The sequence below is a fragment of the Trachurus trachurus genome (assembly GCF_905171665.1).
Source record: "Trachurus trachurus genome assembly, chromosome: 4".
Lineage (NCBI taxonomy): Eukaryota > Metazoa > Chordata > Actinopteri > Carangiformes > Carangidae > Trachurus > Trachurus trachurus.
In genome coordinates this window covers 5,117,312-5,261,490 of record NC_139898.1, presented here as the reverse complement: position 1 = coordinate 5,261,490, position 144,179 = coordinate 5,117,312, and the positions used below count along the sequence as shown (strand labels likewise).

The following is a 144,179-nucleotide window of genomic DNA, read 5'->3' as shown; positions in this document are numbered from 1 at the left end:
TTTGTGGTGGTTTCGCAAGCTCCAGCCTGTCACGACACCGAGTCCACCGGTTTCCTAACAGAAAAAACCGGTGCTATCTTCCGTGCCTGCCTGCGTGTTGTAAGTTACAGCTGAAGAGACGGGGCTTCACCTCTGCGTCAGCTACGGAAAACACGAGTCTGTTGCTCACTTTACCAGAGGATTATCACTCCAGCGATCTGCCCCCCCCATGCGGTGCCTTCGGTGCCGACAGCCTCATCCGGACGGACCGCTGTCTGTCAGCAGCAGCAGCAGCAGCAGGTGCTGCCGCCCCCGGCAGGAGACACACGGATCAGCAGAGACTCAGCTGGACATAAACGTCAACAGCCACTCGTAAGTCTTGCTTTATTTGCTAACTACCCGTTTACTGAACGTAGTGATTTAATTCATGAGAAGCAACGTGACATGTAGGTTGTTGTAGAGCAGCGCAGCTAACGTTAGCTTGCTAATAAGCGAGCAATGCTAACTGATGCTAGCTAGCGTTAGCAACGTTTTTTGCTCAATATAAAATTGCCTTGCCTTGCCTTGCCTCAATCTATCTTATGAAAAGGCACTCGGTTTGCCAATATAATAAGTGTCAAGTTTAGTTACAGCCCAGTGACCCTGTTTGCATAGTTAAAAAATCCCTAATGCATTTTAATGTGCTATATTTTGAAGGATTTGGGAGGTGCAGCAACAGGCTTTCCCTGGCTCCTCAGTGCCCCACTGCAGCTCACAGTGCAGCCTCAGACCTTCTCATTGTGAAACAGGTAGTATAACATCACACATATAGAGAATTAATTATATATGCTACGTATGTATACTGTTGCATACAGGCGGTACTACTCCAACACTATCTAATAATAATAATACATTTTGTTTATCTGACCTCCAGTTTTAATACATTCTGTGACAGAGCTGTTGTATGGGATTGCAGGTTGGACAGGGTATAGTAAACCAACCATTTACCTATTATCCTAGCTTTCCAGGCACAGCCCAATATGTGTCATGGTTCAAATTAATAGGTAATTTTCTTTTTTCAGGGCTGCTGACAGTGTGCCAAACCCAGCTGATCTCTGTTTACTAACTGGCCGGCCTGTTGTGGGGAAACTGAAGGAAACATTGAGACGCAGGAGGGAACTTGTGCAAAAATAAAGCAGGTAAGAGTCTTATTGTGATTTCTGATGGAAAAGTATCATAACTTGTATTTTAGTTTGTATGTCTTGTGTTATTAATGTACTGTAATTTTCTGCCTTTCACATGTGTCTCTCAGGTCTGTCAGCGTTTTTGGCTCCTCATGGGTTCTCTGAGAGTGGAATACTCTAGGTCATCACAGACTCTACGAGAGTGCAACACTGTCCTGTCCTCCTCTGCTGCTGCTCCCCTTTCCACATCCATCCAGAAGATCAACAAGGAGGAAGCTGTTGGCATCTTCACAAGAGGCTTTTCATATTCATAACACTCTATATATTTTTTAATGGGTCAGATGGTATATTTTCCTTTTTGATTATTAATAACATTTGGCACATCTGCATAATAGTTGCAGTGTTTGGTAAGTTAACACTTAACATGTGTTGTACATGTGCTTAATTGTGTTAACTTTAATTCAAGAACATCATTTATGAAGGACATGTTTGTTAGCAGTCTTAGGCTGCTGCTGCTGCTGCTGCATGCAGGTTTAACCGTCAAATGCAGATCTGACTGTTGGTACCCTTGTGTTAAAGAAAGAAAACCCTATATGGGCTCGGCCCAGTGGACAATCTGTCTGCTGTATGCAGTGTAATGGTATTCCTTTATTTTTATTTTTTGCACTAATAGTATTTTAAAGATATTTATGCTGTTGCAAAATGTTGTTGTGTTACACTTGTGTACTAAATGTCAATAAAAGTCTTAAGTCTGTGACCTAAATATATAAGAGTGTGTGTGTGTGTGTGTGTGTGTGTGTGTGTGTGTGTGTGTGTGTGTGTGTACATGTGCAACTGAAACTTATTCCTAATATTTTGTTCACTCTGTAATCATAGGCCAGGTGAAAAATATTAGGGACACTAGTCAATAATATTTTGCACCTGGCCTATGATTACAGAGTGAACAAAATATTAGGAATAACTTTCTTTCAATATACTGCACCTTTACAACACTATCACGATATCAGTAATAAACATTCAGTAGAAAGTCATAAAATAGAACTCAGAGTAATAAACTATGTCTGCCTCAAACGTACTCCTGTCTGCTGGTCTGGATAGGTCCATACTCCTGTCTGCAGTGCATGTAAGTAATAGGTGTATTTAGGACAGTGTTTGTCTCGCCCTTCTCTCTCTCTCACGGACGGTGACGGTAAAGTGCTCCCGTAGTGTGCACGGATATTAACGAGTATGAGACATGACGTAAACAAGCTCTTTAGTTTCTGTCATTGGTAAGTAGTACTCCGACCTGTATCAGATAATAAATACTAGTTTTTTAAACTATCATTTATGATACATGATAGTACTAATCTTCTGTACAATGTTGTGATGTGAGCGCAGTATTTATATCCGTAGCTAATGCGTATTGCTAAGCCACCGGTCTGTGACCAACTCTCCACTGACTGTCCTGACACCACAGCTCAATTTCTCTCTCCTCTGGCCATTAATTCTCCCCCAGGTCTCTCTCTGCTCTCTAATGTGCACAATGGACTCGTAGTTATACGGTTGTGGTCCGTCATATTTGTAATTATACACATTTAAAGTTTCCTCGGGGTCAGAACCAGCACCAGAATCCTGTTTTTCTATTGTTCAAATCGACCGGTCTCCCTCCCCCTACGTCACTTCCGGTCAAGCGGTTTTCGATGCGGAAGTACGTTTTTCTCACAAAAACGGCTCCGAAAGCCTAAATAGTGTATTTATAAATATAATTTTGATAAAAACTTGTTCCTACATTATTTTTCGAAGCATTGGTTTAAAGGGGGGTCTAACCTGCAATATGCTCTTTAAGTAAGCTGGCACAGCACATTTCTGGTTCTGATTCATAAGCAGCTCATTTGCTATTTTCCTGTATCATACTTTGGTAAATTATTAAACATAAATGAACTGAAAGAGTAACTTTGATATTATTTGCTGCACCATGTTGATGAAATATTTTGTTTACATCCCTGTATATTATTTTGGTGCAGCATAATGATATGAGTATTATTTCTTCACAGGGAAATGATCAGTACCTTGAATCCCCTCTACAAGCCCCCCACCAGGCACACGCTCAGCAACCACTTTGTACCTGCCTGGTACAATGTTGAGAAGCAAAACGTAAAATCCGCATTAGAAAAAGCCAGCAAAGTAGCTATTACCAGTGATGGCTGGACCAGCATTTGCCAGGACCATTACCTAACAGTAACAGCACACTACATTACACAGGGTACAATGCAACAGAAAGTCCTTGTTACCAAGGCAGTCTACAGAGCACAAACAGGAGATGTGGTGGCAGAGGAAATAGGGGATGTTTTAGAAGAGTATGGGATAAGAGAAAAAGTTACTGCTATCACAGTGGATAATGCATCTAACATGGATGTTGCTGTTAGAAAGCTGGACATCATTAAGATAGGCTGCTTTGCCCATACATTAAATCTTGCAGCTCAAACTATTTACACACTCAACTCAGTTGCAAAATGGGCAGCAAAGATTCGAGAAGTGGTTGTGTGGATGAAGAGGTCAGCAATGGCCAAGGTTGTGCTACGTGAAAAGCAACACCTTCTTAGTAAGATACTCTGTCAATACATTGCATTACATTATTCCTCCTTATCTTTGTATTAAACATCACATAATTATTATTATTTATTCATGTTGTTTGTTTGTAGAAATAGAGAAGAACTCCCTCCTCCTTGATGTCAAAACTCGCTGGAACTCCCTTTTCCTCATGATTGAGAGGTTCCTGCAGCAGTACCCTGCTCTTCAAGCTGCCTCTTTGGATCCACGGCTTAGAAAGCCAATGGAGCGTGACAGGTACACATGGGATGGAATTAATGATTCACCGGGATTAATGATTAAATTGAGAATAATTTGATTAACTAGTGTAGTGTGAATTAAGTGATTATTTCTTGATAGTATTGCAATTCATAATTTTGAGTTTTGATTTATTAACATGATTATTTTGTTTTCCTTTTTTTTTTTCCCAAAACAGACTTTCCAAACTGACAGATGAGGACTACAGAAAGGCAGAGGAATTTATTGAACTCATGGAGATCCTGTACACATCAACCCTTTGTGCCTCAACTGAAAAGAGCTCCACCTGTGGCCAAGTTCTACCAATCTTGCAAAAGCTGAAGAACCATTTCACAGTCCAAGATGGAGATTCAGAGTTTGTCTCCTGTCTAAAGAAGAAAATCTGGACTGATCTATCAAAGCGATATCAGGTAAAAATCAATGTCACTGAGACAAATTCATTATGTATTTTTTATTACTCTTAATTAAATCTAAATTACATGTTCATATTTTTCAGACAGACGTGGTGAGAAACTTCCTTGGAGAAGCAACTGCCATGGACCCTCGCTTTAAGCATACGCTAGAGGATGCTGAGGAACATAAGACAGTGTGGAACCGGATCAATGAGAAAATCCTTGCCGCACATCCTGCAGAAACAGAACAGGTAATGTCAATTGAATGAATTTAGATTTGTACACATACTGATTTCCTGCACATGTTCTGTATTACTTATTTGTTTGCGTCTGTCTGATTACACTTACCTGCTGCAGCTGACAGAGCCTGGTGTCTCTGGCGAGGACGGGGTGGGACGCAAGCAGACTGACAAGCCAAGAGGAGAGGAGGAGAGCGAGGAATCGGAGGATGAGGCTGTTTCAGTGAGTACAATTTCTTCTCTCTTCTATTTCGTCATATGTCCAGATCTCTATCAGTACACTTAAATAAACATTAAACACTCCTTTTATCATACCTTATAAAAAAAATCAATGATTGTATGTTCTTTGAGTTTAAAATATCTGTCCTTTCTTTTAAGCTTCAAACCAGCAAGAAGATGAAGCTAACACCCCTGGAGAAGCTTTTTGCTGAAGATGATGTCCTGAAATTGAACATTATCAAAAGTGTTGCTGCTGCTGCCCCAGCCATCAAGATCAGGACAGAAAAAGAACTGGCAATGTATAAGGCCCTTCCTCCAACTTTGACCTCTGAAGACCCTTCTGCCTGGTGGTGGAGGAAGAGAGATGTTTATCCTTTGTTGTCAGACTTAGCTCTGTCATACTTGTGTGTTCAGGCCTCTTCTACTCCCAGCGAAAGGGTTTTCTCAACTGCTGGAGATACAATCAGCACTGAGAGATCCAGTATCCTTCCAGAAAAGGCCGACATGCTGATTTTCCTCTTCAAAAACTGCTGACTTCATATTGTGTAGCACTATGACCAGACCTATATTTTTTTTATTTTTTATGTTTTTGTTATTGAATATTTCAATCCACAAGCTGTAATTGCTTAAGTTAAAACAAAAGGACGTCCTCCTGACTGTTATTTTTCTGAACACATTGAACTCAGTTACCTGTTAATGTTAGGTGATACTGATAGGATTCTTACTTTGTAGATGCCATGCTGTTTGGACAGCATGATGATGGTGTGTATCACACAGCAGCAGATTTCAAGTAAAATAATGAAGCAGCAAGTATTAACATCTATAGAACTGTACATTGACTTATTGTTTAGAGGCAACAGTGTTGTTTTGTCCAATTTTCAAATAAAACAATTTATTCTTGATATATTCTATTTATTTACTTTCTAATTAATATTGGTATCGGAGTCGGGAATCGAAAAGAATCGGAATCGAAATAGGAATCGGAATCGATGAAAATGCAAACGATACCCAGCCCTAATCAGAACATGAAACAATTTAGTTTATGATGAACTCAGATTCTGTATTATTCAAAAGGTGACAACCTGATTACACCCTGTCTTTAATTCTTAAAGTGTAATATCCTTTTTCACTTTGTTCATTTATTTGTTTGTTTATTTAGTGTCAGTGGAGTGAAAGAGTTTGAACAAAAAAAAAAAAATCTTACAGTGTTGTGTGGATCAAAAATGTAGAAATGAGATATAACACAACACTAACATTATTTTTTCTTTAGTGGATCAAACCAATGACAGGACATCATTTCTACATGAGACCAGACAGTTTGTAGTTCACCTGCACAAAAAAGTCCAAACTTCCCATTCAGGTGTAGAAATGTAGCTTTTTGAAGATGGAACTCCTATTTTAATAATTCTTTAAACTCAGGTTTAAATCAGCTTCTTTCCACCAGATGGTGCCAAACAAACAGCAGCAGGACAGAGGAAGGTATGGTTGGTTAAAGGGGACCTATTATGCTTTTCCAGCTTTTTAGACTTTTATATATGTTTAAAATGTTGGATAATGATTCTAGAGGCTGTGGAAGTGTTATATCCTGAGGTCAATGCATTTGGAGGTAAACCCTACTAGATGATTGGGATTTCTCTGCACACCGTGTTACACTCGGTTGCACTGACTTTTTTTTTTTTACATGAGGTCGCATTGACGTCATGGTGTGCCGGACTCCCCTACATGGTCATGCTGAGGTCTCTGCTCCAGCCGGCCCCGCCTCCTCCCATGCTGCTCTGTTGTGGCTGGCGTCACAGCGGAGAGCGGAGCGGACTACTTCCTGCTTTTTTCCCTGCATGTTGTAGCGCCACTTTACTAAGTTTTAATATATTTAGAAGTTTACGGCGCCGTTTCATGTAAGTGAAGCTGTACCTGTGTGAGCAGCGACGTACCGCCGGAGTGACGTTGTTCGCCGGACCGACGTAGCCTACGTAACGCTGGACTGACGGAGCGCCAGAGCACTGGAGCTGCAGCGGCTCCTCACACAGGCAGAGCCCGTCTGCAGGCCAAATGGATCATGTCTCTGTCTTTCTCCTCGCCATATAATCGAAAGGCCTTCAAGAAGTTTGAGCCACTGTCTGTTGTCGTCCTGGTCACTTTTTCCCTGATGTGGTACTCAGAATGTATTTCCTCTAATGCGGCAGCAAGGAGGTTAAACATGTGCGAGCCTTTGAGACGTCTACAAGCCAATACAGCAGAGTGCCTCTCTAGTGAGGTGTTGTCTGGCAGACCAGCAGTCTGTTGTGGTAGCAACATAGTTCACAGCACTCAGCTTTTCGATGATTATGCTCTTCTTGTGTTTTGCAGCTTCCCGTATTCTTGTGCATAAAGTTTTCCTTGTCATTACTGTATGAGGTTGCAAGGTTTCTATCATAGTCATAGAAGGATGGTGTCTCGACCACAGAAAATGGCTGGTTGGCCTCACACACAAATTTAGCACCAGCTTGTCAAGCAAGGCTGTTATTTTTGCATTTTTCACAGGAGTATCACTGGAAGAGGAGGACTTGCGTTTTCTGTGGGCCTTGTTACGACTCGGCTCAAATGGCCGCAACAAACATGGGAGACACGGGAGGATGCTGAACAAAAAGAACCAATTTATTGTTCAAAGTATAGTGACCAAATCATAAGCTGAATCAGAAGTCAATAACTAGTGGGATGTGGTCAGTAGGGGAGCGTGCCTATGTTCCCACAGCCCTATGTACCCTCAGCCCTATGTTCCCTCAGCCCTATGTTCCCACAGCCCTATGTTCCCTCAGCCCTATGTTCCCACAGCCCTATGTTCCCTCATTTCTAAGGTTTTTTTTTCTTTCCAAAATTAGGCCCTATGTTCCCACATTTCCTTTATGATCAATTTGCATCAGATTGTATCCCCATTTCTCCCAATTTTGTAGTCAATTACACCCAACCTATTATCCAGTAGCAGTTGACTACAGATGTAATGCAGCTTTTAGCTAAATCTGGGAACATAGGGCCCTGGGAACACAGGGCTGACCCCTTCCAACACCACTACTCCAACATAGGGTTGAGTGATGAACCCTTATACCGAAATTAAACCCACCTCCATGAGTTAGTGCAATTTAAACAACAAACTTCTACAGCGGTACAAATAGCGTTAGTAGTAGTAAACAAAGCATTAGAAAGTTTGTACAGTAAGTACACCAGGAATTACGGACATTATTAGTGGGGTAATTTAAGATAGCTGCTTGGTAACATTAGCGCCATTCAGTTAATAGCGGTAACTCGACCACTGTTCGAGCAAGGGAAAACAAGCTTCGGGGGGGGGGGGGGGATCATAGGGCTGACCCCGGGCTGACCCCGTCAGGGGAAGTGGGTGCAGGTGATGGCTGTGTGAGAATGTGATGAAGTGCAAGGTGTGTGTGAGATGCATTGAAGAAAACGCAAAAGAACAAGCAGGTTGGGGAGCGGAGGCCCGACTGCGTCTGCAGCACGGCTCAAGCGGAGAGAGAGAACCGGAGGAGAAGGCAGCTACGGAGGACAACAAGAGACAGACAAGGGAAGGACAGGACAGGCAGACCAGGGGCCATCACAGCCTCTAGTAAGTCTGTGTACTTGTACCCTCTGTGGATAAAAACATATCTATGAGGCTACAGGCAGATCAAGCTCAGCACAGAATAGACTCATGTAACCTAACAAGACAAACATTCGCCTAGCCAGCAAAAAAAAAACACAAACAAAACAAATTTAGGTCATAGGCTACTTACCACAACATGTTTTCTCAAGTTGGATGTTGAGTTTTTGAATGCTGAAATATCCGTTTGTTTTGGGAGACACAGAAGACACCGCATTATGTAACTGCTGTTTCGCATTGTTTGTAACACTAGCCATTTTGGTGCCCTGGGCGAGATTACTCTCAGGCGTCTGTCATTGAAGTTCTTGGTAAGTAGGCTACAGTCACTATTAAAATTATGGTAGAAGCGTTGTTGTATTTATTTATTTTTTTTAATCAAGCATTTGTTTGCAGCGTTTTTGTATAATATAGCTAGCTACTATGATAATATTCTTGTCAGACATGTAGCATGGCTAACATTGCTAAGATATGCTAATGTGGCTCCGGGAGCTAAGTTACTAGTGGTAGTTTCTCCTTTTGTCTCATGTTCTCTCTCGCTCAGTTTGACTGTTGTAGTGGAAACCGGGGATTTTACCGGTGGGTTATAGGCTCTGTTTATACGTATGCGGTTATTTTTAAAAAACTGAGACATTAACCATCGTTTGCACCCTTCGTTTAGATCAGGGCTGCCCAATTTGGGGCCCGCGGGCCAACCGATTATTTTTTGGCCCGCTGCCAATGCTCGAATTTTTAATTTTTGAAATTTCTATTTTTTTCCCACTGTGATGTATGTTGCATGTACGACTCCGACCACTAGGTGGAGTCTGTCACCAGTGTTGTGGTTAACGTGCTGGGAGTGTCCATAGAAGAAGAGACAGGAAGTAAACACACAAGCGTCCAGCAGCCTCCCCGCTAGAGCTGCGAGCTCCAAGAGCTTTAGCACTGGGAAAGGTGACGGTGACGGCACCGGTACCGGTAGCGGCAACGACGACGGCAACGGTGCCGACGGGGCTGTTGCCGTCGTGGTCTTCATTGCCAGTAACGTTACCGCCGCCGCCGTTGGTACCGTGCCGGTGCCGTTGCCGGGAGCTTTAGAACTTTCTCCAGAGCTCCGGCGAGCTGTGGAGGGGAGAGGAGGGGAGGGGGAGGGGGAGTGGGGGCTTGCCGGCCGTGCAGCCCCCAACACGGGTGCTGTGTGTGGGTGAGAGGAGCAGGGAGACTGGGCCTTAGCTGACTGGGCAATGGCAACAAATTCACATGATGCTACTCTGCTTTTCTGGGGACGACACAAGTAGCAGACAATTCTCTACCAGAGTAGCCTACCAGTAACATTTGCTTTGTTTTAACAGCAGGGCTCCAGACTAACATTTTTCACTAGGAGCACATTGGCTCCGAACTTAAAATTTTAGGAGCGCAAGCAGGAAATTTAGGGGAACACACTTGTAAATTGATTTGCAGGGCAAGTATTCACAATACTCACACACATTGACCTGCCACCTGTAATTACAAACATAAGATTTTTTGTAGGGGTGGGGGAAAAAATAGATTCATGTAAATATCGAGATTCTTATTCTCTAAGATTCTGAATCGATTCATAATCTTCAACAATCGATTTTTTATTCAGTTTCCTCCGTCTCAATACGCGCCCTCACTGTGCCGTACACAGTGCTGCAGCACGCCATGGCGCTAAAAGACGCTCGTTAACCGCCTACAAACGTTAACTGATCTGATTTAAATGCTCTATTGAATGTCTGTGACTAGGCATGTGCCCATCAGCAACCGAGCCTCTATTGAGGAGAGAGGACGATCGCTGTTTTTTGTTTTTTTCCCCCTTAAACAGACGCGCGCTCCAGCTGAGCGGCCACATCCACTGCGCTCTGGATCAGCTGATCGGTGCTCAGGTGACGTTAGATCTTCACTTTTTTAAAACTCATACAAAGTGCAGCCAAACACCAGGCTGAAGAGAGAGGACCAGCAGCAGCAGCAGCTCCTCTGACAGCTCCTCTGTGGCGCTGCAGACAGGCTGCAGGTGAGCTGGCGTGAGAGCGGAGTGCCGTCTTTTTTTATTTTTATTTTTTAGCAGCGCCTTTGTTGGTTACAGGTGATACATGTCTATGTGCATGTGCATGAGAACTGATTTTGAATCGAATAGACACCCAAATATTCACATCCCTTCAGTCCAGGCTTTTGAAAAGAGAGTAGCCTATAACAGTGGTTTTCAAAGTGGGGGCCGCGGCCCCCTGGGGGGCCGCCAGGGGGCGCTAGGGGGGCCTCCGAAACTGGGAGGAAAGATAAGAAAAAAAAAGAAAAAAAATAATTTTTAATCAAAAATTTTTTTTAATCATTGTTATAAAATATAATTTATAATAATATATTTCAAAATGTTATTTGCCATGCTCATCTTTCTGACTGCCTGCCAGTCAAAATATCATTCACGACCCCATAATCTTGTGTAGACCAGGGGTTTGGCCTGTTACCAAGCTGCTCTGCCCCATAGACTGCCCATGGCTCTGCTCAGCTAGCTAGCGCCAAATGGACAAAACTCTCTCAGAGGAAAAACTTTTCTTAGCTCACGCTGGATTTAGATGATCCAACTAACACTAACTAATTAGTTAAAATGATTGACGTCACTCAGGTGGACCAGATGTTTTTACAGTGTGATCACCTGATCGATACAAAGCTCCAGTCATTCTCTGAGCTTGACCGTGCTGTGCTGTGAAACTACGGCTGGAGAAGTTGGACTCTGACACCGGTACCGCCACACTGAGCCTCAGACCGGTGTGACGTCTCTGTTAACGTTCATCCGTGAGAACAGCTGCCGAGGCGGTGCCGTACACAGGGACTGACCGCAGCTCAGACGGACCGGAAATGAAACTGACCGGAGACCGCGGTGCGCGCCGAGGAAAAGTTCTGATTATTGAATGGGAGTGAGTTGCTCTGCTCCGACAGTCCGTCCGGGTCCGGTTCGACAGATCCAGCAGTCCACAGTAGGCTATTGGTGAGTGACAGCATCCATCATCATGCTGCGTTTGTGGTGCTGGTCTGTGCTTACTGTGTCTATATACGGAACAATATATGTTATTGATTTAAAACAGCAGGAGGATAATTCACGTTTGTAATTAATTATAGTAGCAATCCGCTATTGTTGCGCTGGATCGCTAGCATATGGTGACAAGTGAGGTAAAGTTGTTGCTGTTCTCTCATTTGCTCTGAGCTTGGGTTTGTCAGCTTATGATGTGGAATATTGCATTCTCTATTTAGGCTTGTGTGATTGCTACAGTGCGTGGATCCCTGACTAACACATCAGTAACAAGAGAAAACACTGTAGTTTTCCTCATGTGTAGCATTTATATAGCCTGTCTGTCACTCCCAGGCGCGCGCACACACACACACACACACACACACACACACACACACACACACACACACACACACACACACACACACACACACACACACACACACACACACACACACACACACACACACAATTGAGGGGTTTGATTTCTTTTGTGTTGTTCTTATCTGTCAAATCAATAACAATATGTTTCATAAGATTCTTATATTAAACAAATACATAGTAATAATTATTGAAAAGTGAATGAAAGTAAGAAAATACATTATAACCCCCCCCCCCCCCCCGGCTGGGGGGCTGGGGGGTCCCCGGCCAGAAGCTAATGCTGGTTTGGGGGCCTTGGCATGTTAAAGTTTGGGAACCCCTGGCCTATAAAATCAGCTAAATGTAGCAGTTTACTTTAAAATGGTTCAAATATATTGCTGCTGAATAAATCTGAAACATGTGATGTGCATTTTTGGGGGGGAAATATGGCTTCTGATATAATAGTCTGTAGACATCATCATCATTCAACTTTTTCACATGGTCTGGTGTTAATAAAGCAAACTAAAAATCGCAAAAATAAAATCAAGAATCGGTTGAATCAAATCGATTTGTGAATCGAATCGGTTGAATCGAAAATCGATTTTGAATTGAATTGTGACCCTAAAAATCGGAATCGAATCGAATCGTGAGCCACCCAAAGATTCACATCCCTAATTTTTTGAGTCCCTCCTTTCATGTTTCACCAGCGTTATAAAACAAAAGACAGGCAACTTCACTGGTTGCACATGTGCACAAGAAGTTTGAAAAATTTACTTGCACTGTCCCAAAGTTTTGGGGCAAAATGCCCCCATTTAGGCCACTAGAAAGGTGTCATTTTCAAGATGGCGTCCAAGATGGATAGGAAGCCTGAGGAGACACCACAGGTGAATAGGGTAAAATTTTTAACTAACAGATATCACCATGAAACTTCCCAAGTTTATCACTTACATTAAGACAAATATTTTTTGTATTACAAGTTTTGTCAAATTGTATGTTTAAATATGTAAATTAGGCAATATCTCATTAAATATGCGCTAATTTGCATATGGGTGGTTGACATATAAGCCGAAAAAAAGATTTTTTTTTAAACTTCAAATATTATCCCTGAAAATTACTTTTTTGTGTTGTCGTGACTCTTAACTTTACACATATATGTGTTCTTGAAGATTTTGCATCAAAATTAGCATTTTTTCATCAATTTGCTGTATCAGTGCCTTAAATTGTCATACGGTGTGACATGAAAGCTATGTTATATAAAATGAAAATGGGGTACTTTTTTCTTTTCTAACTGACTGCATCATACATTTTAATCATGACTGATTTGATATTTAACATTTCCTTGTGAAAATATATTATATTTTGGATTATTTTTCAAAATTATCATACAAAGGATGACATCGCTCCTCAATCTTTCAAGATATTTTAGAATAATTCTGTTAAACCTTGTTATAACTCTAACACAATGCTTGAGACTCTTGGTAGTTATATTTTCCTTGTGGTCTATGGATATTTTCACAATTTATCACTAACAAAGCTGTTTTCTTGTCACAATTGTGAGCGTCACACCAAATGACATGAGTGTCACACCACATGACAAACTGCACCAAAAATGCAAAAAAGTGTATTTTATGTATTTGACATTCAAACAAAAACAATTGAGGACATATCTTGTAATAAAAAACTGATTTTGGGCACAGGTTACACGGGAATTCCAATTGCTGAACTGAAGTCTTAGAACAATAACATCATCCACAAAACCATGGTCCAATATAGACACATTACATTACATTGTGTACTGAGCATGAATTAGTATTTAAAATCTACTTATGAGTTAATGTGAATATTTTATGATGAAATGTTAACATTTCTACATTAGGACAAAAAATGATCAACACAGTTTTGAAAAAAACATCAAACATTTAACATTATTTCCCAGTCGGGGGTGCTCAGTGGTCAAGTCGTTAGACAATATGTCCCATGTTGGCATACGACTTAAGCCCTGATTGCCACTTCGACTCCTGACAGAGACGATCCTTTCCACATGTCATTTCACCAGTCTCCTTAAATTTATTTTTAAATAGGATCTGTTAATATGCACAGCATGGCAAATGGTAAAATATGGTTACATGAAATATAAAATTGGAATGTGAAATATTATTTGTATAGATAAAAAAATCTAACATCAAACTTCTTAAATTTGTGTGTTTTGTATATTTATTTATATTAATATTAATGCAAAATAAAGTGAATGTCATATGGTGTGACAGATATGTCATATGGTGTGACTTAGAAAAACCGTCACACCGTTATGACAAAGTGTCACACCACATGACATTCTGCTCAGTTAAGTTAATATATTAGCCAACTAAAACAGCTAGCCTATAGTTATCATGTTATTCACCACATGGCAGCAATACTTTTTAAGCATTAATAAGTAATATTTGTGAAAAATAATTATTTTTCATGCAAATAATGTCACACCATAAGACACAAAACATTGACCACTATTGATGATGTCAGATATATTGCTTTTTAAATAAAAATCTAAAAGGCAGAACTCACCTCTTGACCTGGCATACCACTCCAGAGATGTTACTGTAACTTCCTGGTTGAGTGTGGTCCTCTTTATCATTAAGATGTCCAAATTATTGCCCATTCAAAATATACAAAATAGTGTCACACCGTATGACGCCCATTTTGCGGACAAAATGTATTTGGTCAAAACTTGTTTGGACATTATGCACAGACATCAAATCTTTCTGTGGGCTTTAAAAACACCTCATTATTTTATATGCATTGTACAACTATCAAATATTTATAATTTATTTGGAAATATGCTCTTATTATTAAGGTCACACATATGCCGGACAGTCACACCGTATGACATTTTTGATGTTTGGATCAAAATTCTGAGTAGAAATCTTAATACACCACCAACAACTTTGGTATTATTGTACTATATCTTGTCAGAGGAACAACATTTACATATATATTCTTAAAAAATCTAATTTTTTATCAGTATGTGACACCCGGACAGTCAGAATTGTGTTATTCGTCAACCGTTATTCGTCAAAATTACAAAATTCGTAATTTTGTGGTACTTAGAGTAAGTTACTAATTACATTTTCTAACAGGTAACTTGTAATTGTACTGGAATACATTTTTAAAGTAACCCTCCCAACCCTGATAATGGCATAATGTAATATATAAAAGTATACAACAAATGGTTTATGTTGATAATAGTGCGGACCGCAGGAAGAATAGCCGATGGTGCTAATGGGGATCCTAATAAAAGAAAAGAAAAAAGTGCAAAGTAAAAATGTGCAATGTGTGTAATAGGATGAATCGCCTTGTTGTTTACAACTACTTCCGGGTAGAAAACCAGCATTCGAACAATAGTGACGGACGAGAGTTTAGCTATATATATCTACTTTTTCATGTCACTATATCGCCGTTTAGACTAATCTGATGTTTGTAAAGTTTATAAAACCAATGATTGGACAAACATTACTATTTACGTGTGCACATTTTTGTAATTACCGGTAGTCATGGTTATCAGAGATTAGCTGGGCTAACGGTTAGCTACCTGTTTAATTTTAATAACTCAATGACTCAATAAACGGTCCATGAAAAAATATTTTCTCCAGCGGATACCTGAGTAACAACATGATTGAGCTAAATGGAGTAAGTTAGTTTCATGTCGTGTCCGACAACGGGAGGGTTTTAACAGCTGACGTCCTGGTGTTAGCTTAGTTACCGCCGTCAGCTGTCCCTGTCAGCTGCAGCCACTGATGCTTTCTAGACACTGTGATTCCCCCAAACTGAATAAATACAACACATAGCAACACAAAACACACACACACAGAAATAGTAATGTTTCTTCAATAATTTCAGATTTGTCTAAACGGTGATAGGGCGTGAAAAATATGATATATATAGCTAAACTCTCGTTCGTTACTATTGATCTCATTCAAATTACGTGCTGGTTTTCTACCCGGAAGTAGAATGTAAACAACAAGGCGATTCGGTCTATAGGGCTGTCAGTTTTTAGAAAAATGAGGTTCGAACGATTATTGAATGACCCGTAATTCGTTCGGATATATTCGAATATTACCCCCCCGCTGCGCCGCAGCACACACAGTCGCGGTGTTTTATTTTGAAAATTGACCGGATACTCTCGTTGTTTCATGTTTGACTTCCTGCCCAGCTTGACGCGATTGCTCGCGGCTCTCACACAAAATAGACCAGACGCTGCACGGCGCGAGCCGGCCGCGGAGGTGCACGCCGCGACACCACACCAGCGGTTAATATGGGCACAGAAAGTAAACTGGCTCCGCTTCTCGGCTGTTCGCGGCCCTTCCGCGTCCGGTGGACGTTCCGCGGCGCTATGCAGGCACCTGGCACTGCAGCCAAAGACCGTAAATAGAGTATCTTTGCTGCAGCCTGCATATCGAGCAGGTCATTACTGCTCGAATACGAACTTTTCCCCCCACATTCGAACGAATATTCGAATGTCGAATAAAAAGTGACAGCCCTAGTGTGTAATGTGTAAAGTGCGGAGTGACTGTAAGTAATCACCAGAGTTGTTATTGTACAGTGGGATGGATGGCAAGTGCAAGAAAGATCATAACCTGCAACCTGCGAGGACATCGTTGTAGATATCCATCGGGGAGGGGAATTAATGCCCCTGGCATTAATTTTTTGCTGTTGATGCTGATACGAATATTAAAACCCTCTTGTTACATTCGGGGACAAAAACGTCCACTAGGGGCATTTTTTACTAGTTTCTTGGCCATAACTTTCACTGTATGACTTGAAATGGCATGATTCTTTCCTAATAAGCTTTTTTTTTTGTAACGTTCCAAAATATTTTTGAAATTTTTTTCTAAGGTCAATAATTCAAAAGTTGCCAAAATAATCACACTTATGACATTCGAGGTCAAAAACGTCCTCTATAAACAACTGCTCTAAAAATGTGTCAGATAAATATTTTTTTCAAAATTTTTTTTACACATTTTTCAGTCAACTTCTGTTCTTTCCAAAAATACTAAATATTGTATGTTCTTTTTGGTTTTTAATATTTTTATTAGCTATTGAATGAAGCGTGCGCTGGATTTTTGAAAAAAACTGACCGAAAATTGCTGATTTTCACTATAAAAAATGATCGGAGGTGAACGATTTTTTACGTGATATCAGACCCTTGGATATGTCAAAGATTAGTAACAAAACTGATTTTGATGCATTATTAGTTTTTTTGTAGGTTCAGTTTTTCCAAAACTGCACCCCCTAGAGGCCATTGACTTCCATTGAAACCACATTTTTCATCGCAGGGCGTTGCAGGGCTGTAAAAGTAAAAAAATAAATACAAAATTTGCAATCTCAGTGGCTTCTCCTCTTCAGAAGAGGTCAAATTTGAAGATTTTACTGTCCATCACCAGATGGCGCCATTTACCTAGTAACCAGGCCTATGGAAACAGAGCATATATTTCTAGGCTTTTTCAATGGGATTTTACATAGAGGATATGGATTTGTTCAGTACTGGGTGTGTGTGTGCGTACAAACACACACACACACACCCACACACTCATGCAGACACGTGTGGGTGTGTGTGTGTGTGTTTGTACGCACACACACACCCAGTACTGAACAAATCCATATCCTCTATGTAAAATCCCATTGAAAAAGCCTAGAAATATATGCTCTGTTTCCATAGGCCTGGTTACTAGGTAAATGGCGCCATTTGGTGATGGACAGTAAAATCTTCAAATTTGACCTCTTCTGAAGAGGAGAAGCCACTGAGATTGCAGAATGCATGTTTTTATGCTGTTATAGCCCTGCAATCAAAAAATGTGGTTTTAATGGAAGTCAATGGGACAAAAACGTCCACGAATGTTACAAGTGTGATTCTTTTGGAAAAACTGAACCTACAAAAAAACTAATAATGCATCAAAATCAGTTTTGTTACTAATCTTTGACATATCCAAGGGTCTGATACCACGTAAAAAATCGTTCACCTCCGATCATTTTTTATATTGAAAATCAGCAATTTTCGGTCATTTTTTTCAAAAATCCAGCGCACGCTTCATTCAATAGCTAATAAAAATATTAAAAACCAAAAAGAACATACAATATTTAGTATTTTTGGAAAGAACAGAAGTTGACTGAAAGATTTGTAAAAAAAAAATTGAAAAAAATATTTATCTGATACATTTTTAGAGCAGTTGTTTATAGAGGACGTTTTTGTCCCGAATGTCATAAGTGTGATTCTAAACGAGCGATACCAGAGGGTTAAGTTTTTCTTTTTGGATAAATATTCTAAGGCTTATTTGTCTACGAAATCTCTTCGTCCATCTGTCCTAGTGTGTTTATACCCTGGTCGCTCGCTCACTACGCTACCTAGTCAGGTGCAAATATGACTTGACCCCAAAAAAATTCTAACAAAAGGTTTCTCAGTTGTTTTTTATAGTATTAGATGTCCTTAAAGCAGATATCAGCTTCACGGCCGTTTCGGCTAATGCTGCGTTCAAGGCAGGCTTTTGAAACCGTAAGTTACAGCTTCAAGTCACAACTACGACTTGGTAGCGTTCCAGGTAACCCGTAGCTCGTGTTTTTACCATCCTGTTGTCTGTGAAAGTTCCCTATAACGGCCACTCGTAACTTCCGACCCGTGAACTCGTACCAGATCGAACTGGTATGACTTCACAGGAAGGAAAAACACAAAGTACGAGTTTCTTTGAACGCACCATGAGTTAGCAGCCCCCGCCCTTGTCAGGCATCAATTGGTCCTCGTGCTACGTCACCACATTCACGCGCATCCCTTGGCTGCACACACAGCCCTTCATGCCGTTCTCTCTCCTCATTGGATAACACTTGTATCCCACAAGGAAAATTTTCTCCTCGGGTTACAGCAGAGCAGAGTGACGGAGAGACTCGTGTTTAGGCTGAAATACTTCATGTAAGTGATTGCTGACGGAAAATAGGACTATTTAGGACTTATATTAACAAAAACATTCCACTGATATCTGCTTTAAAGGGGGAGTTTTTGCTCCAGTACAAAGCGAGGGACTGCAGGTCCAAATCTTGTTGAATATAATTCAAGCTGCAAAACTGAGTAATGTTTATTTTTATGTGCCATGACAAATAAACATTCTAGTCTCAGGGGTGCAAACTCATCAGGGGTAAAAAAGGTGAGAGGATACCGACCCCCAAACAAAACAAAACAACTTTAAAGGTGAATTTACAGTAAATTTTAGCATGAGACTAGGGTCCAGATTTACTCAGGTTAGCATAGCTTTTGCTCCTGTTAAACCTGCACAAGCTGTCTCTCTGTGTTTGGTTTTGAAACATGTGAAGGGGGAAACATTTATTTATTGATGTAAATGTGTTTTCTGTACGTAGGCTATGCTCCGAGGCAGCGCTGCTCTTTCTGTCCAATAACAGACTAACTAACGAAGCTTAAAAATGCCATAGGCTACATAAAACATATTAAGTGGCAATATGTATTTAAAAGATGTTCAAGTAAACGGTTCGGTTCACGGGTTTGTGGTCTTGGTTTTCGGTTCGGTTTGGTATACTTTGATCGTTGGGAAAATCAATCATGTCTTGTATATTCAGGTTAAAACTGAAAGAATGAGGCAGTCTGACATCTGATACATGTAGTCTGCATCCCAACTATCACTTTAAGATACGTTTTCACTTACCATAGTTGGTGTCCTTAGTGTCTGGGTGCATCTTCTAGCACTGGCTATGCTGGACCTTCACGTGAGCCACAATGGAGGATGGGTCCTCGCCATGAACGCTTGGTGCCTTATGAGAGTTTTGAGAGAGGGGGGGTGGGGGGTGTTTAGAAATACACATCTGACTTGTCTGATGTGCACCACTGACTTTGGACAAGTTTCTCTGGCTGGTTCTTGCAGGTTCTAACTTTTGAATTTAAAGCTTCCTTAAAAACATATAGCCTAAACATAACTCAGGAAAGCTCTGAAAGCATCATACACACGCTCACCTTGATGTGACTGGCTCCTTGATTGTTGATGAATTAACTGAATTTGATCTGCTTTTTTCAATGATCCTTTAAATGGGCACCATGGTGTCTGCAAGGCCTCACTCAACTGTTACACCATCCACATCATTATCTGAAAAAAGTAAACAGAGGGAGATGAAATAGCTGCACACTTGACAAGGAAAGCAGTCAAGATAAACTCAGATAATTTAACTTAACTAGGGAGATATTTCTAGTTTGTCCCTAACCCAAAGCATGTCTTAGCTGTGATAACGTTAAATAAAATTCAGTAACATTCAGTGTTTCCTCCATCATATAGATCAACAGTTTGAGAACCTACAGCCCATGTCAAAAATAATAACACAGTTCAACATTGGATGATCTAACTGTTAGGCTACGTTAACCTCCAGCTGATACAGAGCACACTGCCCTTGCAGCGCAGGTGTGTTTTATAACAGCAAAAAAACATAATAAAAATAAAAAAGTCAATGTTTTTACCTCATCGGTTAAGGAGCGTTGGTTATCGGTCATAAAAAAAGTGCATCTAAGTTAACTACTTCACTCTCTCTCTCTCTCTCTCTCTCTCTCTCTCACACACACACACACACACACACACAGTCCACAAAGCTGTCTCGCGCGCTGCTGCTATAACCGTTAGATAACGGACTTTTTTTTTTTTAAATAGAGCCCTTAACGTTAGCCCTTTTACATTAACGTTAGCTGACCATGGTTAGACTTTTAGCACGAATTGACATACTGAGAGCAGGAAAAACTTAAAAAAGGCGAGCTACATATACTGCCTCACTTTCTAACAAAGTTATATTGGGTAACGTTAATATGAGCAACGTTAGCGAGCGAGCTACAGGCCCGTTTTGTGTTGCCAGGCATGCTAATGTTAATGCTAATGCTAACGCTAACGTTTTGTCAACGGACATGACACTCCGTTTAAATTTAAGTTTAGTACCGGTACCTCTGAATCTCTGGGCTTCCTCTCCGGTCACCACGCCTGTATCACGCATCCTTTTTCATAGTTCTTCCGTCAAAAGGACAGGGAGCCGTTGCTCTGGTTCCTTCTCCTCCAGCCGTTGTCGAAGTGCGAAAATCCACGGAGATCGTTGGGGTTTCAACTGCCTGATCCAACAGCCAATCACAGTGACGCTGCATGTTCGATGCACCAATCAAAAGTCGAGCTGGCAAAAGTCCCCCAGCAACAGGCTAGCAACAGGCAGAGAGCAACCGAGAGCAACCCCCCTCCCTCTCCTCCCTCTCCTCTCTCTCCCCTCCCCCCCCCCCCCCCCCCCCACTCTCCCCTATAAATTCACATTTATCTGCGTTTTGCCTGTCAGGTCGCAGATAGTTGAATTTACTCGTATTTGACCACATGTGTGTTGATTTAAATTTTCGTATAGTCAGTATTGAATCAAAATTACAAAATTGACTGGATAATTGTATCAACTTTGCTTCATATTTGCTCAGAAAAATATTTTATATCTAAGTTAAAATCTAACTTGAATAAATAAAGATAGCTGTAAACCTTCAGATTTAAGAGTAAAATAAATCAATAATTAAATTTTATTGTATTGTGTGTATGTTTGTCAATAAAAGACCTGCATTTTAAAGTTTGGAGTATGCTGTTTCATACCGGGGACGTAACGAATAAACAACACGAAATTGCGAAATAGTTAGCACCTCCATTAGGTTGTGTTCTTTTCCCTCCTCTTGGATGGATAGTAGTCATGACATGATCTGTGTTCCTCCATCACAGAGACCACTACACCCTGTAGTGACCACTAGACCACTGTATAGTGACCATTAGACTGGTATAGAAACACCTGTAGGAACCATTAGACTCATGTTGGAAACCATTAGACTCCTGTAGGAACCATTAGACTCCTGTAGGAAACCATTAGACTCCGTAGGAACCACTAGTAGGGACCAACTAGGAGATAATAGAATCCCATTAGAAAAACAAACCGAACCATTAGGAAAACATAAGTAACCATTACAAACCATTAGAAACCATCAGGAACCATTAGAAACCCATAGAATATTCCTAATGGTTTCTCAGATTTTTTTCAGCAGGGAAGTAGGTAAAAGCTGCTAACTGTTAGCTACCGTAGCTCAGGCGTCGGTCTCCCGTCAGGTAAAAGCTGCCGTTTATTCCTCAAATGAAGCTTGTGAAGTTGTTGAGCCTCTCCGGTACAGTTAGGGTTGCCACCTTTGAGTTGTGAAAATAAGGGACACTCGACCAAATGTTGACGGGGGGGGGGGGGGGGGGGGGGGGGGGTGGGGGTGACACGGGTCAAAAGGCCACACTTTTCATGTAGGCCTATGTATTTTGTACACGTTCAATTTCTTGTATTAACACATATTTTAAACTGGAATGGGGGCAGGTACAGTGCACCTTATTGAGGTTATCACTTGACATAGCTAAGGCCAGGACGGGCTACTTGTTTGATCCAAAACATAAAGTTGCAATATCCCACTTAAATATAATAGTCATACATATTAATGCCTATAGCCTGTGAAGAGGCTGTCACATGTTACACATGTAATGATTCCTCACAACAGCCTAATAGGCTTTATGCACAGCTCCACTACTTCCTGAACATAGGGTTACAGGGTGTACAGAAATGGCCGTTTGTCCTGTTTGTCGCGCCGAGTTGTCACGAGCTGCAACACGAGTTTACCCGAGTGAGGAAAACGAATTTGATTGGTCGTTATCGAGCGGGCGGGATATTCAAAGCTTGGGGCGAGCCCGAGCTCCGTGTGTGTGTGCGTGTCTCAGACGTTTGAATGACGGATGACGGATCCAATATCAGTGGCTGGTGAATCGTGTACAGGCTGACGTATAATCCGTGCGCCTGCATTTCCAATGCGAAAAAAAAAATACACACTTTCATCCCAGATTTACTCAAAAATTGAATTTTGCACAAAGTTTGGCCTACAACGTCTGAAAGATGAGTTATCACATTCATTTTATGACCCAAAGTGGGCTCAAATTCAATTTTCTTTTCTGTACACCTTTAAACAAGTTCCTTTATTTCCTGTATTATTGGACAAACTGATTAATCCAGGTGTGTCTGACCTCAATTGTCAGAGAGCTGGCCAGCTTAATGGGAGGACTGGATGGTTTAAGTTCAGGAAGTAGTGGAGCTGTGCATATTATTAACAGTGATTTACCATGGTTTGAAACGTATGCAAATCAAATAAAAATGCATCTGCACAAAATGATCAGAAATAACACTGTGCTAATGTTCAGACCAGTTCGAGGCCAGCTGCATAGGCTACCAGCAACAGCAGGTCATACGAATAAACAGCACCCAGTTAGTTTGCTTTTGTTTATGTAATAATAATAATATAAAAGCCTATGTGCGTAAAGCTGTCGCTTCAAGCGGAGTTTTTTTTTTTTTTTTCCATATTGCCCGTTCATTCATCATCCCGTTAGACTGAAAATAGGTTACAGTGGGTTTTTAGGTGCTGTAGCTACAAGCAAATCTCATGTTGTCTCTGTACAAAGACCTTTTTAAATGTGAAAACAGAGTAGACCTACTCAAGATTTGCGTTTGAGCAACACATAACAGGGCGGCGAAATATGTAGATAGCCACATTAAGTTAAATTAATTTACCGATTATCCATCTTATTATCTGTCCTGCTGCGAGCGGCGCACAACTTCTTTCAGTAGTAACTGACTAGGCTATAATGACCTCTTGACGCTCGGCTCAACAGCTGAGCAGCGTATCCCCTCAGCTGAACATCTGCAGGCGGAGACGTCAACAGCAGCGGATCAGCTGATCTCTCCCTCGCAAACGCTCCGTTCTGGACTTTCAAAGTAAAGGTGACGCCAGCTGAAAATGAGTTAGCGATCGATAGAAAGTGTCCTACAGAGAGGATGATCTCTGTTTCGTTGTAGTTCTGACAAATGCTGGATCTTTACAGAACACGTGCGAAGTGATGTTGCATTCATGACAACTCGGAAATACGGGACAAAGCCCGTCCCGTATTGATTCAAAACGGGACGCACTATTTTATTTCAAAATACGGAACGATTCCGTATTTTAAGGGACGGGTGGCAACCCTAGGTACAGTTATCCATCACTGCAGTTGAATTAGCTGCTAAACAGCTGGAAGCTAAAACCGAGGGGGGCTGTCTGTGTTTACAATTGACGAAAGCAACCTGAAGTTACGTGCCGCTCACACTCAGTAGAGTCAGGTAGTTACGCAATGAGGCAGCGTAGCCTCAGCCACATACACACCGTACGGGCAGAAGAGGCAGAGCAGCTCTGTGCCTCTCCTCTGAAATACAGCGAGACGGCGAGTGGCTTCTACGGCCGCTCTATAGCCTGTGGTTGATTTTTAAAATGTGAAGTAATCAGCCAAGTAATCTCCGTTTTTATCAAATGTACCGGTAATCTGATTACGGGTTTTTTTTTCTGTACTTGTAACGGACTACAGTTACCCTTTTTTTTTTTTCTCCTTTCATGTTTTAAGATAAATAAACAAAGTCTTGCCATTTACAATCACACACCCCGATGTCAGTTTGTAACAATTTACCTTACAACAAGGAAGAGGAACTGGCACAACACAGTCCTGCTGCAGGCGGACCTGGTATCCGCGGGTCATTCCGACATACCGCCACTCCGACGTTGACGTCTAGTTGTCGTAATGGCGGCACTTCCATTGATTGAAAACGTCCCACCACTCCGACAATTTCTGTTTCCATTGTCGGAATGGCGGCACTTCCATTGATTGAAAACGTCCCACCACTCCGACAATTTCTGTTTCCATTGTCGGAATGGCGGTACTTTCCTTTTTTGGAAACGTTCCGCCATTCCGACATATAAGGTCATTAATGTAGGCTATGTGTAGGTTAATAACTATGATCACCGCCTCCGCCCATCTCTCTCCTCTAACAGCACTTCGACTCTGGTCAACGCCCTTGTCACATCCCATCTCGATTATCAAATGCATTATTATTATTTTTATTGGCGCTGTGCTACTTAGTTTGCAGCTGTGGTCGAGAGAGCTAGAGAGTTAATGGAGAGAGGGACCGCTACGCCGGTGAATCAGATCAGTGATGTTTTTGTATCACAGTGGTTACAGTAGCCTACTTTCAACAGAATCAGTGGTTCTCATGGGGGTCCTGGACCCCTGCATATTTTTTATCTCTCCTGTAGCCTGGCCGGGTCTGGCTCCAAGTTTAATTATAGACAATTTGATCTGCAGACGCACAGAGGCATGCGTAAAACACATATTTTGACTACTTTGTGCTGTTGCTATTTTTTTTTAAAGTTACCTTTTGTTTCCTTTGGATATTTGTGTGTATTATGGAGCCGTCCTGGTCCATGTTTGTAAGCCTTTTTACCAGGAGTAAATTCCCAAAAGTTGCAACAACTTGTAGTGATACACTGGGTTTTGCCTGGCCATAGTCTATTGGAGCTGGGGTAGTTGATTTGCAGGTTTGCTCCCCAGGCTTTTTTCATTGTGTATTAGGCCAGGGAAATGATCAATTATCCTTGTGGTTTGCGCACTGGGACGTGCGGACCTTTAATGAATGAATGAATGTTTCTTTTTTGCTGTAAGTTGTGTGCGTAATGCGTAAAAGTGCATTAGTGGGACCGAGGGTTTAAATGGAGAAGTGACGTGGTGAGAGGGGAGGAGAGGCGGCATAGTGGATTATTTTTCCCGGTGGATTACCCTGTGGATCATAAAGGCCCGTTTGGACACCGCACGGCCGGGCCCGTTTTCAGCCAAGCGGGACGAGGGAGAGGACTGGTGGTCACCTCGGCGGAGCCGCAGCGTCTCTCCCGTGTGGACAGTAGGACAAACAAACTCTCTCTCACTCACCCTCACCACGCACCAACACACACACGCACGCACGCACGCACGCACGCACACTCTCACATTGACTGTGCGCTCGCGCACCCCCGCACACACACATACATGCCGGCACGGACAGTGACAGTGCGCTCGCGCACCCACACACATACACACTCATTCCCACAGCTGGGACTCGGACTTAATGGACAGTGGGAGGGGGGAGGTCTTTCGGGTTCTGTTGATCTGTGTGTAATTGTTTATTATATGCCGCCTGTGATGGGGCGTTTTGAGGTCAGTGAAATACAGAGACTCAGACTAAGTAGCGACTTTGATTATTGCTTCCCTGGACGCACCGGAAAAAGGTGGCTTGCACCCTCCAGGTCGGGGGAGAGTTCCTGCCTCAGGTGGAGGAGTTTAAGTATCTTGGGGTCTTGTTCATGAGTGAGGGGAGAACGGAGCGCGAGATCGACAGGCGGATCGGTGCGGCGGCCGCAGTAATGCGGTCATTGTATCGGTCCGTCGTGGTGAAGAAGGAGCTGAGCCGAAAGGCAAAGCTCTCGATTTACCGGTCGATCTACGTTCCCACCCTCACCTATGGTCATGAACTCTGGGTCGTGACCGAAAGAACTGGATCCCGGATACAAGCGGCCGAAATGAGTTTCCTCCGCAGGGTGGCGGGGCGCTCCCTTAGAGATAGGGTGAGGAGCTCTGTCACCCGGGAGGAGCTTGGAGTAGAGCCGCTGCTCCTCCACATCGAGAGGAGTCAGCTGAGGTGGCTCGGGCACCTGTATAGGATGCCCCCTGGACGCCTCCCTCGTGAGGTGTTCCGGGCATGTCCCACCGGGAGGAGGCCCCGAGGAAGACCCAGGACACGCTGGAGTGACTACGTCACTCGGCTGGCCTGGGAACGCCTTGGGGTCCCCCCGGAAGAGCTGGAGGAAGTGTCCGGGGAGAGGGAAGTCTGGGGATCCCTGCTCCGACTGCTGCCCCCGCGACCCGATTCCGGATAATGCGGCGGACAATGGATGGATGGATGGACGCACCAGTAGCGCCAGCCTAGGTCCACCTCCAGCAGGACTGCGTTGTGCCAGTTCCTCTTATATCCTTATTGTAAGGGAAATTGTTACAAACTGACATCGGAGTGTGTGATTGTAAATGGCGAGACTTTGTGTTTGTTTATTTATTAAGCTTCCACTGACTGTATCACATCTGTACACATGTCTTAAAACATTAAAAAAAACACACACATACACCTTACCGCCGCTCGGAGTAAGGCACATTTCCTTATGGTAATTAAAGCCTTGTCGGAATGGCGGGACGAAACTGTCGGAATGGCAGGACGTTTGCATGTCGGAATGGTGGTATGTCTGAGTGGTGACATGTCTGAATAGTAGAATGGCGGTATGTCGGAATGGCAGCATGTAACCGGCGGACCTAGGCTCGCGCTACTGGTGCGTCCAGGGAAGCAATAATCAAAGTCGCTACTTAGTCTGAGTCTCTGTATTTCACTGAACTCAAAACGCGCCCATCACAGGCGGCATATATGATCCTCTTACACACAGATCAACAGAACCCGAAAGCCCTCCCCCTCCCACTGTCCATTAAAGCAGATATCAGTGGAATGTTTTTGTTAATATAAGTCCTAAATAGTCCTATTTTCCGTCAGCAATCACTTACATGAAGTATTTCAGCCTAAACACGAGTCTCTCCGTCACTCTGCTCTGCTGTAACCCGAGGAGAAAATTTTCCTTGTGGGATACAAGTGTTATCCAATGAGGAGAGAGAACGGCATGAAGGGCTGTGTGTGCAGCCAAGGGATGCGCGTGAATGTGGTGACGTAGCACGAGGACCAATTGATGCCTGACAAGGGCGGGGGCTGCTAACTCATGGTGCGTTCAAAGAAACTCGTACTTTGTGTTTTTCCTTCCTGTGAAGTCATACCAGTTCGATCTGGTACGAGTTCACGGGTCGGAAGTTACGAGTGGCCGTTATAGGGACCTTTCACAGACAACAGGATGGTAAAAACACGAGCTACGGGTTACCTGGAACGCTACCAAGTCGTAGTTGTGACTTGAAGCTGTAACTTACGGTTTCAAAAGCCTGCCTTGAACGCAGCATTAGCCGAAACGGCCGTGAAGCTGATATCTGCTTTAAGTCCGAGTCCCAGCTGTGGGATTGAGTGTGTATGTGTGTGGGTGCGCGAGCGCACTGTCACTGTCCGTGCTGGCGTGTGTGTGCGGGGGTGCGCGAGTGCACAGTCAACGTGTGCAGGTGTGTGTGTGTGTTGGCGCGTGGGTGAGAGAGAGTTTGTTTGTCCTACTGTCCACACGGGAGAGACGCCGCGGCTCCGCCGAGGTGACCACCAGTCCTCTCCCTCGTCCCGCTTGGCTGAAAACGGGCCGTGCGGTGTCCAAACGGGCCTTTATGATCAACAGAGTAATCCACCAGGAAAAATAATCCACTATGCCGCTTTGGAATTGCCGCCACGCCAGCCGTCCAAACGCCGACTGTGTCTCTCACTCTCCTCCCCTCTCACCACGTCATTTCCCCATTTAAACCCTCGGTCCCACTAATGCACTTTTACGCATTACGCACACAACTTACAGCAAAAAAGAAACATTCATTCATTCATTACAGGTCCGCACGTCCCAGTGCGCAAACCACAAGGATAAGGGGCTGTGTCCACCAGACGCGTTTTTAGCTCTGACAGCGCTCTCAGCGCTGCTTTCCCAGCGCTTAGCGCTCTGTCTCTCCCTCGTCAGAATGCTGCTGTTGCTAGGTTACAAAACGAGTCCTCTGACACTTCCGTGTTCCTGCCTTGTTTAATGTAAACACTACAACGAGTGTCAGAAATACACAACAGCATTAGCAGCAGCTTTTGACATGGACCCTGAGGTCGGCCTACCTTCAATACAAGTGTGGGTCATGATATAAACCGAGCCACGTCTCCGGTTGTGTTGCTGTCGGTAACGTAAGTCCCGCCCCTTCTTGATTCTGATTGGTCAGTGTGGGGAAAAGTGACATTGACGAGCGCGGCGCTGTTCTAAAAGTTGAACAGATTTCAACTCGAAGCGCTCTGAGCGCCGCGACAAAAAGAAGCAAGCGCCGAGGGCGTTTTACCGCCGAGGGCGCTGAGCGCTGTGAGCGCCCAACTCAATAGGGTTTGAATGGAAAGTAGACGCCCAGAGCGCTAAAAACGCGTCTGGTGGACACGGCCCCTAATTGATCATTTCCCTGGCCTAATACACAATGAAAAAAACCTGGGGAGCAAACCTGCAAATCAACTACCCCAGCTGGCCAGGCAAAACCCAGTGGATCACTACAAGTTGTTGCAACTTTGGGGAATTTACTCCTGGTAAAAAGGCTTACAAACATGGACCAGGACAGCTTCATAATACGCACAAAAATCCAAAGGAAACGAAAGGTAATTTAAAAAAAAATAGCAACAGCATGAAGTAGTCAAAATATGTGTTTTACACATGCCTCTGTGCGTCTGCCTGTTCAGCTCCGCTTACATGTAAAAATGACATTTCGTTGCGTACAGTAATCAACAGACAAGACGTCCGTTGTCCATGCTCACAATCATTATAACAAACTAAATGATTCACAGCAAATCATTTGGTGATTTGAAAGCCTATCAAATTGACATATTTTTTAATCGAAGATGGCAGTAAAAAAAACGTTTAAAAAAGAAAAAAATAACGCCATTCCGACCTTAGGAGACGAAAATTGGCGGAATGATGGGACGTTTATTAAAGGGTAAAGTGTTGCCATTCCGACAATTAGGGCCTAATGTCGGAATGGTGGCATGTCGGAATGGCGGTTGCCCCTCAGTCAAAAGGTAGCTAACACGAAAAGACGCTTCAGTTGCAGCCTTATTTTGAGGGGGTCATTCCTATGTTCCCACAGCCCTATGTTCCCACATTTCTAACTTTTGTTGTCACTGAAAATTAGGCCCTATGTTCCCACAGCCCTTTGGTCCCACCATTGGTTGGGTTTAGGCAATGAAGAAAAGAGTTGGTTAAGTTTAGTAAAAAGACCCGGTAGAGGCTAGACAGGCCAGATAGATAGAGTCCAGATAGGTAGAGAGTCCAGTGAGAACATAGGGCCTAATTTTGAGGAAAACCTTAGAACTGTGGGAACATAGGGCCGTGGGAACATAGGGCTGTGGGAACATAGGGCTGTGGGAACATAGGCACGCTCCCATTTTGAGAAGCGGGTTTCGTGAAAAGCGACTGCTGAGCCTTCAGCACCACTTTTAGCTCTGAGACTTTTTTAGCGCGAATTCTGCTCTTTGGTGGATAACTGTCTTTGAATTTCTGGTGGTTAGTGTTGTGGTGCCGCTCCAGATTCCCTCACTTCGACAGTGCCTGTGCCTGATGGCACAACATACACACACACTTGTCTTTTACCAAGGTAAAAATAAATTCCTCCTCCCATTCCGGATGAAAATTCCGCCATGCTTGCAAACCGTAAACAACGGCAGGCTATCACCATGGTGACGACGTTCGCGACAGTCACCTGTACACATGTCACTCTCATACTGTAAATGCAGCACCCGCTCGCTACACTGGGGGGGAAAAAAAAGAAGAAGCTGTATCCGAAGGCAGGGGCTTGCAAATCTGAACGCCAATCAGGCATAATATGTTTTATACACATTATTATTATTATTATTATATTTATTCTTCTGAGTTTTTTTTTTTCTCTCAAGATCGACAGGGCAAGCCTCCGAGATTGACCAGTCGATCGCGATCGACGGGTTGGCGACCACTGCCGTAGACAGTGGCACAGTGAGAGGTGGCAGGCCAGTAGTCAATCCGGAGGAAATCATCCACTCCAGGACTCCATGTGGCCTCACATGCCTCGCATTTGATCTGAGGCAGTCTGAGGTTATCGTCCTGAAAAAATAAGTTAATATAACAGATAATTCTGACAGATGCAAACTGTGTCATTCTGACAACCGATATGGGAACCTTTGACTAAGGATGGATCAGGAGAACATTTCTACAAACATTTTGTAAGGAGGCACTCTATTGAAAGTCACACTTTTGTTCATTGTTTTCCTTCACATAGGTGGGCCCTGCCAGTCTAATCAACACACAACCAATGGAAGCCTCTGGATTTCCAGAACTTGATAAAGAACATTTCTGAATGTGTTTCAGAATGTAACATGTATGAATGTAACATAATCATGATTCATATATTTGCATACTTGTGACAGAGAGTGAGAGGTAGTAGGGAGTGTGATAGCTTTAAGTGAAATTCTGCAGCCACTTCTACGAAAGTGACCCCCACCCCACCCATAAAGTTCTTCTTACCATTCATTGTAACCACAACTATGGATCGTCCCGCGATGACACTGGACGATCCTTGTGAACAGCTGCATATTGCTGGCATCTCTAAAGGTATAAGGCGCTCTTGAAAAAGAGAACATATGGATGAGAATTTAAGAATAATATATTTATTTACTGGCAGCTATTTTTTAAACCAGATGTACTGGACGGCTAGTTTTCCAGATGATAAATTAAATTAAGTCTGTTCATTTCGAAAACTACAACTTACCACACTGGGTCAGAACCCTCTCCACAACACATGTCGTTGGAGGCAGTGGATTGAAAAATGCTTCTGTCATTGAATCCCTGTTGTGGAAAGCCTGAATGCGATGGACCCTGGCATCACACTTCTCACAGAGAAATGGGTGTGGTCGGCAGTCACAACAGCGGATGACGGCTGTACTGCTCTTACAATGCTGGCAGATCTGATTTGCCACATGTTGACAAGCCACCATGGTGTTGACCAGCCGGGGTCTCTCTTTGGCCCACCACCCAGATGTGAGGCTCTTTCGTGTGAGCCAGTCTGTTGAGGCTTGAGCTTGTGGTGTTTCAGCTCCACATATGTCCTCAACACCCAGTGAGCATTTAAGCTCTTGAAGGAAGGACTCTGTTAAAACAATGCACAAAATTGAAAAATAATAGTTCATTATAACAACAGAGAATGGCATTAAACAATAGCAGTTTAAGTAAAGAACACACCCGCAGTCACAGACGGAAAGTTGCTGGTCATTTCCCCACTGGTTTCTGCTGGAGCTCTTCCATGACAGACCCTCTGACCGCTGCGACTAGGACCTGCCGAAGCAAAAAAGCCGTAGCTTCCTACACTCAATGACACAAACTTTATCTGATGCTAGGCACAAGTATGTAATAATAACCTCAGATACAGTAAGTTATATTTCAGACCCATGTAATGTGATAATTGTATTGTATACCATTCCAAGATGTAAAACTAGGTCTAAAGATAAAGTCTACATTTTAATTAACGTGAATGTAATGGGACCTGCTTCATTCCGGGATGATCTGGGCCTTCCGTAAATGATGTTCCCATCTCTGTCCCTCTTAATCCACCTTACATCTGGCTGGCTAGATGGCTGACTCCTTGTTGGTTGTGCCTCCTGGGGCATCAGCTGATCTAGATTTTGTAGACTAGCCTGATGGACTATGTCATTCATCTCCTCAAGGAGACGGTCAAGCTCAGACAAGACAAGACAAACAAAACAAACAAAAACACCAATCGGGGAGGAGGGGAGGGAGGGAGCGGGAGCCGGGGGGTGGGGGTTATGACAGCAAGAGAGAGAGAGAAATATCAACATAATAACAAGACAATAAACAGGACAAAATATGGCTCTTAAAAGTGCCTTTGTTGTGTGATAGTATTTAGAATAGGATAGGATGTTGTAGATAGGAAAGGAATAAGGGACCTGCAGAGAAAGAGAAGAACAAATCAAAATAGAATAGATCATCGCACTACATATAGTCTCGCCTGCCAGACCCTCCTCCAGAAAAGAAGGAGAGTCTGGCTGCTCCGCCTATGATTCTGCGATCAGAGAAAAAAACGCTCCGGCCGTTTGGAATTATTTCAACCAGTCACAATCGTTGTGGTCGGCGCCGTAGCAACGGCACGCTTGCAAAATATTGCCGGTTGGAAACTGGATTTCGGTCCGCGGTGTAACGACGGTCGGCATCCGTTGACGGATATTTATTCTTCTGTTCGGTTCATGACACGGATCCACGGTTCGGTTCCTGTTGTTGTTTGTTGATGTTTCCCTTATCCGGCGGACTGTGAAAGCTGCAGCACGGAGGCGGGACTTCCGCCGGGTGGCTCGTTCCGACCAATCAGAGGCTAATCGCAGCAACGCACTTCCGTCAGGCCAGACTACACTACATACAATATACTTAATTAACTGCAGCGCTTGTTTATTCATGCAACACAATATAATAAAACATTAGACAATTAGACACACAATTAGACAATTAGAACTAGAAAATTTCCTCTGGGGAAATTTTGAATGGGCCACGGGGCTACTGCCGGTTTTGCCATCTCTGTCAACATGGGAATCAAACCCACGATCTTAAGGTCAAGACAGAGCTGATCAGACACATGATCATCTTTCTATAAGCACTGATATGGAGGAGCTGTAACCACATTAGGTTACCTGTGTGCGTGTGTGTGTGTGTGTGTGAGTGTGAGAGTGTGAGAGAGAGAACAGTGTGGGAATTTGCTTTGTTGTTGTTGTTTATTTGTTTTGTGTGCTTGTTGGTTGTATGTTTATTATTATTTTTCCTTTCTTTTTGCAACCAATAGATTTTTGTAAATTTAAGTTCTTTATTCATTTCTTTTCTTTTTGTTATTAGTCATTTTTGTTTTTCCCTAACCTGTTCTCTGGTCTCCCCCCTTTCAGGTGCTGAGCCTACGGTGGTGGAGTGGTGTCCGGTGGTGGTGCCCTTCCCTTTTTGTGTCGTGTCTACACTGGTTTGAGTTTTTCACTTTATTCTTATTTTGCTGCATGTGTGGTTAGGGCTGCGTACCGAACTTCGGTTCTTTTGTGGCACCGACCGAAACGCTTCGGTAGTACCGAGTATCAAAACATGCCTCGTTTTTCGGTGCCAAGTTTCGGTACCCAGAGGTTAATCACGTGATCAAGATGCTGTCGGTGATCAGCTGTAACATTACGTGGTTGGAGCTTGCAGGGTGAACGTCCTCTTTTACCCACACATGTCTTTTACATCCTGTCCAGGGCGTCCTGGTTTGTTTTTGTTTTTTTATAAATTCATGAAAACGTCCGGTGTTCATTGTTTTGCATGTGCTTAAAGGGATAGTTCACCCTAGAATGATATTTCGCTCATTATCTACTCACCCTCATGTTGACTAAGGGCTGGAAGAATTTTCAGAGTCCACCGTCCCTTCTCTGAGTTACAGGGGGTCTTGGCGTAGCAGTGCATTTCAATGCAACGGTTGCAAAGGGACACCAGAGCTCTTCGTAAAAAAACACACACAAAAAAACATCCAAATACCTCCATGATGCTCGTATGTAATGTCCGTCTTGTGCTGAAGCCCCAAATTGCGTAATTGTCCCGAAAAAAATTAAATAAGTCTATATTTTAAGCTTGTTTGTAGCGGAAGCTTCTCGAAGCTCCTCTTCCTGGTCCGTCCAAATCTCGCGTGATTCGCAGTAACCGCACTGACGCCGGCGCAAATCACGCGAGATTTGGACGGACCAGGAAGAGGAGCTTCGAGAAGCTTCCGCTACAAACAAGCTTAAAATATAGACTTATTTAATTTTTTTCTGGACAATTACGCAATTTGGGGCTTCAACACAAGACGGACATTACATACGAGCATCATGGAGGTATTTGGATGTTTTTTTGTGTGTGTTTTTTTACGAAGAGCTCTGGTGTCCCTTTGCAACCGTTGCACAGAATGCTCCGGTATTTCGCTGCGATTGACGTAATTCCCGAGAGGCTGCCTCTCTGTGTGGCTCCGCGACGCGCACATACAGATTATGATTCGGCTATTTCATGTTATCAGTCCCTCCTGCCTCTTTCTGTCGCCTCTGTATGTGTATGTGCGGCTCCGCGACGCGCACATACAGAGGGAGCAGACGTCAGAGCAGCGTTGCCTCTCCTCGCAAAATGCTGGAGCGCAAGTAGTGTAGCTGTAACAGGGGCGGACTGGACTCTCTGTGTTCTGGAGGATCACAACACGGCCGGCGGCCACCACGTGACCGTTTTTTTTTTTACATAGGCCTATGACAAAAACCTAATGTGTCAACTACAAAAAATATGTATGAAAGTGGGTTTAAGTAATATTTTCAGGTTGCAAAATTCATCTAAATATAATGACTGCAATGATCTACCGGTTGACCCTTAGAAAAGCTGCTGGTTGAAATAGAAAAATACAACTCAAGATTTGTACCGTAATGTGAAATGTAATTTTAATTTTTTTAGAAATTATATAATAAAATTGGTATCGAAAAAAGTATCGTTCAGGAACCGGTATCGAAGTGAAGGTATCGGTACCGGTATCGAAAATTTTTGATTGATACCCAGCCCTATGTGTGGTGTCCCAGGTATCCCTGTTTTGTTAACCCACCCACACTAGTAGGCCTCAGCCCTGATTGGTCCCCCTTTAATTTCCCCCAGTGAATGATTTCTTTTAATTCAGATTTTTAACCCATAAGGACCCACGGTGACATGGGTGTCACACAGCCTTCAAAGGTCCTGGAAAGCCCCTTGCACATGTTTATGTTTGACTTTTAACTCATGAAGTCCCTAAGTGACATCTACTCAACATCCTGGTGCAGTCACATGGCACTCTGTGTGTGTCTGTGTATCCATGACAACATTTCCAACATGGTGGCCAGCAGAGTTGGCACATTTCAGAGAGGCAGCTCATTTCAAAAGCTTGCTTTTTGTCAATAAAGGTAAGCCACCACTAATTTCACAATGAAAATTGTTTTATAACATGTCCCTTGTTGTATTTAACCTGTTCTGACCTCATTTTTTAAAGAAATTCATATAAAACAACTTAAAATATCGCTGTGACATATGTGTCACATCGGGTCATGAAAAATACTATGTGACGCCTATGTCACAGTTAGAAAAATGGCAAAAAAAATGGCAATGAACTGCTCAATTAAATTAGATGATTCAGTAATTTTGAATTAATATACTCTCTGTTGTTTAATTTAAAACATATTTTAAAAATGTTAATATGAAAATAATGTCAAATTCAATCAATAGCCTATATTATCTATGCATTGTGTGTCAGTTTTGAAATAGCACCACAGCTTTAGCAGAGACACTCTTCTCAATAAATGAACAAGATTTTAGTATCCCATGTTGGTCCCATATTAATGTAATTTTGTTTTTGGCTCTTTTTTTTGTAGTATGAGTAAAGAAATCCGATACAGTGTTCAGGATGCACTGGCGATCATCACAGGGGACGAAAGTGAGTTTGAGGGGTGTGAAGACAGCTCAGATAAAGACCCTGAAGATCCCAATTTCATTCCCAGCAAAGAGGACATGGAGAGTGATGAGTCAAGTGGGTCTGGTGATTCAGATAGTAGTGAATCAGGGGATTTGGATGAAGTACCACAACCAAACATGAACATCAGGCACGAAGCTCAAGCTGCAGCTCCAGCTCCAGCTGTCCAAGAAAAAAAACAATTTTCTTGGAGAAAGAAACCTTTTGAACCCCCTGAGTGCACATTTAAAGGACAAAGTGTCACACCTCCAGATCACCTTGATTCTCCTATGGAATATTTCAGGAAATTCATCACAGCAGACATGATTGAATTACTAAGAGATCAAACAAATTTGTACAGTGTACAAAAATCTGAGACTCACAGCAATGTCAACACCACAGTTAAAGAACTGGAAATACTAATAGGTATCTACCTACGCATGGGTCTTTGTCAAATGTCAGGAAATCGTGCCTACTGGGAAAATGACACACGGTGTCCCATGGTGGCAGATAACATGTCACGCAACCGTTTTCAAACCCTGCTGGCATCTCTACATTTCACTGACAACACTGACTTGTCAAACAGACCAGCAATGGATAAGTGTTGGAAGATCCGTCAGTGGCTTGATATGTTTCGGAGACAATGCCTGAATGTCACTCCAGAAGAGCACAACTCCATTGATGAACAAATGGTGTCCTTCAGAGGGACACACAGCCCAATAAGGCAGTACATAAAAGGAAAGCCGAACCCTTGGGGGTTGAAAATTTGGGCCCTCTGCTCCTCCTCAGGAATCCTCTGTGATTTTATTGTCTATGAAGGTGGCACTGGCAAAAAAAACCTTACTTGGCATTGGAGGTGATGTTGTTGTCAAGCTCTGCAAAGCTCTTCCGTCTGGACAAAACTACAAAGTGTTTGCAGACAATTTCTTTTCGTCAGCACAGCTGGTGCTCACACTTCTCCAAAAACAAATCTACTTTACAGGGACACTCCGGGGCAATCGACTGGCTGGTTGTCTGCTGGAAGAAGAAAAAAGTCTTGCCAAGAGAGGCAGAGGATCTGCTGATGCCAGGGTGGAGAAAGAAGAAAACATGGTCATTGTCAAGTGGTATGACAACAGATCTGTCACACTGATCTCCTCCTACTGTGGAACTGAGCCTCAAGACAAAGCCAGACGTTGGAGCAAATCAGATAAAGCATTCCTGGAGGTCAACAGGCCACACATTGTGAAAGAATACAACACATTCATGGGAGGCGTAGACCTCATTGATGCATGTGTTGCAAGGTACAAGTACCATATGAGGTCGCGGAGGTGGTACCTTTACCTGTTCTGGCAAACCATCATGCTGGGCCTTGTCAATGCGTGGTTGACCTACCGCCGTGACTGCAAACTACTGGGAGTCCAAAAGCCGCTAAACCAAAGGCGTTTTCAAGCAGAGGTTGCCACGAGCCTTGTTCTCTTGCATTCACAAAGGGGTCGCCCATCACTGAATGCCACATCTCCACAACCACCCAAGAGAGTTCGAGTTGGAGTCCCGGATGATGTGCGGTCTGATCTGGTTGCACACTGGCCCGTCAAATGTGATAAGCGTGGCCGTTGCAAATTCTGCAAAATCAATGCGACCACCACCCTCTGTGAGAAATGTGACGTCCGTCTGTGTTTCACTGAGGAAAGAAATTGCTTCAAATGCTACCATTTGGCATAGGCAAACCATGGATGTTGAACCGATACCAGGTTCAAACGTGATGTTCATAATGGAAAACGTAGTGCTGATGTGTTAATGGAAAAGTTGTGTTTTCTGCACTATGTACATGTTTGTTTAAATTTACAAAGTAAGGCCATTTGCACATTTCTTTATGGCTTAAGTAGCTGGTTTAAACCTTCAATGAAGCAATATTAGCATTTTTATAGTGTTTGCCCTGTTTTGTGTGAAAATTGTTTTTGATAATGTGTTAACAGTAACCAGCAAAGTTGTAATGTTAATATATGTTATGGAAATGCAAAAAAAGGGTCACATTTGTGTTACAAAGCAAAAGAAAATGTCAAGCAGATTTCTTTATGGCTTCAGTAGCTGGTTAAAAACTTAAATGAGGCAGTATTTACATTTTTATAGTGTTTGCCCTTTTTTGTGTGAAAATTGTTTTGATAATGTGTTAACAGGAACCAGCAAAGTTGTAATGTTGATATATGTTATGGAAATGCAAATAAAAGGTCAATTTGTGTTACAAAGCAAAAGAAAATGTCAAGCAGATTTCTTATCAAATGACGATTTAAGTTACCAAAAACGCCCGATGTGACATATATGTAACATTTCAGATCTCTGACAATAGGTGGCGCTATTTCAAAACAAACGTCAAAAATGTGTTCCATGCATCCTATTTGGTCTGTGTTAAACCCCACTTAATTTTCCTTCAAGGATAAATGGGTCCGGGTTCTTATGGGTTAAATCAACTATTGTTAATAATAAAATAATATTTTTGTACCTTCGAACTGCTGTCTCTGCCTCACTTTGTGGCGAACCTGAGTGCCTTCTCCTTCCGAGTTGGTTCACTTAAATTTCCCTGGGTGAAACTCCCAGGGTGGCGTTGTCTGGCAACATTTAATACTTTTCTAAAAACATTACATTAACGAAAAAATCACCTCCTCGCGCCGCCACACCAGGTCAACATCTCCTTCAGGCTGCCTATTTCTCTCCTTGTATCCAGTGATGGTCCTCATTCCTCTCCAGACCTCCCTGATGTTATTATTTTGTTGTTTGCTCTCCAGCTTTTTCTTGTAGTCTCTCTTTGCTTGCCTTAGGGCCCATTCACATGGAGCGTCTTTTGCGCGCGCGTTTCCATTGTTTTCAATGCAACCGCGCGCAAAATCCGAAGCGACGCCGATGCGGCGCGCACGCGGTGCGACGCGCTTTTTTTCCCGTGCGCGTCCGAGGCGCACGGAGATGAAAGATTCTCAACTTTTTCGAATGCCACCCGCGCACCGCGTGTCATCTGATCAGAATTGAGCAGATCAACTTCAACAAAAACATCCTGTCACTGCTGGAGGAGACCTTTGGAGGAAAAAGATGGATTTCCAGCACCGCAAACTGCTCTCAGCAGCTTTGCTGCTTGGTGTCTTTGTGAAGAAGAAGAGAAAAACTCGCCGTGTCTGGGTGCATCCCATCCTTCAGCGTCGGAAAACTTTGGGTGAATTTCATCATCTGATCCAGGAGCTTCGTCTGGACGACGGCAGGTTCAAGGAATATTTCAGAGTTGATAAAGATCAGTTTGACCTGCTCCTCAGAAAAGTTGGCCCCAGTATCACAAGACAGAGCGTCTGCTGTGAAACCATCTCTCCAGCGCAACGGCTGTGCATTTGTCTGAGGTAATTATTTTTTTATTTCAATATATCGGGGAGACCCGAGACGGTTGTAATACTTTTTTTCTTTTTCTTTTCTTTGTCTCAGCCGCTATAACTTATGGGGCCCTAGTTTGCTGGCGCAGCGCAGGTGGCGCAAGGTAGCGCAGCCGGTCTAATGCAAGTTTCGACCAGCGCAGCCTAGCGCAAAGTCAGATTGGGAGATTTGTAGATCGCGCTGCGCTGAGATAGGCGTGGCCGCGCAGCAGGGGGAGGCGTCACAGATTCAGCTTGGTGCAGTGGAAGTTTTGTGCGAAAATGTCTCGCCGAGGTTGCGCTGAAAGTGTGGTGGCATTTTTCTATGGGAAATGACATAAAAGTTTGATAACAACAAGACCAGTGAACAGAGTGTTATGCCACCTTTAAAGATCACGTATGAACTGTATTATTATTTCAATAATGACTACATTACATTTAATGTCATTTCATGTGGGTTTGAACAGTTAAAGTATAGTTATTTTGTGTTCTTATATTGTTTCATTTCAACATTGTATTATCACTACTGGCAGCCATTTTGAATCTCCAAAATTACAACATGCTCCTTAGCACCACCTATGTGCACTTCTACAGGATCTGAAGGAGTGCAAGGCTTGGTGGTGAACGGGGATGGATGTGGAGTGCAAGGTGTTAGTGGTGAACGGGGATGGATGTGAACTATGTATGACCCGTATAATACTTTCTGCTGAGCTAGTAGTTTTGGCTTCCGGCGCACTTACATAGAATGGCCACCAGGCAAGGATCGAGAAGGTGTGCTTAGTGCATGGAAGTCTATGGTAACAGTCCAAATAAGGCTAGTAAAGTGGGACACATCCGGAGAAAAGTATCAGGGTGAAACCAAGGTCACAGAATAAAGTGCACAGTCAGCAGATCAGACCTCAACAGGTGGGAGTGAGAAATACTGAGATCAGCACATGCCCACCAGTATATAAACCATACTTTGATGATACGAAGGGAGTCACTTTGTTTTGTTTGTTCCTGTCGAAACTCTTTTTCGTGTACTTTTTTTTGTAAGTGACTCGGGGTGTATGCTTTTACTTTACTTCTGTTCAAGAGTAAATAAAAGACAACTCTATGTCGGATCCATCTTTGGTCAGCGTTTAATTGGAGTCTTTGAAGTAAATGTCGGACAAGTTCACGGCCCAAAGGACGAGCTTTTTTATCACAACAAAAGCTCGCCACCTCCAACCAGGTCTACTCTCAGCGCAGGGCGAAGCGCAGCAGGTGCAGTGGAAGTTTGACTGACTGACCTGCAGTGCACACACGCCACCAAGACCTCACAGGCAGATCTCCACAGTTCCAGGCACATTTCAATGCAATAAATATCCACAATAACCACTATTTAATGCAACTAATGGAATCAACACGTGAAATTATATCTATATAGATTGTCCCGTCACATCTGACGTCAGATCAAAGCAGAGATCAAAGGCTGTCGGCAGCGTAATGGAAACTCCACCTGAATTAACACAGCAGGGACGAACTGGCACTGAAAAGCAGCTGTGGATGTCCCAAGAGCAGGACTGAGGGTGGATGACTGCATGTCGCTGCCGTGTTGAGATACCACTCTGCCCTTGTGATGATCGCTTTATTTATTTATTTACTTATTAATTCATTAGCGCATCAGGCAGCCGTAATGAAAAACAAAACACAAATCTTCATCTCTCTTAGTCCACCACAGCCTCGGTATCAGATAGTCAGTATATAGCCGTATACTCAGCATCTCTATCACAGAAAAAAAAGAGAAAAAAAGAGACGGACAGAGAGAGAGAGAGAGAGGAGGACAGAGAGAGAGAGAGAGAGAGAGAGAGCGTCCTTTACGCTGATTTCATCCGTTACGCATGGTGTTTGTTTATGTTGTGATTATACCTCTCATCTTGCTTACAGGGTTTGAATAAATGTGAGTTTCTTTATTAGTTTATTAGTTGTTGTTTCTTTCATTGGGCAGGGGTTCTCAGTGTATCAGATCAAACCTGATTAAGGATATTTGTATTATTATTAGTAAACTCATTGTTGGTCACTCTGAGCTCGGACCTCCTTGGAAACAGCTGTTTCCTCCGGGGAGAGGGTTCGGCCTCTGGCGTCGCTGTCTCCTCCGTCCAGTCCAAGTATAAAATGACAAACTTGCAGTGCGCATCGCCCTCCGCGCAGTTAAAGGTGAGGAGAGGAGCTCATTTGATTGGTGAAGATCTGACTCGGCTGTGTCAAACCCACTCCACGCCTTTCTCTCCTCCTCCTGTCTCCCTCCCGCCCTCTCTCCTCCCTCTTCGCCGTTTGCGCCGGTGGGAGGGACGAGGGGAGGGCTTGCGCTGGTCTAAGTCTGACTGCGCGGCCCACCAATCTTGCGAAATGGACCTGGTCCACACCCCGTTGGCGTGGCGAAGCTGCGCTGAGCTTAGACTTCGCTCGGTCTAAGAAACTAGGGCCCCTAGTGTTTACTGTAAGGCTCAAAATATGACCCTCATTTGTCCACTACAAATAGCAGTGCCACTGAATTAATTATCAATCATCTATCTATCATCAGTAATTTCATAATTGATGGCTCAACGATGAACAATGTCAGTTGTGTGGATTTGTTGATGTTTATTTTTAATTACGAAAATAAACACAGATATGCTTATTCTTACCCAAACTGATTATTTTTTAAATGTCACATATATACAAATTATTTTTTAAATGTCACATCATGTCATATATCTATCATAACACTGCATTGCAATTATTTGGCCTGTTGGATTTTTATGTGCAACAGAGTCCTAGGTTTACTTTAAAAAAAAAAAAAAGTTTTTAATTACATTAACATAATCACTGTCACAATAATTCTCAGCCTGTTTCTCACATACAATGAATATATATTCTATTTATTACAGGTATCTTGCAACTGGGGATTCCTTCAGGACCATTGCATTCAGTTACCGTGTGGGACACTCTACAGTTGCTGGCATCGTGAAACACGTTTGTGAAGCCATCTGGGACAACCTGGTAGGAGAGTTCATGCCACCACCCAACAGAGAAAGCTGGAGAAGAATTGCGGCCGATTTCCATCAGTTGTGGAATTTCCCCAACTGTGTTGGGGCAGTGGATGGAAAGCACGTGGTGATCCAGGCCCCTGCCTCCAGCGGATCCCTGTATTATAATTACAAAGGGTCTTTCTCTATTGTGCTGCTTGCTGTTGTTGATGCCCAGTATCGCTTCAGAGTGGTAGATGTTGGAGCTTATGGTCGAAGCAGTGATGGTGGGACATTAGCTGTCTCAACATTTGGAAGAGCTCTTTGTCAGGGAACTCTTGCTCTTCCGGACGACACAACACTTCCTGGTGCTGAACATCTGGGGCCTATGCCACATGTATTTGTGGCTGAGGAAGCATTTCCCCTGAGAAGATACATGATGAGGCCATACCCCTGCCAAAACATGGGAAGAGAAAAGAGAATCTTCAACTACAGACTGTCCCGGGCCAGACGCATGGTGGAGTGTACCTTCGGCATATTGGCATCACAGTGGCGGCTGTACAGAAGGGTGCTAGGAGTGACACCGGAAATGGCAGAGAAAGCCGTCAAAGCCACATGTGTCCTCCACAATCTTCTCAGGTCAGGTCTGTCGAATGATCATCCACAGACCACAACAGGATCTGAAGATAGTCCCAGGGCCATGGGGGGCCTGAGACGTTTGAGCAGCAACAACGCCTCACGGGATGTTTGAGGAAGTCGGCCTCTCCTTCACAAAACGTTCAAGGAAACTGAGGGCTCCCATGTACTTCCACCTCCTTTTGTTTCCTCCCTCTGAGCCACTTTTCTTCTCCTTCTCTGCCTTCCTCTCCTTTATATACTTGTCCCTCAAATATTTCCACTTCTTTCTCGCTTCGTCATCTGTGTAAATACGATGTTGTGACAAGACAACGGCAATTAACGTATAAATATTATAAAACAACAAACAGTAAGTAACGGTAATATAGGGCAACGTACAAACAATATAACTTAGTGACTGACAGGACGTTACTGTTGGATCGCTATATTGTTGGCTGACAGGCTGAACATATTTTTTTATACTTGCTACACACTGGAAATGTTTGTCTATAAATAAATAACATATCATGCTCACCAGTTATCCCAAGCTCCGTGCTTATGAGCCTCCAGGTGTTGTTCCTCCTGGCGGTATGAAAATAATTGCAGGAAGACAGATCATATAACTCGGGGTAACCCTGCACAAGAAGTATCAGTCGCTCCTCCATTGCTATTTTTTAATGAACGTCCTTTGAAGTTTTGAGGGAAGAAGAAGCAGGTAGTTTCGGTTGCTTAGAGACGGTAGAAGCGCGACCGCAGCGCGACCAACGGCAACGCTTTGGAACCGCGACCGAAGTGCTTTGAAAAACGCATGCAAAACGCTCCAGCTGGCGTTTTCCATGCGTTTTTAGGCGCTCCATGTGAATGGGCCCTTAGTCTCACTTTCAGTTCCTGCTGTGCTGTCTTAATCAAGACTGAGTCACCAATCTTAAAAGCCTCCTTCTTATTTAGGAAGCTGTTGATGTCACTTGTGATCCACGGCTAATTGTTAGTGAAGCAACGAACTGTTCTGACCGGCAACACCACATCCCTGCAGAAGTTTATATAGTCAGTGACACACTCTGCCATCTCATCAATGTCAGTGGATGTGTTGTTAGGTGTCTGCGAGTGTAGCAGAACATTCCAGTCTGTAGACTCAAAGCAGTCCCTCAGAGCCTCAGTAGCCTCAGGTGTCCACTTCCTTACTGTGAGTGTAGTTGCAGGTTCCCTCTGCACACAGGGTTTGTAACAGGTCTGCAGACAAACCAGGTTGTGATCTGACCTGCCCAGTGGTGGCAAGGCAGTGGCTCTGTAAGCTTCTTTTACATTGGCATACAGCAAGTCAAGGGTTTTGTTTTTTCTGGTAGCACATTTAACAAACTGTGTGAATCCAGTCAGGTGGGAGGAGAGGATAACATGGTTGAAGTCCCTTGATATAGTGCCTCAGGATGTTTTGTCTGTATCCTAGCAACCATTTCATGCAGTATTTCACATGGAACATCAGCTGTTGCGTTGGGAGGGATGTACACAAGTATTGTTATGATATGACTGAATTCTCTTGGTACATAATATGGCCGCATTCCAAGTAAGGGATAATGTATAGTTCGGAGGTTGTTATTTAAGCAATATATCACGACAGGCCGTGGTATATGCTCATTATACCACGGCTAAGGGGCGTTGTTCGGCCCGACGCGAAGTGGAGGGACGACAACCCCCTTAGACCTGTTTCATTTTTACCGGCTTCAGAAAAATGACTTGTAGCTTGTTAGAGGGAGAGTGGAGGCTCTCTGCCTCCCTCATCGCTGATGGAAACCAAACCTGCAATCAGAGTGGACAGAGCGGACGGGCCAGCGCAGTGTCACAGCTGTGACCAGCTGTGTCTGTGCCACCGCGAGTCCGTGACACTAGTGCCGTATCGTAATCTCTTATGACAGACAGGACGACATAAATGCGCACATCGTAACATTTACATGATAATTCATCAATCTACTGATTGATTATCAAAAGCTCGTTGAAAACAACTGCACACGAGTCGACCGAGAGGAGGGTGAGGAGCAAACAGCGGAGAAGTGACCGGACTAAGGACTTTGATCAACATTACATCTCTAATTAATTAATTCATTCATTCATTCATAAACTGTGTAATAGTGTGATAATATAGAGTTAGTCTGTTGTTATAGAGATATAAACCCAGACAGGATGTATGAAACCCTGTCATTTTGTCAAGAAACTGTCATTTCCATCCTGCGGTTTGCATGCTGTCATATGAGGAGACCTGTCAAATCGGACACAAATATGGCGGCGGTCCCTTCGACGTGACGTCACTGCAACCCATGAATATCTCCAGCTCATCACTCTTGTTGGTCAGAGAGTTGACATTCCCCATGATGACAGACGGCAGAATGGGCTTCCCCACTTCCTTGCCTTTAACCCTTAGAATTGGATGATCACGCCGGCGTGATTAGATCACGTGACATCTTAATTGCACCGCAAAAAAGAAAATAGGTCACCTGGAGCGCTACCGTCAACTTTACTCGAAAGTGCGGACTTGAAACTCTCTCCTAGTTTTTATTTGACTTCGATGGGCCAATCGAAATATGACCGTTTTAATTTTATAGGTTTTAATTTGTACAAAAATATGAGCGTATGAGTGTAAATGGGGGCGGGATGGGAGGGGCAGGCATTGCATTTTTTCCCTATATCTTAGTCATTTTTTGTCATTTTTCAAAACGGAAAAAAGTGGTTGAATCTGCTGATACTGCTCTACGTGATCAATATACCTGAGACCTCTTACGTCGGTCGGGGGAGGGGCCAAACTCGCCGAACCGGAAGCCAAGCCGGAGTTAGCAGCCAGAGTTAGCAGCCGGAGCTACCGCCGAGAAGACAGAGTGGCGAAAAAGAGGCAGTTTCTGGATAACCAACAAGCCCTCAGGCTGTTTTATGGCGAGGAAGACCCCGAGGGTGAGGTAATTTGATCTTCATCGTCTGAAGAGGAGGAGAGTGGCGTTGAGGAGGGGGAGAGGGTCACGGACCACAACGATGTCGGCGGTGATGAGAAGTAAGTCAAACTAATCATGATTTTATAGCCTTTGTTTGTTTACTACCGTATTGTAAATGCCATAAACCAGTTTTATATGTATATGACGTTATATATTTTGTTAGGTTTATGTCTAGAGAAGAGCAGGGCTGAAATACAGAGATGGGTAAATGTTCAGCATTTTATTTTCTGACCTCATACTCATTTCCAGCCTTCCAACCCTTTTCTCAACTTTGCTCTTAAGTTTCTTCTTCAGATAAAACTTAAAGGTTGACTATGTAGAATTACAAGAACAACAACAGAACAGAAAGAATTCCAGCAGTCGATTGCCAGACCGTTGCTAGGTAAATAATAATTGTGAGGCCGGTGCAGAGGCAGAAAATGGCTCTTTTTCTCCACGTTTCTGTCTGTCTCAGCCTGCGGGGGCCCCTATCGCCGTGGTAACCTCTTTGATCCTCAGGCCAGAGCTCGTTAACTTCATAAACAATCCACCTGGCGCTCGTTTAAATGTTTATAAACACCGACACAGCTAAATCAGACTGACACAGGATGCAGCTACTAACTAACTATGTGTCAAGTCAGTCACACACACACACACAGACTCTAGAGCCAGCTTCATGTGATTACAGTCACACACACACACACACACACACACACACACACACACACACACACACACACACACACACACACACACACACAGTTAACCTAATATGGTTACAGCTCCTCCATATCAGTGCTTATAGAAAGATGATCACGTGTCTGTCTGATCAGCTCTGTCTTGACCTTAAGATCGTGGGTTTGATTCTCATGTTGACAGAGATGGCACAACCCGCAGTAGCTCCCGTGGCCCATTCAAAATTTCCCGAGAGGAAATTTTCTAGTTGCAGTTGCTATTCTTATTATTATAAATTATTTCTTTTTCTCTTCCTTTCTGTTTTTTTTTTTTTGGAGGAGGAGGGGGAAGGATAACAGACCACACTACCACTATTACTATAATAACTCCCTTTAAACTTAATCTATTAATATTAACATTACTCGGGCCCCTGCTGGGCCAAGCATGGGGGATCTTGGCCTGTCGTCTCCTTGCCCCTCCTGGCCTCCCCCCGCCTCTCTGCCCCGGACCATTCCCGGGTGGCTCATCAGCTTTTTTAATGCACATCACACTAGCTTAGGTAAAGGAAAGGGGACACTTCATAACACCCCCTTTCCCTGGTTTTAATGCACAACATACACATTTCTTAAAATAATTAATTAATTAAAAGGAAAAAAAAAAAATAATAATAATAATAGAATATGAAATTGCAGACACAGTTAGATATAGGGTAAGGTGTTGGGGCGCACGCAGTCCGGGGCACACGGGGTGGGGGTGGGGGGTTCTTGAGGTGTTGGGGGGGCGGCGGGCCGGTCCCCTGTGGGTCAGTAGGGACCCGAGGTGTACTATAAATTCTATACAATAAATTCTGGGATCCCCCTCCTCATCCATCCACTCTCCATACTGTTGTGATCCCGTTGCGTTTTTGTTTTGTTTTTTTCCTGTTTCTCTCCCCATTTATTTATTTTTATTTATTTGTTATTGTTATTTGTATTTATTTGTTTATTTTTCTACCTACCAACCTTTTCATCTCTGTCTCTTCTCATAATAGTGTTTTTGGCATATTTCGCAATTTTGTCTACCCATTTCTATGTTTATTTATTCATTTATTTTCTGTCTTTATTCAAGGCCACTAGTCATACCCCCCCCCCCCCCCCCCCCCCACCCACACACACACACACACACACACACACACACACACACACACACACAAACACAAAACCACAAACTGTAGTTGTTGTTATTTGCTGTTGTTTACACCTTGTTTTGTTTGTTGTCTGTCCTGTATTGTAAAAAAAAAAAAAAATATTAACCCTTTGATGCCCAAAGCGCCAAAATCCCGGTAAAATACTGTAAGCCCCGATTTAGTTATGACAAATAGTCATTAAGTGTATGATATTTGGCAGGGAGTATCATGAAACATAGGGGAAAGTAAAAAAATAATTGTTTCTGGGACCTGCTGCCATGCTATTTAAAAAAAATCACCCACAATTTCTCCAGAAAGACAAAAAAATTACTGTCCGTACAACAAATTCTTGTCAAAAATGACATTTTTCTACCACTTTCACTGATTCACATGTATATAGAAAACTTCCCAAGTTTGTGAGCTTCAATTTGTGCCCAGGATGACCTTTCTATCTCAAAAGATGCACTTGCTTTGGCTGGAAATTGTCACTATGGGCCCTAGTTTTGTAGACCGGGCGAAGTCTAACCTCAGGGCAGCTTCGCCACGTCAACGGGGTGTGGCCCAGGTCCATTTCGCAAGTTTGCTGCGTTACCTTGTGCCACCTGCGCTGCGCCAGCAAACTAGGGCCCTATACCTCAAATCAAACAAAACGGAATGTTTGGTCTGATGGTCATTCCAAGTGTCACTTTCCAATGGTTAATTAAGAAATCTGAATGTCAAAAGGTCAACAGAGATTGAAGGTATGTATTAGGTTTTTATTTTGATTCTGATTTATTTTATTATTATTATTATTATTGTTATTCATGTATTTAATTATTTTGATTTGATTCTGCAAAGAGAACAATTACGCTCTCTTGAGCATCCCACACGGAAGCATGTGTGACAGGACATTGTGCATGTGTGGCAGGACAGTTGCCAGGGTGCATGATCAATTGGAGGCAAAGTGACAGGACCATCAACCCCCCCCCCCCCTCACAAGCACGTCCATGTGCTCCACGCAGGCTGCTACCCATCAGGAATCCATGGACCCACCACTGGTGCTACATGGATCCTGAGAACAACTGTGGCAGGACAAAGGAGGGCCCGGGCAGGGTTGGAACCCCATCTCTTGGGTACGAGTCATGTGCGATGACCAAATCCCTTTGGTCGAATGGTCAACATGCAACCCTGCCTGGGCCCTCCTTCATCCTGCCACATTCAGATGTGACAGTTGACGGTCCTGTCACTTTGCCTCTAATTGATCATGTGCCCCGGGCCCCGGCTGCTTCAAACCCCGCCCGGGCCCTCCTTCGTCCTGCCACACATGGCAGACCATGCAGTTTACAGCTGATCATCTATAGAATGTAGTCTGAGACAAGTTTGGCATCTTCTGGTAGATGGGTTGGGATCAGTGACCTGTTGCATGAATCTTTTTTTATCCAAATTCCTCTGGGTTCAGTGCTGGTGACATGCAGGTTTATATTGAGATTTCTGATCACAATGCTACGTATCTCTCCCAATCCGTTACCTCCGGTCCTACTTCGATCCCGCCCCCTTAATTCATGTCTTGTTCCTCAGTTCTGTCATGAATTTGCTGCCTCAACTGCTGACCCTCAGCACGAAAGGAAATCTGATTTCATTGTTGAGGATCTCATCCATGTTTTTAACAGTTCTTGTGCCAGGATCCACTGGTATTTTTCCATCCCCCTTTAAACATGCCACTATTCACCCTGCTCACCAGGTGACCCTGGTGCTCTGGAGCATTTTAGACCCATTTCTAAGTTGCCAAAGATTAGAGAAAATTGTTTTTATACAACTAAATTCTTTTATAAGCCAGAATGATATGTTAGAGAAATTTCAATCCGGTTACCATGCCCATCATAGCACGGAGGCTGCTCTGGTCCAAGTCACAAATGACCTTATGCTCGCAGCTGATTCTGGAAGGTAGTCCATCCTAATCCTCCTTGGCTTAAACTCAATTTTTGACACAGTAGACTATAATGTGCTTTTAACCCATTTAAAAAATGTAAAAAAAAAAAAAAAAAAATTGGTGTCAGTGATGTGGCTCTGGACTGCGGAAATTAAGTGTAGGGGGAATTGTGTGACAGGGCTGAGTGTGAGGGTGTTTCAGATGCTGAGCCTACCACACCAGAGAGTGTAGCAGGACCTGTCCAGTGACCACGGGATATCTGGGGTTCACTTCACCCTGGTTCCAGGGTGCCATTCCGAAGGGCCGCCATTCCGAACGTTTACTTTAATATGTCGGAATGCCGGCCCTAAATTATTTATGGAAAAGGGGTGCCTTTCCGAACCTGAAAAAAGTCTGCCATTAAAAGGTTTAAGGCACTGGGTACACACATTGCAGTGAATGCTTTCGTAGCACAGTGGTTAGAGCATTTGCATATTGCATATTAGCAGAGACTTTCTTGGCCGCTACACCTGATCTTTTTACTAAACTTAACCAACTCCTGTCTACATTGCCTAAACCCAACCAAAGCACAGAGCAAGGACATTTATTTTTCAGCAGGAGCACCGCGGCTGCATCAGACTCGCACCTGGGTGAAACTTTGGAGGGGGAGGGGGGGGCTGTCCCTGCGGCGCGATCGTGTCAAGCCAGGCAGGAAGTCAAACCATGAGAGAATCCAGTCAATTTTCAAAATAAAACACATTAGGAACAGCGGCCCCTTGGAAGGAATTTTCGGAATGGCGGCCCTTCGGAATGGGGGTCGCACCCCCCCCCCCCCCCCCCCCCCCCCCCCTTCACTCTACATCAAGTGGGTGGCTCGCCATTGTGTCACTTCATTTCACTGGAAGGTCCAAACAAAAAATTAAAAAACCAAAAGAACAGAAAAACAAAAGTACCTGACCTGTCAACAGACAGGGTCAGAGAAATATCATCAGTGCTACGTCACTGCATAGGTTACGTTCGGGAACGTAAGCGACTGCATAGTTAGGTTTGCACATACGTCGCACCATAACAGCAAACGCAGCAGTTAACAGTTGCGTAATCATGACAAAAAAAAAAAAATGCTGCCATGTTATATAACTTAATAAAAGAAAAGAAAATGTAATGCAGACCGATCAGTTCATTGTAAAACATAAATTTATTGATGTAAATGTGGTGATTTCTGTACAGAGCCCCAGGCAGCGCTGCTCTGCTGTCCAATACACACATGAAGCTTCACTTTTCATTCAAACAAACTAATGCGACTGCTACAATTGTTAGATTTCATCAATGAGACCAACATTTATCTCCTAAAAAGAACTTAACCAGCCGGTGGTAAACCTCTTAAAACCTACGGGTTAGGGTTAGGTTTGGGGATGTCATCTGGTGGTTTGGGAAACACTGACATTTTTCAACATTTTTTAAAAACATTTCATTGACCAAACAACTAATCTATTAATCATTTACATATCAACAGGCTAATCGATGATGAAAATAATCGTTAGTTGCTTGGGTGTAGGACCGGACCGTCCCGTCCTCTAGCTGCTGTGGAGCTGCTGGTGTTTCTTCAGGTTGTGGGACTGGCTGAAGGCCTTCCCACACTGCCCACACACGTACGGCCTCTCTCCGGTGTGGAGAGCGTTAACTCTCTGGAGGTAGCGAACGCCTTCCCACACTGCTCACAGCTTTATAGCTTTTCTCCAGTGTGGACACGCCGATGGGCTGTTAACGCTCCGGAGGTTGCGAACGCCTTCCCACACTGCTCACAGCTGTACGGCCTCTCACAGCTGCTCACAGCTGTACGGCCTCTCTCCAGTGTGGACACGTTGGTGGGCCGTTAAATTTCCTAAGGTAGTGAACCCCTTCCCGCAGTGCTCGCAGCTGTATAGCTTTTCTCCAGTGTGGACACGCCGATGGGCTGTTAACGCTCCGGAGGTTGCGAACGCCTTCCCACACTGCTCACAGCTGTATAGCTTTTCTCCAGTGTGGACACGCAGATGGGCTGTTAACGCTCCGGATTGAGTGAACGCCTTTCCACACTGCTCACAGCTGTACGGCCTCTCTCCGGTGTGGACGCGCCGATGGATCGTTAACTCTCTGGAGGTTGCGAACGCCTTCCCACACTGCTCGCAGCTGTATAGCTTTTCTCCAGTGTGGACACGCCGATGGGCTGTTAACGCTCCAGGTTGAGTGAACGCCTTCCCACACTGCTCACAGCTGTACGGCCTCTCTCCAGTGTGGACACGTTGATGGGACGTTAAATTTCCTAAGGTAGTGAACCCCTTCCCGCAGTGCTCGCAGCTGTATAGCTTTTCTCCAGTGTGGACACGCCAATGGGCTGTTAACGCTCCAGGTTGAGTGAACGCCTTCCCACACTGCTCACAGCTGTACGGCCTCTCTCCAGTGTGGACACGTTGATGGGACGTTAAATTTCCTAAGGTAGTGAACCCCTTCCCACACTGCTCGCAGCTGTATAGCTTTTCTCCAGTGTGGACACGCCGATGGGCTGTTAACGCTCCAGGTTGAGTGAACGCCTTCCCACACTGCTCACAGCTGTACGGCCTCTCTCCAGTGTGGACACGTTGATGGGACGTTAAATTTCCTAAGGTAGTGAACCCCTTCCCGCAGTGCTCGCAGCTGTATAGCTTTTCTCCAGTGTGGACACGCCAATGGGCTGTTAACGCTCCGGATTGAGTGAACGCCTTCCCACACTGCTCACAGCTGTATGGCTTTTCTCCAGTGTGGACACGCCGATGGGCTGTTAACGATCCGGATTGAGTGAACGCTTTCCCACACTGTTCACAGCTGTACGGCCTCTCTCCGGTGTGGACGCGCCGATGGAACGTTAACTCTCCGGAGGTTGCGAACGCCTTCCCACACTGCTCGCAGCTGTGCGGCTTCTCTCCTGTGTGGACGTGCTGGTGGACCATTAATTGTCTGGAGGTAGCGAACGCCTTCTCGCAGTGCTCACAGCTGTATGGCCTCTCTCTGGTGTGGACACTTTGGTGGGCCGTTAATTTTCCTACGGTAGTGAACCCCTTCCCGCAGTGCTCGCAGCTGTACGGCCTCTCTCCGGTGTGGATGCGCCGGTGGACCGTTAAATTTGAGGAGCTAGCAAAGGCCTTTCCGCACTGCTCGCAGCTGTATGGCTTTTCTCCGGTGTGGATGCGTTGATGGATCATTAACCCTCTGGAGGTAGTGAACCCCTTCCCACACTGCTCGCAGCTGTGCGGCTTCTCTCCTGTGTGGACGTGCTGGTGGACCATTAATTGTCTGGAGGTAGCGAACGCCTTCTCGCAGTGCTCACAGCTGTATGGCCTCTCTCCGGTGTGACCGCGCCGGTGGACCGCTAACCCACTGGCGTTAGCGAACCCCTTCCCACACTGCTCACAGCTGTGCGGTTTCTCTCCGGTGTGGATCCGCTGGTGAATTTTCAGTCCTGACAGGTCGGTGCACGATGTGCCGCACTGTATGCACCTGTACGCCGTCTGTCCACATTGGCGCCGCCGGCGGTGAGCGTTCAGATGAACTGAGGTCCTGAACGTGTTCCCACACCCATTACAGCTGTGTGGTTTCACCTTGGTGTGGTCCTGTTTCTATGGCAACAGACAGGGAGAGAGAGAATTAATCAATGATGGATGATGGATGGACATTTGTTTTCCTTTTTAAATTCTTCATTCAAGGTGCACAGAAAAGAAAAATTAATTTGATTCCACTATGGCCAGTGATATTGGATCCGTCATCCGTCAATCAAACGTCTGAGACACACACACACACACCGAGCTTGGTCTCACCCCAAACACTGAATATCCCGCCCGCTCGATAACGACGAGGAGATGGGCGTTGAGGGAGGGGGATGGAGGATGAGAATGGCGAATGATTGGCCAGTGTTAGAGGCTACGCAATTATATTTTTCATTTTCACAGTGGACTGTTGCAGTTACATTCAGCAGTTGCTGCAAGTTTACAGTTGGAAAATGTAATTTATTGATTAATGTGGTAATTTATGTACGTAGGCTACAGAGCCCCAAGGCAGCACCGTTCTTCTGTCTAATACACACATGATGCTTCACCTTTCATTCAAACAATGCGGCAGCCACAATTGTTAGACTTCATCATTGAGACCAGCATTTATCTCCCAAGAAGAATTTAACCAGCCGGCGGTAACCCTCTAAAAAACCTGTGGGGAAATTTAATTAGCGATATCGTTTTCTCCCCCAGGATGACGACAGAGGTTGGCCAGCTGAGCAGCTCTGCAGGCGAGCCGCTGCTCACACGGGTGAAGCCTCTCTTCTCTGAAAAGTCCACGCAAACTCCTAAACAGTTTGGAACTGCACATTGGGGTCTAAACAGTTACTTTCTCGCATGAAAAAATATTTTAAAATTTAATAAAGTGACATAACAGCGCTACAGCAGGAAATAAAGTAAGCAGGTTAGGTTTCAGACTTTTTAGTGAACCACAAAAAGTAGAGTTAGCAGCTAACAGCTGTTAGCTTCATCTCTCGACTCGCTCCCACTGAAAACAGAAAAACAGACCTGTGGACCGGAACCGGACGGACCGGAGGGCTCCTTGTCCTGGTGGACCGCGTCCTGCTCCTCCCCCGTAGTATCAGTCTGTCCAAATAAATCCCGATCCTGGTTCTCCTCCTTTATCATGTTGTAGTCCTGGTCCTGGTTCTCCTCCTTAATTCCGGTCGTGTTCTGATCCAGGTCGCTAATTTGCCGGTCCAGGTTCTCCTCCTTCATCCTGGTTCTGGTCAGACGGGACCTCCTCTTAGTGCTCTTCCACTAGCTCAGCACAGTAGCTACAGCACGGCTCTACTCGGTCTTATCCTCTTTTCCTCCAGCCCCTCCTACCTGGTACCTGCTACTTCTTTGGTAACGCCTCAGCCCTGGTTTCCTTTGTACTCTCGCGGTCACATCGCTAAGTCTCCTCCCCTTAGATACCGTTGCTATGGTGTCGCAGTTGACGGTTGGAAGAATAGACTGGGGTGGTAAATAGAGTATCTTTGACTGGGCTGTAACTTCAGAATCATGCGACCCTGTAGAAATGTTTGAGGAAGAGTGGGCAACCAGCATTTTTTGAAAGTTCAAGGTGTCCCAAACAAGTATGGCCTCCAAATAATGCCCCTGGTTTTCTATATTTCCTCCTCCAAGTTAACTCAGTCATATTTTATAAATAGTATATATATATATATATTTTTTTTTTACAAAAACATGAACTGTGCTGTTTGTTTGCAGTGATAATCCCAGAAAGTAAAGATGAACATCACACTTGCTCTATCTCCTTTTCATTAGTGTTTACAGATATTCCATTCATTTAAACACTGAACTCATTTGTGTTTGTTGTCAGAGCTTAAATAATATGTTAACACAAACTTCCAGAAGTATTCCAATGGTGTATGGAGGCAAAGTACATCTTCTGTGAGAGTTGGACCGGAGAGAATATTATTGGGACCAATATGCATATTACTAGCGATACCTATGGGCAGAAACTTGTGCCACCAGAAATTGAATTTGAATCATTTATATTTGAATTTGAATTGCTAAACTTGAATAATTGAATTGAAAATTTGAATTTGAATCACATAATTTGATATGTTTTGATATCAGCGTTAGCTGCTAATTAGCCTGGCAGTCCGCTCGGCTACAGGCAGCGTTAGCCGCTGCCAGGCTAATTAGCACCTAACGCTGATATCAAAACATCGCCGTCACAATGTAGTAACGTAATTTGAATTGTGAGAGTTGGATTTTCAGTGAGGATCAAATTTCATTGGATTTCAATTTCAAATTATACTATTCAGATACAGTTTTCTAATGCAATGATTCAAATTAAACAATACAATTTCAAATTATGTGATTCAAATTCAAATTTTCAATTCAATTATTCAAGTTTAGCAATTCAAATTCAAATATAAATGATTCAAATTCAATTTCTGGTGGCACAAGTTTCTGCCCATAGATACCAGTCATGGAGCACAATGTGTTTTTTCGGTCAGGACTCAATGTCCACATTGACTGGGCAATAAGTGCCTGGTTGGTTTACTTTGTCCACTTGTCCACAGGTATTGTCACCTGACTCTGCATCACTTGCATCAGTGTCATCTAACATCATGTCCACATCACATTATCCATTTTGGATGATAACACTCACATCCAGCACACTATCAAGGATCTGTCCTTCTGAAATGGAAAAAATAAATGTGAAACAAGTGTTTACCTGTATAAATCATACACATGCTTCTTAGCTTGTAGATTACCTGCAGGAAAAGTTGAGGTGGTAGGGAAATTGAGTAAAATATAAAGTGTTTACACATTCACACATTTCACCAGTCACACAATACTGTCTGGCTAACCTATTACTGTGATTATCATACTAAAAGGTAGGTATGCATGCGCCCCCAACTTACCACCACACCCTACACTCCTGAACATTCACACCTGCTCCAGAACATTACCACCTCCATCCCCCACCACTGCTTTGACTATGAATGGATTAGAAAATGAGCATGAACTGCTCAGCTTTCTGTGATGAGAGGAAACTTCTCACAGAATTGAAGGTAGGCCTAGTTAGAAATGAAGTAGTAAATTAAAATGATAAGCCATGGCAATATATTTAATTCCCATATAAATAACAAATACAATATCATAAAATAAAACAATATTTGTAACAAAACATAAGGACAAGGGCTAGAATGTGTAGAACGTGTAATTTAAAGTACTCGATTCCAGAAGAAAAAATACAGTTGTGCAAAGTTGGTCTCTTGGGTGATGTTCCCATTTGTTGTACCAATAAAGGTTATTAACAAAACAGTAGTTGATGTGGATGAAGCAAAAACAAAGATGACTGGCTTTCCTCCGTCTGTCGGTAAGAACTACCCACCACCATCCAACTCAAACTAATCCCCCTTCATTTCAGGCAGCTGGGCAGCTGCTGGGTGTTCAGCAAACAAAATGAAAAGGTACTGCCCCCTTGTGGTCAAAGTAAAGTACTTGCACAAAACAGGAACTAAAGAATGGCTCCTACAGATTTCATGGCTGCAGATGTGGAGCCAATGGGTCAGTCATAATTGAGGCAAGAGATGTTCTTGGTCTTGGGAACCAGGATGATAATGGACTCTGTGAATCACCTGGGTACTGAGCTTTGACAGAGGGAGGTGTTGAAATGTAGGTGAAAACCCCGGCCAGTTCCACCTCACAGTGATGGAGAAGAACAGAGGGGCTGTACTGCACTGGATGAAGCACGACAATTTGCAAACAAACAACAAAGACACTGTTGTTGTAAATATGAGTGTGATTGTTGTTTGTGTTTCATTCATTTTCATTTGAAAGGGACAGTGCAAGTTAATGGACATCACCGTGTACGATGGTGTAAACATGCCAGGTTGTAACCATGGGCTAATTTCCATCTGTTGTCCCTAGCAGATGTTCCCTGGGTAAAATAGAGACACTGGTAATCACATTCTTAAAACAAAGGAACAGTACATTCAGTAGAAACGTCTGGTAAAGTGCAGACATGCCTCAAGTGCAGTTAATAACAATGTGCAATCAGTCGTAATAAATTGCATGTAGCAGTACATTGTACTGTGCAACAGTCATTAAATAAACATGTTTCAGTCAAATACACATTTAGTAATGTAATTCTAAGGAATACAGTTGTTGTATGCATTGTACCTGTATTATTTATATAGAATAGAATAGAATAGAATAGAATAGAATAGAGAATACTTTATTCATCCCTAGCAGGGAAATTCAAATTAGTCCAGTAGCTCACACAACAATGACACAAAAAAGATGAACACAAAAAACATTTTAACAAGTGTTATATAAAACGATTGCAGCAGGAACAAATGACCTCTTAAATCTTTCAGTTCTGCAGGTCAGGGAGATGAGCCTTTTACTGCGGCTGCTCCTCTGACCTGTGAGGGTTTTGTGTAGAGGGTGTTGGGGGTCACCCAGGATGGTCTTCAACTTACACCCCATCCTCCACTTAACCACAGCCTCTACCAGCTCCGCTCCCTCCCCCATCACAGAGCTACATTTTTTGATGAGCCTGTTTAGTCTGTTCCTGTCCCTGACCATGATGTTGTTACCCCAGCAGACAATATAATCCCCTTCGTGGACAATTTTGCCACTTTTTTAAACCATTGTCAATTTTTTAAAAGAGACGGCTTACACCCAAACCGAGAAGGGTCACGTCTCCTATTATCCAACATCGAACTGACCCTCCACTCATGTACCGCCTGACTAACCCTGTATAGCTCCCCCTACCTGTGAAGTAGTGTCATTGAGGCTCCCATTTTGAGATCAATAACTGACTGCCATAAACCAGTCAGCCCTTGAAAAATAACAACAATAATTAGGCCCAGAGCTACCAAAGAAAAAACTAACAATGTCAATCTACATAATTTAAGACGTATCAAGCCAGCCAGTCGAGAACATTCGGTTAAATCCCTTAAGTGTGCTTTGTTCAATGTAAGATCTTTATCAGGCAAAACCTTTATATTAAATGACTTAATTTCCTCTATTAGCCTAGACTTTTTATTTCTAACTGAAACCTGGCTCCAACCTGGTGAATTCAGTCAGCTTATTGAGATATGCCCCCCTAATTATAAATCTCTCACCGCTCCCAGAACCAGTGGCCGTGGTGGAGGTTTAGCTGTCTTTTTTTTTTTTTTAATCCAATATTTTATTCATTTTTAAACAAACACAGAACAGAGAACATACATGACAGCAGGGGCAAGTAAAAACCTATCACATAGACCAGACCTGGGCATTTTACGGCCCGCGGGCCACATCCGGCCCTTTGGGCGTTCCTGTCCGGCCCGCGGTCTGTCAGTCATAAACATAAATGAAAAAGTATTTGCTGTGCAGGCAATACAACTGTGTTGCTTTTATTTTGAAAAGCCTGACGCAGGGACGCGCGGCCGCATACGCACGTGCGTGCGCGTGCTTGTGCATGCGTGTGCATGCGTGTCTGCTCTGCACAGTCACAGACAGGTGCTGGCCAGAGACGTTCTGCTGGCCCGCTACCGGTGGCCGCCGCAAAATGTCGGCTCGCGGTAAAAAAAGAAAAGTTGATTTCGAATGCCGCGCTTTCAAAAAGACATGGACTGCTAAATATTTCTTAACAGAAGTCAAAGGTAAAGCCGTATGCTTAGTTTGTGGTGCACAGGTCGCTGTGTTAAAGGATTTCAATCTGAATCGCCACTACGTGACTAAACACGAGAAGAAATACAAGAACTTGTCTGATGAACAGCGCACGAAGGAGTCGGAGGCTTTGCTAGCCAAGCTGCAAACCCAACAAGGACTTTTTACAAAACTTTCCACAGGCAGATATGCAGCTACCAAGGCAAGTTATGTCTTATCTCACAAAATCGCCAGAAAATGTAAACAGTTTTCTGATGGGGAGTTTATTAAGGACTGTTTGGTGGACTGTGCTGCGCTAATATGCCCAGAGAAAAAGGAGGCATTTGAGGACGTTCCCCTCTCCCGACGCACTGTAACGAGGAGGGTTGAGGACATCGCGGGAAATCTGGAGCTTCAGCTGAAGAACAGAGCGGTTAACTTTGACTATTTTTCCCTGGCCCTGGATGAGAGCTGTGATGTACGTGACACTGCCCAGTAGGGGTGCACCGATTATTCGGTAACCGAATATATTCGGCCGAAAATTGCAAAAAAAGCAACATTCGGCCTTCGGTGGAATGAGCGCAAAGCAAGGCCGAAAAAAAAAAAAAAAAAAAAAAAAAAGTCTGATAAATACGCGATCGCGCGACGATGGAAACGGCAGCTTAAACTTCATGGAGCTTTATTAGTAGGTGACTCCTACTGCTGGAAAAACAACAGCAACAAGAGCAGTGGGGGGAAGCTGCACAGCGACCGCGCGCACCGTTGCACGTCGCTCCAAGAGCCCGGTGCCGGTGCGTCCTGTCTGCAGCGGAGACACGGCCACTGAGAGGCTGAGTGAGGGGACCGTTCCTGTAGGAATCATTTAAAAACCAAACAACAACATGCTGAGTAGGCTACGAAAGGGAGAGACGGCTGCAGCAGTTAAAACGAAAGCTCCTCGTCCCAGCATGTCGCCAACTCCGTCCGTGGCCGACGTCTTTTAAAACAGTGTTTCCCAACCTTGGGGTCGGGACCCCACGTGGGGTCGCCTGAAATTCAAATGAGGTCGCCTGAAATGTCTAGCAGCCTAATTGATGAATTAAAAAAAATCTGACCAAGAAAGGTTAGGAACCACTGTTTGAAAAGACACTTGGGTTTTTTTGGAATGTACTTGCATAGATCTTTCAGCACTCACAATGGGCCGATATAAATGAAAAACTTTATTTAACTTGTTGTGCTTTTTTGATGAGCAACGGCAACTGGAATATTCAAAAACTGTCAGAATAGTCAATAAACATTTACTTTCTTTGAAAATTAAGTAAAAAAAAATATTTTATTTAAAAACTTTATAACCACTTTCAGTATTCGGTATTATTCGGTTATTCGGCCAAGCGTTTTGATTTTATTCGGTATTCGGCTTCGGCCCAAAAAATGCCTTTCGGTGCACCCCTACTGCCCAGCTACTCATCTTCTTGCGTGGGATCACTGCAGACTTCCAAATCACGGAGGAGCTTGCAGCCATGCAGTCAATGAAAGGGACAACAACTGGGAGTGATTTATTCACAGAGGTAAATGCGTGTTTGGACAAGTTGGGACTGAAATGGGACAAACTGGCAGGTGTGACAACAGATGGTTGTCCAAATTTGACGGGGAAAAATGTTGGACTTTTGAAAAGAATGCAAGATAAAGTGACAGAAATTAACCCTGAGCAGAAATTAACATTTTTGCATTGTATTATACATCAGGAAGTGTTGTGTAAGTCAGTGTTAAAAATGAACCATGTTGTTGATGTTGTAACTAAAACAGTTAACTTCATCAGAGCAAGAGCACTGAATCACAGACAGTTTATTGCACTTTTGGGGGAAAATGAGACTGAGTATCATGACATAAGCTACCACACAGCTGTCAGGTGGCTCAGCCTGGGCAAAGTGCTCAAAGGTTTCTGGGACCTGAGAAAGGAGATCCAGGAGTTCTGTGTGAAGAAGGGACATGACATCCCTCAGCTTTCAGATGCAGACTGGCTGACAGACCTTGGTTTTGCTGTAGATGTGACTGCTCAAATGAATGAACTGAATGTAAAACTGCAAAGCAACGGCCTTTTTGTTCATGAAATGTTCAGTGCAGTGAAGGCTTTCATGAGAAAGTTGCAGCTTCTCTCAAGCCAAATGGGGGACAACATTCTCACGCACATGCCTACACTGAAGGAAACTACTCCATCAGCTGATCACCTCCACAAGTACTCATCCATGTTTGAGGCACTGCATGGTGAGTTTTCAAGGAGATTTCAAGACTTCAAAACAGTTGAGAGTGAAATGCACATGGTTTCTTCTCCCTTCACCTGCAGTGTGGATAATGCACCCAGTGATGTTCAGATGGAACTCATTGACCTGCAGTCTGACACACTTCTGGCAGAGCACTTTAGGTCAGTCCCACTGCTTGACTTTTACTCTTCACTCAAAGAGAACTTTCCACACATGAGGAGGCATGCTCAGAAGATTGTAGTCCTCTTTGGATCTACCTACGTATGTGAACAGACATTCTCAGTGATGAAGTTCAACAAATCCAGATACAGATCCTCCATTACTGATGATCACCTCTCAGCTGTCCTTCGCATAGCCAACTCAGACATTCAGCCAGATTACAGTGCACTTGTTCAAGCCCAGGACAGACTGGATTTTTCTCACTGAACAAGTGAAATGAACTGAAAAGATCAAAAGCACTTATTGCTTTTTGTATTAAGTTAATCAGTTGCTTATCTTTAACATAGGCTACTGCAAGTATTCAGTATTTGTGAAGATTAAAAGTTGAAGTTAAAAAATAAAATGAAACTGATGTAATAATTGTTTTTGAACTGTTTATTACTTTTATAGGATTATTTTCTTCTTTGACCTACACCATAATTAATACATTTACAGAATATTCTTATACTTCTGATTAGCAGCTTATCAAAATATATAATCTACTGCTTTTTACAATGGGAAAATTTTTTATAATAAGCAGAATTAAGTTCACGTTATCGTTGGTTCGGCCCTCCGACACAGTTCAGATTTTTCATGTGGCCCCCTGTAGAAATTAATTGCCCAGCCCTGACATAGACTGAATGACATAGAAAAAGAGGCAAAAATAAAACAAAGTAAATAAATAAAATAAAATATACAGGTAGAAAAAAACACAAGAATAACAATACTATAATGGACCTTACATGGAATGTTCTGAGAGAGTTTACAGTTTAGATATTATACATGGAACAGGGACTGTGCAGCCATATCAATACGGCAGAATCAACACTTGAGAAATAGCATTAGGGAGATACAGAGGTGCAAGGGGGGCGCCCAATCTACATTACAGCGGCCTCTACGTACTAAGTCTGCTACGGTTCAAAAAGGGAGCCCACAACTTATAAAAATAACTTTCATTCCCCTTTAAAACTGAACTCAGACGCTCCATTGGCAGAACTTTAAATATCTCTCCATACCACTGGTTAACCGATGGGGGTCTGGGCTTGATCCACTGAAATAAAATGCATCTCCGAGCTAAGAGAAGTAACTTGTACAGGAGTTTTTGCTGGACATTTGACAAGGAGACTCCCTCTCCTGAAAGATTAAGTAAAAATAAACCAGGATCTATTTGTATGTTCTTAAAGCAATACTAAAGAACTTTCTGTTTTGGTTGAGTTTGGCGGCGCCTGTGGACCAAAGCGGTAGTGTTTTGCCTGAAGGAAGACTCCATTTCCCATCAACACTAGCGTGAAGCCCTGTAAATATCCTGCATTAAAATTAACATAAGACATCAAAACTAAGTTTCTGTTTCCAGTGGATCATTTCAAAGCGAAAACACAAACATAATCCATTGCTAAAGTGCCGTTTTGCCTGTTCCCTCCTTGTTGTGACTCGCAAAAGTGAAAGTAAAAGTAAAGTGAGAGCAGGGTTTGTAGAACCCGATAATGTAATAAATCCCAGATAATGTAATAACCTCAATAATGTAATAAAAAATTTCACTTGAGTGGATTGAAAATGTAATAAAACCTGATAATGTAATAACGTCCCAATAATGTAATAAAGTGCATTTCCCAATAATGTAATACACTCTTAACTAACACTCATTCCGTGCAGCAGTATTTGTCCATGTAATGGTTGTCAATGGATACCAACTTTCTTCGTCCAAAAAGACACACCAAAAACATCCAAATACCTCCATACTGCTTGTCTGTAATGTCCCTCTTGTATTGAAGCCCCGACATGAGAAATTGTTCCAAAAAAAAATTAAATAAGTCTATATTTTAAGCTTGTTTGTAGCGGAAGCTCCCAGTAGAGAATTTCTAATATTGAGGAGAAGTGCCACTCTCGTCCAACTTCCGGGTTTTCGGAACACGTCTCTGTCCATGTGGGGGAGCTCGCAGGCGAGTGCTGAAATGAATGGGAGTCAATGGGGATACACCCCTAAAAATCAGTAAGTCAAGTAATTTGAATATTATTATCAAAATACTGAATCAATAAAATGCACTTGGCTGAATATTGGATTTTTTAAGTTCACTTTTCTGTTCTAAAAAGCTGTTCAAAAAACATGATGACGTCACAGACAAGAGGTGCTGCTTTACGGTAATTTCTGAGTCACCTCAGAGCACGATGACAGCCCGTCTACGGAACCGCGGACCGTAACCATGTTATATAACATAATAATAATAATAATAATAATAATAATAATAATAATAATAAAAACATTTAATGCAGACGATCGATTCATTGTAAAACATTTATTTATTTATGTAAATGTGGTGAACGTAGGCTACAGAGCCCCCAGGCAGCACTGCTCTCTGTCCAATACACACATGAAGCCTCACTTTTCATTCAAACAATAAACTAATGCTACTGCTACAATTGTTAGATTTCATCAATGAGACCAACATTTATCTCCTAAAAATAATTTAACCAGCCGGTGGTAAACCCCTAAAAACCTGTGGGTAAGTTAATTAGCGACCGTTTTCTCTGCCGGGATCGACGACAGAGGTAGGCCGACCGAGCACTTCAGCAGACCGGCTGCTGCCGCTGTGATGTCCCGGTCATTGCTCCACAGGTGGAGCTTCACTTCTCCGAAAACATTGGAGCAGACTTCTAAACAGCCGTCATTTGGATAAACTGACCACATATTGGGGGACTCAACTGTTACTTTCTCGCATGAAAAAATATTAAAAGTTAATAAAGTGCATAATAACAGCGTTACAGAAGGAAATAAAACAGCTTTTTGCCCGTTTTACAGCTATTGTGTCATCAGGTGGGATCTCTGGTCGTAAATAGTCGCAAGTCCGTCACTGACCAATCAGCATTCATTAGCAGAATGCTAGCGTTTTATGGGCAACAACAGCCCAACCTGTAGGAAATCGAAACGACAAAACTTATCAACAATTTCACTTTTAACCTATAATCCATATTGATCTTGCAGAAAATACAATATTTGCGATTTTTTGACTATTACCAGGTGAAAGGGACAAATTTAGCCTTCTAGCTCCATAGGGCCCCATTCATTCTGCACTCCCCCGCGAGCACTCCTAGTGGAATTCTGGTGGAACTGCAACCAAGTTCGATACAATGGGGCTAATGGAGAGTGGCAAGGCTCGTCAATAGACTGGCTCTCCTACTACTCATACTAACTCTGACGTCATTTTGAGTATGCGAATGCGCAGTATGCGAGTTTGAGTATGTGAGGAGTTCCCGGATGGCATACTAGATTCGCCAGATTGTTGAGTATGCATGACGAGCTCACTACTCACACTCAAATTACCCAAGATGCAATGTAAACGTGACGTCGTTGATCGTCACTTCCGTGCTGCGAAAAAAAAATTGGAGTAGCAGCAGTTGGAGGAGAACCTTCTTTTTACAGAGGAGAACATGGATCCGCCGCAACCGTACAAATGTGAGTAAATTGATGTATGTTAGCAACTTGACGGCATGTATGCGGTTGAGTAATATTCCCGAAGACATATCAGTTCTTCATCGGTTGTTTTGATTGTTACATGTAATGTTACGTGTTAGCCCATTCATTCTATAACGTTACCACGTAGTAGTTCTTTCTTTCAGTAGATTTACTGCAAATAACACAAATATTCTATTTCTGTCTGCCAAATCTTCTATATCTATATAAATGTTAATATTTGTGTTTTTGCTTTTCTTATTCCATAAATATTTGTTTTAATTATTATTATCCGTTCTCTCTCCCTCTCTGCACTGTAAATGCTAAAGTATTCTTATTAACATCAGGTGGACCAATCACCTGCTTACTAAAAAAACATATGGAAAGCATTCCTGTGAAATTCCTAGGGCCACAACATGGTAACATGGTTTAATACCACAATCATAAAATTATAATGCTTTTCTATCTATATTTAACTGTTGCCTCATCTTTTTGACACTCATTTTTCATGTCATCCCCTTAGATCTTCTTAGATCCAATTATTATTTAATACCAGAGACACCTGAGCACATACCTGATCTCATGTTTTGCCATTAATCTGTCATGTCTGTGAAGGTTCTTATTCATCCAGGTCATGGCTGCTCTGCCCCAACCCCCTCATCCCCATACGGTTCATAAGTTTCTGGAAGGTGTGAATGTAATTGTGGCAGTGTATAAAATATTTTGTGCTTCCTGTGCCTTGATCAAATGTATTCTTTTCTGCTATTACTTCAACCAAAGGAATCAGAGGAAAAATTAAATAAAGCAACGTTTGGTCTGTTGGGTGATCATCCTACTATTTCTGTCTGCACTAGTTCTTTTCACAATCACTCACATCTTGTACATATTACTGTATAAAATAACAGACACACACTGACACTCTCAACTTGATATCCCTGAACTTTTAATCATGACAAAAAAAAAAAAGAATTTCCCCAAAAAACTTTCCAGCATTGCCATCAACTTATCCTCCCTGGCCCGACTCTCTCTCTCTCTCTCAGTCTCAACTCCATCCACTCTCTCCACTCTCTCTCTCGTCTCTCCATACATTGTCTCTCTTCCTCTCTTCTTTCACTCTGCATCCTTTCTTCCCTTTCCTGCGCCTCTCTCTCTCTTCTCTCTGCTTTCTCTTCTGCTCGCTCCTCACGTTTATCGAGCTCCCGGAGGAAAGTGACCCAGTTGTCACGTTTCCCCCGGGAGCCACTGGGTGACGCTTGGGAGGGACTGGAAGGGGAGGCCACTGCTGCAGTCGGTGCCACGGATGAGGTGATGAGGACAGGCGGGGTGATTGACGGCCTGTCCCCCAACACCTCATCCATGGCACCAAACCACTTCCAGCTGGCTGCAGTGGCCTCTCCCCCCTCCGTGCTCACACCCGTACGAGGAGCCTTCAGTTCCTACACAACACAACATGCACAACACACACACACAAAGTTCTGACAAAACAACACTCACGCAAAACTTTTCAGCACAAGTCAAATACTCATCATCCTGTTTCTTTTAGTGGTTTACATTCAGACTGTAATGCTTTGATTATTCAACTCACTTTGTACTTTTGTTTCAGGTTCTCCCCTTTTTTTTTTTTTAACAAAGGACGCCTCCACCTTTCCCTCCAGTCCATGGTCCTTCAGGAAAGTTCTGCACAAGCATAATATGGAGGACACGTGAGATAGATAGATAGATAGATAGATAGAAAAAAAAGAACATTTGCGCTGAGATATGCGCCATAACTTGATATTTGGTTCATAGGTTTTCTTTGTTTGTTTTACTGTTAAAATCCTCTGAAGGCTTGTTTCTAGTTCATGACAAAAACGTGTACAAGTTGTTCTCAGACAGTGAGAGCAAGGAGTGGAGCAGTCCAAAGCTCCACTTTACACCTAGTGGTGGTACATCCCAACTGCCAGGCGGCAGCAGTCGGCTTTTTTTCCCCTCTCCCCTGTGCAAACAAAAGATTGAGCAATGATAATGCTAAGTCCCTGGTCGAAGGCATGCACTGAATACCTGCAACTGCAAACATCTTCCAAAAGGCTTTTCATCACACTACAAAGTATGTAGGCCTATGATTCGTGCTGATCATATCGGATCGATATCGGTATCGGTCGATATTCAAGGCTGCAATATCGGTATTGTATCAGCAGTGAAAAAGTGGTATCGGGACAGCCCTAATTATAATAGCCCAACAAGAGTCTTAAGTTCTGATGTATGTTTTAATAGTGTTTAGTTACTCTGATAGGCTATGCAATAAAATATAAGATATAAACTTAAAGTGATACGCCAACATTTTTTTTCGTGTCTTGCCTCACTCCCGAGTCGATGACAAGCAGATAGACACCATCCTTTCGACTGTGCGTGCATTAACAAGGGAGATAGAGCCGTATCGCCTGTAATTAGCTTAGCTCAAACGCTGGAAGTGTATCGGTAGTGTTAGCCTGCCTCCTACCCAACCTGAAATCAGCAGTCAGAAGCTGATTTCATTTTAGCTCTAAACTCTGTAAATATATCACTTTATCAACATTTCAAACATTTTTAGGAGAGAAAGTAGCCGTTTAGATCAGCAGTGTGTCGTTAATTTGTCTAAATACCAGCTGTTTACAATTTTTTTTGTGACCAACGCACTTCCGGTTACTTTCACAAAATGAAACACCCGTTACCCTTTACATACAGAAGTGCTTTTACTTTGAAATAGGAAGCTAACCTACCCTCGATGTAGCTAGCTTGAACCAAAATAAACCGTCTTAGCTTGAACCCTCCGTTTTGACCCATCTCGTCCCGTTAACAGCATTTGACCGCTCAAGATGCCTTACCGGAGAGAGTTTTGTCAGCTCTGAGATGAAGATCGGTCCGTTTAGAGTTGCTGAAGAGTGTCTCTGATGACTTTAGGTGGAGGCAGGCTACCATTACCAATACACTTCCAGCGTTTGAGCTAAACTAATTATGGGCGATACGGGCTCTCCCTCTTTACTGCACGCACAGTCGAAAGGATGGTGTCTATCTGCTTGTTATGGACTCAGGAGTGAGGCAAGACATGTAAAAAAAAAATGTTGGCGTATCCCTTTAACTCTTTCGCGCCGATTGACGAGTAAACTCGTCACAGCCTGCCGAACGTTCACGACCATTCACGAGTAAACTCGTCAAAACCATTTTTTTTTTTTACAGATTACGATAATAGATACTCTGAGGTAACCTGTGTGTGAATATGGTAGTCCTCTGATATGTAAAACTGTTTTAAACTAAAATCAAAACATAATGTTTTTTTATAAACTGTGTGATCTTGGTTTTGTTTGAGTAATCGTTCTCCTTGAATGCTGCTCTGGGGGCAGCGTGCAGCGCTGTGCGGCTGTCGGCTACAGTGTTGCAACTTTCTCACTGAATCTGGCGACTTTCCAAACCCTCTTGGCGACTTTTGACAAAAGCGACCGACGACAAATCTGGCGAGTTTTTCCGGTGCTGTTACAAACGTTTCTGGTTTGGAGACTCGGATCTGAAAACCGGTTATCTCTGCTGTTTTCACGGTGCAGCGGAGCGGGCGCTGAGCAGCGGGGGCTGTGACCGGCCGCCCCTGCCCCAGAGCACTCACCCGGCGGCCAGTCACACAGCAGTGTCCCGGAGCTGCTGCGCTGCAGCCAGAGACCCGCACCGCTGCTCTCCACGCTGCCACACCCCCCAGATTTGCCGACAAATATATTTATTTAGCCGTAGAAATTATTTGGGAGACATGCCACACTGCAGAGTAGCGGTAAAATGAGCAGATTGCCACTTGACACAAAAGTGCGTTTTTCTCTGAAACTAGAGCGGGAGCTCCGTTTTTGGAGAAACCCAGCTCTCTTCTTCTACTTCGTACTCACGAACGAAACGGCGGAAAAACTCGCCGTTTTTTCGTGGAGCACGTTGTAAAGTCACTCTTCAACCACGTGAAAACCGTTTGTTTCTAGGTGATGTACAGAGTTCGGTTCGACGTGAGATAAAAGGTAAACAAATAGCCAAAAACATGTGGTCCTGAGCGGATGTGCTGAGGAATTAGTGTGGTCGCGAAAGAGTTAAGGATTAAATTCACACTGTTATGAATAGCCTACACAGATTTCTAAAAAAATTTGCATTTTCAAACCTTCTTCTAAAACATCCTTTATTTCGCCACAATAGAAAAAAAAATCCTAAAGTGAATAAGACACAAGAGGATGTAGATCTGATTATCCTTTATTACTTAAACAACAAAAACTGAAGAAAGAATTAGTTGTTTCCCCCCAAAAATTACAAAAACATACATATGCCAGTGCTGATGAAGATCTGATGGAGTTGACAAAATTGTATTTGCATTTCTGATTAATTAGCAACAGCTTTTTTAAACATTTGGAAGTGACAATCTAAGAAATAACAACCCCTTGTCTTATACTGAACATATTTTTTGATTCAACTGTAATAAACTATTTCAAACTATAACAAATTGCACTTCTTCATTCTGTACTCTGAAGCCCTTCTATTATGGGTATCAGTATCTAGCATTTGATTGGAAGATGTGTCTGTTTTGGACAAATCTGCCACAGATGACACTGTACTCAAAGAGACTGGATGCTGTGGCATTCTGGACACATATCCTATGGATCATGTCTTAAAATATATCAAGACAAAATTACCACAGGTGCACTTTGGGTCTGATGGTCCAAGTAAACTGATTGGAAAAAGCAACATTGAACTTCTTCCCCGCTCTATAAGAAGTGTGTATATTTTCAATATTGAAAACTACACTGCACCTTTAAAATTTTACATCAATCAATCAATCAATCAATCAATCAATCAATCAATCAATCAATCAATCAATCAATCATGTCAACAAGTGCTATATAACACATGTGCTGCAAAGTTATTCAATAATAAGCAGATAGAAAAGAGAAGAAAATTATTCAATAAGCAGACCACAGCCTGCCTGTGCTCTACAAATCTATTGTAAAATAATGTAATTGCATGCTATATACCTACATTAACTCTTTCACTGCCAAAGACGAGTTATCTCGTCTTAGCGAATCCAAGCGTAGTCTGCCAAAGACGAGATAACTCGTCTTAGCGTTTTTTTAATGGCAACGCCATGTTGAATGTCTTGCCCTACTCCTCTGTGAAGATCAGACTTGTATCATCAAAATAAAGTGCAGAAAAACACATTTGGATTGAGAGATATAAAAAATATAGCGTGTTTTTCCCCCCTCACGGAGCGGTGCGGGTGTCTGACTGCAGCGGCGCCGCTCCGTGACACTCTGGCCGCCGGTGAGAGCTTAGGGGGCGGCGGCGGGGCTCATGGCGGCTCGGCAGCTCGTCGAAGCTCCGTGCAGCTCCGTGATACAAAGCACCCGTTGATCGCTCGTCGTTAGTCGTCAAGAGCGTTTGGAAAGTCGCCAGATTTTGCGAGAAATCACTCGGATAGCAGCTTGAAAATCCCACGATCTAGTGTGGATGAGGAGCGGACGGCGCCGGCGAACATGACGTGAGCTAAAGGTGGTGGGAGTGTCTGTTGTGAGCGTAGACTGTCTGTGGCTGTGGGTTCAGGGGGCACGTCAGCCAGAGCTGTAGGCTGTGTGTGTGTGTAGATGTGTGCGTGTAGATGTGTGTGTGAGACACAGAGAGAGTGAGTGAGACCGCTGCCTGCTGACCAGAGGAAGCTGGATCTGATCTAAAGCGCCGTGTTTCGGCTACAAAAACCTGTCGAACTGATCCGAACACACGCACACACACACACATGCACATGCACACGCACACGTCACGTACGCACACACACACACTAAAAAAAAGGAAAGAAAAAGTTGTAAAGAAAAGAAAGAAACAAGACTGCAGTAGCGTGTCAGTAGCTAAATGTTTTGTCTTTTGTCATCAAAAGTCATTTGTCAATGTTGATTTTGTTGTTGTTTACAAGAGAACAACTGTACAGATGTTGAGGCGTCACTAAAGCAAAATATAATGGAGCCAATTGTACTGGTACTGGTTCACCTGAAAATGACGGCCGACACAAAAACCTCTTTTTCTCAAGATTTTGGTGCCAAAATGGCATTTTGGGCTAAAGTAACCTATATTCAACTGCCAATTTCACAAGACTGGAACAAGATAGAAACAAACAGGTTTTTTTGCTGGAAAGTAGAGACCCTCATCTGTCCTTTGATGAGTTGAATGTGTATGTAGTCACAGTACATAATATATGGTGGGTAGGGATGGGAATCGAAAACCGGTTCCTCTTCGGAACCGGTTCCAGCTTGGATCAATTCTTGGAATCGTGTGCGTGTCTGCTTTAACGATTCCCTTATCGATTCCGTTTGGTTCAGAAACTCGCGCATTAATTGATTAATTACGTGACGTTACGTTAAAACCAATCATCATTATAAATGGGGGTGCTTAGTGTTTATATCCACATGTCACCGTTTGTTCTCACAAAATAAAGTTAGTGGCGTGTCTGCGTGAGCTGCTGACAGATGCAGCTGACAGTGACGTTTCCTCATCACTAAACCTGTGAGCCACCCTCCGGTCCTCCCTCCCTCACGTCCTGAGGACAGGTCAACGTCTCCTGAACAGGCTACATGTCTATTCTTTGTGTTTTTCTCTCTTTATTATAACCACTTCCTTTCAGGTTTCGTCGTAGCCACGTGAAACGGTGCGCCCTGTGTCTTTTCTCTCGCGCGCGCTCTCTCTCTTTCGCTCGCTCGCTCACTCCGCATAAAAACGAACGTTATGAAAGCAATAACTAGTGAGAAGACAGATGCATAAAAACCATGTAATGGAAACATTGTTAAATTCCTCCTGTGAGCACAGCTGCCCCACAGCCACAGTGGTCTAGTGTTAACCTGTCCAGGCAGGTCGGTCCTGTCTACTTTTTTAATGTTAGAGCCATTAATGCAGTGTTTTCAACCTTGGGGTTGGGACCCCATGTGGGGTCGCCTGGAATTCAAATGGGATCGCCTTAAATGTCTAGTAATTGATTAATTTTTTTTTTTAAATAAACTAATTATTTTTCACAATCTTAAACAACTAGTATATTCTTTATACATTCCACTTTCTTGAATATAAATCAAGATCAAATAAAATGCAGCATATACAAATATCTGAGCTTGCTCATCTTGAATGAGGGTCACCAGAAATTTGTGATGTCAAAAGGGGTCATGAGCCAAAAAAGGTTGGGAACCACTGCATTAATGCAAACAAACCCATTTCTCTTTTATTCCCTCACCCAATGAGAATCGATAAGGAATCGAATCGATAAGCAATATCGATAATGGAATCGGAATCACTAAATTCTTATCAATACCCATCCCTAATGGTGGGTCTACGGAAATCAGTCAAAAAGCTGGAAAATTGCCTGGCAAGCTGGAGGAAGCTGCTGTGAGAATGGCTGGCAGTCAAAGAGTTAATGCGCAGATAAAACCCTAAAAAAACATTCTATTCCTTTACTGTGTTTGAAAATAGTATAATATTAGCACATTAAGCGGTTGACGAAATGGCATGTTTTTTCCTTCTGCAGAAAAAAACACTGCAGCTAGCTAGCTAGTTTTTTTTTGGCTATTGCTAACCGTCTCCATAATCTCAATAAAATAGCTACTATCATTGAATGCACTATGGTTTTTAAAAAAGTATCATAAGGTGGAGATGGTGTTGACATGCTCCAGCTGTGACCATAGGAAAATTGACTAACCCTAACCCTACTGATCATAGACTGTAAAAAGAATGGACGTAGCGTCCGTGACGTCACCCATTGGTTTTGGTGAGTCGTTTTTGTGACTCAAATATGGTGGCCTGAACAGTGCCATGTTGGATTGGCCGGCCAAGAACCCGCCCACTGGCCTCCAAGCAGCTGTCCACGGAGCTGCTCGGACCTGTCACTCAACGTTTCCGCGCCCTAATTGGCCAGAGTTTTAACCTAATAACAGTGAAACGGTAGAGTTAAAAAAAAAATTCACCCCCCTCAGAGTGTGTGCGGGGGTAGAAACTATCGATTGAGACGAAAAAACGTTCTGACACCAGTACAGGCTTTTAACATGTTTACTGAGGATGTAAAGTCGGCGATTTTAACATGGGGGTCTATGGAGAATGCTCCCTTCTGACACCAGCCCCCAGAGGAAGCCGAGGGGATTGCAGTTTTTTGAACGCGGAAGTGAGCTTCACTTCTCAGACCGACAACTGCCCCCTTGGTGTTGATGCATTCACCACAGCCAGGAGAATGAAAAGGGATCCTCAGGGATAGCTGACCATGCTATTGCCTGATTTAATGAGGTTTATGAAAAAATCGGACGGACGGAAACAGAGGACACAACTTTGATGGGTAGATTTCTATGTAAAAGATTTTAAGATGTTCATGGCATGCATTGTTTTATACATTTATCTTCGATTTTATATAAATGTTTTCACAAGGTTTTTAACATTTTTTGAGGCTGGTGAATATTGTGGCGTATTGCTGAGGACAAGAGAAATAACATGGGCCGTAATCACTGGTCATAAAATTGAACAAATATCCCCCAAAAAAGGAATTATCTATGCTAAAACATAACATCAGTATTCACAGTTCCTTTAGATCTAACTTTGTATGTCAAACGTTATTAATTTCTTTATTTTTGATATAAATGAGACTTTTCTACTGGGGCGTTGTGTGGCGCAGTGGTTAGAGCGGCCGCCCCATGTAGAGGCTACAGTCCTCAACGCAGGTGTCCCCGGTTCGAGTCTTGCGTCGGGCAGACATTTCCTGCATGTCATTCCCCCTCTCTCTGCCCTTTCCTGTCTATCTCACTGTGCTATCAAATAAAGGCAAAAAGGCCAAAAAATATACTTAAAAAAAAAAAAGAAGACTTTTCTACGTGGGACATGTTTTGTCCCGACTCTCAATAATCAGTGATCTAATAGTACAGCTATTAGAATATGATTTAGCCTACCATTCATAAAAATCCTAAACACGCAATATTTTATTTTGCTTTTATTGGTGAAAAACAGACAAAAATCAAGTGCATAACCATGTAAAAAGACAATTCAAAACATAGCATGAACTTTCAATTTCAACAGGCAAATATTAACATTATGCATCACTACAGAGGATAGCAAAAGTTGAAACAATAATAATATAAAAATCTATTGACAGATATTTGTAAAAGGGGATGCAACATGGTGATTCTGTAGGGTCTGTGCTGCGGTGGGTTCCATAGCATTGGAACGGAAGTGTAAAGTCAAAAGATTGCTCAGTGAATTTCTCTGGTCTCCTTAACCACCTTGCGGTAGGTTGGGGTTGCGCTTACCGTGGTGGAAGAGGTATGAGAAATGTTACTCATCTTGGACAGACCTTGTGTCTCTTGCACCAACTGCCCTCCACTGCCTGTTGCCCCTCCAACCATCAGGACTCTCTGAGATCCTGAAAGCCCCCCTTGCTCTTGCACCAACTGCCCTCCACTGCCTGTTGTCCCTCCAACCATCAGGACTCTCTGAGATCCTGAAAGCCCCCCTTGCTCTTGCACCAACTGCCCTCCACTGCCTGTTGCCCCTCCAACCATCAGGACTCTCTGAGACCCTGAAAGCCCCCCTTGCTCTTGCACCAACTGCCCTCCACTGCCTGTTACCCCTCCAACCATCAGGACTCTCTGAGATCCTGAAAGCCCTCCTTGCTGTAGGGTACCTCCCTGCACAAGGCAGGTCTGACTCCCTTTCAGCCTTTTCATGGTCCCTGCAGGGACCTTGCCCTCCACAACCATCATAGGCTGAGAGGCAGAGAGGTTTCCAGTGTGGAACAGGTTGGAACCATCTCCCTGGATCCCGCTCGACTCCACCAGCACCATGCTGGTGCCTTGGGATGGTCCACTAGACATTACAGTCTGACCCTGAACCACCATGCCAGGAGCGGGTCCAGTGTGAGTACCATTCACCAGTACCATGCCCTGCAGGTTGGTGGCTGGGGCTTCAGCCAGCAGCATGGTGTTCTGAACCTGTGGCTGGACTACATAGTGCATTGGTTGAAGCATAGGGGCTGTGGTGTAGTACATAGGCTGCTGTTGCTGTAGCAGGAGCATCTGGCCTTGACTTGCTATTGCCCCATTCACTGTAGACATACTTTCCTTCACCATCTGAGGACGCTCAGATTTCTTCCTCACCACCGTCTCCTCTGTTGTGGAGATGGTTGGTTGCACCCTGGGTGGAGGGGACAGCCGTGGGGCAGTTATCAAACTAGACCCAGATGTCAGAGTGCTGATCGTGGTACTGGGTGGAGGGGAGAGCACCGGTTTGACTTCAGTCTGGATCTTCTTGCCTCCACACACTTCAGCCAGCGTCTTAAACTTTGGTCCGAGGTCATCGAGGAACTGCAGGTCATTGTCCGACTCCAGGAGGCTGCAGCAGCCCACTGAGCCAGCAGGAGAGCCCTGGCCCTCATAGTCATAGACCAACAGACCATCCTTCACTCCAGAGCTCTCATTCCCACTAGTGGCCTTCTGTTGAAAAGACACAAAATAAAACATTACCTCATGTAGCAGACCAAGCACTTTTTTTCTTACCTCTGTTTCTGCAAGTTTCTGTTTAGCTCCAAGACAGTTGTCAGCCAGTCATTTCAGGCACAATAGAAAAAGCTCAGAGCTCTACCTTTTCAGCATTTGGTGCACATCCCTTTCTGTTCACCAGACTTCAGACACCCCAGGTACTTGTCTGTGTTCCTCCATGTCTCTCTATTTTCCATTTAAATTATTTTAGATTGAACATTTTTTTGTTGATACTGGTTTGGTGTAGAATTATTAGTTTATCTCATGGTTTCTATTACAACTATTTAATTATTGATTTGTGTTAGTAGTTGGTCAACTGTGATTAAGTGTTTATTTTCTCCACTTTTTTTCTTGTTGTTATTTTGCAAGTAGTGTATAACCCCCCCCCCATTAAGTGTTTCTCTGCTACCTTGAGATGCTGAGGGCCTCAACTGGTGGTGATTTGGCTCTCTTGGTGTGAGTATCTCCTTGTGTGGAGTACTGGCATTCACCACTGAGTGTGTGTGTGTAGTGTGACCCATGTGTGAATTACAGTTACCCTTGGATGATACATCCACCCCTTACTTGCCACGGTAGACCTCAGCTCTTGAGCAGTGTATGTGTATATTGAGTGTGCACAGCCATATGTGATCAATTCATAATATTACAGCTCAGATAGATAGGATAAGGCAAAAATAAGTAGAAGTACACAGAGGGATTTTTGTTGAGCTGTTAATAGCTGTAATAGACACAGAAATTTGCAGTCCAGCAAAAAGATTGTTACAGAAAATAAAGAGCAGAATTTTTTCTCACCTGACCGTAGTACTGCGCCAGGAAGTGGTGTGGCAGAGCCATGCCATCATAAATTCCTCCACCTCCTGCTGATTCTCTGCTTTCAAACTCAGAATAGAAGCCGCTCCCTCTGTTCTGGTTCATTCCTGCCCATTCTCTGTTGCTAACTGCAAAACTGGCCGCATTTAACCCATCCATGGAAGTGACTGACTGTTCCATTGGTAGTGCAGCTTTGGTACCCATTCCTGTATCCACTTTGATCAAATCTCCACCCATCTGTGTTGGCATGTTCAGCAGTGGCACCTCCTGTAATTAGCAAAGATCCAAACATTAGAGAGATTTTCCTGCTGCTTAGTCATTAAAGAGTTGTTGGATTGTGTATTTGATGAGTTTGATGAGGGAAACCAAGAAATCCCTTTAGCCTCCGTAGCGTAGCTCTGAGCAGCTCGCCACTCAGCTCGGCAGTTCTAAAAATAGCTTGCACCGACAAAAAAGGTAACCTACTGCTATGACTATAGCGATTATGGCAATGGGCCAATTTGCCAAAATGTTGAATTATCCCTTTAAGTGTTGGTTAGGTGTATCCTAATATGTATCTAGAAAGGCACTTATAATCAGATGGTTCTGATTTTTTTCATATCTAAATAATTATTCAGGAAAAAAAAGGAAATCACATTCTCATGTTATGAGCCTATGCAGCATCTTCATCCAAGATAAGGCTGAGTTTTTGTGAATGGAGCAGCATTTACAGACGCTATGTCTTATATTACTCAGCTTAAGTAGTCTCACGGTTCACTATAGTTTCAGTGGGCTACAACAGGAAAAAAGTAATCTCCCAATTCTATAAGACTAGTTTTATTTTCATTTATTTTACAGCATTTGGAGGTTACAGTTTCTCCAGTTGGCAACAGATCCCCTCAGGGCCAAGTGAGGTGTCCACACCAGGCTACATGCTAATCTGTACAAGCTAGCAGTGCCTAAACTCATGCCAGCAAATGTCGCTCCTTTGTCAACAATGTGGATTTTATTTTAGATTGTGGAGAGCTTTCCAACATAGCAGGAGGAACTGCTATGGAAACCTGGCTGAACCAGAGCACCACAAATGCTGCAGTCCTTCTGAAGGAGCTAATGCTACATTGCGCTGTGAGAATAAAGGCCCCCACACACCGCCCCGATGCGACGCGACCCCGACGGCCTTTTGTCCGACGAGTCTGTCGCCTCTCGTCAGATACAGTCGGGAGAAAGGAAGCAGTAAAACCACCGTGCTAGTGTAATGGAGGTGCACTCACTCACCCATAAAGGACGTGCAAACCGGATGCCAAGCGCTCATGGAGCTCTTGGTGAAACAGTTTGCATCGTCGCCTGCCATGCAGGAGACCAAGGTTCGAACCCCACCTGAGGCATTCTAAAGCACATTACTACCACCTGAATTGGAGTGAGGACTGACTCAGACATTATTTTATTTAATTTATTTTTTACTCTGTCAGACATAATTGTCATATGACTGTGCACAGAACCGTGATGCGACAAATACCGTTACGCTCTATGTGCACAACGATAATAACAAGTGACCAGTCAGTATGGGTAAATATGTTGGTCTTACTGTGTTCTCTCCCTGGCCTTCAGTGCGGTAGTTAATGAGGTGTGATTTGGTGTCAAAAGGCATCTCAGTAAAGCCCCCTGGCAGACCCGCAGCCGCTCCACATTGGCAGAAGAGCAGCAACAGTGGAATGACTGTGAAAACAACAGCAATGTTTTAGTCTGAATTGATGAGTAAATATAAATGTTGCATGTCTTTAAACAAGAGTGTGGATTCTTGAATGATGTCAGATTTACTTTTCCACTGGAACTACTGTTTCCTAGTTTTTGGTTTATTAGTGATGGAATCCTACAAGGACACACTGTCTGATAGTAAATTGCTGCTGAACCTCTCTCCCTTTCACCTTGATTCCACAAAGTTACTATACTTACGTGCTAACAGCAGCAGACCCAGGAAGAGTAGTCCAATGCCTGCAGGCCCAAATTCTGCTCCTTTGCTAGGCTGACCGTTGGCACCTCGTTTTCCACACACCACTCCATCCTCACAGGTACAAACTTGGACTTTCACTTTCTGAGGTTCTGGACAGGCCTGACCCTGCTCATCCTTCACTAAGAATTCCACTTCATAATAACCAGGCCACATGGTCTCCTGGGCCCTGAGGATAGCTGCAGTGTCTATTGAAAACAAACATAGAAAAGGCATAGAAAATCAATACGTTTTACCCTAAAGTTAATGTCAGGGTTTCCCGCAGCGCTTTCCTGTTAAGGCAGCCGCCTTAAAGGGATAGTTCAACATTTTTGAAAATTGGCCCATCGCCATGATCCCCCTAGTAATAGCAGTAGGTTCGTTACCTTTAATTGTTGGTCCAAGCTGCTTTTAGATCGGGGGAGAAGAATACCGAGCGGCGCAGCTACACTACGGAGGCTAATGGAATTTCTTGGTTTTGCTCATCAAACTCAGCAAATACACAACCAAAAAACTCAAAAACGCTGTGGTGGACAAGCTGTGACCTGCACATTCACCACGCTATGAGATAATAGCGGAAAGTTGCGAGATGGAGTTGTTTTAGAGGCAAAGTCGGACTTTACACTCTAGACAGCTGCTCGGCGGAGTGATTTCAAAAGCGCCTGTTTACTGCAGATACGTCCGTATACTACGGCACTGGCTGAGGTGCGCACACTGTGTCCCTCCGACCAGTGGTTCAATGAAGAAAGTAGTTCCGAGTATTTGCTTCACTTCTCTTAACTTTCCGCTATTATCTCATAGCGTGGTAAATGTGCAGGTCACAACTTGTCCACCACAGCGTTTTTGAGTTTTTTGGTTGTGTATTTGCTGAGTTTGATGAGCAAAACCAAGAAATTCCATTAGCCTCCGTAGTGTAGCTGCGCCGCTCGGTATTCTTCTCCCCCGATCTAAAAGCAGCTTGGACCAACAATTAAAGGTAACGAACCTGCTGCTATTACTAGGGGGATCATGGCGATGGGCCAATTTTCGAAAATGTTGAACTATCCCTTTAACAACAAAGAGCTGCCGCCTAAACTAACGTCTTAAAAAAAAAAAAAGTAGCTATATTCGCCGCCCCCCCCCCCGTCGGACGAGCGCCTTCATTCATCTCCGCATCCTCTCACACACATACACACCACAGAGAAGCGCGCATGCATAACAGCAGCGCGCGTGGTGAAAGCAAAACTTAATACGGCGCGCCGAACCCCCCCCCCCCCGGACGATCGATCGATCCCTTCGCGCACCCCCCCCGCCAACAGGACAGACATCACCTTAACTAACACATTTTCTGGGGGAAACACTGAATGTTCTGGACCTTCTGCAAGTTTGTGATCTCAAACTGTGAAACACTTAAACGGACACAGAGGAGTTTTTTGTTTTTTGTTTTAATTAATTAATGTGGATTAATCTACATTACCCACACTTGTTATTGGGTCCATTTTCGATAAATATATCATTTTGTCTTTATAGTTATTTTGATATTATTATTTAGTGTTCGGCTTGCCCAGCATTTCCTAGTTTCGGTTTCGACGCTGCCCAGCGGGTCATGGTAATAAAGCCGCCGAATCGCCGTTTATGGTCGGAACTACGACGGTATCTGATCGTTTTCCAACCTCCGACTTTCATTCTTGGCAAATGTTTTGGCTTTCATCTGTCTTGCGCCAGTCCAAGAATTTCACTGTGCGCGCGGAGGCTCATGGGAAATGTAGTGTCGCTTTCCAAAACTCCTCATAGTCGCTTTAATGTTTTTCTACTACAAACAGATTCCAACAATATTTTATTCTCACCATTCAGATGCTCCACTTGCCACTTTCCTTCAGTGCCTTCTGGAATGATGGCAAAGTCAAAGGGAGGTCCGTTGGGGAAGACATCCTCATCTTTTGCATTCACAACAACAGCATCAGCCGTGGTGCACATAGTCTGGATATTACTGGTCAAGGTGGGGCAGTGATCATTAAAATCCTCCACCTGGATGGCTACAGTGCCCGTGGAAGTTTTGCCAGGCATGTCTAGGTTGGCAAAGCACAAATGAGACACAACACATCATTCAGCATTTGCTTTAAATACCATTTCTTTCTTCAGACACCAGTTCAGAGACACTTCACTCTTCCTGCCACTTGACATCAGGTTGTCTGGCTTGTGATGTCTTCAGGCTGAGGAAGCAGATTTGATCTTTGCTTCATTGATATGTGTTGGAGTTCTCTACCTACTGCTTAATACTTTATTTTTTTCTATATTTTCCATATTCTTCTACATTGCAGAATTGAAGACGTCACGATGAAATAAAATATGGAATTATGTACAAACCTAAACAGTGTTAAAAACAACAACAACAACAACAACAAAGAAAACAAACCAAATGTTTTATATTAGGTGGTTCAAAGTAGTCACCAATGACCTTGATGACAACTTTACACAATACTTGGAGTAACTTCTTCTTATTGTTGTTATTATAAGCCTCATGAGGTCATCACATGGAATTTTAATCAACACTTACTTTCTATCTATCACTTTCAGATCAGTTGTTCTGCCCACTGCATGTTCAACCAATTTAGAAAATGGCAATAATTTTGAATTTATCTGTAGTGCAACTGCACAAACCAACAAGGCTATGATGAATCTGACTCTCATGAGGACCATCTCAACAAAAGAGCACTGACCTCTACTGCAGACAATAAGCGCATTAAAGTTACCATTGTTGTTTCACTATGTAGAAAATAACAAGCAGATAAATAAAGGAATAGCATTGAATTCAAAGGTATGTCCAAACGTTTGGTGTGTCCTTGAATATTATACCTTCCGAAATGGCGAGCACTTCAGCATAGTATGTCCCATTGACCAGGTGAGGAGATTCTCTGTCTGGCATCTTGTTCAGTCTGATTTCAGCTGTCTCTGGGTCGATAATTAGCCAGTTGCCTGGATCTGAGCCCTTGGCATACCTACAGAACAAAGATACTGGGTCAGTAATTCTTGGATGTGGAGAATCAATCTGACACTACAGAAATGTACAGTATGTGCGTGTGTGTTTGCATATTCACTGACTTGACATTCTCAGCTGGTTTCCCAGTGTCTCCATCGATTGCCGGGTAGCGGGTAATAACGTCATTAATGTTGAAAGAGGTGTCTCCCTCAGAAATGGGAATGGCCTTGACTTTGGGGTCAAAATGTGCACCCTCAGGCTGGTTTTTCACCTTGATTTTGACTGGATAGGTTTTAAATGTCCCACTTTGCCAAGATGATCCTCCAGATCCACCTCCACCAGCACCAGTTGCACCCGATGATCCACCTCCTCCCCCTCCACCACCTCCGCTGCCGCTGCCGCCGCCGCCGCCTCCTCCTCCTCCTCCTCCTCCTCCTCCTCCCCCTCCTATGTTTATACCGCCAGTTGCCCCAGATCCAAATGGTGCATTCTTGTTTCTCACAGCAATTCCTAGGTCAAGATCTTTGACATCCTCATAATCCACAGCCTGTAAAATGGCACACACAATCACATAGAGAACACACTGTTATTATAAAAATGTTATCAACATTTGTAAATTCAAGATCACTAAATTATTTTTTGTGTATAGCTATAACGTTTAGGTAATGTTACTTGGATGTGTCCCTTTCACTTGTTCTGAACATAAAAATGTAACGAATAATAATGCTTGAATGTCTTGTACTGGCAAAATTCTAAAGTCTATCTATTTTCTATGTGTATCTACCGTATATATCTCACCTGCCATCTGATTGGAGGTTTCTTCTTCTGAACTGCCCCCCATACCCTTCACTTTCTTATGACTCTGAGTTTTTCAATTTTTGTTTATTCTTAATATGTACTCAGAGACTTTTCTGTGTTAACACTATTTCTATGAAAGGGCATAGAAGTAGTTGACTCCAGGTCCTCCACACCTCTTGGTTAACTGCCTTCAGGTCTTAATAACCTGTGACTTGCCACATTGTTTTTTTTGCTAATCACATTTACGTCTTTTAAGGATTAATTTCTTTGAATCCTTGTTTATGGAGCATGCCTACTGCATTTGCCATAGTCACTACAAAACACATATTTATTCTGAATAGTTCGGCTGCAGTACCTTGTCGAGCATTAAGATACCCTCATTGGTGTCTGGGTCGGTTTTGATGCTGAAGTACCCGGCCTCGTTGCCTTTCACAATATCAAACACAGCATCCCAGTTTTCTGTCCCCTCCAGGTCCAAGTCATTTGCTTTGAGTCTCATCACCTCCACACCTTCAGTATTCTCCTCAATACTGCCCTCAAACTGCAAGTAAAACGCATGATGAAATCAATGTATCAGGATCTGCCATCTCTCACATCCACATTTCTTATAAATTCTGAAAGCCCATCAGGAAACCATTTCTTTTTGCACCAATATACAGAAAAATATGCTGACATTGACAAGTGAAAGAAATAAAGCTACCTCCTCTTTTTCCAGAGTGGGAAGGTTGTCATTTACGTCTCGGACATTAATGGTAACAGTGGTGGTTGCAGTGTTTCCCCCTGGTTTACCGTTGAGGTCTTGACCTTTCACTGTAAGAGTGTACTTATCTGCTGTCTGAAATAAATAAAAAATAGCCATGAATTAGGGAGAGGAGATTTCTGCATCACATTTCGCTGGGAGATGAGGAATGAAAAAAAAACTGCATGGTTGCACCTCAGCCAGAACAGAACAGCTCCTATTTGCAATTTGTTCCATAAATTAAGTTAGTCATGGGTAATTAATGTGCCTTTGTCATTCTTGATTAGAGTGCGGACATAGAACCTCACTGTATGATTTGGCAGATTCCAAGAGGATGACAAGGCCATGTTAGAAAAAGGACGATACCACTAAAGTGTATGTGAAGCATGAACACTGTGCTGATCACTTTACAGTAAGTGAAATGTTGCATGATGTTTCTTTCGTCATCAGTGTTGAACATCATGAACATTGAGGGTTGGTTGGGCAGTGGCATGAGGACAAGCAGTGATAGACCAGTCAAAGCTAAACATTGTTGCTGTGTTTCATATTATACCTCTCTGTCCAACAGATTTTTGACCCTGAGGGTCCCATCAGCGTCAATGTAGAACATGTCACCAGGTGGATTCTGACCTATCATGCTGTAGGCAATCTGAGAGTTCTCATTCCCTGGTTCATCAGCATCAGTTGCAGAGATTTTCATTATTGAGGTTCCTATAAAAACAGAACACAATCATGTTGTTGTAGTATACAAAAGTTGTTTGGATTCAGTGTTTGTCACACAATGTATCTGTGCAGCCAGAATATTTCATCTGCAAAGCTGATTTTCTGAATAGTTGTGCACTGTTAAAGCAGAAGTAAGCGATCCGGTCGTTTTGGCTAACTTCGTTAGTTAGCAGCCCCCGCCCTCGTCGTGGATCTATTGGTCCTCGTCCCTACGTCACCACATCCCTTGGCTGCACACACAGCCCTTCATGCTGTTCTCTCTCCTCATTGGATAAAGCTTGTAGGATAAGGAAGTATACAAGACGTTTTCCCCTTGGCTTACAGCAGAGCAGAGTGACTGACAGACCCGTGTTTCGGACCAAACACTCTATGTAAGTGATTGCCGTCGGAAGATATAACTATTTAAGACTTATATTAACACAAATATTCCGCTTACTTCTGCTTTAACGTCCAGGTTTACTTTACAGTCATCTAGGCTACAACAACTATTAATCAGTAGAACAATGCAAAACCAATAATCGTGATTATATTGCGTGCGTGCGTGCGTGTGTGTGTACAATACAAGAACACGATAGAGAAACTCATCCCAACATTCCTTCATGAATTCTCCACAGGAGATGGTTGAGTCGGCCCATTTTGTTTGTGATGTGCATATGCATCAGACAGACACATAACACAAAAATGTGTACTCATAGTTGCACAGTATTCCACTATTCAACAGGTGGCAGTGATACCATGAAGGATTACTTTGCCATCACTTACAGTTGCAATCAGAAGTTTACAGTTCAGAAAAAGACAGACAGACTTTTTTGGACATGGAGAAAAAAAGTAAAATTGACTGTAAAACTGAAGAAACCTCTCCAGATTTAGGTCAGTCAGTTTTTCCATTTGTAAAACATCAGAAAAATTATGGAGAGATTTTCTTTGTGCTTAATATTTAAAAATATTTTCATCTAAGTCAGAAGTTTACATGCAATAACTTGACTGTGACATTGAACAGCTTGGTGGATTCAAACAGGATGATGTTTGTGCATAAGAAGCCTCTGATAGCCTGACTGACATCTTGTTAGCTAATTGGAGCCTAATTGGGTGTATTATAAAGGTGTTCAGAAATGGCCGTCCTGTTTGTTGCACCTAGTTGTCACGAGTTGCTGCACGAGTTTACCCGAGTAAGGAAAACTAATTTGATTGGTCGTTATCGAGCGGGCGGGATATTCAATGTTTGGGGTGAGACCGAGCTCGGTGTGTGTGTGTGTGTCTCAGACATTTGATTGACGGATGACAGATCCAATATCAGTGGCTGATGAATCATGAGCAGGGTGACGTATAATCTGTGCACCTGCATTATCCAATGAGGAAAAAAAATACCACACTTTCATCCCAGATTTACTCAAAAATAGAATTTTGCACAAAGTTTGGGATACATCGTCTGATAGATGAGTTATTACATTAATGTTAGGACCCAGAGTGGGCTCAAATTCAATTTTCTTTTCTGTACAGCTTTAAGGTACTCCTTCAAACACAAATGCCGGTGGTGCATCCGGCTCCTGTTTCCAGTGTCCAACCGGTGGTCTAACCAGCTACAGCCTCCACTGTCCAGTCGGCGGCATGCCCGGCTATAGTCTCCAGTGACGAGCTGGTGGTCCAGTCCACTCCTCCAAAGGGGACTTGCAAGCGGCGTCACCCTCCAGTCCCTCCTCCAGAATCTCCATGACTGTCTGCCTGGCCTCCTGGCCACCCTCCTGAATCTCCAGGCCAGTCTGTGTGGCCTTCTGGCCCCCCATCAGAATCTCTGTGCCCATCTGTCTGGTCTCCTGGCCGTCCTCCAGAGTCTTTGTCAGGACCTTTTTGTCCTTTTTCTTGTTTAAATCAGTGTTTTCTCATTTTCCTTTGTTTGAGTGTTTAAGTTCTTCCCATGTTCATGTCCTGTGGTTCATTTGTTTATCTCTATGTTTCTCGTTAAGTTTAATAAATCCTTTTGTTTTCACCTTACCTGTTTTTGTCTGTGTGTCTGCATTTTGGGTCTAGTTCAACCAAAACCTGACAAAATCTGGCAAGATAATGTGGGAAACTTGTAGAAGGCTTTCCAAAATGCTTGCACTTCTACCAAATACTAACCAAGTGTATGTAAACTTCTGATTTCGATGAAAATAATAATTTAAAAAAGTGTCTTGTGTCTAATTATTCTGACATTTCACAAAGAAAAAAAGAGGACTCTAATCAACCTAAGATGGGAAAAACTTTATTGTTAGACATGGGGAAAAAATATATAGTTTAGAGAAGTTTACAGTTTTTCTTAACTGTGAACTTATGGTTTCACCTGTATCAGGATGGAGGTAATTTCACAAAAACAGAAACACTAACCTATAGGACTGAGCTCATCCACCGACCCCTGCGGGATTGGTGCAAACACTGGAGGGTTGTCATTCTCATCTCCAACCTTGAACTGTATGTCAATTTTATTCTCTGCCAGCCGGCCATCAGTGTACGTAGCAACACCTGTTAGCTGAAACAACACAGACAAGACATTCTTTTCACCTTAAACCCTTTGTCACAAATGGCCTGTGAGTCTAATGCGTATGCATGAATATCAAATATGAAAAGCAGTAATGCTGAATATCATGACAGGAAATGTGATATCAAAATTATAAAGTAGAGCAAAATAGAAGCTTCCATAGATCACTCACATTGTACATATCAATGACTTCCCTGTCAAGTATTCCTTTCACTGTAATGAATCCAGTTCTAGGGTCGACGACAAACAGATTGAATGGAGCCCGGTTCGCACCAATGCCTTCCAGGGAGTAGCGAATATTCCCTTTGCCATTATCAAAATCTGTATGAATCTGAAACAGAAAGAAGAGTCAGCTGAACAGTGATGGATTCCACAGTATAATTTTAACAGTGTTGGGGAAGCTACTTTGCCAGTGTAGCTTGTAAAACTACATGTAGTTCAGCCTGGCAGTAGTTTGAACAAACTACATTTCTACCCCTGGAGAAATGTAGTTTGTAAAACTACAGCTAAAAAAAAGGGGAGCGTGCCTATGTTCCCACAGTCCTATGTTCCCTCTGGACTCTCTCTACCTATCTGGACTCTACCTATCTGGCCTGTCTAGCCTCTACCTGGTCTTTTTACTAAACTTAACCAACTCCTTTCTTCATTGCCTAAACCCAACCAATGGTGGGACCAAAGGGCTGAGGGAACATAGGGCCTAATTTTGAGTGACAACAAAAGTTAGAAATGAGGGAACATAGGGCTGAGGGAACATGGGGCTGTGGGAACATAGGAATGACCCCCAAAAAAGTACCTTTAGCAACTACTTATTCTCATTATACTCATTTGACTCAGTGTTAAATAAATCAACATGTGGTGTATATGAAACAAAATATAATAGCCTACAAAAAATTCACATGCCAGCAGAAATATGTCTCTCAACTCAGTTTTATTATTTTATGAAAAAAAGCTGACATTTTGGGTAAACATACTGGGTCTCATTCATGAAACGTGAGTAAATCTGTGTGTAGATTTGCACATAAAAGCTCACGTTACTAAAACTCTACTCCGGATTCATGAACGGTGCGGGAAACTCAGATTTGATCGTAAACACGTGTGTAAGATGATGAATCCCAGCCCATCGTAAACTAACAACACGCCCCTGGTGATCAGCAATTAGCATAGATCTCCATACATGAATAGCCATATAAGGAGATCCTGACCACCATATTAGGAGGTAGGTGCCTCCTGCTCACCTGCGGCCATGACGCAAACGAGGAAAGAGGGAGAGAGAGAAAAAAAGAGAGATTGCGGATCGAAGTCATTTTGGGTGAAGTGGAGTCCAGACAAAATATTTAATTCTCTTCTGTTAGTAGTGGTGTGACTGGGACAGGTCAAAGGCTGGAGGGAAGAAACAGATTTAGTGAATTAATAATAATAATAATAATAATAATAATAATAATAATAATAATAATAATAATAATAATAATAATAATAATAATAAATATAAGGTTTATTAAAGAACCGTTTAAGAAGTAAAGCCAGAAATATTCGATATGATGATATATGAAAATGTTCGATATCAAACATGAAAAAAAAACAGCAGCGACGGGAGGAGGAGTCTCTTCACAGCCTCAGCTGTAGGCAGGTTATATTGTTACAGAAGCACTAGCTGTCTGTCACAGCTCCATCCAAACCGGTGCCGACTGCGCTGCTGCGCAGGGTGAAGTGTGCACCCACCGAACGTGTTGCAACACAAAAAAGTTTTTTTCCGGTTTTATATCAGATTATTTTCATCATTAGATGGAGCCTTGACGTGTTTGTGCGTGTCCGATCCCTAAAACGTCTCTCTCTCCAAATATTTCTAATTGTTTGTCATGTTTAAATTACGTGTTTCAAAGGCGTCGGCATATTTTGAACATGAGAGAGTAATACGGATTAAAATTGTAATTTTCAACAGTGACAAGCAGTATTTCTGTGCATTCCTACATTTACACAAGCGCAACACACAGTCCGGAGCAGGTGTAGATTTTGTGAGTAGCTACGAAAAAATCAGCACTACTAAAAGATTGATGAATGCGGAAATCCACGTAAATTTGCGCTGCTCAGGGTTTACACACAAATCCGTGCTGCTCACGTTTCATGAATGAGACCCACTGTAGGTTCACTATAGATATGTTGGGTAATATAAAGAGAAAATGAAAATCCTACCCCAGTACCCACTTGTAAATCCGAAATGTAAATCAGTCAACAAAAAATGTAATAAAAAATACAAAGAGGTAGACATATTCTAGATTGCTGTGTCTACAATGTTTAAAACCACGACAGGAACGCCAGGGCCAGCCAATCAGAGGCAGCGTTGGGTTGGTCATGTCATGATTCATGCCTTTTTTCAAAGAGAGTTCTGGAACACAATAATGGTCAAATAAAATGTATATTTATATAGGTCTTTTTTTAGATAAAGAATATTATAATATGTTATTGGCCAAAATTGTAGTTTGTAAATTGAGTGGTTAAACTACAAAATGACCAAAAAAAATGACCCAAAAAGTAGTTGAAACACTTGTCGCAGCACAAAATATTAATGTAGTAGTTTAACTACCAGCCAGTTACAGCAAATTGTAGTTAAGCTATGTAGTTCAACTACATGTAGTTTAAGTCTCCCCAACACTTAATTTCAACATAACAAACAACAAAACATGTTTGTGCTAGACAAATGAGAACTAGAAGCTGTAAAGTTTGAAAATGATCAATTCATGTATACAGGACAGACACACAAAACAAATTCTAAACCATCAGTAAAATAATCTGCCATTCTTCAGTTTTCCTCCTCCCACTTGCTTACTTCCTTCTAAAGATCTCCACCTGGATCCAGGCTGGTGGTAAAACAGTAATGATAATAATAACAACACACTTACATGTAAATAATCAAATTTTCCAAGGACACAGATCAACTAATGAAGCAGTGCAAAAGATAGAGGATGGGTGTGTTGTGCCAGATGGAGAACTCCTGTAAATGTATTCAATGTATTTACATCACAAAGTCTATTCATCGGCGGCACGGTGATGCAGTGGTTCTGGGTTTGATTGCCAGGCTTGGGGCCTTTTAGGTAAAGTTTGCATGCTTTCCGTGTGTCTTCGTGGATTCTCTGTAGGTAGCCATTGTCAGCTTCCTCCCACAGTCCAGAAATATATTATTAACTATTATTCATGACAATAAAGTATGAAAAGTAAAAGAATGTTGTTTTGCAAAGAGACTTGAAGTACAGTGACTCACCCTGGCAACAGATTTCTTTTGAGTATGGTCTTCATTTTCCATCAGGACCTTTGGTGGGGGAAGCCATTCTCTTTTTTTCCTTCTCAGATTGTCTTCGGGGTTAGCCCTCACCACAGCAACAGCCTGGAGAAGAATAGACAGATGTAATGACTTTATAATTTTTATCGGACAGAAAAACCTATGCTCCACATGTGGAGAGAAAGTAAACAGCTCCATTACTTCCTCCTGGTCCAGTACAAGTTAGCAGCAAACATTTGAAATTTAAGGAATCTTTCATGCACATGGACTTTCATTGAGACACTGACAGATTCAAACATGGCTGACAGTGGGGGAGATGCTGTTTTCTCCTGTAATTACCACAGTTTACAGTTTGTCACATTTTTGAAAATGAAGGAAAGTTCATCCACTGAAAGCTCTGCTTCAAATCAACAGTGCAACAGCCAATAGTACAATATTTTATTGTTATTAATATTCAGGGCAGCTGTGGAAACACACGTAGCTTACCACCACTGGTGTGAATGTGGTATGAATAAATAATGGTTTCTGTACGCGCTTTGGGTATCAGGTTTCAATAGAAAAGCGCTATATAAATCTAAACCATTATTTGTTTTTTTTACACCTCTTGGAGTAACGTTCAGATGTTTAAAAAAAAGTGCATGCAGAATAAATCCCAGCATGGAATGCAATTGCGGAAAAATGCTACTAATTTACAATAAGTGTCCATCTTTGGAGGATCTTTGTAATATTGACGAATAATTCTACATATTCTCTTAATTCTAGTTGGCCACAAATCATCTAAATCTGAGAGAGAGTTTAGGAAATGATATCTGCACTAGCCCACAGCTGGAAGCAGGTATACTTACAAGCTGTTATTCAACATTTTTCCTTTCAGAAAATAATATCACTATATTAATATCATATCTCATAATCAGAAGATAAAGATAAAAGATGTCTGTCTCCATTTTCTATGTATAAGGGCCTGAGCCCGAAGGCTGCAAAGATTTCAACAAGAAGAAATATCACCGTTGGGAATTGATGTAGAAAAATGTCTCAGTGGCACCAGAACTATTGTTCACCCAAGTATGGAATTTGCAAGACACACATAACACACCGAGCCCTACAAAAAGGTTTACAACAACAACAACGTGAAGTCTGCCACTTTTCTAGCCAACACAGTGCAGCTGATTCAGCTCATGTCCTGCTCCAACTCCACCAACTCTGGAGGACTGGAAGAAATGCAAAGGCTTTCTCTTCCAGTATAACTATAGTTTTTTCACCAACAACCTCTGTAAACTGTTTCTGTTGTTTTGCACGTTTGCTTTGATCTGCCATTCTGTTCATCAGTTCAGTTCAAGGCCCAAAACCAGTGACCCTAATAACACAAAGTCCATCAGTCCTGCCCAGTTCCTTTCTCACCCAATATCTGACCTGCCTACACTTACAATCAGCAGAACAACAAACACTCAGAAGCTATTGTCCATCTTCAATACTCAATGCTTATGGCCTAATCCACCTAACAGACACGAACCTGTCAGCCATTATCTCAGCTAATCTCTTCCCATCACTCCCTCCACCTTCTCTGCCTCCTTCACTACTCCACCCAGCTATTGGACCGCACCTAATTATCTCGCCTCCTGCAGTGTCTTTCTGTCTTTCCTTGTGCATAGTAAGGCACTTCACAATGGGCAGAAGTCTGTGTGTTACCTAGTCAGTCCAGATGGGCAGATGAAAATCCTCAACTCATCTCCCTCCCCTCCCCAGTGATGAAAATCCTCAACTCATCTCCCTCCCCTCCCCGGTGATGAAAAACCTCAACTCATCACCCTCCACTGGCTGCCTGTATCATATTCAAGTAACTAAAGCTGGCTTCAAAATGACTTCTGCAGGATAGGTGTATTGTATTATTTTCAACAAACTAACAAACAATGATTTTTATTTAGTCTTTAAATGCCACGACACTGTGTAAAAAAAAAAAAGTTTTCTGCTGTTTGTATTTATAAAAGCAGTTACAGTAGTGGCCTTTTAGTAGTAACTTTTTTTTGTTTTTTTCCTCCAAAACATGATTTCATTTCATAATGTTCATGAAATGTGCAGATACTGTTCAGTCCTACTGTTTGTATGCACTTTCTTTTAACATGATTCATCTATGTCTTATTTTTTTGGCTTTTTGACTTTGACGACATGCAGCAAAGGGCCGCCCGAGTCGATACGGGACTGGCTGCGGCGAGGACTGTTAGCCTCTACACATGGGACGCCTGCTCTACCAACCGAGCTAAACGACGGCCCTGGTTGTATCCACTTTTAACTTTAATATTTGGTATGTTCAGCTTTTGCAGCAATTGCAGCAGCACATTTCTCTTCCCATGCCTTCAGCTGCTCAAGCCAAAGGTTTTCCTTTGAATGTATACTACCTCTGTCCAGTTTATTTTTCATATTGTCCCACATTTGCTTGATGGGGTTGAGGTCCAGACTTTGTGAATAATTTGGCTTCTTCTGTGAAGGAACATGATTGTGTGCCATTGACAGTGAAATAGGCCTAGCTAAATTACCTAAATCTTCTTGTGATGGCTCTTTTCTATGGTTTATAGAGCATAATGATGATTAACGGCCAATTCAACAAAAACAACTGAAACATCTTAAATATGCCAAGTGTTCTAATAATTTTAGCTACCACTTTATATAAACAAGGATGAAAAAGTCGAAGAGTATTACTTGCTTTGTTGGTCCTGCAAATTGAGTTGAGTATATTTAGGAGATGCAGAGCCTTTTACTAATTTTCTCATTCACTTTGGCTCAATTCAGCAGTTTTTTGAAAAAAAGCATTTTAGTGGTACTGGCCAATTAATCTTTAGCAAACATGCAATAGAGTATTGATGTACCTGGACTAACATCTTCGAGAATGTTAAAAATGCTTTGAAAAATGAGCCAAAACAGTTGAGAAAACAGTAACAAACAGGGCAACCTTAATCAGAGCAAAATTGTATCTCATACTTTGGTTTTCAGACTTTGAATTTTACTCTCACTGATCTGCTGACAGGGATGGACAGACATGGAATTGCATCTGCAGCTTGTTAATATATTGTGCCAAATGGAAGCAGACAGTATAATACTGTATTTGTCAGAAAGTCGGTCTAACTTGTAATTACACCCACAAGATTAATGTACGAGCCTTTTCCACTGGTGTTAAGATACCATGAGGGTGTGTTTGTAAAAGCCTCCACCTGTCAAGTACGTGTGTACCTGCTGTATTCAGAGGAGAGGCTGCCACACCCTACCACACCTGGGAAATTAACCTCTTCAGTAATACATGTGGGCTTGTCAGGATAATAGAAGTATGAGGAGAAGAAGAGAAAGGTGTGGCAGCTGTTTTTTTTTTTTTTAAGAGAAGAACTCAGTATGACTCACCCTCTCATGTTTGAAAAAGTGCAAAGAATAGACTGAGCCAACACTAATGACAGGGGCTGTGTTTGTCTCTGTCTGAGAAATATCTCTGAGGCATTGCCTGAGAGACATGAAAATTACTCAGGAATGATTAATTGAAAACTGAGTCCAAAAGTGAGAGGAAAATAACACCTCAGGTAACACGGTTGCTGTGTTAACTTGTTCGGTTTAACTCCAAGGAAATGGGATGGACATTGGTATTGGAATTTTCTGCTTTATACAGCAGAATCCAGTTGAAACATGTTGAATGTCACAGAGGTAACATCCAGCTGAAGCTCAGTCACTCTTTTCCTTCAGTCTGCTAAACCTTCATATCAGCTTTCTGCTACCATCTCTTGTGTTAGGGTCTGTTTTGACCTGTGTTTTAAATCAGCTGTAAAAACAACTATCAATCAAATTTGTTTCTCATCTCTTGGTTACATTGTCAGGCTTCCTTATCCATGAAAATTTTGGTTTTAATATTTTTGGTGTGGGCCCCTGGGCCATTTTTGTCAGTACACCCCTTGTCCTCAATTGAACCTTCCTCTTGTAGCTTTCTGCTACCATCTCTTGTGTTGGGGTCGGTTTTGACCCGAGTCTTAAATCAGCTGTAAAACACAGTAAAAACTATTATTTATCATCCCATTTGTTTCTCATCTCTTGGTTACGTTGTTAGGCTCCTTATCCATGAAAAGGTTGCGGTTTTGCACTTAATGATTTCAGTTTTAACTCTCATTATTGTTCTTATCGTATTGTTCTTAAAATCGACCCTAACAAAAAAAAATGTTTGTTTTATTTTGTTTAAAGGGACAGCGAGGAGTAGGGATGGATATTGTTAGGATTTTATCGATACCCATACCCATACCGATACGCCTTATCGGTACTGATACTTATCGATACTCTTATCGATACTACAACATGTAGTTTAATGTACAAAATATTATGTTAAAAGTTTCAACCGTTTTCTTTTTTTGTTTGTATTTTTAATTAGAGGGGTAACACCAGCAACAATAAAAAAAAATTGACAGCAGAGAAGAACACCTCCTTTAAACCCTGAGCAAGTCAACAGTTAACCTGCAGAAGCTGCAGTTAATCTGTCATCATAATAAAATAGGATCTCCATCTATGGATCTTGATAAATATTTTTATTTAGCGGCGCGGAGAGACCCTGCTGAGACTCGCCGCGGCTCGCCCGGTCCAGTTGCTGATTAGAGCAGCAGGGATCAGCTGCGGTGACCGCCGTGTAGCCGTTCTGTGGCGCTGACGGACCCGGTGGAAATTGGGGGGTGACAAGCTGCTGTCGCGGCGGTGTCATTATTACATGACGGAGACGTTCAAAAAGTACCGATAAGAGTACCGTTTGTCCAGAATCTTAACGGTACTCTGGTACCGACCCAATTATGAGCCGGTACCAAAAAGTACCGGTCCACGGTATACATCCCTAACGAGGAGTTTTGGAAAGTGAAGTGTTTTCACACTACATTTCCCACGGTGAAATTCTTGGACGGACTAAATCGAAAACATTTGCAAGAATCAGCCTGTGAATATTCTCATTTGTCCAGGTCATAGTTATCTCAAGGAAGTTTAAATCGAATGCAACTGGACTTGGTTATTTGTCTAGGAAGACGTTTCACCTCTCATCCAAGAGGCTTCATCAGTTCATGTACGCATCTGACCAGACTAGGACTAGCCTGGTCAGATGTGTACATGAACTGATGAGATTTGCCAAGAATGTTTTCATTGATCAAGAATGAAAGTCGGAGGTTCGACGATCAGATACCGCTGTAGTTCCGACCATAAACGGCGATTTGGCAGCGTTATTCCCATGACCCACCGGGCAGCGTCCACGAAACCAAAAGTAGGAAATGCTGGGCGAGTCGACCACTAAATAATAACATCAAAATAACTATATAGAAAAAATGATATATTTATCGAAAATGGACACATTAACAAGTGTGGGTAACGTAGATTCATCCACATTCATATGAGACTCTTTTATAACCAAAAGCAAACTCCTCGGGGTCTCTTTAAATAGAGGTTCCTGACAAAGTCAAAAAGCCTTGATGCAATAAACAAATCTATGTGGTACTTTTATGGATTTAAAACCTGTCACTGGTGATCCGAACACAAGAGGAAGGTTAAAGCTGGTTTCAGCTCTAATCTACAATTCTGTTGTTGTAGTTAGGGTTTTGTGGATTGAACTTAATGTTAACATGCATAACATGTTTTCCAGTTTAGTGGTTTCAGGCTGATCATAGACCTGCTCCAAGATTCACAAGACCCTGATCACACATCAGCACATCATTAATGTCAGAGTTAGAATATTAGGCTGACATGATATGATCATGGACTTCTAAATATTCACTGCAGAGTTAGAGACATTCTCTCCTGCTCCTAATGAGACTATGATGTCAAGACCCTGTCAGACAGCATAGTCACATATCTGTCTCCATGGCAGCCAGGTATTTGTCAGCATGAGCAAGATAAACAACCAATGGTGTGAGCGGGAAAGCAAACCTAGACTTAATGAAGATAAATGAAGATTTAACAACAAGAACAAGTGAGGATTTGTAAATAATTTGAGGAAAGTGAAATGTTTCTTGGTTGATGTTTCAAAATTCTCAGTGTACATGAAAAGTCATAGAAGTTGTTCAGTTCTAAGCTTTAGAAAATTTGATTATACTGCTAATAAAAAGTACTCACTGCGATCAACAGCGTTGCAAACTCGGGCCACGAAACCCGAACCATGACTGGAGTCCGCTATCCGTATCAGGAGAACAAGTAGAGTCCTGACGAGAGTTACTGACTGACTGAGCTGATGGAGACAGGAGGCGGCTTATGAGAGAGGGGTAGTCCTGCAAACACACACACACACAGAAAGAGGAAGAGGGAGAGAGAGAGCACGTGACAGACATAGAATAAAAGAGGGAGAGGTCCTATAACTGCAGGCAAATATTTCAGTGAAAGACAAAAAGACTTAATGCAAGACCAAATGAAACGCTTCCAACGTCATTTTTGTCTGAAACCAAGTTGTTGTAATGTTCCAACATTTGCCGAGCTTCAGTCAATCAATCAGACTTAAATGTATAGCACTTATGTGAAATGTAAGCCCAAGTACTAACAGAATAAAAATAAATACATTACAAATCATCTGTCATAATGATGAAATATTCAAAAGATAGTGAAAGTGAACATTGTGAAAGTTGATTTATACTGTTGTTTTTCGGTTGTGTGAATTATTTGATGAGGTGTGTTTTACAAACATTGCATCTCAGCCACAGATTAAGAATCTTGTGCTGCTGGTTTGTCCAGATAGTCTGTCCAGATAGTCTTGTCCAGATAGTCCATTGAAAGACACTGGAAACCAATCCAATCTTAAATTCATTCAAAAAACTGCATAATTTGTCCACACAACTTAAGCTTCTCTTATCTAATCGTATTCTATAAAATTGAGTCATCATCATCAAAGATGTTGTGTGTGTGTGTTTTTTTTTAGACATAAACTTAAACATGTATTTTGACAAATGCCACACAATTAGCATTATCTAGGTACTAAAACTAATAATTTAATGAACACAATAATATAAAGAGACAAAGTCCAGGTCAATAGAGTGGTGTTCAATTCCCGTGGGAAAGTTGTGGTTTATGTTGTTTGTATTGTTCATCATGTTTGATTAAGTTTAGCAACACCACAAAGGAGTCTAATCGCTCAAGACTCACTTCTCTACTTGTTTTACACATTGCATAAAATTTAGTTTGTTCACACAAATGAGTCTCCTCTCATTGAACTATATACACAGCCACAGGACGGACAGCTGGAACCTGTAGGTGCACCTGACCCGTCTACACCCAGTCAGCCTTAACATGCTTTGTATTAGCCGTGTTTCCACTGCAGGAGTTCCTGGTAAAGGGAGGGGGTAGGAACTTCTACACGAACCGTCCTCTCACTCAGCACTCTCAGTGGCAGTGTCTCCACTGCAGACTGGACCAACTGGGATCTTATGGCGACGTGCAACAGTTTCGATCGCGTGGTCGTTGTGCAGCGTTTTTTTTTTTTTTTTTTTTACTGATCTTGTTGTTGTTTTTTTCTGTCAGTATAGACGCTTTCTCAAAAAAAAAAGAAAAAAATGCCGTCTCGATCGTCACGTAATCCCGCAATCGCCTATTTACCACTCTCACACTCTTTTACTTTTAAAAAGAGAGTTATTCTCTCTTTTTTATATAATACAAATGCATCTTATTATGCCTTATTATTATTCCTATTTCAGGGCTTCCTCTTAGCGTCACATGATCCTGCTTTGAGTCTGACCAATCAGCACAGAGTAAATCTCAAGTCCCACCAGGACTTCTTCAGGGCCGATCTGAGTACCTACCCCCAGGCCCTGTAAAAGTTCCTGTAAGCGGCCCTGTGGGGTAGATCCTGCAGTGGAGACACGCACCAACGGTGCTGGCCCCGTAAAATTACCCACGAAGTTCCTGCAGTGGAAACACACCTATTAACAAAGCCTTCAAATGTGTCTGTCCTGTAGTATAGCATGGAACTGAAGATGCTACAACGCAGAAAAGCGACGGGCCTGGAGGATCCAGTACATCCTCCAGAGGATTTTCGACATAACAGGGACAACCCAGTGCTGTGGAAAATATTACTGTATGTCATCTTCTGGTAACTGAAGAGGGGTGTCTACAGGGCTGTCTACAGCCACTGCGTGGCGGCAACTCAGGGCATGGCAAGGCAGAAAAGACCTTGAATAGTGATTGGTCTTCCTGAGAGGCTGCATATAACGCCGACCTGATGGCATCAAGATACATTCACAGGCCAGAACATGATCATGATTATTAATGATGCATGCTGCCTTTTGCGAGACCCGTCTTTCCCAAAGGGAGTTCAAGTCGGAAAGTCGGGTGCCAGTAATTTTCGAGCAGACTTTCTGGTAGACCCCTGCTTAATGTCCTAGGAGACTATCTGACAAGATTATCTCTATCTGCATCACGACTGCTTCAATAGCATTGATTCAGTTTCATGTATGCATAGACAAACACAGCATACAGCATGTTAATGTAATTGCAGTTCTGCCGTGTCAGAATGGAGAGGTCACCTGAGGCAGTTCCGTCATAATCAAGTCTCTTTTTTTGCTGCTGGAGACTCACAGAAAGTTGTTCTCAGGATCATGATTATCAGAGAGTATAGGCAGGCCTGAGTGACTCTCATCTTTGGACCCCTCCCATGGACTTAGCTGATACTTTTACGCCCAGAGATTGTGAGTAATTTTGAAGCCAGTCTTTGTGAACATAGTTCTGCTTGGGTCCCTCCCTCTCTAGTGCAAACCTTAGTAGTTGACATAATTGCTGTCAATCAGGACATAGTTTTATATTTTAAAGGGATAGTTCAACATTTTGGCAAATTTGCCTATTGTCATAATCCCTGTTGTTTTATAGGGGTAGGCTCATTACCTTTCATTGTCGATGCAGGGTGTTTTTAGATCGGCGGGGCAGAGACGTGAGCTGCTCACCTAACGCAATGGAGGCTTGTGGTACTTTCCCCTTTCCCTCATCAAACTCATCAAATGCACAATCCAACAACTCAAAAGCAGTCTTGTAGAGAAGTTGTGATCTGCACATTCAGCACACTATGAGATAATAATAAGACACAGTTGTTTTCGAGGCAAAATTTTTTGAGGCAGAGCGATTTCAAAATTGAAGTAGTTTGGACTATTTGCTTCCTATAAACGTTATTATTTCATATTGTGGTTAATGTACAGGTCATAACTTCTTCACGAGAGTGTTTTGGTGTTGATGGATTGTACAGTGGATGAGTTTTGAGGGAAAGGCAAAAGTACCGATTTGTGAGCAGCTCGCGGCACTGCTCCGCCGATTTAAAAACAGCTTGCACCAGAAAGGACAGCAGTTTCTACCAAATGGATGGTCCAGGACTTGGGTTAGGTTTGAAATATGGTTTAGTTTATTTAATAATAATGAGAGCATAGATCTCTGAGAGGACAACTCAACAGATAAACCAACAGACCCAAATACATTTCATGAACTCTCACACCAGCAGCAGCTTTTGATTAAGACACTGAGACTGGTGACGAATTATTGAAACAATTCATCAACAATTATCAACATAAAGGCTGATTATAATGTTCTCTGTACTCCCTGCTCTCATCCTGCTGATGCAGGGTGTGTGTGTATGTGTCTATCTGTGTGTCATCATGACGTGGAGACACCTGCTCTTACAACCGCAGGTGGTTTTGAGTACAGGTGTCTTCTACTGTCCGTCTGCCTGATGTGTGTCTCAGACACACCTCTTTCTCAGTCTGTTTGTCTGACTGTGTCTCTGTCTCTCTGTCTGTCTTCCTGTTGATGTGCTCAGACCTATGACCACTGAGTCTTACTGTGACACAGAATAATAACTACTGATGGGTGTGAATATAAACATGATGTCAGGTATGATCCTATCGCTGCTCTAATGTAATACTTAGAATATAATGTGATAAATGTCCCTATAAAGATTATTTAAGCAATATATCATGACAGGGCCGTTGTTCGGCCCAACGCGAAAACGGTTACCAATAATGACAATATGAAAGAGGGATACGCAATCAATTTCATGTAGTTTTATTCAACCAGAAATACATATTATCCAATAAAATAGCCTCACTGTGAAAAAATAGTCCCACCTCTCCAGACGTTAGCTCCAAGTTAGCTCTGCATCTAGTCTTTTCCTCCGCTTTTTTTCAGGTGAAAGTCACTGCTCAATCCCCTTGTTAACCCTCCCCGGAGGTTAAAGTAAACCTTAAACATGTGAATTAATCTACTTTAGTCCATTTTTTAACATCGTAAAAACATCAACTGTCTTTTGCTACGGACTTCAACTTCCATTCATACCAGTGAAACGTGCCTGACGCGGAGTGATAGCCTATGCTGTGATAAGGCTTTAGAATAGTAGCCGTGGTATATGCTCATTATACCACGGTTAACAACCAATCAGATTGCCGGATTTCACCTTTCCGTTTTATAATATGTTTCAAACCAGCTGTTCCAGATGTCTGTATGATCTGTTTTTTGGGTTAACATTATGACACCTCATATAGTCTGTTTTAAATGGCTGCATGTATTAGGCTGGGTTCGGACTATTACCGGGTCCGGTCACCATGTCAGATTAAACGATCATAGTGGTATGAATTCCTGTCATGTCTTGGTCGCAAAACTACAAGTATGAACCTGACCAATCATCGCTAACGACCAATCACGACGCTGCACAACTTCAAAGGTCATCGGGGAGGCGACACAACAAACTGTCAATTATGGCTACTGTAGCGCTGTGTGTGATGCTGCTGGGCTTTTAGCTCAGACATGAAAAAGAGAAGGAAAAAAATGATCATGGAGCCGTTCCTGGGTCTGGTGAAGAGGACAGTATGACTGTCTGTCCTAATGTAAGGTATGCGTCAGAGCGCTCTGTCATCCTATTGGTCAACATCAAGGTTCACGTCGTAGGTGATGTCAGATTAGGCAAAGAAATGCAGAAATTCTAACATGCTAGACTTTCCGTTAAGGCGTCGGAGAATGTCGTTAAGTGTTCATTATCAGGCCCGACACTGGAAATGTGTCAGCTACAACAAAATCGTGTGAAAATCGGCCTGAATTCGTGTGGTCTGATCCGGCCTTAAACTGCAGAAGAGGAAGAGAAACCTGCTGTACAGAGCTTGGTTTCGCTAACTGTTTCAAATTTACTCATCTTTTTATCAAATTTAAAGAAGTGCTTAATTACACCATTCTCAACAAAAGATAGAAAGTAAAGAGTTAAACTCCACAGAGCTTATACTGTAGGTATGCTAGTCAGAACAGAGGCTGCACCACAGCAGCTGGATCTCATCCTGACATGAGACTCGGGTGTTTAAAAGTCATCAGCTGAGACACTGTTAGGGGGAAGTTGTAGGCTGCAGATGATAATCTACACTCTGATTATCAAAATGGCAGGCTCAAACTGGTCAGACAGCTGGATACACAGGAGGAACACAGATGTGTCCTTTGTCTAGCGCTTATCTGTGCAGTGTCACAGGGGGTCTGGAGCCAATAGTTGACATAGGGTGAGGGCAGGGTGCACCCTGGAGGTCACCAGTCTATCACAAGGCTCATCTCATCTCATTCTTCACCATAGGCAATTTAGAGTGGCCTATCATGTGGAAGGAAGCTGGAGCAGACATGGGGAGAACATAGAAACTTGACCCAGGAAGTGCCCCAGGCCCGGGAACCCAGAACCTTCTTACTGGGAGGCGAGACTCCTCACCTCTACACCACCATGTCATCTGGAATACAAATATGGCAGACACAAACACCACCTGTTTCTTACCTGTAGAGTAGAAGTGTGTATTTATGTATTTATTTGTTTATTTGAATGGGACAGTGATATATTCCAGATGGTCATCTCTTTTCTTCCTTTCAATAGTCATTAGAACTTGTGTAATGTTGAACTACTTCTGCTTTGTTTTTGTCTTTTGCATGTGTGACAGTTGACGGTCCTGTCACTATGACCCTTACCCGGGAGACTAGGGTTCAAACCCCGCCAGGGCCCTCCTTCGTCCCTGTCACACATGGATCAGGTTGTTGACATTTTTCCTACAGGCTGTCAGGATGTTTTTTGTTTTTTTTTAAATCTATGATCACGTGTCATGTTTTGGTTTTAGATGTGTTACTAGTAAGCTGTTGGGTAAGATAGTGACAGTGAAAGCCAAGAGAAACAGTAGTTTTGCCAGTACAAGATGTCCTTTGTTCTCTTTCACCTTTGATACAGAGTAGTCAGGTGGATGGATGTGTGTTTGAGAAAACAGACAGGCAGGGCGTGGTGGTTTCTTACAGGCGTTTCCGTCTGTGACTCATGTCTTGGTATGAGATGAGCTGTGTTGTGGAGATCTGTTGATGCCTTAAGCGATTTGGAACATGCCCATTCTCAACCAAAGTCATGGGTGAAATCCACATGGCATGTGGATACACACATAACACCTGGAACCTGTGACTTGGACGCAGTCAGAGGCCTGTCTGGCCTGGCTCATCTAAGGTTCAACGCAAAGTCAGATTTACATAAATTCAAAACAGAGCAGCATTAGACAGAGTCTGACTGGGATCAGCAGCTTAAACAAAATGTTCAAAAATATTCAGTAATGAACAGAAATGTATTACCCAATTCAAGCTTCTTCTTGTTTCCCATCGGCATTATATTTTTCAGAGCCAGAAGAATTCCAGATTTGGGCGAGAACATAAAGCTGGAGCTGGGGAAAAGGGTGGATCTAAGCACACCTAACCGCACCAACCATGCCCCCAAGTGCTGCTGGAGCACTGCGAGCTGGGAGGAGCTATTACCATACTGTGGTTTCTCATGTCAATTCATTTCATCAAACATGATGTTGGACTTGAGACTCCACCGCATCTCTTTATTATGCAATATTATGCGGTATTTCAGTAATCTGACACTGAAACATCTTCAAATTCAGAAAAAAAACATTCACTTGGAGTCAAGGGGGAACTACATGTGGCAAGGTGAAGAGGGCCCGGGCGGGGATTGAACCCACACCTAGGGGACATCCCTTTGGCCAAGTAGCCAGGGCACATGATCAATTGGAGGCATAGTGACAGGAACCTCAACTGTCACATACAGTAAATAGATCTGGGGGGTTAAGCGGGGGGGGGGTTAAAGGTCAAGGTCATGATAACCTCACAAAACTTGATACTGGCCTTGCAAAAGCAAAGTCTCTATAAAACTACGACACAGGAGAATTTTTTTACCTGACTAGATAGAGAAAACATTATTTCTATGTCTGCTCAGAAAAAAATAACAGTTTCTGCCTTAGAATTGTCAGGTTTCAATTGCAGACACAAAACCACAAGTAATGGATAGCAAAAGTATTTTATTTAATAACACAAAAAGGTCTCCAACAGAAAAATATTCAACAAAAGGTCTATGGAGACATCACAAATAGGAACATGAAAACGTCTTCAGAAAAGTCTAACAGAAAAATCCAAAATAAACCAAACCAAATAATCACAAGAAGGGTAACACATATGACATATCCCCTAACACCTTTTACTTATATTTACAGCTACGCTCAGTTTTAAACTCAAAGCTTGAGAAGGATCAGCACCTTATACCTCATCCAGTAATATCCCTCATTAGGAAAGTACAGGTAGGGGTGACCAAGATTTAGAATGATGTTGTAGTTTTTCTTTTTTGTTTGTTTGTTTGTCTGTTTATTTGTTTCTTTTGTTCTTGTTTGTTATTTTTACTATTGTAGGTGTTTCCTATGGGATGTTTTGTTTCTCAACTTACAAAAAAAAGGAGAAAGTTTCCAGTTGTATGTTAGGTGTGATCACTGCACGTCACTGCAGTTTATAACACCTTTGTTTTATTTATTTCTACTCCGATGCTGTGAACGTTGGTCTGATTCTTGGTGATGGAGGGATAGAAAGAGAGAGAGAGAAACACAAACCTGTCTTTGTCTGTTCTGTATGTGTGTGTGTGTGTGTGTGTGTGTGTGTGTGTGTGTGTGTGTGTGTGTGTGTATGTATGATATAGACTCATTTACTGTAATAAAGTGATGAAACTGTTAAAAAAAAGAAGAAGGGTAACACCAAGGACCAACACCATGGAAGGAGGAACAACAAAAATCAAGACGACAAGAATGACACATTGAACTTGCAACCACTGGAGGGAACATGCAGCCTATAATTAAAAAAGAAAAAAACTAGACATGGGTGTGTAAGATGCAGGCAAAGCTAGAAACAACAGTGTAGGAAGAAGAATACACAATGGAAAGATTTTCAAAATAAAACAGGAAACACAAACGTGTTGCGTTTCGACTGATGTAGATGCTCTGTACTCTCACTGAAGGGATGCCATCTGCCTGTGGTGCCTTTGATGAGCTGATTTCTATTGTCAGTTGCTAATGAGGAGAGAAGTCTGACAATGTTTTCAACTGTTGATGTTCAGTGACAGTTAAAGTGCACGTTTTTGTTCCAGAAAGCATTCCAGCATGTAGGTCTTTAGGCCGTGGGTGGAAGTAGTTAAAGGGATAGTTCAACATTTTTGGCAAATTGGCCCATTGCCATAATCCCTAGTCATGGTAGGTATGTCGGTGCAAGTTATTTTCAGAACAGCTGAGCCAAGCTGCTCAGAGCTACGCTACGGAGGCTCATGGGATTTCTTGGTTTCCATCATCAAATTCATCGTTCCAGAATATTTTACTGACAACGTTTTGGGCTTCTCAAAACGTTGTCAGTAAAATATTCTGGAGCAAAACGAGGTTGTGCGGGCTATTTCTTCTCTTTTCTACTGTTCCTTTGGCCCAGCACCCCAAGCGAGGGATGTGCGTATATTTTTACAATTCCTCATCAAATTCATCATCATCCCATTAGCCTCCGTAGCGTAGCTCTGAGCAGCTTGCGGCTTTGCTCCGCCGTTCTAAAAATAGCTTGCACCGACAATTAAAGGTAACAAACCTACTGCTATGACTATTCATTAGATTCACGTGACGTCACTGTGTTTCTGCGCCGCCATATTTGTGTCCGAATCAGGGCAATCTGGGCACAGATCACAGCGTCACGTTACCAGAACAAGTGGAGTAGTAGGAGGAAATCAGCAAGAGACCGAAAATTTACGTTATTTGAAAAAGATGCCAGGATTATATTGTGCTGTTGACTGTGATAGCAGTCACCAAAAAAACCCCGGACTGCAGTTTTATTCCATCCCAAAAGACGTAATAAATGGTTGACTGCAGGCAGTCTATCAGTGGCAGCGTGGGCTGTGACAAGTCTCACAAAAAGAGGGGATTCACTTTTTTTTAAATAACATGGATATATTGAATTCTGCATTTTGATTACTTTCTTATTAATTACTCACTGATTCTGCATTTAGGGTCTTTTATTTCTGTATAACAGACCGTTGCTAAGTAAAACGGGCCGTTGCTAGGGACGCCGCTCTGATCAGCGGAGCAGGGCAGAAGAACTATCAAGGATTTTTACCTTGTGTTTCATTTTTACCGTCATTAAACAGCTTCAGACTAATTGTGATGTTAGATAAATGACTTGTAGCTTGTTAGAGGGAGAGTGGAGGCTCTCTGCCTCCCTCACCGCTGCTGGAACCAAACCTGCGATCAGAGCGGACGGGCCAGCGCAGTGTCACAGCTGTGACCAGCTGTGTCTGTGCCACCGCGAGTCCATGACACACACAAACGTGTCCCGTGACCGTAGTCTCTTATGACAGACAGGACTACATAAATGCGCACATCGTAACATTTACATGATAATTCATCAATCTACTGATTGATTATCAAAAGCTCGTTGAAAACAACTACACACAGGTCGACCGGGGGGAGGGTGAGGAGCAAACAGCGGAGAAGTGACCGGACTAAGGACTTTGATCAACATTACGTCTCAAATTAATTAATTAATTCATAAACTGTGTAATAAGTGGGATAATATAGAGTTTGTCTGTTGTTATAGAGATATAAACCCAGACAGGATGTATGAAACCCTGTCATTTTGTCAAGAAACTGTCATTTCCATCCTGCGGTTTGCATGCTGTCATATGAGGAGACCTGTCAAATCGGACACAAATATGGCGGCGGTCCCTTCGACGTGACGTCACTGCAACCCATGAATAGGGATTATGACAATGGGCCAATTTGCCAAAAATGTTGAACTATACCTTTAAGTTTTCAGTCAGAAATTTATCACCAACACAGTTGAGATTCTCACCATTGTTGACAGCCAGCAGCAGAGTGTGTGCCCTATAGGTTGCTATCCATCATATTTTATATTCTAGATACCACATTTTTGGCATTATCTATCAACACTAAATGTATGGTGGAATCCTTAATGCCACTGAGGGAGCAGATGTGGAGAGGGAGTGAACTTTTGGGGAGACAGACATCAACAGCCTTTGTGTCATATTTCTCAATAATTTCCTCAGGTTTATTCCTCATAGTTATGTGGCTCTCAATGTACGGAAACGAAAGAGAAGACAGTCTCTGCTGGGCCATAGTTGTCCTCATTCAGTTGCAGACCCAGTGCATCGCTGAGAATGTGCGCTCATATGTCACTGTCCCAACTGGAAGCGACAGTGCCAATTTAAAGCCATAGTTCAACATTTTGGCAAATTTGCCTATTGCTATAATCCCTACAGTCTTAGGGGTAGGTTCATTACCTTCTATTGTTGGTGCAAGCTGTTTTTAGGCAGACTGATTAAAAAAAAAATGCAAGTAGTTCTGAATATTTGCTTCATATACAGTATACGTTATTATTTCATAGCGTGCTGAATAACTGTCATAACTTCTTCACAAGAGCATTTGGCGTTGTTGGATTGTGTATTTGATGAGTTTTGAGGAAAAGGCGAAAGTACTGTTCCTTGAGCAGCTCTCATCTCTGCCCAACGATCTAAAAATAGCATGGCTGTCATGTGTAGTGGGGCTGAAGATACCACAAATATAGTTAAAGGGACAACGAGGAGTTTTGGAAAAGCGAAGCGTTTTCACACTACATTTATGAGCCTCCGCGCGCACCGTAAAATTCTTTTGATCGGCGCAAGACGGACTCATGTTTTCATTCATCAATAATTCAAGTCAGAGGTTCAAAGAGGTTCACGTACCGTTGTAGTTCCGACCATAAACGGCGATTCAGCTGCGTTATTCTCATTAAGGAAACGCTGGTCGGCTCGACCAGCATTTCCGCCACCACTAATAATAACAAAATAACGATAGAGACAGAACGATATATTTATCGAAAATGGAGCCATTAACAAGTGTGAGTAGCGGAGATTCATCCACATTAACGTGAGACTTTTTTATAACCGAATAGAAACTCCTCGTTGTCCCTTTAAATTTATTATTTATTAATTAATTATTTATTTATTATTATTATTATTATTTTTTTTTTTACGTTAAAGCTATAGTTGGTAAGTCGACTAAAGCGAAAGTAATGTCTGCAATTTGGTTGGAAATTTCAAGACAATAGGCCTACACCGTCAGGTCCCTCTATGAACCTCTCCCTAACAAACACAAAAGTGTTTGGCACACAACTTTATCACCGCGGTAACGTGCAACACAGATGATAAAGACGCGTTATAGTAGAGTCATAGTTTATATTTGACCTGTTTCTTCTTTGTCCAGTCATGTTTATTGTGTATTAATTATCTGTGATCATTATTATTAGACAGCATTTCTTTTACATGATTTAAACATGAATTGTATACCTTTTGTTGGAAAGTGTATGTTTATTGACAACTTACACATCATAACTTATATTACATTTTCCTATAGAACCATTTTAAATCTGAGTGGAGTCTTTGGCTGATAGTGTTCCTTGATCCAAAAGAGTGTGTCTTCCAAAGGAGAAGTTTTGAAGATTTATTCCACAAATGACATGAACAAACATTAATAAATCCAACTAGATATCTTTGACTAACATGTCCATACTTGGTCAGACATCCATGAGGTACCTAATGTCTCATGCCATCCAAAAACATTCATACAGTGTGGCAATTAGCCCAAAACACCCCTATACACCCCTAGTACATCATACACAAAGTAATGACATTATGTAAAGTGACATACTTGAAATACCTTAAGTGTGCTAAACACCAAACCAAACCTAGTTTACTATTGATTGTGTAAAGAATAATTACCATTCATGAACCTAGTAACACAAAAAATGATTAAATCATGAAATTGATATTAAGTCCAAAATAAAAACCAATCATGAGCTGAAGTTAATATCCAAATACATGTTGCCTACAAACAGACTAACATATACACCAGGCAGAGAACACAACATTTACAGAGCAAACTGATGTAACACAACAGATAAACATTGTTTTTGGCAAATATCATCTTAAAGGGATAGTTCAACATTTTGGCAAATTGGCCCATTGCCATAATTGCTATAGTCATAGCAGTAGGTTCGTTACCTTTAATTGTAGGTGTAAGCTATTTTTAGTACAGCGGAGCGCAGCAGCAGGCTGCTCAGAGCTACGCTATGGAGGCTAAGGGAATTTCTTGGTTTCCCTCATCAAACTCATCAAATACAAAATCCCAAAACTCCACAGCGCTTTTGTAGACAAGTTGTGAGCTGCACAACCACCACGCTATGAGATAATGACGGAACGATACGAAACGGAGCCGTTTTCGAGGTAAATTCATACAAAACCGCTGATGCGCGTTGCGTTCAGGGACAGTTTTTCAGCAAGCAGTCTCCGTATTTACCCTGTATTTACCTCGAAAACGGCTCCGTTTCGTATCGGTCCGTCATTATCTCATAGCGTGGTGGTTGTGCAGGTCACAACTTGTCTACAAAAGCGCTGTGGAGTTTTGGGATGTTGAATTTGATGAGTTTAATGAGGGAAACCAAGAAATTCCATTAGCCTCCATAGCGTAGCTCTGAGCAGCCAGCTGCTGCGCTCCGCCGTACTGAAAATAGCTTACACCTACAATTAAAGGTAATGAACCTACTGCTATGACTATAGCGATTATGGCAATGGGCCAATTTGCCAAAATGTTGAACTATCCCTTTAATAAGGCATACGGCAGTCAAAAAGGTGGATATTGCCCGATACAAATGTAAGCTATAGCCAACAGAAAACAGATGTTTAACAGATAAAACAGATTAAACCATGTAAAAGGAGTGTTTAGCTCTGTTTCTGAACACAAATTTCTTCCAATCTTCAATTTCAAATATTTTGAAACTGAATATTTGAGTAAAACCGTCTCACTTTAAGTATTTCTTGGCAACTGGAAACAATATTAGTTGTAGTGTCTTTCTATTACAGTGCGTTTTCATACTGACAGAGTGACAACACCTGCCTGGGAATCACAGGATAGCACAAAAATGTCTACCATCTTGTCTTGCCATTATGACAATTTTCTATTAGTTTGGTTACATCCCCAAACAAGGGTGAGATTTAGAATCCCATGTATTTTGGAATTACCATTAAAGTCTCATAAAAAACCTAAACACTGAAGATGAACATTTTATTCATTTTTATTGGTGCAAAACAGACAACAACAAAGTGGCATGTAACCATGTAAGACCTAAGACAATTCAACATTTATGAGATAAGATAAAATATATCATAGCATGAAGATGCAATTTCAACAGGTAAATATTAACATTCTGCGTCACTAGGCAAAAGTTAAAACAATAATAAAAAATGTATTGACAGATATTTAGTCGCTTACCACCACTAGTATGAATGTGGTATGAATGAATAATGGTTTCTGTAAAGCGCTTTGGGTGTTGGAAAAATCGCTATATAAATGAAAGCCATTATTATTATTATTTGTAAAAGGGGATGCGACATGGTGATTCTGTAGACAGCTGTCCTGCAGTGGGTTATGCTCAGTTCATAGCAGTGGAGACAGGAAGAAGCGTACAGTCAAAGATTGCTCAATGAATTTCTCTGGTCTCCTTAACCACCTTGCGGTAGGTTGGGGTTGCGCTTACCGTGGTGGAAGAGGTATGAGAAATGTTACCCATCTTGGACAGACCTTGTGTCTCTTGCACCAACTGCCCTCCACTGCCTGTTGCCCCTCCAACCACCAGGACTCTCTGAGATCCTGAAAGCCCCCCTTGCTCTTGCACCAACTGCCCTCCACTGCCTGTTGCCCCTCCAACCATCAGGATTCTCTGAGATCCTGAAAGCCCCCCTTGCTGTAGGGTACCTCCCTGCACAAGGCAGGTCTGACTCCCTTTCAGCCTTTTCATGGTCCCTGCAGGGACCTTGCTCTCAACAACCATCATGGGCTGGGTTGGGGAGAGGTTTCCAGTGTGGAACAGGTTGGCACCATCTCCCTGGATCCCGCTCGACTCCACCAGCACCATGCTGGTGCCTTGGGATGGTCCACTAGACATTACAGTCTGACCCTGAACCACCATGCCTGGAGCGGGTCCAGTGTGGGTACCATTCACCAGTACCATGCTGGTGCCTTGGGATGGTCCACTAGACATTACAGTCTGACCCTGAACCACCATGCCTGGAGCGGGTCCAGTGTGGGTACCATTCACCAGTACCATGCTGGTGCCTTGGGATGGTCCACTAGACATTACAGTCTGACCCTGAACCACCATGCCAGGAGCGGGTCCAGTGTGGGTACCATTCACCAGTACCATGCCCTGCAGGTTGGTGGCTGGGGCTTCAGCCAGCAGCATGGTGTTCTGAACCTGTGGCTGGACTACATAGTGCATTGGTTGAAGCATAGGGGCTGTGGTGTAATACATAGGCTGCTGTTGCTGTAGCAGGAGCATCTGGCCTTGACTTGCCATTGCCCCATTCACTGTAGACATACTTTCCTTTACTATCTGAGAATGCTTAGATGTCCTCCTATCCACCGTCTCCTCTGTCGTGGAGATGGTTGGTTGGACCCTGGGTGGAGGGGACAGTCGTGGGGCAGTTATCAAACTAGACCCAGAGGTCAGAGTGCTGATCGTGGTACTGGGTGGAGGGGAGAGCACCGGTTTGACTTCAGTCTGGATCTTCTTGCCTCCACACACTTCAGCCAGTGTCTTAAACTTTGGTCCAAGGTCATCGAGGAACTGCAGGTCATTGTCCGACTCTAGGAGGCTGCAGCAGCCCACTGAGCCAGCAGGAGAGCCCTGGCCCTCATAGTCATAGACCAACAGACCATCCTTCACTCCACAGTTTTCATTTCCACTCATTACCTTCTGTTGAAAAGGAAAAAAACACCTTGTTATCTTAGATAAGTTTCCCTTGTACTGAGTGTGCACATTCATTTTTGATACAGACTTCTAGGAAATGTAGAAATGTCTCTCAAATCATAACATCAAAACTCTATACAATACATGAATCTCCTGATTACTCATTAGAAATCCCAGAAACACATGTTGGCCAATCCATGTTTGGTTAAAGCAAAGAAACTGTTTAGCCTGGTGCAACAGGATGTCAGCCGATTTTATTATTATCACTTTTATAAAATTTTAATCTTTTTTTTTGGTGTTAGTGAGTTCTCACCTGACTGTAGTACTGTTCCAGGTAGTAGTGTGGGAGAGCAATGCCATCATAAATTCCTCCTGCTGAATACTCAGAGTAGATGCCACTGGTTACTCCCTGGTTGATCATCTCCCATTCACTTTGGCCTGTATAAAAGCCTCCATTTTCCATGGAAGCGGTTGACTGCTCTATAATTGGTCGTCCAGCTTGGGTACCGAAGCCAGAATCCACTGCCAGTATCTGTGTTGGCATGTTCATCAGTGGCACCTCCTTAAATAGACCAAGGATCCAAATGTTAGAACAGATTCAAAGGTTTTTTGGCTGCCAAGTGGCCAAAAATCAATAAACAAAGCTATTAAGTAGATTTGGTCTCAATAGCAAGTGACCAGTGTGTATGTCAATGTTCAACCAGTACATGTATGTTGATCCTACCGTGTTCTCTCCCTGGCCTTCAGTGCGGTAGTTAATGAGGTGTGATTTGGTGTCAAAAGGCATCTCAGTAAAGCCCCCTGGCAGACCCGCAGCCGCTCCACATTGGCAGAAGAGCAGCAACAGTGGAATGACTGTGAAAACAACAGCAATGTTTTAATTAGAATTAACTGCTCCGTGCAGCGTGGTGTGGGAAATGCAGTGGTACTTGCTGTCTCAGTTTGCCTGGTACAATATAATGAGGTTAGGTTCATGAGGATAAAAGCATCAGGCAAATGACTTCAGCTTTGCCTGTCTGCAGAGTGAAGATGTTAATTGTCTTATCGCAAAACCCTTTGGCAGAATTAGTACCACATCATACTTACGTGCTAGCAGCAGAAGACCTAGGAACAGTACTCCAAGTGCCGCAGGCCCAAACTCTGCTCCAACTCCGCTGACCTGTTCAGCCCTGTTCCCACACTCATCTCCTTCCTCACAAGTACAGACGTAGATTGCCACCTTCTGTGGTTCTGGACAGGCTTCTCCTTGATTATCCTTCACTACAAATTCCACTTTATAGAAACCAGGCCACACCGGCTCCTGGGCTCTTAGGATAGCTGCAGTGTCTGGAAAACCATACAAAAATATGAAAAGTGTAGAAAATTAACATGCGTTACTCTGAAGGCAACAAAAGGTCCTGGGTCTTCTCCAAGTCTACTGGTCTCACATGTTTTGAACACTTGCAGGTTCCATTTGAATTCAGTTTCAGAGGATTTTCAATTTAAGTCTTCAGGGGGAACAGGGTCCAGAGCATGTGGAAAACTGCTGGCTCTGACTATAGACTGATGCAACTCACATCACACATCATGAAGATCCTGCAGCAGCTAGTATTATTCCATTTTCTGGCCTTGAGTTGAAGATGCATTAATTCAGTTTGTAAAAAAGGGACATATTGGAGTGGATGATGACATATGCTTCACATCTAACTTGGATGAGCCAGATGGTTACATGGTTTTTGTTGTTTGATGTCTCAAAAATATTAAATGCAACATCATCAGAACGCCTATTCTTTAAGACAAGCAACAAGGATGTTGGTGGTTCTCTGCTTCATGACCTAGATAGTCTGATAAGATGACCACAGACAGGTTTGGTAATCATGTCTCAGAGACAGTGACGAGCAGGGATATATATATATATATATATATATTAATCAATATATTTATTAAAAACTGTTAGAAATTTAGGCCTGTTAGTTAAACTATCACCTGCTGTTACATTAAATAACATCATCATTACCACTGAGCAGTTGAGTCAATATTTTCTTTAAACATTCTCCGTCATCTCAACTCAAACTGCTGTATCGTTCAAACAGAAATACTCTCTTCTCACCATTAAGACGCTCCACCTGCCACTTTCCTTCAGTGCCTTCTGGGATAATGACAAACTCAAAAGGAGCTCCGTTGGGGAAGACATCCTCATCACTGGCACTCACAACAACAGCATCAGCCGTGGTGCACATGTTCTGGACATTACTCGTCAGGACAGGGCAGTGGTCATTGAAATCTTCCACCTGGATGGCTACAGTGCCAGTGGCTGTTTTAGCCGGCATGTCTATGTTAAAAAAAAAAGAAAAAGCAGATAAAAACAGGTCATTTTGCAACATCCGGCATGACTTAAGAGGCAAATGCTTCACTCTCCTGTTATGGTTCAGATTAAACTGTGCATAGGTATACAACCTAATTATTCAAATTCAAATACACACAGTGAGGCAGAAGTAGTGAAATGATACTACAATAAAAATACAATGCAATTTAAATGCAGTGCATAAAAGGAAAACCAACAGAACCCTGACAGTTACAGTCAAAATAGGTGAACTAAAAAGCCATTGTTTGATATGAATAGGCTGGAAAAATACAAGTCACATGAAGACCAAAGTCCCAGGAGATAACCCATTCTGTGTCCTCAGGTATTTCTATTTTATTGCCGTTGGTGGTTGTAATATTGTACTTAAATTGTGGTCTATAGAGGCAGAGCTTAGATTATGCCTACTTCTAAGTATAGGCTACTGTTTACACATCTGTAGCTGGAGGAGAGAGATGCTGGAGTGAGTAACCCTGAATCTAACATACCTTCTGTAATACAGAGCACTTTAGCGAAGTATGTCCCATTGACCAGGAATGGAGATTCTCTGTCAGGCATCTTGTTCAGTCTGATATCGGCTGTCTTTGGGTCGAAAGATAGCCAGTTGCCTGGGTCTGAGCCCTTAGCATACCTACGGAGGACATGCACGCAGTAAGTCTGTATTACTTCATTTACATAGCACTTTTCAAGAGCAAGTAGTAGCAAAGTGTTGGACAGGCAAAAGCATTGAACACAGTTGGAGGCATAAAACATGTATGTATGACAGGACATAGAAAGCAAAGTCCAAGAAGATAGGTTAGGGTTGCATAGTAACACCTGAGTTTCTTACTGAGGTTTTAATGTTTGTTGCAATAGACCTCTGACTAACCACAAACTTTGGGATAAGGCTCTGGGTTCAGAAATAATAATTTCCGTTTTCAAGTGTTTAACTGTTAACCCCCCCCCCCCCCCCAAAAAAAAAAAAAAAAACTAAACAAAAACAGAAACGTATATATCAGGCATCCAATTTTCCAATGGCACTCACACAGTTGGTTAAAATTGACCAATTGTGCACCTTAAAAAAGACATAGACATAAAATAAATTAAAGTAGCCTTATTTAATGTTAAAAACATATTGAATTGTAAAGCAATTCATGTGTGTGTGTTTGCGTAGACACTGACCTGACATTCTCTGCTAGCTCCCCAGTATCTCCGTCTATTGCAGGGTAGTGGGCAATAACTTCTTTAATGTCGACAGAGCCTCCCTCTGAGATGGGAATAGCTTTGACTGCGGGGCTAAAACGTGGCCCCTCAGGCTGGTTTTTCACATTGATTTTGATTAAATACTCTTTTTTTTTTTGGGGTCCAGCCCCAGTTGCCCCAGTTGCTCCAGCTCCGGCTCCGGCTCCAGCTCCAGCTCCGGCTCCGGCTCCGGCTCCGGCTCCGGCTCCAGCTCCGGCTCCAGCTCCGGCTCCGGCTCCGGCTCCGGCTCCGGCTCCAGCTCCAGCTCCAGCTCCGGCTCCAGCTCCGACTCCAACTCCAACTCCAACTCCGACTCCAACTCCAACTCCAACTCCAGCTACTAATGGAGCCTTGTTTTTCAAAGCAAGTCCCAGTTCAAGGTCCTTCACATCCTCATAATCCACAGCCTGTGAAATAGCACAGAATATTAATGACAGTTTTGTGGTCCTGTTTATTGTGTTTGTTCGTATTTGTCAATATATTCAACCCAAAATCCAGTAAGATGAACAATGGATTTTCTATACCTCTATAATGTTTAACTCATGGCACTCACTTTTTGTGCATACACTATAGAATACTCTTGTCAATAAAATGGGAATGATATCTCGGCCAAATTGCTGAGCATCTTTAGCCCCTCAGAGAATCACCACCTTAATGTTGTTGAGAGGTCTGCATACATTCATGATGCAGATGGTCAATCTGTCAGGGGCAATGCCGATGGGTCACTCAACACAAATCCCAAGTGACAGGTCAGACCAAAATTGTTTCCAAACACCCTAATAGATGGATGGATGGATGGATGGTTGAACAGACAGAGAGATAGTTGTACAGTGAGGACAGAGGATCTCCTGCTGCTGCCTCAGTGTTGTGAAGAGGACAGTTGGTGTAATAATACGTGCTGCTTCCTACACTGCATGTGTGTCTCAACAACAGGCCTGAGCGTCCCAGTCCCCTTTTAACCAGCTTGTCAGACTGCAGCATTAAACAGTCCACTGACCACTGACCACTGACCGATGAGACATGCAGCATTTCACTGCAGACGTCAGAAGAGCTGAAGAAACGCTGTCTCTTCTGATAGAGGACACCTGTGTTCAGAGACCAGTTTACTTTCCACGAACACACATAGGTAGGCTATTCAGAAGTGTGCATCACTTCAGTTTCCCTATGTTGACTGCCTCTAGAGTGGGCCTAGGCTTCTAAGGGCGTATTCACACCAGGCTTGTTTAGTTAACTTGAAACGGACTTTTTCCTTGGTGCGGACCTTTTGGGGAGGTGTGAATACAAACTACCAGACTCTAGTGAGGACCAAACAAGTGAACCGAGCCGAGCAGAGGAGGTCTCGGTTCACTTGTTTGGTCCTCACCAGAGTACCACAGTCCGAAAAGAACCCTGGTGCGATTTGTGTATGGTGTGAATGCAGATGAGCCATGGGTCAACATGGAGCACAGAAGAGGCACGCTGCCTCCTTGATATTTGGTCAGAGGAAAACATTTATCAGATGCTGGAGAGGACCCACCTGTAGCCGTTATGGATGCATATTCTTAATATTTTTTTAACTGATAACAGAAGCTCGTTATCCGATTAATAACCGTTAACTGATAGGAATTAAATGCTCTGAGTGTCTGTGACTAGGTTTATGCCGATCGGCAACGCGATCATCCATCCTGAGACGATGATTAGGCTAATAATGAGGAAGAAGAATTGTTGAAGAAGCTGTAAGAGAGAGGAACAGCAGATCTCAGGTGAGTTAGCCTAAAGGTGAGCCAAGCACAGCGCCGTCTTTCTTTTTTTTTCCTATTTCTTTTTTAGCGCACCATCCGTCTGACGCACATGCAGACGTCTGTGTTTGTTGTCTGACGATCCTTCACGGGGACTGCTGCATAACGGGTACATAGCCTACCGTAGGCTAAGTAGCCTAATCCCATGTAATTTTTTGCTGCAAAATATGACTGAAGGCAGAGTTCTTGTTATCAGTTAACGGTGTGCATCCTTAGTAGCCGTCTTGCACATCTTTGTCCTTGACAATGTAGGAATAAGGAGGTTGTCCAAGTGAGGAATAAACACAGGACAGGTGCAACTGGAAATACCAAATTAAAAGGGCAGCAAGAAACGCATTCATGACCTCCATTGTGTACTTTTCGTGGAAGATCCCAACGATAATTTTTATCCAATGATTGAGCGACTGTGGGGGACATGTGCTTTTGTTTACAAAGTTGGTTCCCTTGTAAAAAAAAAAAAAAAAAGCAATGTGAATACAAACCTCACCAAGTCAAAGAAAATGTGGTCTGCACCAAAGCAAGTGTACTATCAGACTTTACTGGTGTGAATATGCCCTAAAAGTCAGTGAATATCTACTAAGTCTCTGTTAAAGGGATACGCCAACATTTTTTTTCATGTCTTGCCTCACTCCCGAGTCCATGATCAGCAGATAAATACCATCCTTTCGACTGTGCGTGCAGTAACAAGGGAGATGGAGCCCATATGATGATGCCCGTAATTAGCTTAGCTCAAATGTTGGAAGTGTATGGTAGTGTTAGCCTGCCTCCTACCCGAGCCGAAATCAGCAGTGAGAAGCTGATTTCATTTTAGCTCTAAACTCTGTAAATATATCACTTTATCAACATTTCAAACATGTTTAGGTGAGAAAGTAGCCGTTTAGATCAGCAGTGTGTCGTTAATTTGTCTAAATACCAGCTGTTTACTATTTTGTTCAGACGAATTCGACGCTACTCAGCTAGCCGTTGTGACCAACGCACTTCCGGTTACTTTCACAAAATAAAACACCTGTTGCCCTTTACATACAGAAAACCATGACGATAGAATTTGTGCTTTTACTTTGAAATAGGAAGCTAACCTACCCTCGATGTAGCTAGCTTGAACCAGAATAAACCGTCTTTGCTTGAACCCTCCGTTTTGACCGATCTTGTCCCGTTACCGGCATTTGAAGATGCCTTACCGAAGATCGGCCTGCCGGTTTCCGTTTAGAGTTGCTGAAGAGTGTCTCTGATGACTTTAGGTGGAGGAAGGCTAACACTACTGATACACTTCCAGCGTTTGAGCTAAGCTAATTACGGGCGATATCTCCCTTGTTACTGCACGCACAGTCGAAAGGATGGTGTCTATCTGCTTGTCATGGACTTGGGAGTGAGGCAAGACACATAAAAAAAAATGTTGGCGTATCCCTTTAAGTTCAGGTGGAGGCAGTTCATGTTGCTGCTCGTTCCTGACACATGCCCCACTTGGTGTGCTGGCCATATGCAGAGTGAACAGGACCAGAGGACCCTGTGGAAGAGGTTCATAGAGGGACCTGACCGTGTATTGTCTTGAAATTTTCAAACAAGTCGCATACTTTACTTTCACTTTCGTCGACTTACCAACTGTAGCTTTAAGAACTGGGTGTTTGGAGACTGTGTTAAGTGAACTTGAGAAATCAAAGAATACAATACTTACATAACATCTGGCACAATAGCTATTTAAAAATATATAAGTGTAATAACAGTGTTACTGTATTAAACACAACACACGCACATATTTCTTTTGAATAGAAGCTGCAGTACCTACCTTGTCGAGCATTAAGATACCCTCGTTGGTGTCGGGGTCTGTTGTGATGCTGAAGTACCCGGCTTTGTTGCCTTTCACAATATCAAACACAGCATCCCAGTTTTCTGTCCCCTCCAGGTCCAGGTCAGTTGTTTTGAGCCTCATCACCTCCACTTTTTCAGTGTTCTCCTCAATACTGGCCTCAAACTGCAAGTGAAACATGTGATGAGGTCCAAATTACTTTCAGTTGGATTTGTTTATATTCTCTGTCATGAGCACATTCACATTTTCAAATAACCTTTTTTTTTGTCAATAAAAGAAAAATTTAGACAACTGTGAGAAAGATAGCTACCATATCTTTTTCCAGAGTGGGAGGGTTGTCATTCACATCAATGACTTTAATGGTAACTGTGCTAGTTCCAATTCTTCCCCCTGCTTCACCATTGAGGTCTTGACCTTTCACAGTGAGAACGTAGGTATCTTCCGTCTGAAATGCAAAATCATTACGAAATGAATCACACACACATCCACCATGATTTTGTACAATGAGAGGGTGATTAAGTAAAGAACACCGACTATTTCAAAAATAAAGAAAACACTTTTTTCCCTAGTTCATACTGTAGACCTACCTCTCTGTCCAGGGTATCCTTTTGGACATAAATGGTCCCATCGGATTCAATAGAGAACATGGCATGAGCTGGTTCCTGAGATATGATGCTGTAGGCGATCTGGGAGTTCGGAGAGCCTTCTTCATCAGCATCAGTTGCATAGATTTTCATAACTTTAGTTTCTTTAAGACCAGAGTGAAACAAAAGAGTGATGAAACTGAACAGGTTGTGTTTGTACAGCCTTCTGTCTTTAGCCAGATGGGATCTGAATTCATTGCATTCCATTTTGTTCCTGGTCAGAAGCAACAGACTGACTCAGAAAAGACTTTCACATTAATGTTGATGTTGTATGATAATTTGGCCCATTGTCAAATACTCAATAAATATAACTTTGTTTGTTTCAGCTGTTACCTGCCTTTGTCATTAGTTGAAGTAGTTTAGGAATCTATTTTCACATTGGATGATTTTCTGTACATTTCCAGATGGTTTGGTTTGTTCAACTAAATACTAAATAGTAAAGGCTTGGTTTTGAGCAACAGAATGAAGCTCCTATACGCTAAATCCCTCCTTGATCAACATTTAGAGGTTTAATCCACTTTCAGTAATGAGCTGACTATGCAGGATTACCTCACACAACCCCATGATAGAAATCCTGAATTATCCAATTCAATATTTTCAATCTGTGAATGGTCTTTGTTTGAAAATGTAAATAAAGATAGAAGAAAGAGAATAAAAAGTCATTATTCAGTTTGTGATAAGAGCATATCAAGACTATTCTGAAGATACAGTGTGTGTGCATGCATGCAGAGCACTCATAGTTTCATCCGTTGTCAAAGATCTGAATCTGTGTGATATAGTTCAAAGGTGTAACAGTGGTAAACAGATACACTTTGCTTGGTCTGCATTTTGCATTTAGAGTTGTGTAGCCTGACTTTGCCATGACAGATCAGGATGGATTCAGAAAAGCAGAAACACTTACTTAAGGCGCTGAGCTCATTCACCTCCCCCACTGGGAGGACACCAAACACTGGATCGTTGTCATTCTCATCTACAACCTTGATTCGTATGTCAATTCTTTTCTCTGCTTGTGAGCCATTGTTGTATGAAGCAATACCCGACAACTGAAAGAGCAGAAGAGAAACACATGACTTATGTCACCTTTACCTAATGTCTTTGCAGGTATACCCCAACAACTCCAATATTATTGTCTCAATGTTAAATATCAAAAGCAGCAATATTTGGGTATCATACCGCAAAATAGAATCTGCCATGTATCACTCACATTGTACATATCAATGTATTCCCTGTCAAGCACTTTGGTCACTTGAATGAATCCAGTTTTAGAGTCAACGATGAACACGTGGAAGGGATCCATGTTTGCACCTCTGCCTTCCAATGAGTAGCGAATATTCACATCATTCTCAAAATCAGATCGAATCTGAAACACAAAATAGAAGACAAGATCATTTTATTGAAACACACACATGCACACACTCCCATCCTTATAAACCGGTTTCTTATCCTCCGTAATAAGGAGCAGTACTGCTCACACCAAAATCAAGCTGGGCTGTAGTCTGCCACTGTTTCTCCATCTTACACAACTTTTCATACATTTAATATTCAAGTTCAGTAAAAAACAAAACTGGATCATCTCAGCATGACGCTTCGGCCTTCTTCTGTTTTCAGGAGCCTGTCATTTCCTCCAGTCAGAATCTACGTGGTTAAAGTAGAGATAAGTGACTCACCTTAGCAACTGATTCGTCTTGAGTGTAGTCTTTGTTCTCCAACAGAGGCTTCGGAGGCAGAATCCACTCTCTTTTCTTTCTCACCAGGCTGTCCCCAGAGCTGAGCTTCACCACAACAACAGCATGCAGCTGGAACACACACAATACATGTCATTATTTTAATTTAAACCTCTACCTGACAGGTGAAACTCCTGCAGAAGTTCATTTTTCACTGACTGATTGTTTGATGATTTGAATGATGCCATCATTTGGTTTGGACATCTAAAGGTTTATTATTTGATGGACATTATTGCCATCAGCTCTTTGGCTCATTTGCCCAGCCGTACAGACAGTTCACTAAGTACTGACTGTACTGTCCCACAGTGTGACGGTCATGGATATGAGAGGGGCTGAGCTGCTGAAGCTGGACTGGTTTGAGCTGTGTGTGTGTGTGTGTGTGTGTGTGTGTGTGACGCTAAGCACTACTATGTTTTCATTTCAAAGCAGTAGTTCAAACTGTGTCTCCATTTTCTGTGCCGAAAAACTCCAGAGTCCTGTAGACAGGAAGTGAAAATGTAGAAAAAGAGATGTGTTTGAAACCAAAAAATATATAGCATGGACGTAGCCTTAGCCTGCGTGTTGTCTTGTGTTGATCATAAGCTTCAGTTACACACATTTAACTCATTGAGTGCCAACCACGTAATTTCTCGTTTTTCGTTCCCATGCGTTGAGTGCCGAAAACGTAATTTTACGTTTTTTGCTTTTTTTTTAAATTATGAAAATAGACACTTTAATACACATTATATGTAAATTTGGGGACTCTACGACGAGGAGAACTGAAATAGATGACGATCAAAGTCACATGACAGCTCATGATCTGGAAGTTTTTATCATAACTCGGCTTCTGCAAACGAGTTCTGCATGCAGATGCAGCAGCTGCTGCAGCGCAGCTGCTCTGCTCTCACCCGCGCTGCTGCTCCAGCTGCTCGAGCTGCTCGGAGCAGAAACAGGAAGCTCTCAGCCGACAGTCCGCCCGGTCTTCAGCTGGAGCAACACCGTGTCCTCCCCAAAGTCCTCCCGCGGTAAAATCTGATGGTCTCTGGACCAAAGCAGACCGGCATCACCGACCCGTACCACAGAAGGACCGCGACCACCGGCGGGACCGGTCTTCCCGAGCCGCGGTGGCCGACTGACCCTCACGCTCCGCGGGGAGAAGCTGTGACACGGCACGGTGCGTCTGTGTTATTGTTGTTTAGTGGCGCCCCCCCCGCCCCCGATGGTGGTTTTGTGAATAGAACAACAACTGTTGTATATATTTATCTTATACGAGCCCTTTGATCCAGAAATGCGAGTGTCAGAAGAGCGACAGACACAAACAGCGCACCTTTCATAAAAGACGCTGTATCTCCTTTTCTAGAAAAAAAGGAGGGATTTTGGTGAAACCCAGCCATGTTTAGCTTGACTTTTCTCAGGAACAGAGGCACGTAGAAACAAACGGTTTGTGGCCACTTGAAGCATTAAGGTAAACCTTTCAATTGAGCCACAGTATGTGTTGGTGGCAATAATATAGAATACACTGTGGCTCTACATAAAAAGTCAAAAATGGTCTAAATTGCCGGTACACTTGACTAAAACTTTGGAAAGGAGCGCGGCACTCAATGAGTTAAGAAAAGGTCAACAAGGTCATGAAATTATTTCCTGAAATCAAATAAAATGTAAAATGTTTATACCATAAGTGTTCAGAGGCTCACAGATCACGTCTAAATGTGAAGCATGATCTCTGAGTGTCTGGGCCCTAGTTTGCTGGCGCAGCGCAGGTGGCGCAAGGTAGTGCAGCCGGTCTAATGCAAGTTTCGACCAGCGCAGCCTAGCGCAAAGTCAGATTGGGAGATTTGTAGATCGCGCTGCGCTGAGATAGGCGTGGCCGTGCAGCAGGGGGAGGCGTCACAGATTCAGCTTGGTGCAGTGGAAGTTTTGTGCGAAAATGTCTCGCCGAGGTTGCGCTGAAAGCTCGCCACCTCCAACCAGGTCTACTCTCAGCGCAGGGCGGAGCGCAGCAGGTGCAGTGGAAGTTTGACTGACTGACCTGCAGTGCACACACGTCACCAAGACCTCACAGGCAGATTTCCACAGTTCCAGACACATTTCAATGCAATAAATATCCACAATAACCACTATTTAATGCAACTAATGGAATCAACACGTGAATTTATATCTATATAGATTGTCCCGTCACATCTGACGTCAGATCAAAGCAGAGATCAAAGGCTGTCGGCAGCGTAATGGAAACTCCACCTGAATTAACACAGCAGGGACGAACTGGCACTGAAAAGCAGCTGTGGATGTCCCAAAAGCAGGACTGAGGGTGGATGACTGCATGTCGCTGCCGTGTTGTCTGCCCTTGTGATGATCGCTTTATTTATTTATTTACTTATTAAATCATTAGCGCGAGCGACCGCATCAGGCAGCCGTAATGAAAAACAAAACACAATCATCATCTCTCTTAGTCCACCACAGCCTCGGTATCAGATAGTCAGTATATAGCCTACTACAGTATACTATCTCTATCACAGAAAAAAAAGAGAAAAAAAGAGACGGACAGAGAGAGAGAGAGAGAGAGAGAGCGTCCTTTACGCTGATTTCATCCGTTACGCATGGTGTTTGTTTATGTTGTGATTACACCTCTCATCTTGCTTACACAGGGTTTGAATAAATGTGAGTTTCTTTATTAGTTTATTAGTTGTTGTTTCTTACATTGGGCAGGGGTTCTCAGTGTATCAGATCAAACCTGATTAAGGATATTTGTATTATTATTAGTAAACTCATTATTGGTCACTCTGATCTCGGACCTCCGGACCGCACAGCTGTTTCCTCCGGGGAGAGGTTCGGCCTCTGGCGTCGCTGTCTCCTCCGTCCATGTCCAAGTATAAAATAACAAACTTGCAGCGCGCATCACCCGCCGCGCAGTTAAAGGTGAGGAGAGGAGCTCCTTTGATTGGTGAAGATCTGACTCGGCTGTGTCAAACCCACTCCACGCCTTTCTCTCCTCCTCCTGTCTCCCTCCCGCCCTCTCTCCTCCCTCTTCACCGTTTGCGCCGGTAGGAGGGACGAGGGGAGGGGCTGCGCTGGTCTAAGTCTGACTGCGCGGCCCACCAGACTTGCGAAATGGACCTGGGCCACACCCCGTTGACGTGGCGAAGCTGCGCCGAGGTTAGACTTCACCTGGTCTAAGAAACTAGGGCCCCATGTCTCCAAAATTAAACCATCTCATTAGGCGAGATTAACACTGAAACATATTGTAATTGCCAGTCTATGGAGAGTGACCTGCATGTAATCAGACCATGTGTCACGTTTTAGAGTCAGACTGAGCTCTTTTCTGTCTGAGCTGCTATCAGGGGTCAGAGTTGCGTTTGATTGTAACTTGTTAACATTTCTGTCATTTCTCTGCCAAGTGGAGACACCTGTAAAAGCATCCACCTGTCAGATACTGTAGCAGCCTCAGACAGAGAAGAGGCCACCACACCCTGCCACTCCCACCACGCATAGCTGAGGGCAAGTCAGGATAACAGACAGACTTTTAGCTTCCCGAGAAAGGAGCGGCACATGAGTGACATCAACCACCATGAAGACACCATTGAGCAAAACACATCAGTTCCTCCAGTTTGCGTGCCAAAGCGTTGTGTAAGATATACAACGCCAGAATACTTTGATGGCCAAAGTGTTGTGTAAGATATACAACCCCAGACTACCTTGATGGCAGCTCCATTAGTGTTTCTGTGTCTGTGTGACATTTTAGGCATTAACAAAACTCACACTATCTTTATCATTCATGTAAGACATTGTCAAGACAGCTATTTCTATATTTTGTCTCCTTTGATTGACTATTTCTACATAAACGGTGTCATGCTGTTAGAGATGGACAGAGTACTCGACCCCAGTACTTGAGTAAGAATACAAATACTACTGGTCAAAATGTACTCTGGTACAAGTAAAAGTAGCTCAGTCGACATGTTACTCGAGTAAGAGTAAAAAAGTACTTGCTTTTGAAAGTACTTAAATATCCAAAAGTACATGCTTTTAAATTTACTTTAAAGCAGAAGTAAGCGGAATATTTGTGTTAATATAAGTCTTAAATAGTTATATCTTCTGACAGCAATCACTTATATAGAGTGTTTGGTCTGAAACACGGGTCTGTCAGTCACTCTGCTCTGCTGTAAGCCGAGGAGAAAACTTTCCTTGTATCCTACAACCTTTATCCAATGAGGAGAGAGAACGGCATAAAGGGGCGGTCCTCTCTGTGTGTGCAGCCAAGGGATGCGCGTGAATGTGGTGATGCAGGGACGAGGGCGGGGACTGCTAACTCCATCGGCTGACAAGAAGTTAGCCAAAACGACCGGATCGCTTACTTCTGCTTTAAGTAAAAGTAAGAGTAAGAGCAAATTTCTTATTTTTTCACATCAATGAATTACTATATATTTTTCTAAATGAATTTAAGGACCTTTTAACTCTTGATTCTGAGAATTAACTCTTTGAAACCACCTGCACTGATGTGCTTGCTTTTAGGGGTTAGGGTTTCCTTCTTTGACAAACACAGCTTGTGTCCAATAGTATTTTAGAAAAAAAAGAGCAGACCTGAAAGTAACGAGTACTATTCAGTCTTCCTAGAAATGAACTTGAGTAAAAGTAAAAATATTTGTCTTAGAAATGTATTCAAGTAAGACTAATAAGTACCAAAGAAATCTAATACTCAATTAAAGTACAAATCCTCTGGATATGTACTTAAGTACAGTACTCTCTACAGCAGTGGTTCCCAACCTCGTTTGGCTCATGACCCCATTTTGACATCACAAATCACAAAAAAAGTATATTATCAGCTGTCTGGCTCTGTGCACTACCAGATAAATGTGCATTGTGAGGTACTGTATTGTTAAAGGGATAGTTCAACATTTTGGCAAATTGGCCCATAGCCACAATCCCTATAGTTTTAGGAGTAGGTTTGTTACCTTTAATTGTTGGCGCAAGCAATTTTTAGAACGGAGGAGCAGAGCCGTGAGCTGCTCAGAGCTACACTACGGAGGCTCATGGGATTCAAACTCATCAAATAGACAATCCAACAACTCCAAAACGCTCTTGTGACCTGCACATTCACCATATGAGATAATAACGGAGCGTTACAAGACAGACTATAATGAAAAATCCAACACTATTATAAACTCGGCGTGTTGTTTTTAATCATAATTTTAAAAAGAATATTAATAAGTAAAAAAAATATTTTTCAGTATTTTTTTTTTTTAAATCAAATACTAGACATACCAGGTGACCCCAAGGTTGAAAAACACTGGCCTGCAGAGACCTGCATGAGGCGCTGACTTAAATCACCCCCAAGCAGCTCAGACAGAAACAGAAGCAGATGACTGAGATCAGGTTTATGTCAGACTGTTCACTGGCTCAGGCTCTGAACTCCTGTGTAAATGTTTGGTCAGCAATTAAATTGCTACAGTATATGTAAAATCATATCCTGTGTTGTTGTTATGCCTGTGTGTGGATACGACTATTAGTGCATGTGCCCTGTGTGCACGTTTTTGTTGTTGTTTTTGAATGTTTTAATCACCTCCAGGGATGGGGGTTGTCTATGGCAGCATTATTTTGGGGGTCGCGGGCTGAAAAGTTTGGGAACCCCTGCTCTGACCAATAGAGTGACCTACATGTCGTCAACCTGTCTCTGACTCTAAGCTATAGCTAACAGCTATATATAGCTGCTTTTTTAATGCAAAAAGCCCAATATACATGTTTGTATATTGGGCTTTTTGCATTTAATTGATATGATAGTTGAGACAGACAGGAAATGGGGAGGCAGAGAGAGGGGGAATGACACGCAGCAAAGGGCCACCAGATTCTTATGCATATGGGGTGCCTTGCTCAGCCCACTGAGCTATATATCAGTAGCCTATTACTTGGTTATACATTTTAGTCTGTGAAGTTTCCAAATGAAACATGACACAAAGAAGAGAAAGACGACAAACACAGAAACACAACCTTATTTTCACAATTTTCTGTGAAATAGAAATGACTGTTTTTAGAGTCAGTAGCAATGAATGTTGTGTGTTTCCACTGAGCGATATGAATACATTTGTTTTTTCCTCCTCTTATTCAAATTAAACATGGTTTCAGATTTCCAGCACTCTGACACAAAAGAACAGAGACACAACTTGGACAAAAAAAGCCAACCATTCAACAGCTCCTGTGAACTCAACACATTAAACAACTAAACACATTGTTTAGTTCACATGAGAAAGGAGAAAGTGAAGCCATTGTGAAGAAACAAGTTGTTGTTGTCTTTCTGTCTACACAGCCCTGTTCCGTGTTACCATGGTAGCCAGGTGTTTGTTCTAAAACAGAGGAGCAAACACCTAAATGTATAGCATTAAGGTGAAGGAATCTACCTCCGGGTGGAGAGTTCACCTCCCTCACATACCTTTACTCAAACACTAACATGTCTGTCTACAAACATGAACCATTACAGGTTCGCTCACTCCTCACACACTGTTACAGAGCACACCTCCTTCAGTACTCACCACCAGCAGTGGCACAAACAAGGGCCACGAAACCCGAACCATGCCTGGAGCAGAGGCCGCTATCCGTATCAAGTTAACAAGTAGAGTCCTTACGAGAGTTCCTGACTGAATGTGAGCTGATGGAGAGAGGAAGAGGGTTATGAGAGAGGAGGAGTGCTGCACGAAACATTCTCTGGAAGGTGACAGGGGGTGGGGGTTGAGATAAGCAGAGGCGTTGTTAAGATCGTGAGGCTGTGGGGGCCCAGCCCTTCGTGAATACTGATACCGTTTTTCAAAAGGAAGAGGAACAGGTGAGACCCTATCAGGTGTGCAGTCAGGTGTACAGGCTCTACAGGTGACACTGTGAGAGTAAATCAATTGGGTTGGAGAGGAAGAGAGGGGTGCAACAAGTACAGACAAAATTTTATAAGAGCAATAAAACAATTATCATAAAGTTTTGCTTGGAGGCATTGGAGAGGCTCCAACAGCGACAGGTGATTCACAGTTGCAGATATGGGAAGCCTGGGTGCTCATGTGAAGTGAGTGTATGTAATTGTCACAGTGGAAATATGTTTTTGCTTGATCCACTGTTTGCATGTTTTAATTATGATTATGATTTTGATGTTTTTTTTATGGTGTTTTTTTTTTTACATCGTATATATATATACAGCTCTGAGACCACTTTCACAGATGTTTCTTAATCACCTCTACATGTATGACAGTCATTCTTTTCTCTCTCTTTTAAAAAAAAGAAAAAAATACCAACACAAACACAACTCATTCTACTTAATGAGACACTGATGAGGTCATCACCTGAACCACATCTGATTTTATAGGAAGATTATAAAAACCACTGCTGGGATTAAGCATTGACATTATCCCACAAAAAACTGATTTATAAACTCTTCCTGAGTTAAAGTATTCTTACTGTGTTGTTTAGGAATACATATGAACATGTTTTCTTTGCATTATTATTATTCAAGGTCTGAAAAGACTTGACCAGTTGTCATTTTCAGCCAATAAAAGCTCTAAATGACAGTATTTTTTATTTCAATTTTGGGAGAAATGTTGTCGATAGTTGATAGAATAAATCAGAATTTTTTAAATTTAATTTCACTCAAACACATAGGCCTACCTATAAATAGTAAAACCAGAGAAACTGATAATTTTGGGAGTGGTCTCTTAAAGCAGAAGTAAGTGGAATATTTGTGTTAATATAAGTCTTAAATAGTTATATCTTCCGACAGCAATCACTTACATAGAGTGTTTGGTCTGAAACACGGGTCTGTCAGTCACTCTGCTCTGCTGTAAGCCGAGGAGAAAACTTTCCTTGTATCCTACAACCTTTATCCAATGAGGAGAGAGAACGGCATGAAGGGCTGTGTGTGCAGCCAAGGGATGCGCGTGAATGTGGTGACGTAGGGACGAGGGTGGGGACTGCTAACTGACAAGAAGTTAGCCAAAACGACCGGATCGCTTACTTCTGCTTTAAGTTTTTCCAGAGCTATATAGCTGTTTTTTGCTTGTGCTGTTTTGTTGCTTGGTTTGTGTTTTGTTTTATAGTCCTTACTCATACCCAGGATCAAGTGAACTGATGACACTGATGAGAGACACCTGTGACAAACAACTGCTGTGGCTTGGGATTGGTGGGGAGGACGCACACTGCCGGTCTCTCAATTGATTGACACAGTCACAGGTGTGCCTGGGGGAGAGGCAAAGGACGACGGAGCGGTGGTCGAAAGAAAAGTGAGTCCACGGAGGAGCGGCGTGACTGGGCTGACAGCGAGAGACTTGATTTAACACAAACAAAGTGATAGCGAGCTGAGTCGAAGTCTTTGAGAGTGTGTGAGCTGCCCTGAGCCTGAGAGCAGTTTATGTTTTGTGCCCCGCAGCATTCGCCGAGGGAGCCACAGCAGGGCCGGAACGGTGGAGACGAGGGCTGCAGGACCCCCTTCCCCATCCTACCATAGGTCATGGACTCGGATTAGCCAGTTTTATTTTTAAAGACTGGACTGTTTTATTGATATTTTTAAGCAACATCTTTTCACTGGTTTTTCTTATTTTAATTTGAAGTATAACTTTACAGCTTCCTGCAACTGTCCTGTGCCTTTCTCAACTGTGGTAACTGCTGGTAAAATACGACTGCACATTACTGTGTGACATAAACAGAGTCAATTCTCATTTTCTGATCATCTATTCATTTTATACAAACACTTAATTAAAAAAAACAACTCTTTGCACAGGAACAGTAGAAGATAGTTCCAGGAGCCTTTCAGCTCTTTGTGTTGTTTCAGAGAAGAATATTAAGATGAACCTTCTCCTCAAAATGTCCATAGCATGTGCAGTCTGTACATTTCTTATGCATTGTGTCAATGTGGACAGAAATATCAGGCTGAATGACGTATAGGATGTGGAAGCCTAAATTATGTTGTTGGTGCACTATTTTGGGTGTCTAAAATGTGCAGCCCCTGGATGTTTCTAGGACCCATCTCTCCCAGTTGTGGTCGACTGACTATAAAAGCACAGAAACAACCACTGACTTCAGGAATGGCTGTGCAGGTGTGCACTAGCTGCTGGACACAGGAATGTGATTAACTGCATTTGAGAAAACTGCTACACTAGTTTCTACAGAAAAAGGAATCTGCCCTTCATGCCATCACCTGGAGGAACATAACACAAACATACAGGGAGTGTTTCTGTGTGCGCCACCTGTGGCTTTTGGTTCTTTGCTCTGTTGCCTCTTTGGAGCGATTCATTTTTATTTGGTTGATTTATTGCTGGATACCGTTGAAGTTTAGCAACATATGTTTTGTTCCCTCAGGTGTGGCTGTTACCCGTTTCGCTGTGGCCACAAAAACAAACATCCTCTTTGACATAAAGAGTTGGTAGCTGTTCAGCTAAGTCACCATGTACCTGCTTATTCTTTAGCCGCTAGTGGGGCTTCACCTCTTCTTCTCAGTTCTTCTGTTGTTCAGATAGAGCCTCTAACATCTCTGGTTAGAGACCATTCTGAACAACTCAGATCATCCACTTCATAACACCTTGATGGACGTGATGGATCGCTCCTCTCTGTTCGCTGAAAGACGTAGAGATATAGAGGATCCTTTGTACCTTCAGCCATCAGGCTCTTTAATTCTTCTGCAAATGTTAGAAGAGCTAATAAAGCAAACAAGCCAGCAAGCTTTATTTATATAGCACATTTCATTCAATGTGGGGGCACAATGTGCTTTACAGAGCATTCCACAAGGCAGGTAAAACAATAAAAACAGTAATAGGCCTCTAGAAAGATTAATAAGATTAATAAGATAAAAATAAAAACAATAAAACATGGTTATAACAATAAAAATGAATAAATAACTAAATAAATGTAAAAAATAACATAAAAGCACTGTTAAAACAATAAAAGCATATACCAGACTATTGAAAGGCACAGCTAAAAAGGAATGTTTTCAGATCTTTCTTAAAAGATAATACCATTGGGGTGCATCTGATGTGCAAGGGGAGGCTGTTCCATAATCTTGGGGCATAGTAACTAAAGGCATCCTCGCCAGTTTTCATGCTGACCCTGCTGCCTGCTGCTGGCTCATAATATAAAAGCATGTCTGACAGATACTGAGGTGCCAGATCATGCAGGGCCTTAACTCGAGCAGCTGCCTTTTGAAGCAGTTGCAGTCAAGCGACGTGCTTTTGTGGTATCCCAGTGAGTTTTTCAGCATGATCTTGGGATAAAAAACTCCTTACCTTTTTAATGTTTCTCAAATGATAAAAAAAAGTTTTCATTACGCTGTCAATGTGACTCTGGAAAGTAAGGTTGGTGTCGAGGATGACGCCGAGGTTTGAGAGACAATTGTGAAATTTTAAAAGATATTTCCTCCCTGTGTGTCTAATAATAATAATAATGAAGTCATTCTTATTCTCATTCTTATTTTTGTTTTTTAATCTACCAAGGGCAAAACTCATCAAATCTATCAAACTAACTTTGTGGTGGCCCAGTCTGGAGAAAAGATGCCATAGCTGATTCCTTGATGATGGTTATCACTGAACTGTGCAGATGAGCTCTGTCTGTTGTGTATAAAGTATAATGTATACAGTATTTCAGCCTTGTCACAGGTAGAAGTGCCTCTTTAACCCTGTGAAATATGAGGGAAGAGTGTGTTGTATTTTGTACCTGACAGTTAAGGACAAGATGCAGCATGTGGATGAGTGTGCCACTGCTGGTCCTCATCAGAAAACAGTTCCAGTTTGTTCCTTCTGCTCCAGGGCAGCGTCTGTAGCGACACACCCACCGAAGACACCTACCAATGAGTCACAGACCTCTAAGCCAACAACGACCTTTAGGGAGTTGTGTACTTTCACTCTCCGACTCGAAACTTACATCCCAGGTTAACAGGAAACAAAACCGAGCACAAAACAAATACAACAACATCAACTTTGTCCCTGTCTGTAATCAGACCCGTGGTCATTCAGGTATTGCCCTGTCTGGTGGTGGATCTGTCTGTGAGGACAGTGGTTAGGGCCATTGATCCAGCTGTGTTGTCCAGTGGCTCTATAATTATACCCTCAGTGACACAGCTGGGTGGTGGAGCACTTTCTTCACCCATTGACTAATGTTTGGACAGGCTGTTTATGCCTTAAAGGGATAGTTCACCCAAAATTGAAATTTCACTCATTATCTACTCACCTTCATGTCGACTAAGGGCTTGGAGAAGTTTCAGAGTCCTCCGTGGCTTCTCTAAGTTACAGGGGGTCTCGGCGTAGCAGTGCATGTCCACATAACAGTTGCAAATGGATGCCAACTGTCTTCGTAACAAAAAGACACACCAAAAAACATCCAAATATAAATCCATGCTGCTCGTATGTAATGTCCGTCTTGTATTGAAGCCCTGAAATGCGAAATTGTCCCGAAAAAAATTAAATAAGTCTATATCTCAAGCTTGTTTGTAGTGGAAGCTTCTCGAAGCTCCTCTTCCCGCTTCGTCAAATTTGGACGAACCAGGGTCTGTCCTCTTCCCACTTCGTCCAAATTTGACGAACCGGGAAGAGGAGCTTCGAGAAGCTTCTGCTACAAAACAAGCTCGGGCCTTCAATACGAGACGGACATTACATACGAGCAGCATGGAGGTATTTGGATGTTTTTTGGTGTGTCTTTTTGTTACGAAGACAGTTGGTATCCATTTGCAATGCCGAGACCCCCTGTAACTCAGAGAAGCCATGGAGGACTCTGAAACTTCTCCCAGCCCTTAGTCCACATGAGGGTGAGTAGATAATGAGTGAAATTTCAATTTTGGGTGAACTATCCCTTTAACAGGTAAAGCCTGCTAAGGCATGCTGTTGAACTAATAGTTCAATAGCGGCTCATGAAAAGCAACTTATTCTGAAATATTGAAATAAAATTAAAGAGAACAGAAGTGATAAAATTAAAGCTTAGCAACACCATTATTGATCAAACAGCCACAGGCCATTTCTATTATTTTGCAGTAGTCATCATCCACATACGGCGCTTTGATTTCTTGTTCATCTCGTTTGTCTTTTTTTTTTTTTTTGTGGTGACAGTCGGAAAGTTTTTATTATTGTTATGATCTTATCAGTTACTGAAAGGCATTAGTCAATCATAGTGTAAAACTGGCTCACAGTCCATTGGCTGAGCAATGCACGCTGTCACGTCTCCAGTCATGATTCATGCTCCATCACTGTCAGATTCTTATGGTTTCAGTTTGGGACCAGACAAGATCAATATATAACTAGCTGCTGATCTGCATCCATGGCTGAGACACAAATATTGAACTTTAAATTGCTTTAAATTTAAAGCAGAAGTAAGCGGAATTTTTGTGTTTTTGTGTTAAGTCTTAAATAGTTATATCTTCCGACGGCAATCACTTACATAGAGTGTTTGGTCTGAAACACCGGTCTGTCAGTCACTCTGCTCTGCTGTAAGCTGAGGAGAAAACTTTCCTTGTATCCTACAAGTTTTATCCAACGAGGAGAGAGAATGGCATGAAGGGCTGTGTGTGCAGCCAAGGGATGCGCATGAATGTGGTGACATAGGGACGAGGACCAATAGATCCATGACGAAGGCGGGGGCTGCTAACTCCATCGGCTGACAAGAAGTTATGGTGCGTTCAAGGCAACCCGTAACTCGTGTTTCTCCGACCTGTGAAGTCGTACCAGTTCGATCTGGTACGACTTCACGGGTCGGAAAAACACGAGTGGCCGTTATAGTGCACTTTCACAGGCAACAGGTCGGAAAAACATGAGTTACGGGTTGCCTGGAACGCTACAAAGTCGTAAGTCGTGACTTGAAGCTGTAACTTACGGTTTCAAAAGCCTGCCTGGAACGCAGCATTAGCCAAAATGACCGGATCGCTTACTTCTGCTTTAAGGTTATTTACGTTTTGTTAAGTCTTAATCCCAAAATAACACTGTTACACTTGAGAATCAAATAATATGAATTTCCAGGCTTGGGTATACTGCAGGAAAAACAAATGGTAGCTCTAAACGTGAAGAAAACCTACAGCTGATGCTTAGATCAGGAGCATGGTGCAGTATAAGTCCATGAAAAGAACATATACCCCACAAAACTGAAATTTGGAAAATATTTAATGAAATGATGCTGATCTAACTGACCCTCCTTTCTGAGTAGAAGAGCATTATAATATATTATATTATATTATATTATTCTTTACAATCACTGTGGTACTTGTACTTGTTTGGGAAACAATAATTCATTTTTCATGTACATTGGTGCATAAGAAATGACAAATAAAAGCTCTTGTAATTCTTGTTGATGGATGGAGTGTGGTTGTCAGGGAGACCCAGCTCACTGGTCTAGCTTTCCTAAATAGGCTGGTGGCAGGTGGTCAATCTTTTTGACTTTACATTTTCAATTAACATTTCAATTATGTGCCATAAACTGATATTTAGTCACAACTTGTAGGATCTTCCCTCCTTTCTCCAGTCTCTTTTGAGCTGAGAGGAGATGCTGCCTGCAGACAGACACAGGGCTCTGTGACCTTTGTAAACTTCCTGTCAGATAAAGCAGTTTGCTGATAACGCAGTTTGCAGGCTGCCCATATCTCATACTCCATCACAGTTTATCACTCCAGAGTTGAAAATGCTTCTGCAGGCCACAGAGCTTTTTACCATACATTACTGTAAGCCATTAGGCTACCAGCCCCAGGCTGTGTGCTTCTCTTTGTCCTCTCTCTTATTCTACCTCCAGTAACTTGCTAACTCTGAACTGGTTTCACTGCCTTCATCAGCGACAGTTTCCTCACTTAGTAACCCCACTTTTGGATGTCCTTCTACCTTGTCTCTGTGTTTTTAACTGGTTTTCAGGACTGTTCCTCCGTGCAGCTGAGCTTGGACTGTCAGGCTGCTACAGAACACTTTGAGTACGAGCTGTGCTCTCCCCGGTATGGGACACAATGTGTCATGGGAAGCTGGCACTATGCCTGATGTAATCAGCGTGAGATTTGTCAGAGCTCGTCGGAGCATTATTGTTTGTACTGTGAGGAACCTGTTTGATGAACTGTGTAGGAGACACTGCCCAATCACAGGGCTTGTATTTACTTTTAAAATCCATGATGTTTTTCTCTTGAAATCGGGGGAATATTTAGATATATTGTGTAATTCTAAATAAGCTGTGAGGATAAGACAAGGACTGTTGTGTTTCTATAATGTGTCTATATTTGGTTTGGATTCAGATAGATTGTCATTGTATTTAGATTGACTCTGTTAGAAGAGATAATACAGACAGAAACTCAACAAAAATATGTTATTAGTTTCAACAATAAAAAACAAACAAACATGCCTTGTTAGAAAGTGGTTGCCAGTATCACCTGAAGCGCAGTCTGTGTTATGTAACAACAAGTGGTGGAGCTGCGGTGACTGAAATGACTGTTCTCAGTTCTCTGGAAGCACATGTAGTGACGCCTTTTGTAGCTGTGTCTGAGTCACTAGAGTCACTCTACTCAGGTTCTCAGGGAGAGAACCGGTTCTACAGGAAAGTGTCTGCTGCTGCCAACCTGCCCATACACACACACACACACACACACACACACACACACACACACACACACACACACACACACACACACACACACACACACACACACACACACACACACACACACACACACACACACACACACACACACACACACACACACACACACACAAAGAGAGAGAGAGAGAGAGAGAGAGAGAGAGAGAGAGAGAGAGAGAAAGCAAGCAGTTCAAACCTGTCCCTCTGTGTTTACTGAAAAACACCTTTAGAGACACACCCTGTGTTTCATTCTAATACTGTCAGTTGTGTGGTATAGCATAAAACCAATACACTCATGTGTATGTGTTGGTGTATGTTAGGGTCATTCTTGTCAACAAACAAGGACTTCATGATGGATCATAACAATGTTACAGGTTCCATATTAGAAAACCTATAATTGTAGGGTGTCTGTGGACTTGACTGTACAGGTACTTGAAGCTGTTTCACCCTTTCACATTGTCAGCCAAACTCAAAGCACTCCATGTCACCCCCCATCTCCTTGTGTTACTGTATCGAAGCATGATCCAGTCCATTCTCACGTAGTACTGTTCTACCCTAACAGATCCATACAACAGGTCCATCACACACATTGTAAGTTCCTCACTATCTTATATGGAAGAAACCCTAACCCTATAAGTGTATAATCACTATAAAATAAAATCTGTTTGGTTTTCACAGCCTTATAATTCTAATTTTTGCTCTTCCGGTGGAATTTTATGTTTACGTTTCCATGGTTTCGGTAGTCGCGGTAAATGTATGGATTTTTTTTTTTTTCAATGAAAATCTGTAAAACGCATGGATCATCACACCAGCTTCTAACAGTGGATATCACACAAATTGACATCTGTGTTAAAAGCCAGCGTCAATAGATCCATGCGTTTACCGCAACTATGACAACGACTGAAAACCATGGAAACGTAAACGTACAATTCCACCAAACCGTCAAAACCGGCTTCCGGTTTTGACCATAGATGACATTCGGAAACTTGTGGATAGCAAGGGTCTTGCTTCGAGAGTGTCGCCATCTTGCACTGCCATGTTTGTATGGAATGGAAAATCCAGCCAACCAGAGAGCGCGTTTCAAGAGTTTCATGTTCATAAATAAACAATATAATTATTCAATAGATAAATAATAGAATCGGAATGCTACATGCCACTGTTTTTTATGAGAGGCCGTTTAGGAAATAATTCATATTTGCTCTCACACACACCACTATACTCATACACACATAGACACTACTATACTCTCTTATACACACTATTATACTCTCTTACACACATATAATCATATTGGATACAATATTCACAGAATTGCGGGATAAAGCAGTTATTATCCCCATTATGTTGTAGTGTAGCTATTAGTGATAAGACGTGACCGAAACATGGTGTTGTGATACAGCCACCTGCTCAGGGCCCATCACCGGCTGAAGGCGGAAGACGAGCCCTGACTGTGCCGTGCTCCAGCTACTACGGAGGTCCGGGTCTTGGGAAACACTGTGTCGTGTCACAGCACGTCTGCTTCGATGCGGGTCTCGGTCTTGATAACTGTGGTGCACCAGGACGGCGGAGAGCAGCGAGAGCCAGCCGGCCCGTGTGCGTCATCCGATCTCCGGCACATTGGAGCTTCAGTAGCAGGTGGCTAACTCAGTGTCTCCCGAGACCAGTGGAGCAAGCCGGGCGAATGAGTCTGGGCTCGTCCTCCGCCGTCAGCCGGTGATGGGCCCTGAGCAGGCGGCTGAATCACAACACCATGTTTCGGTCACGTCTTATCACTAATACACTATAACATAATGGGGATAATAACTGCTTTATCCCTCAATTCTGTGATTTCTATTGTATCCCATATGATTATATTTTTATATGGTGGAAAACAATCGAATGGATCAACGTAAAAAAAAAACAAAAAAAAAACATGGAACTGAATTTAGTTCCTAGTTCTGGCAGTGTTGCAAAGAACCAATCCGAAACTGAGAATTTAAACTCACTTCCGTTTCAATCAAACTCTTTCACACACACCACTATACTCACACACACACACACACACACACACACACACACACACACACACACACACACACACACACACACACACACACACACACACACACACACACACACACACACACACACCACTAAACTCATGCACACACCACTGAACTGTGTGTGTGTGTGTGTGTGTGTGTGTGTGTGTGTATGAGTATAATAGTGTGTGTAAGAGAGTATAGTAGTGTGTGTAAGAGCAAATATGAATTCTTTCCTAAACGGCCTCTCATAGTTTTCCTCTCATTTTACACACTGGACCTTTAATTTGATCACGTGTGATATAAAAGGACCCATGCAAATGCCTTTGTTCCCCATGTAACCCTATATGATTTTTCCTCAACACTTAATAGTCAAAACTGGCTTGTCTTGCGGTTCCAGTTGTGCAGTTGAAAATCTTGGGTGTGTCCCTCATTCTCTAGAAAAAGATGTCATCGTTTGAAACCTGTAGCCACAGTCTCTGAGCGGCCTAATCATGCCTGGATGGTTTTTTCTGTTTGTTTTTTTTGCAAGAATTCCTGGTAGGAAAATCATGTGAATCTAATTCTGCCTCAAGCCTGGAGGAACGCCTGGAGGATTATGAGACATTTAAGGGTGCCACACTGAGAATCTATGTTCTATTTTCTGAAGCTTACTCACACTTCTTTTAGAAGCCTTACTGGGCCTTAGTAGGAACAACAAGCACGTTTATGGTAATTCCCATTACTGAAGATGGATGGATCAGCCTAAAATAGATGATCAGATGTGTCTGCAGTGTTTGAAGGTACATCCTCTATGGATTAGCTATAGGAATGCGCCATATTTAGGTCTTTTTTAAAATTTCAGGGACATCTATGCACCAGATTCAGAGATGGGCCTTTAAATAGATGAAGAAGCAGGACAAAGACGAAGACCAGGACCCTGAACGCTGGAAACCCAGGGCTGCCTGGACCACAGAGTCTCTGTAGACCTCTGTGTTCTATGAATTACTCTCAATGCGATTAGATCAGTATCAATCATCATCATCATCATCATCATCATCATCATCATCATCATCATCATCATCATCATCATCATCATCAGTATCTGTTGTGTGTTGCAATGACACACAGTATTTCTTAATCATTCATGTCTGGACACAACCCTGCAGCTACTGGATTACTGCTGCCAAAGTAGCTTGGCACTTGTAGCAGTGAATGTGTGTGTGTGTGTGTAGGGGGGTGAGTGTCCACAAACCCTCTTCCCTTTCATCCCCACTCTCCCTCCCTCCCTCCCTCCCCTCTGACTGACACCTGACCCTGTTGTAAGGGGAAACCCGTTGCCCCAGTAACACGAGAGCTCAGGTCACTCGAACAAAGCCGAGTGTTCACAGGTGACTGAGGAACTGTTAAGTCACCTCCATCCTCCTCACCGCTGGAGGGGGGTGTGAGTGGGAGCAGAGGGTGGGTGTAGGACCAGTCTCATCCATAGATTGTAAAAAATATGGACGTAGCATCCGTGACGTCACCCATTGGTTTTGGGGAGTCGTTTTTGTGACTCAAATATGGCGGCCTGAACAGCTGTCTCCGGACCTGCTCGGACCTGTCACTCAACGTTTCCGCGCCCTAATTGGCGAGAATTTTAAACCTAATAACAGTAAAACGGTAGAGTTAAAAAAAAATTCACCCCCCTCAGAGTTTGTGCGGGGGTAGAAACTATCGATTGAGACCAAAAAACGTTCTGACACCAGGCTTTGATCATGTTTATTGAGGATGTAAAATTGTCGATTTTAACATGGGGGTCTATGGAGAATGCTGCTTTCTGGCACCAGCCCCCAGTGGCAGCCGAGAGGTTTGCAGTTTTTTGAACGCGGAAGTGAGCTTCACTTCTCAGACTGACAACTGCCCCCTTGGTCTCATCCTGCTGTGTGCAGACATAGAGGGGGAAATAGCTTCTGTGCAGTCCGTTTCGGACTTCACACTCGGGCTTTTAGCTGTTCTGCACCTAGACTCTGGAATTCACTCCCACTACACATAAGCACTCTGGACACCTTCAAATCCCACCTCAAGACACACCTTTTTAAGTTATCCTACTCCCTATAACACTCTGTCCCCTAACCATTTTATCCACCTTATCTATTTTTCTAGCCACACTGTATTTTCTTTGTATGTATTCATTTTTGTATTTATACCTGTTTTTGTTTTTTGTTTCTGTCTCATTTCTAACATGTAAGATGACCTTGGGTTTTTGAAAGGCGCCAACAAATAAAATGTATTATTATTATTATTATTATTATTATTATTATTATTATTATTATTATTATTATTATTATTATTATTATTATTATTATTATTATTATTATTATTATTATTATTATTATGTTTTTAGTCCTCTGGTTATTAATACAGTCAGCTGAAGCCATAGGGAAGTGCTGAACACGTTGTTTAACATATGTCACAGTGTTGCAACAGAAACCACTTTTTTCATCACCTCTGGTGTGACAGTTGTGTTGCACTGCACACTCACCTGGGCTGGGAAAATTAGCATCTGATGCAGGGCGTTGCCTTCCACTTGGAGAGAGTTCAACACAGTGAAGCTGTGGCTGTATAACAACTCTAAAGCACGGGAGCAACATCTGCAGATTTTTACAGTTTTTCTCAGTCGCTTTGGTGCAGATTTCTCAGAACAGAATGAAAATTATCATAACTAATAATAGTTCAACCTCCACATTCAGTAATTTGTGCACATCACAGTAGCAATTTCTCCTTCCTTTGAATAAATTGCAAATGATTTTGGACATGTATCAGTTGCTCTCATACAATTATCTGCTGTTATCATTTACTTATATCATGTCAGTCAAAATGAACTATACTTATGGATGCTGAATAGTCCTTCCCTATAAAACTAATAGTCCTCATTTCATTGCTTGAGTCATTACATACAAAATTGTTGAACTAGTTGTCAATTTTTTTTTTTTTTTTTTACATTTCTTTGTCATTTTTTCAACTGCTCTCTGGCGAACCTCAGCTTTCATTGATGATGAGGTGTGTGAAGCACTAGTTGTAACATCTGTTGACTTTTTTAGACACTCTTTACAGAGACATTATCTCTGAGAATGAGTTTAATTGGTCTCTAAGAGACCATTTGAGCAAGTAGGTATGTTGTCGTGCGGGATACAGTACATTTTCACAGTTTAGATCTCTCAGACAGTGGTTTGCGGCACATGAAATGGAATATCTCCCTCCCTTCTCCCCATTCCTAAATCCAAAAGAGGAGTTGTTCTCTGCCTGGAGGTATATGACCGGCGTCCACATACCCAAATGGCTCTCAAGGAGATATTTCCTCGCTGCATTGTAAGGGATGATATTGACTGTGTAGATGAAATATGCGGCCAGACAGACAGGAACGTCTGGATGTGCAGGAATGATTTTACACAACTTTTTACAGTAATTATCTTGTTCATAAACGATGGTGTCAGGACTTCTCATTTTGATGACACTGACAGTTTCATTGACATGAATACTGAGGAATGAACTATCCATTTTCAGGCAAGTGATGTGATTTTACTATGTAGATTTTGCAGTTTGTACTAATTGTTTTGAGAAATGCAGTAACTGCAAATATTACGTAAGAGTGATGTGAGAAATGCACTAAAGATGGATGGATGGATGGATGGATGGATGGATGGATGGATGGATGGATGGATGGATGGATGGATGGATGGATGGATGGATGGATGGATAGATAGATAGATAGATAGATAGATAGATAGATAGATAGATAGATAGATAGATAGATAGATAGATAGATAGATAGATAGATAGATAGATAGATGACAGTAAGGTCTTATTTCTGCCCAGTGACCTTTATTAACCCCGTCCTCTCTCTGTCCTCCTGTGTGCTGAACAGACCGGTACTTTCCGCATGTGGTGTTCTTAATATTCCTGCCTGTGCATGTTTGTTCACAGATAAATGTGAGTACACAGTTTAGCATGAAGATCATAATACCTGCTCTGACTTGAGCTGAGATTGTTTTTTATTGAGCTGCTCACAGCTCTAATGTGATGTTGTAAACTGTTTTATATTGCCCTTTGTCTCTCACCCTGAGGTTTCTCTTGTTCTTTCTTGGGAGTTTTGGGCAAAGGATGTTGTTATGATGCTGTGTAAAGGCAAGGCAAGACAGGTTTATTTGTATAGCCCTTTTTTTTTGTTACAATTTGTCTCAAAGCCTTTGAGACAAACTGTTTGTGTACAGACAAGAAAACAGTTTACAACATGGAATATGAAATACAGTTTTTTGCGACTGCTATGACGCATTTGTCGGTACTTGAAACACTTTTTCAAAAAAATTTGTAACGCACATCACACCTAAAACACACAATTCAAGAAATACAGTAAAAATTAAAAATACGGGACGGTGCGTGGTGCAGAGCAGCCGCCCCATGTAGAGGCTACAGTCCTCACCACAGGCGGCCCCGGTTCGAATCGTGTCATCCCCCCTCTCTCTGCCTCCCCTTTCCTGTCCATCTCTACTGTGTGCTATCAATAAAGATGAACCCCCCCCCCCCCAAAAAAAAAAGATACATATACAAAATCACTTCTGATTTGCCAGGTCTTCTGTTTTCTTTTCCTTCGTCTTTCTATCTTTTTTTTTTTTTACAAGATCGTCCCAAATAGGTCACATGACTGAAGAACCTCAACACCTGAGTGTGTTTCCTCGATGTTACAATATGGGAATCAGATGTGATTGATATATTTACATTTGCTCAATCAACAAAATTCAAGTCATAAATTTGTTTCAATCTGAACTGCTGTTCATTTCAGTTTCAGCCTTTAGGTTCGGTTTTGAACATGAGGTTTTCTGTTTGGACAAACTGTCTGAAAGCAATTGAAGAGTTAATTTGCAAAAGCAGATAACTCAGTTTAAAAAAAAATATTTGAACATTTTTAATTATTATTTACACCAGGTGATATCAGTCAAACCAAAGTTGAGTGGCTTTGACCAAGCAGATGAGACATACAAAAACAGATGTAACTCAAAAAATAAAGCTTTATTGAAAACAACACTATGTAAAGAATAATTAAAAAGCATCAGTTAATTTTTTCAAAATGGCATTTATCTGCTTTTGCAAATGAACTCTTCAATTGAAAAAGTATACATTTTTATTTAACATCTACTGTTGGGCTTGTGTGTAAAAGAAGTTAAAACAAATTTGAAATGTGTAAAATGTATGTATTTTGTGTCAAATGAACAAGAAATGTGTTAATTATATAGCCCACACAGGCTGATGTTGTGGTAACTGTGTAAAGCAAGTCACAGCGATCGTAAAAAACTGGATTGTTCTGTCAAGAGGAGCTGATGGAGGCAGCTTCTGCTGGGCAGGCTGGGTCATATGAAAGCAGGGAGAGTAGGCCAGCTGATTGGTGGGCAGGTTGGTTCATAAGCAGGGGGTGCAGGCCGGTTTAGAAGCAGGGGAAAGGAGGCGATGCTGAAATTTAAAAAGGCCTTTGAGACCAACTGTTTGTAAAAACAGGCTATAAAATAAACTTGCCTTGCTATGAACTATTATATTGTGTAATATGCATTGTTGTGTTGTGGGTTGTGTGGTCTGTTGTGTCATAGCTTTGGCTTTGACAGGTCTCCTCTTGTTACCTGAACAAGAAAAAAACACAAATCACAATTCGTAGGAAAACACTCCTCTTTCATCCACACACACCCTGACGCGCACACAATGTAACATGTTTAATTACGGGAAATATTGCTAAAAATAATTGTATAAAAAGTACAAATAGCAGCAGGTTTCATGAATTCAGAGTCCAGGCCAGGGTTAGAGTCAGAGTCTGCAGTAACATGAACCCTGCTTGAAGGAAGTAAAAACTCATTACTGGTTGCCATGCTGCCTTAGGGTTGGTTGTCAGTGTGTGGTCCTGTGCAGGATGTTGGCAGGAAAAACATCAACATCAAACCAGATCACATTTGCAGGAGGAAGTGAATCAATGCAGACAACTCAACATGGTGGAGGTTGAAAAAAGGTACTTTTATAATAAAAAGAAATTAACAAAACTGCTGAGATTGCTGAGAATTCAAAAATCCCAGACGTAGTGGATGTGGATGCATTCAGGAAACACTGGAAGCAAAACAGAAACAGAAGTAATAAAGTAGCCACAGAACGACTGACTAAAGGTGTGTTGTGACAAAAAGGGATTGTCTGCTAAAACATGCTGTGCAGGAATGTGCACCAACACTTAAAGCTGTATCAGCCACTTAACAGTCTACTTAGCTACTGTGACACCACAGTGTTGTCCCAGGTCAAGCATGTTTGGAATTTTTATTTTATTTAGGTTCAATCAATACACATATTTGCCTCTGCACACAATTTGTGTGGAACCATAATTTTCTTTCATGTAGGTTAAGCTATAAAAAGGTGATACATAAAATAAAAAATAAAAAAAATCATAGATTACTTTACATACAAATATACACAGACATACCATTTCAATCAGGACAGACCATTTACAACAAGAGAGCCAGGTTTGAAGATGAAGATGAAATTACATTTATTGTGCACAAAATAAACTTTGGCGCTTAGACCACGGGCGTAGACCAGCTGAGTAAACTGATCTGGGGTGAAGCAGGTGGTAGCTAAAGTGGCAGCTCCTGTCCGCAAGAGTAGTCTGAATACTGATGAGTTGAGAGATTGCACTGCAGGAGACCTTTCCGTAAATGCGTGAACCAGGTTTTTCTTATACTCGGGAACCCGTGACGAGCTAATAGAAGATGCAGATGATGATGATGATGATGATGAGATCTTCTTCTTCTTTTATTTTTGGAAAAAAGCCTTTGAAATTAAATGAATTACAGATGGGTTAACTTACCATGTATATGAAGGTTCAAGTTTCAAAGTTAACTTATTAACATTTTAAAACATATGTTCGAAATCTGTAGTCAGGTCGCGGCAGCATTAGAAGTCACAGTAAAAAAACGAATAAAAACAGGTGAATAAAAAGACTCCACAGGAGCAGCTGTCTGCCTGCCTGTCTGAAGCTGTTGTAACATAAAATAAAGAATTATTATTATAGACTTTATGATTATTTTACCTGCCCTGTGCCAGAGATCATAACAACTCAAGACCCTTGTTGATGACCCAGGTCACCTGTTGAAACACCAAGGACTCAAAGAAGAGCTGGGAAACAAGTGAAGACAAGAGTGGGTATCTGGGACACTCAGGGCTGTGACACACAGACTGCTTTCGGCAAATTCCAGAGCAACACTAAAGATGTCTGGCGCAGCTACAAGACACTGGATAGAAACCTCAGGTGGAGGCCTGAGCTCATGCTGAATGAGTGATTTACATTCACTTGGTTTACATACATCCTTGTGATGAACTTGTAAGTGGTTTTTGTTATTGTGCTGTGCATGCCTCGCAGGTGATTTGCATGCAGCTGTAGTCTGGTGTTTTCTCTTCTTTTCTGCATGCTGCTTATTTCGCATCGACCGCTCTGCCAGATCCATGTGGAGCTACATCACACTCACCAAAGCTGCAGAGCAGAACAAGCACTCCTGTTGTTGTTACTGCAGCTAACCTTTAATAACAGGGTGATTAACAGTTTAATATCTGCATATAGCACTGTCTACACCCCAACAGTCTAAGGTTTGGACACACCTTCTCATTCAATGGGTTTTCTTTATTTTTTTTATGACTTTCTACATTGATTTAAACTGCAGACATCAAAACTATGAAGAAAGACAGGGAGTTATGTTGTAAACACAAAAGTGATAATTAAAACTAAAGTGTTATCTGTCACCTGACCTCAACCCAACTGAGATGGTTTGGGATGAGCTGGACCACAGAGTGAAGGTAAAAGAGCTCAGCTCCTCTGGGAACTCCTTCAAGACTGTAGGAAAACCGTTCCAGGTGACGACCTTATGAAGCTGATGACAGAATCAAAAGTGTACAAAAAGTAAATTCTACATTTCATTTAGATGTGTTTGTTCATTCTTGTTAAGAGGTTTCCGTGTGCTGTCTCTGCTACATGCTTGTACGTACTGAAAGGACTTTTGGATAATGTATATTTAGCTTGTTTAGCTTGGGCCTTTCTGTAATTTCCCCGTTTCTGCAAGAATCTGAAGCTACA

At 42.5% G+C, this 144,179-nt stretch overlaps 2 protein-coding genes across 2 annotated transcripts; both read right to left on the bottom strand.

The window, feature by feature from the left end:
• Positions 1-61,156: 61,156 nt before the first annotated feature.
• Positions 61,157-127,961, bottom strand: LOC310984743 (desmoglein-2.1-like; the record flags this gene model as incomplete). The annotated part of the gene is made up of 16 exons (XM_083970058.1): positions 61,157-61,224; positions 65,800-66,049; positions 73,904-75,085; positions 75,923-76,207; positions 77,505-77,635; positions 77,873-78,115; positions 79,733-79,954; positions 80,742-80,884; positions 80,988-81,412; positions 82,019-82,204; positions 82,364-82,498; positions 82,956-83,113; positions 118,703-118,844; positions 119,006-119,161; positions 119,469-119,597; positions 127,809-127,961. The coding sequence occupies 16 exons, from the start codon at positions 127,959-127,961 to the stop codon at positions 61,157-61,159; spliced, it is 4,008 nt and encodes a 1,335-aa protein (XP_083826184.1).
• Positions 84,742-117,894, bottom strand: LOC310984706 (desmoglein-2.1-like; the record flags this gene model as incomplete). The annotated part of the gene is made up of 14 exons (XM_083970020.1): positions 84,742-84,984; positions 85,566-85,631; positions 108,802-109,215; positions 109,408-110,019; positions 110,327-110,575; positions 110,738-110,868; positions 111,100-111,339; positions 112,103-112,324; positions 112,843-112,985; positions 113,516-113,679; positions 113,866-113,982; positions 117,137-117,322; positions 117,468-117,602; positions 117,745-117,894. 14 exons carry the CDS (start codon positions 117,892-117,894, stop codon positions 84,742-84,744), a joined length of 3,072 nt encoding a protein of 1,023 aa, XP_083826146.1.
• Positions 127,962-144,179: the final 16,218 nt, after the last annotated feature.